Source organism: Ostrea edulis, chromosome 5 (genome assembly GCF_947568905.1).
Source record: "Ostrea edulis chromosome 5, xbOstEdul1.1, whole genome shotgun sequence".
Classification (NCBI taxonomy): domain Eukaryota; kingdom Metazoa; phylum Mollusca; class Bivalvia; order Ostreida; family Ostreidae; genus Ostrea; species Ostrea edulis.
In genome coordinates, this window is record NC_079168.1 from 16,533,703 (window position 1) to 16,677,881 (window position 144,179).

Here is a 144,179-nt window from a genome sequence, read left to right on the forward strand (position 1 = left end):
GTGAATACCATAAAGAACTCCGTGTTTATATCATATATTTAACTAACTTACAACGATACGTATGGCGAGTAGTGATATTGGGTATCGTGATATGTCATCAATTTTCAGATATCACACTTGAAGAAGTCAGCTACATATACCTTTCGATGGCAGGTAAACTGAAATTTCAAGTTTTCGCAAATATCTTAAGGAACCCTGAGTTTGTATTAGATATCTGACTAATTTACAATTATCAAAGTGAAGAAGAGTGATATTAGGTATCTTGACATGCCATAAATTCTCAGATATTATGCTTAAGAAAGTCAGCTACTTATACCTTTTGATTGCAGGTAACCTGAAATTTCAAGTTTTTAGAAAATATTTTAAGGAACTTCGTCTTTGTTTTAAATATCTGGTTAATTTACCAATGCATATATGACAAAATCTGATATTAGGTATCTTGATATCCCATCAATTTTTAGATATCACGCTTAAGGAAGTCAGCTACTTATACCTTTTGATTCCAGGTGACCTGAAATTTCAAGTTTTTCATAAATATCTTAAAAAACTCCTTGTTTGTATTAGATATCTGATTAATATACAACTATCCATGTGAAGTGGAATAGTATTAGGTATCTTGATATGCCTTCAATTTTCCGATATCAACCTTAAGGAAGTCAGATACTTATACCTTTTGATTGCAGGTAACCTGAAATTTCAAGTTTTTCATAAATATCTTAAAGAACTCCTTGTTTGTATTAGCTATGTGATTAATTTACAACTATCCATCTGAAGTGGAATGGTATTAGGTATCTTGATATGCCATCAATTTTTAGATATCACCCTTAAGGAAGTCAGCTACTTATACCTTTTGATTGCAGGTAACCTGAAATTTCAAGTTTTTCGTAAATATCTTAAAGAACTCCTTGTTTGTATTTGATATCTGACTAATTTACAACTATCCATGTGAAGTGGAATGGTATTAGGTATCTTGATATGCAATCAATTTTCAGATATCACCCTTAAGGAAGTCAGCTACTTATACCTTTTGATTACAGGTAAACTGAAATTTCAAGTTTTATTAAATATTTTAAGGAACTCCGTGTTTGTTTTAGATATCTGATTAATTTCTTAATCCACATATTACAAGATGTGCTATTAGGCATCTTGATATGCCATCAATTTTCAGATATCGCCCTTAATAAAGTCAGCTACTTATACCTTTTCATTCCTAGTAATCTAAAATTTCACGTTTTCCGTACATATCTTAAGGAACTCTGCTTTTGTACTAAATATTTCATTCATTTACAATCTCACATATGATAAGGAGTGATATTAAGTATCTTAATATGCCATCAATTTTCAGATATCACTAGTAAGGAAGTCAGCTACTTAAAGCATTTGATTCCTGACAACCTAAAATTTCAAGTTTTTCATAAATATCTTAAGGATCTCCTTGTTTGTATTATATATCTGACTAATTTACAACTATCCATCTGAAGTGGAGTGATATTAGGTATCTTGATATGCCATCAAATTTTAGATATCACGCTTAAGAAAGTCAGCTACTTATACCTTTTGATTGCAAGTAACCTGAAAATTAAAGTTTTTAGAAAATATTTTAAGGAGCTCCGTGTTTGTTTTAGATATCTGATTAATTTACCAATGCACACATGACAAGATGTGTTATTAGGTATCTTGATATGCCACCAATTTTCAGATATCACGTTTAAGGAAATCAGCTACTTATACCTTTTGATTTCAAGTAATCTGAAATTTCACATTTTTCATAAATATCTTAAGGAACTCTGTGTTTGTATTAGATATCTGACTAATTTACAAATATCTACGTGAAGAGGAATATTAGGTATATTTGTATGCCATCAATTTTCAGATATCAACCATAAGGATGTCAGCTACTTATACCTTTTGATTCCATGTAGCCTAAAATTTCAGGCTTTTCGCAAATATCTTAAGGAACTCTGTCTTTGTATTATAAATCGCATTAATCTACCATCTTACATACCACAAGGAGTTATATAAAATATCTTAATATGCCACCAATTTTCAAATATCACGCTTAAGGAAGTCAGCTACTTATACCTTTTGATTCCAAGAAGCTTAAAATTTAAAGCTTTTAGCAAATATTTTAAGGAACTATGTGTTTGTATTAGATATCGTATTAATTTACTAGTGCACATATGACAAGGAGTTATATTAAGTATCTTGATATGCCATCAATTTTGAAATATCACGCTTAAGGAAATCGACTACTTATACCTTTTGATTGCAGGTAACCTAAAATTTCAAGTTTTACGTAAATATCTTAAGGTACTCTGCGTTTGTATTCGATATCTGACTAAGTTCCAACTATCCACATGAAGAGGAGTGATATTAGGGATCTTGATATGCCATCAATTTTCAGATATCACCCTTTAGGAAGTCAGCTACTTACCCGGTATACCTTTTGATTCCTCGACACCTGAAATTTCAAGTTTTCATAAATATCTTAAGTAACTCTGCTTTTGTATTAGATATCTGACTAACTTCCAACTATCCACATGAAGAGGAGTGATATTAGGTATCTTGATATACAATTAATTTTCAGATATCACCCTTAAGGAAGTCAGCTACTTATACTTTTTGATTCTAATTAACCTGAAATTTGAAGTTTTCCGTAAATATCTTGAGGAACTCTGCGTTTGTATTAGATATCTGACTAACTTACAGCCCTCCACGTGAAGAGGAGTGATATTATGTATCTTGATACCTATTATCATACCTCTTCACGTGGATAGTAGTTTACTAGTCAGATATCTAACAGAAAGACAGAGTTCCTTAAGCTATATGCAAAACACTAAATTTCAGGATGTCTGGAATCAAATGGTATAAGTAGCTGACTTCCTTAAACGTGATATCTGAAAATTGATGGCAAATCAAAATACCTAATATCACATCTTGTCATGTGTGAATTGGTAAATTAATCAGATATCTAAAACAAACACGGAGATCCTTAAAATATTTTCTAAAAACTTTAATTTTCAGGTTACCTGCAATCAAAAGGTATAAGTAGCTGACTTCCTTAAGCGGAATATCTGAAAATTAATGGCATATCAAGATACCTAGTACCACTCCACTTCACATGGATAGTTGTAAACTAGTCAGATATCTAATATAAACACAGAGTTCTTTAAGATATTTATGAAAAACTTGAAATTTCAGGATACCAGGAATCAAAATGTATAAGTGGCTGACTTCCTTAAGCGTGATATCTGGAAATTTATGGCATGGCAAGATACCTAATATCACTCTTCTTCACTTTGATAATTGTAAATTAGTCAGATATCTAATACAAACTCAGAGTTCCTTAAAATATTGGTCGAAAACTTGAAATTTCAGGTTACTTGCAATCAAAAGGTATAAGTAGCTGACTTCCTTAAAGGTGATATCTGAAAATTGATGGCATATCAAGATACCTAATACCATTCCACTTCACATGGATAGTTGTAAATTAGTCAGATATCTAATACAAACAAGGAGTTCTTTAAAGTGACTGACTCACGATTTTTCCCAAAATTTTGTTTTTCACTTTTAATGACCAAAGTCTACTGTCTAATGTGTTCAAATAATTTCACATAAAAATGAAGGTTATACATTATCACAGAAGCTCATTTTAGAGAGTTCATTATTTGTTTTGTAAACAAAGATTGCGGTATGTTATTGTTTACGAAATTTTCAGAAGAAATGGATATCGATCTAAGTTTATTATATCTATTACATTTCAAATATTCTCCGGGTAAAATGTGTCATCTAAAAGTTAAAATTTGTGATTATGCAAAATTAAGATGCTTTATACTACAAAATTTATATTTCACTGGTTTGTTTGTTTACATAAAAAGACTCGAATCTTTGTTTTCATAACACAGATTTAAGGCTAAAATATTGCTTTTATTCTTGCATTCAGTAGGTCAAAATATTGTCTGACAACATTAAATGAGTTATATTTTTAATGTTTCACTTCAAAAATAAAAAAATATTTTGTTCAAAAATCGTGAACCAGTCCCTTTAAGATATTTATGAAAAACTTGAAATTTCAGGTTACCTGCAATCAAAAGTTATAAGTAGCTGACTTTGTTAAGTATGATATCCGAAAATTGTTGTCATATCAAGATACCTAATATCACACCTCTTCACGTGGGTAGTGTAAATTAGTCAGATATCTAATACAAATACAGAGTTCTTTAAGATATTTATGAAAAACTTGAAATTTCAGGTTACCAGGAATCAAAAGGTATAAGTAGCTGACTTCCTTAAGCGTGATATCTAAAAATTGATGGCATATCAAGATACCTAATACCATTCCACTTCACATGGATAGTTGTAAATTAGTCAGATATCTAATACAAACCAGGAGTTCTTTAAGATATTTATGAAAAACTTGAAATTTCAGATTACCAAGAATCAAAAGGTATAAGTAGCTGACTTCCTTAAGCGTGATATCTAAAAATTGATGGCATATCAAGATACCTGATATCAGATTTTGTCATATGTGCATTGGTAAATTAATCAGATATTCAAAACAAAGACGGGAGTTCCTTAAAATATTTTCCAAAAACGTTAATTTTCAGGTTACCTGCAATCAAAAGGTATAAGTAGCTGACTTCCTTAAGCGGAATATCTGAAAATTAATGGCATATCAAGATACCTAGTACCACTCCACTTCACATGGATAGTTGTAAACTAGTCAGATATCTAATACAAACACGGAATTCTTTAAGATATTTATGAAAAACTTGAAATTTCAGGTTACCAGGAATCAAAAAGTATAAGTAGCTGACTTCCTTAAGCGTGATATCTGGAAATTTATGGCATGTCAAGATATCTAATATCACCTTTCTTCACTTTAATAATTGTAAATTAGTCAGATATCTAATACAAACTTAGAGTGCCTTAAGATATTTGCGAAAAACTTGAAATTTCAGTTTACCTGCCATCACACTGAAAAAAATACCTAGTTGATTTAACTAGGATGCCTCGTAAAGACTTGCTCATGACTAGTAAGTAATGTATTTACTAAGCAGGATAGTAATGTAACTAGAAATATGACGTCATAAGCATCGTGACCCGTGTTGTCCGCGAAAACTGCAGCAAGGTCTACTCTGCGAGACGCCATTTTTATTGGGATGCTGGAGAGGGAACATTGACTTAAAAGGTTTGTCGTTGAACTTATGACTGTTGTTTTTTTTAATTCTTAATGTTTATTTATTAGAAATCCTACACACAGCTTGATATTTTTTAATATGCAACTTAATACATTTTGTTATGTTTTTGTTTATTTAGATGCTGATGACTGTTTGGCAATCCTGTGTAAAGAAAAGTTTGATTAATCCTGATTACAGGTTCAAGAAATTCCACAGAAGATACATTCCCCATCGCAATCAAGATTGACCAGAAGATCATATCGACTTTTAACTTCAGATTAAAGTCCTTGATGTTATCTTTTGTATTCAATTTTTTGAAGGATTAACAGGGCGATTTTACTTGTCCTATCAGTTAAATTACTAGAATGCTAGTAATTTTGGCAATGGAATACAGGAATGAAAAATTAGTAAATCTACTGAATGCATAGTAATATTTACTATTGACTGAAGTAATGTTTTACTGTCTGATTAGTTAAATTACTAGTTAACAAATAGTAAACTTACTTAACACCTAGTAAAAACTACTTTTAAATTAGTGATTGTATGGACAGTAGTTTTACTAGTTTGCTTAGTGTATTTTACTAGTTATTTTTTTTCAGTGCAAAAGGTATATGCACCTGACTTCCTTAAGTGTGATATCTGAAAATTGATGACATATCACGATACCCAATATCACTACTCGCCATACGTATCGTTGTAAATAAGTTAAATATATGATATAAACACGGAGTTCCTTAAGGTATTCATACTGATCTTGAAATTTCATATTACCGATAATCAAAATGTATAAGTAACTGATTTCCTAAAGAGCGACATCTGAAAATTCGTGGCGTACCAAAACACCATCTATCACTTCTTGCAATATGTATAGTCGTAAATTCGTCAGATATCTATACAAACATAAAGTTTCTTACGGTACTTATGTTGAAATTTCAGGGTAACTCGAATCAAATTGTAAAAGAAGCCGATATCTCAAAATGGATGGTATATCAAATGATTGAAGGTCTGAATCCAATCCGTATAACTTTTAAAGTAAACACTCAGTTGAAAAAGTTTATTCGTATTTTGCATTGCAACGTTATGTAATTGGGGATAATTGAGCATGAAATTTCATAGGACTCCTTGTCCTCTTTAGAAATAAATCTGATAGATAATAATTTTCAAACTCATTAACCTTTATCTGGTAGCGATCTATCAGTAATTATAACTTTTATATTTTGTAGTAACTGGCTACGAGTAGCTAACTTTTCTTACTTTTAGTAGCTGGCTACTAGTAACTGGCTACTAGTAGCTAACTTTTCCTGGTTCAAGAAGCTGGCTACTAGTAGCCAACTTTTCTCTTTTTAAGTAGCCAGTTACTAGTAGCTGGTTACTAGTAGCCAACTTTACCGATCTTACCAATTTAGTGTATAATGTAACAATAGTCAACCCCTTTTCATTGTTTGGAGTGTTGGCCTGGTGGGATGTTTTATTCATTGCATATTGTGTAACTTTCATATACCAGGCAGCTGGGTTTTTTTTATTCATGTTTATTTGTTATCATTTATACTTAATAAATAACATATTTTATCTTTTTAACGGATATGGTTTTATTTGTGGGTGGCAGAAAAACATAAATATGTTTTGCCCCATGATACAAAGATCCTCCAGAAAACGTCAGAATAAAAAACTAAATCGGAGAGGGCTATATTATTGCAGCTACCGCGACCGATGTAATTTGAATTATATATTTCATATATGAATTTGAAGATATCCCAAATCTTAGTGAATAATGAAACTCAAATGCAAGTTAGCAGCGTCAATGGGAGGGAAAAGATAAAGTTTTGATGAAGACATTCGAGTAAATTCCGAATAACTGAAATTATGACTTTGTTCTTCAAGAGATGTGACAAAATACAAACTGAGATGTGCAAACGGTTATTCATCATATTATGACGATATGTGGAGCTGCTCAAACGGTAAAGTTACTGGTGAATTTAATTTTGAAAAGTCAATAATGCGGAAGCTTATTGTAAATTTTCGAAACGTTAGTTTTGCTATCAAACGTAATGATAAAAAAAATAATTCCAACTTTGTTGAACAAAATGCGTTCAAACACTATATATTTTGCCATGAAACGTAATATGTTTTGCATTTTTAAAGACAAAATAAGATTGCGAATAAACGCAATAGACTTGGCGAATCAACGTAAACATTCACACACACACACATACACACACACACACACACACACACACACACACACACATACACACACAAATTATGTATAATTGCGATTATATTTTACTTTTCACATTAACCTCAGCTGTATGTAACGGAAAAATTACCAAGGTTGGGGCATGTCATGCTGCCAGGTACATCATTAACAACAAACTGGAGAGAAAAAGAGTCATTAGTCATGGACGATGCATTAGCCCCAATGTCTGCTCTTGTAGACGACCTCACCCAGAACCGAACTATTTCTATGATGATGGTCCTAAATGTACCGGTAAGACTTTAATTCGTGTGCCTGAAAAGTTAAACTTTCTTTTGATTGTAATATTGTAACAATTTGTGTATTCTTCCCGTGACATAGCTTGTCCTGATATTGACCACTGTCATGAAAACCATTGCACAAGTCTAGCAAACAACAGGTGCGTCAGGTGTGAAGGTGAGGTGAAACCTGAACTATACTGGGTGGCGTACACTAGAAAACCAAGTGCTGATAAATTGTGTCAAAGTAAGTATGTTACATTATTGTATCTCATTGAATATTAAAAATATTTACGTTTCCAATGTTTTTACCTTCGATAAATTATAGCAATTTCCTTATGATGAACAATGTAATATGAATCTTAATCAATATAGTACGACTAGTTTAACGACTGGGAATATGTTATAGAAATGAAAGTAAAATGTAAATATAAAAATAGGTTTAATTTATTGAAAACAACAGCAACGCTTCATGCCAGCATACTTTTCACGAGGCGCAAACGCTCTTCTAAAGCATGTCGGCGTCAAGCGTCGCAGGGATAGATTCTCGATTTTCTACAAATTTTGTTTTTCGCTTTTAATGATCAAAATCTACGGTCTAATGTGTTTAACGAAAAATACGGTAAGGTTAACACCTGTACATTATGATAGGTCATTATATAGAGAGTTTATTATTTGTGATGTAAACGAAGATTGAGGTAAGTTTTATTATTTACAAAGTTTTGAAAAAAGTATTGTTATTTGTCTAAGTTTATGGTATATTTTCACATTTCAAGTATTCTTTAGGTAAAATGTGCTGTTAAAAGTTAGTTTTGTGTCTTGGCAAAATTAGGATGCTTCCAATTTCACTAGTTTGTAAACCAAAGCAAGATTCAAGTCTTGTTTACCTGTTTACATAACACAGAGTTAAAGTGGCATGGGGACGATTTGAACTGAAAATTTTCGAATTTTCTTTTTCCATTTTTAGGTCACCTGAGTAAACTCAGGTGACCTATTGCAAATGGTTGTCGTCCGTCGTCGTTCGTCGTGCGATGTGCGTCGTGCGTTAACAATTGAACATTTTTAACTTCTTCTTGATAACTACCTGTCCAATTTTGTTCATATTTGGCATGAAGCATGTTTGCGACAAGGGGGACATAAATTATAAATTTCAGGACTCCAGCATCCCTGGGGTCCTATGGGCGGGGCAAAAACTGCCCAAAATTGACCAATTTTCAACAATCTTCTTCTCTACAACCGCACACGTGTAAGAAAAACTAAATACATAGTGATGTAGAACAGGAAGGCCTATACCAAAATTGTAACTTGCATCATCCCCGGGGTAGAGGTTCTGACCCCGAGGGTATGGCCAAACTTGGTATATAGTGTTTATATGTAAAACACTCAAATAACATGCATCTCCTTTAGTGTTATTGATACTAAATTGAAACTAAATAGATATTTAGAAAAAAAAACGGGTAGTCTTTACCAAAAATTGTAAATTTGATGATCCCAGGGGTAAGGGTTTTGGTGTCAGGGTGGGTCCAAAATGGTCAGTTATTAAATGTGTGAACAATAGACATTTTTAATTTCTTCTTGATAACTATCATTCCAATTCTTTTGAAATTTGGTATGAAACATATTTGGAGCAAGGGAAACATAAATTGTAAATTGCAGGATTCCTGCACTCCTGGGGGCCTTGGGGGCGGAGCAAAAACTTCCCAGAATTGACCAATTTTCAAAAATCTTCTTCTCTACAACCACAAATGTGTAAGAAAAATTAAATGCCTAGTGATGTAGAGCAGGAAAGCCTCCACCAAAGTTGTAAATTTCATGATCCCTGGGGTAGGGGTTTTGACCTCAGGGCGGGGCCAAACTTACTATATGGTGTTTATATGTAAAACACTTAAATAACATCTTCTTTAGTGTTATTGATACTAAATTGAAACTAAATGGATATTTAGAAAGAGCAGGTAGTCCTTTACCAAAATTGTAAATTTTATGATTCACGGGGTAGGGGTTTTGACCCCAGGGTGGGGCCAAACATAATATATAATGTTTATGTGTATAACACTTAAATAACATCTTCTTTAGTGTTGTTGATACTAAATTGAAACTAAATGGATATTTAGAAAGAGCAGGTAGTCCTTTACCCAAATTGTAAATTTGATGATCCCCGGGGTAGGGGTTCTGACCCCAGGGTGGGGCCAAACTTAGTACACAGTATCTATCTTTAAGTTTGCTGATACTGTATAAAATCTAAATGCAAACTTAGGAATGGCAGAAAAGGATGTACGAAAAATATAACATTATTGTAAAATAATAAGTTTTATGTAATCGCGTTCGTAGAGTGTGATGTTTATTTTAGGTGTTTTACATGGTTTTAGCCTGACCCCTATGTTTTGGTCACGTGACAAAAAGTTAGCGTCACTTGATCATTGTTATCAGTGGAGCTTGTAGAAATTTCTTGCCAAATTATTAACCCACCCACCTTCCCCGATGCTCACCGAGCATTTTTACACTTTGTTCTCTTGGGCATTTTGTTTTTGAACGCCAACTTTTGGGTTGTATTGTATATATGTTTTTACACTTTGTTCTCTGTTTTTAAATCTTACAGTATTTTGTTTTATATCAGGGGAGATCATTAGGCAACTTTCAGTAGCAACAATGTATGATATATTTATGGTTTACAATGTTTTACTAAGGTATTTGTAATGGTCAGCAAGAAGAGTGTCAGTTGTTGAGTTACAAGTGAGAAACAGCACTCACAATTTCTTGTTATGTAAACAAGGCTCGTGCCATGTTTTTGTTTACATATAGATTGCTTTTATAATAGAAAATATCATGTTTAAAACAAAATGAAATGTGAAAACACTAGAAACTGTTGAATTGTGTTCAGAATAAACTTGTAATTTGAAAAAAAAATCGTTTAACCGAAATGTAGGCCTAAACAGAAACACGACACGAGCCTTGTATTGTGAGCGTTGTATCTCTCTTGTAGCTCGACAACTGACATCAAAATTTATGCTGACCATTAGAAATACCTTAGTTTGGCATTGTCAACATTTAAAAAAAAAAATAGAAAAAAATATTTGAAAGTTTTCAGTTCAAATGGTGTCCATGTCCCTTCAAGGTTAAAATGTATTTTCAATGTTTTCACATATAAAATGATTTTTTGTCTTCCAAAAACATGACCCAGTCCCTTTAAATATTTTCACCCCACTTAGAGTGTAATTGCTAGTATCAGATGAAAGATATCAATATATAGGGAAACCCACTATTCGGTTCAACTTTAAATTTCATATCCGAAGGGTAATGTGTTACCGCAGAACCAAGATATAATTTTAAAAGGGGCAGTTCCATGATGTATGACGTTTTTGTACATTTTATTCTAGAAGTATGTACGCGCACGAAAAGACTGTTTCCCTTAATACGTTGTAGAACCATTAGATAAAAATGAAGAAACGAATGAATATATAAAATTAAAATAGATTAAGCTATAACAGAGACAGAATAATTTTGGCACTGATAAAATGACCCAAGTTTGAAATACGAAAATAACCAACTTTCTACTGTGTACTCTCAATCTCTCTAAAGAGGCGTGCTCATGGCGAAAAGACAGCACAAGATGCTATCCCGGAGAATGCCCCGACCAACTCGCAAGCAACTGTAATTGTACCACAGGATTTACAGGACGTCATTGTGAAATAAGTGAGTTCACATTGTTTTCATTTGTAAAGAAAATGTTTACTCAAGGCAGAGAATATTATTAAATTGTCTAATCATGGCTTATGTTCTTTGTACCAATGATAGAAAAAAATCTATTGCTTTTAGTGCAAGAATATGCTCATATCGTGGACAATATGTGCTCTCTAAAAATCGGAAATACGGAAGTTTTAAACAACCCTGACGATCCGAACAATGTTGATTCCACCAAAATCATCTGGACGAAAGAAACTGGTTGGGAAACAGCTGAATCAGAATGGAATTCCTTATACAAGATGACGGCTCCAAAACATATTAGTTATGTTCACAATTTCCGAGTAGGGATTGTACACGCAAAGACGACATTAAGATACATTTCAGGAAATGGTATGTAACTTGAATAACCCCTGATTTTTCAAAATGAAAACATTGGTTAAATTGTATGAAGCGTTTGAATCAAGAGTATAACATTAGTTAACATGTCCTCCCATTCACTGGGAATAGAAAAGGCATGTAAACAATTGGAAACACATACTATTTTTGAATCAATTGGCTTACAATAGAAATGACTTGAAGTAATTCAAGATTCTTTCTTTCGTTGCTCTTCTTTTTTTTCTGTAACGGAAAAGGACGGACGGGTGTGTGTGTGTGTGTGTGTGTGTGTGTGTGTGTGTGTGTGATCCTATTGACAAATAGTTTAATAATTTACTCAACGATATATATATAGATAGATAGATATACGTGAACAACCAGATTGTCAAATTTTTGGGGCGACCTGTCCCTTGTTCAGGACGGACGCAAAGGTTTACATAATATGACTAATATTAACAAAGAATAACAAAAACCACAGAAAAATATACCTAGCACTAAAACTACACTAAATATACAAACGTATTTACATCACAGACTACATATATTTGGTTGTTAGGCTTGCAATCAATGTTAAGTATGAAGTGAATTAGGACATGTCCTATTCGTACATAGAACTGATCCACAATGCGTGTAGTAGTAATAGACTTAAACGAGTTAACGACTTATGTTCATAAATATCAAGGTTAACTCTTTGCCGATGAGATTCTATAGTTACTGTGCTTAAGGATTCATAAATAAATTATAGAAAATAAAAATATTAATGAATGAATAATAAAAGAAATACTAGTATAAATAAAACATATGAAGTATCTAATAATAAATAAATAAAAATATTTAGAAAAAGAATAGATAAATAAACAATGTGGACCAACTAAAAAAAAAAAAACACTAGGAGGTCAAATCAACATCAGACATTCCCGCACTGATCATGTATTTGGTAGCTGTGCAAAATAAAAATAACAATAAACTAGACACGATTTCGTTGCGAGCAACGAGTAGGTCTTCCGTCCGATTTCTGTTGAGATAAGATCTTGGGATAATTCAGTTAATGAATATCAACTATACATGAAAAGAATAAGCACCTAAATTCTTTAAAAAATAGAACGATAAACACGCAAGAGATATGATTTATAAATTTCTAATTCTACTGTTCAAGCGAGCCAGGAGGCCAGCGGGCCTGTTTCTTTATGTTAATACATAGATCTTCCTCAGCTGAACACCTTGTAATCAATATTCATAAGCTTCTCGAGATAAAAGTCATTGATTGTGACACCATTCGGACTGTTCAGGCAGGCCACGAGGTCCGCAGGCCTTTTTATTGTTATTATTCGAAAGATCTCTTGCAAAACTGAACAGCTTTTGTTCTATATACATGTATCTTATAAAAAATTCTCGAGATAAAAGTTATTGATTGTGACATCAATTGGACTGTTCAGGCAAGCTATCGGGCCCGTGGACCTTTTTCTTGATATCGTTCGAAAGATCTGGCAAAACTGGACAACTTTTGTTCTACATGTTTTATCAAAAGTTTCTCGAGATAAACGTTATTGATTGTGAAAATAATCCGACTGTTCAGGCCATGAGGCCCTTGGGCCTTTTTTCTTGATATTTTTTTAAAGATCTTGCAAAACTGAACAACTTTTGTTCTATATGTCTTATAATAATAATAATAATATTTATTTATATAGTGCCCTATATGACTATAAATAACCACTCTAAAGCGCTGCACACAATAAAAATGACAGAGCATGTTATAAACGTAGTAAAAGGAAATTATAATAGCATTAAGACAGATAATATCAAAACAATGCTAGAAAAACATCAATAATGTGAAGTAAAATTACCAAAATCTAAAACATGATATGCATAAAAAAGGCCCACGCCGTACAATCAAATAATATAAAATACAATAGTTGAAATGAATATACACTTGAAATAGTCATGTTAAAATGATGGTGAAGAAACCATAAAGATTTAACCACCTATAATACTAATAATATGCGAGTCTAAAAAGATGTGTTTTTAAATGTTTTTTAAAAGTGTTCAAATTCTGACAACGGCGGAGGGTATCAGGCAGAGAGTTCCAGAGTGTAGCTGCTGCCACATCCAAGCGCCTGTTTCCATATGCGGAGGTTCGACATCTAGGTCTAACTAATGTCGGTGAATTTTCAGATCCTAGGGAACGATTCGGTTGGTAAACAGTGATCACCTCCTCCAAGTATTTTGGTGCCATCTTCTGAATCACCTTGTATGCGTAGAGGATAATTTTGTATTGGCTGCGCCTGTCAATAGGAAGCCATTGTAAAGAAATCAGCACTGGAGTTATATGATCACTTCTCTTGATACGAGTGATGATTCGTGCTGCCATATATTCTGTATCCGCTGCAGTTGTCAAAAGTTATCAAGTTATTGATTGCGAGAAAAATCCGACTGATCAGGCGAGCAATGAGACCTGCTGGCCTATTTCTTGATATCGTTGGCTAAAGCTTGAAAAATTGAACAACTTTTGTTCAATATCTCTTGTCAAAAGTTTCCGGAGAAAAAAGTTATCAATGTTATTAATTACGATACAAAATCGACTGCATAGTCGGGCACGCCATGACGCTTGCAGGCCTATTTTTGACATCATTAGTTAGATCTTGCAAAACTGAACAACTTTTATTCGACATGTCTTATTAAAAGTTTCTCGAGAAAAAAGTTATTGATTGTAACATAAATTCGACAGTTTAGTCGAACCATGACGCCCACGGGTGTATTTCTTGATATTGGTCGAAAGATCTTAATAAACTGTACAACTTTTGTCATACATATCTTAACAAAATATTTACGAGTTAAGAGATATAATTTAAAACGTGCGAAAAAATCGGGCGCATTTTAAATTAAAGTTTCGGACCGAGGCGAGCTTCGAGGCCCTTTGACCGATATCAATGAAATTCTTTTAAACATGAGCATAGATATATCTCATCTACAATCGCTGAAAATTTCAGCCCCTATCTTGAGTGTTTCGAAGCAAAGCTCTGGACAACGAGATATCTCGTACCGGAAGTGATGTCATGACCACAAACTAAAATTTTCTCTAAGCTAGACCAATATCTACCATTCCTGAAAATTTCATGAAAATCCGTCCATACGTTTTTGAGTAATCGAGTAAGGAAAAAAAAATAACAGAAAAATAATAAAATAATAGAGAAAAAGAAACCGAAGAATAAGAAGGTCTTCCGATGAAGACGGAAGACCTTAGATATACATAAAATCACGACAGCTTAAAAATGGAGTTTACACATAATGTCAGATAGAGGTCATTGTCAAAAAAGGATGATTCTGTAAACACCGGCAGTGGTGACGTCTCCATATGAGTGAAATATTCTCGAGAGAGACGTAAAACAATATACAATCAAGCAATCCGTAAACAGAGATTTAAGATAGCAAAAAATTGAAAAATATGTTATATATATGAAATATGTAGTACTAGTGTTAGGGACATAATCAGACGAGTAGGCGTAGATGAAGTTCATAGTCTGGCAAAGGTTTAACCCGTATTCATCAGTAGGTTTGTTGATGCCTTGAGGTTCGAATGAATTCAACCTGTGCATCCAGAAGTTTTCCTTCTGCTTTCTTTCAGTGTCTGACCAACTTGGGTCATGGTCAATAACCACTACTGTCATGCCATTCCATCAGTCATTGTTATCATTGAAATGTGTAGTTACTGGGAAATCTTTCTTTGTTCTGACAGAGGACCGGTGGCCGTTGACTGATGTGATAAATGCAATTATTAGTTTTTCAGGAAAAGTTTCCTAATATTTCATAACTGCGACCTGTGATAGGACTGCTAAAATCCTCGATGTACGAGCTATAATTGACATCTGAGATCTGGGCATATTTTGAAATCTCATTTCAGTACAGGGTTATCCAGTCTAGTCCTTACTACCATGTCCTTCAGGTTTCTGGGGCGTCTTAAGGACACCAGTTTCCTTGGAAACATCAGCTATTCGTTTGTTGGCATATAGAATGGGCAATTGTCTTCACAGAATACCGTTGAGGTTCTCGAGGGCGAGAAGATATGTAGTGACGAGTGGAACTCTGTCAATTTGAGGTTTTTCTTTGTACTGGGGAGAGATTACCGGTCCTGTCGTGACATCTCATCAATTGCGAACTGTACTTTGCACGGATCATATTCTCTCACAACTATTGGTTTAGAGAACCGCCTGCTTTTAATCACATGTCCGAAAGTGACCACACAGCTGTAAATGCCTTAGTCTCAAAGAGATCTTTATAACAATGCAGTAAAAAAACACCTAGATGCTGTCATAAGATAGTAATACCCGCACGCAAGTGTTTGCTTTTGAATATTCTCTCCGTCGTACTAGTGTAATTAGCAAAGAAGCCACAATAGTTACCATATAACATACCATATACTATATATATTCTTGCTGCATATGTCAACCGTATACCGTTGGGCAAGTACCCTGGGGTCATCCCGATCTTGAAATATATTTAAAACGATTGAGGTCCTGCCACCTAAACCATATATATTCCTGCTGCAAATATCAAAATGCTTTGAGTATTCTGATGAGCAAGTGTCCTGGGGTCACCCCAACTCCCATGGTTATTTGATTGTTCATGTATCTTAAAATGGTTGAGATTCCAACCCTTAAAGCAAATATATTTTTGTTGCAATGCGCTGAACATCAGGTGTTTGTTCGTCGTTTTTCCTCCCGTGTGCCCCTCAAGGAGAGAAAAAAGAGAGTCCAAAAACTACAGCATAAATCTATAGACAAAACGTCGTTTTTCAACCTCCAATTGTCCCCAGGGTGAAAATGAAAATTCTGAAACCTTATTGAAGATCTTTAGGACACAACCAATGATATATTATTTGGCTACTGCTAAATGTAAGAGGTGTCTTGAGAATTAGGAGGTTTTGTTTTTGACACCCCCCCCCCTCCATTTGGCCCGTGAAAATAAAAATTTCGAAAACTTATAGCACATTTAAAAGACACCACCAATCATCTTCTAAATGAAAGGTGAAGATAACGAACAGTGATCGATCTCATAAATCCCATAAGCAGTACAAAATAGATAGTTTGGCAAACACGGACCCCTTGTCACACCAGAAGTGGGATCATGTGCCTAGGAGGAGTAAGCATCCCCTGTCGATGCGAATAATTTAAGAGGAGTTCTGGGAACCAGGTTTTTGTAGAAAAATTTCAACTTCTAATTGGACTCGAAGGTGAAAATTGCAAAATCTTATAGTACATCTAAAGGACACCATAAAACATATTCCAAAAGATCAATGGGTTAATGTTTCTACTTAAAATAAAACAGGGGTTTGAAGAGCAAGGAGAAAGTGTGATGGCAGACTGACGGACGGACCAGAGTAAAACAATATATCCGAACTTAAACATGTGATGGGTAACACGAGACACTAAACAGTGTATCACATATGATATTGAATGCTGTTGATGATGTAAATGATGCTGATGAAAATGTATATGATGATCAGGTTAAATAATTTTGAAGTTTAAGAAACATTTTCAAATGTATTGTAAACATTTTATTGTAATATCTCACCAGTAACCAAGTAAGATGGAAGCACATGCATAAAATGCACATACTGGGATATTACGAAATACATGAAATTAAAAACTATACCCTACTGCATGGAAAGGTGACGATAACGAAGAAAGAATAATCTTATAACTTCCATAAAGAATACAAATAGAGAGTTGGAAAAATACGGACTCCTAGAAATACCAAAGGTGGTATCAGGTGCCCAGGAGGAGTAAGGATCCCCTGTTAACCGGTCACACCAGCCGTGAGCCCTATATCTTGATCAGGTAAACGGAGTTATCCGAAGTCAAAATCAGTGTGCCAAGAACGGCCTAACATTTGGTATGAAAGAAGTCAGACAGCATTTGACCCAACGATAGGTTGTATCGACAAACCAGATCATTATACCGACGAAAGAATTTGCGAAATGTTGACTTTAAATGAGACTGTTGAAATCCCATTAACATCAATTTGTTTGTAAGTATCCTACATCAATTTAAAAAACTGATCATACGCAGAACAAGTTTCTGCGCATCGCATACAGTGCTTATTTGATACGTGAGACCATGTTCTGCATTTGATTAATTTCTAAATCGAGACAGGCTACTAACACATACGTTGATTTTATAGAGGTTTCGATAGCCTTGTTTAAAGTCAGTAATTTGTCATTCTATCTCTGGTTAACAGAATGATATAGTTTGGTAATACAACCTGTCATTGACGTGTTTCATACCAATTGTCCGACCGTTCTTTACATACTTATTTCGACTATGGACGACTCCGTTTATTTGATCAATATATAGGACTCACGGTGGGGATGCTTAGGCACCTGATCTCACCTCTGGTGTGTTAGTTACAATTGACTATTAAACATACATAACGTTAACTAGACATGGACTGTGAGTTAAACTTACCTAAAGTTTATACAACTAAGTTTTGATCAATAAGCATCACAGTCTTCATTGTGCAAGTAAATGGTTTGACGATAAAGTTCAATTGATTCTTGCTGTACAATCTCGTGTAAAACTAAGGACCTCTTTTCGAGGGAGGTGTTGCAGATATCGAAGGTGTCTATACAATATGAGGAATAGAGAACAAGAAACTTGACCAGGACCTCTCTTTAAATCCTGTGGGGAATTAACATTTCATCAACGAAACAGTACAAATTATGAGATTGAAGTAGAAAATCTCAGCTTTTCCCTGAAACTCCACAAAAAGCATTCATTCATCACGTTCAATTGCATGTTGATCTGCAGGTTTCCCGTCTCAATGTAAACAAGTTATCCCGAAAGGCAATACATATAGGGAACACTTTTATTTATTAGTACCAAGAAAAACAAGAATGGACGGAATCATTATCTCCAATATGGCACTGCACTTTGTAAAAATGATTCGCAGCATTTAATCAAAACTACAAAAAGAAATTAAATGTTATAATTTCCATGTTATTTTAGTGTATTTCTATTTTTGAATATTGACCAAATCAACTATTACCTACATTTGTATAAAACAAGGCAAATCAACAAAGCACATGTATAATAAAACAGTCAAACATGATAATGGAATATTGCTACATAAATATGGAAAGCTGTCGATAGAAAAGCTGAAATCATCCTGTTTGTAATAAAATTGAGTTTTTAGTTTGGCGTTGATATTTATTGTCAATCAAATATCTGAGTACGGAGCAGATGTTGAAAACGCTGTGGTCCTTATTTCAAGTTCACAGGGATCTATCGAATTGACATGAATGAAAACGGTTATTGTTGATAGATAAAAGTTGTCGATATATCTAAATGTCGAGTTGAAGGCTATAGCAAGATATTGTTTCTTCTCATGTAGAAGCTTTTGAATAAACTCTACTTCATAAGAATATAAAAACAGGTCAGCTATCAAAAGAACACAACTTGTGCCCATGAAGATTACAACAGACTGTTGGAAGACCTGATCACTAAAGACTATGAAGATATTGTCAATGAGGAACTTATTTTTATTGCAACTTCAGAGGACTTGTGCGTGGAATCAGAGTGCCGTTTAATAAAGTACATGTAATATTAATGGACGACTAGATATGAATATTTTCTTTGTCCATTTTTGTTGAAGAAGCAACTGTCTGTGATGTGAAAAGGTGTATTTATCGTGAGGAATGGTCGTGTAAAGTCATACGTTTTCCTGTTGTTGATTTGAGAAAGGTTTTGCGATTTCAAATTTACTATAAGTTCTTTAGACTGTCTTAGAATCCACATTTGATTTACACGTCTGTCATATGTTGTGGTACAGTACGTTTTACAGGATCCAGCAAGGTATCTTTCTTGGTAAAGATTTTTGTGAAGTTTAGGAATTCAGTATAAGTACGGTAACTCACATTCATCCATCCTATTGACTGGGATATTAGATGTTTTGAAGAATTGCATCATTTAATAGTAATAGAAGTACAGATAGGATTAATCCCAAGTTCGTTTAACACACAGTTGTAATTATGGGCCTTACAAACAAAGACAATGTTGTACTCGTTGATTGAATACATGCAATGGGTTTGGTATTAATTGAAATCAATCAATATTTCAGATGGAAAAGAAACTGTTCTCTTCGAGAATTGTCCAGGGCCATCCCATGAAGAGCCATACATAGATACTTTAAAATGTTATTCAAAATTTCAATTGAATGATAAACTCTCCTTTAAACACAACGATACGTAAGTTTTGATTTCAACATACGCTTCTTCAATACTTTGACATTTATTATGATATGCATACTTTATCATCTGTACCTCGTTTGTTTGAAAGGTTGATATATGCAATAGAAGCATCTATTGGAGGGTATGTGGTCATCATAGACAGAGAACAAAATGACAGACACGACAAATATACTTACATTGGAACAACTAAAGAACTCTTTTATGAGTATCATTGGGATACCATTAAGCCTTACCACTGTATGGCAATAGAAAATAAAACCTTTGACTGTCCACAGTTCCTTACAGTCCCTGATCTTACTGAAGAAGTAAGTTTTTACAATGCTCTAAAATCACTTATTTCATTTTAGTGTTTTTAATGATAAACCTCGAATCATCTAAGTGCTAGTTTAAAAGAACGTGCCATATCATGATTCAATCCTCCACGAAAACTTGACCCAATGTAAATAAGTACGTACTGTACGCGAGACAGTAATTTGATATATCTTATAATTTAGTTACCAACGTCTTAATTGTTGTATGATAAAACAATTTTCTAAGATATATGGAAACTACTGTGGAGTCATCATCATTCGTTAAAAACCAATTTCGTTTCAATGGTTTGGTAAGACCATAAATCTCAGTAACCAAGGAAAGACAGTTTATATCTTAGGGAAAAGACTGAAAAGTTATAGCTGTTCATGGATTTACATACCACAGCATGCAAAGTTTGAAAATTATTGAAACTACATTTGTATTTTTAGAATACGATTACGATAACTTGGGATGGATGGGATGATGATTTGTCCGGGCTATGGAAGTATGAATATGAAGTATACGAAATGGGCATCTTGGGAACGACTTTACATGAAAAGGATTTAATCACCACTGGAACCCTCTACCTAAATATGAGTTTTGTATGATAATTTTCTAATATATGATATTCTCTTGCTGTGGCCTTTACAGATATATCGACAATGGTTTATCTATCAACAATACTCATTTTCATTCATATGTGATTCGATATATCCCAGTGAACTCGAAATTAAAGACACAATAGACGATTCCACATTTGCTTCCTTCTTGGATATTTTATTGAATATAGATGTGAAAGGGAAACTAACAATCCATGTTTATGACAAACATGATTACTTAAGATTTTCCATTGTCAACTTCCGATGCTTATATGGTAATATTCCACCAGCACCTGCGTATGGTGTTTATGTCTCTCAACCGATTCGATACAGAAGAGCATGTTCTGTGTATGATCAGTTTTTGCATTGAGACAGGCTACTGACAAATAAGTTTATGTTACAGAGGTTTCCACAGTCTCTTTGAAAATCAGCCATTGCGCAAATTCTATGATTGTTATAACGATTAAATTTACAAATACAACCTGTCGTTAGGTCTAACGCTGTCTGACTTTTACACCGTTCTTTACATACTAATTGTGACCGGTCAACAAGGGGTGCCAATTACTCTTCTTAGGCACTTGGTCCCACATCTAATGTTTCCAGGGGTTTGTGTTTGCCCCACTCTTAATGTATTCTTTATAGGAATAATGAGATTAATCGCAATTTGCTATCTTCACCTTTTCATCCATTGTTACTGTCCTAAACGAATTGTATGAAATATACAGTATCTAGACTTGAATCTTTTTTCAGACAACAGTAACATTCAAAGAACCAGGAATATTTGCAATACATTTGACGGCACTGGATAAAGCAACAAATGATAAAACCTCTCGCAAGGTGGTACTGTACGACAACCTATCTAAAGTTTCGTTTCAACCTTCTAAAGTTACGAGAATTGAAACAGCCTCCGCCGCTACTAATTACGTTTGGGTAAATGAAGAAACAAACATTATTTTGGCAAAATGGACTGAACGCTTCCGGAACGAAAGGCACGAGCACAATAGATGGCTTACAACCGTTTCCTCTTATCCAAATATAGAAGATACATATGACGATCACCACGGAAGACGAACCATTGATGAAGTTCCAAATGTTTATGGTTCGCAAGTCGAGTTATATTTCTAATAATAACATTTCTATACAACACACTCAATTTTCATATTACATTTTTATGATTGCCGAAATATTAAAAAAGTGAAGTGATCATGTTCAATTATTCAAGACTTAGTGAAAAGTTGCACTGATTTAGGCAAACTACTGATTTTATGACCGTCCTTTTCTCTTATGTCTGTTACAGGCTGTGTGGATTTTATGGTCTCATATGCAGTGAATGATGGCCATGTAATAAAAGATTTTCAAAACTTTACATCTGTTCATAACATCAAAGATGAATCTGAATATCTAAATTTGCTGTGGTCTGACGGCGACAGGGCAGATATCACTGTTCGTGCTATTGACATTTTTGGTAAGACATTGGATGAAACAGTTACCATCTACCGAGATGCAACACCTCCAGTCATTGAGAATTTATGGTTAACCCGAGGGGATAGGTTAAATATTAGCGTTCACAGCTTAGAGGATTTCGCAAAAATGACGTAAGTATTCCATAGTTAATGGAATATTACGTTGCAAAATACAAGATATGAATTTACGTAAAATCTACTTGTTCTATGTATACTTACAGTACTATTACTCAAAACAGACAAAATTATTGTTTTCAGAATTGAATGGCTTGCATATGATTTGCATAGTGGGTTAAAAAGTATTTATTGGAAATTATATGACAACTATACAGCTGGAGATGACATTTTACACGGTCACGAAGACATACCCTCACAGGGTGGAGCAAGTGTATGTAGATAAATGTTATTGAAACATTGATGTCACTCTTTTGATTAGAATACTTGCATTTCGCATTTTTGGGATTCGGGTGTATTCTTTTGCTAGAATTTGACGGAATGTCTTGAAAAATACAACGCATACAGCAGAGGAGCTAATTGTTACGAAACAAACCACTGGGGTGCCTATCACCAGCAGTTCCAAGTGAAACCACAAATTAAAGTACATGGAGGTTTGTTACAAGGCAAAGACCACGGACTACATGATTCTGACTACTTTCTTGAAATCCAAGCCGTAAATAATGCTTTGATGAAGACAATTATGACAAAAAAGGTATTTTTTTTAAAATCCGATAGACAACAATGCTTAAAGAACAATGACAAATATAGTCGATTTCAATGTTATTTGTGTCATAAGAATAAAAACGACTTAAAAGTCTTTCTGCAGACGACATGAGAACATATTGATAGTCCTAGTTATATTTTCAAATCTACCAATTATTGAAATGTGGTCATGAAGTTATTTTTATTACATGTTTTGTATTTTCATCAGATTACGATAGATACTTCGCCACCTCACACAGGAATCGTCCAGGATGGCATAAGGGGTACTGCTGAAGTAGATTTTCAACAAAGTATTATCCTTCAAGCCCACTGGGATGGATTTTTTGATAGAGAAAGCGGTGTTCTATTCTACCAGTATGGTTTTCACACCGAACCGATATCTTCTGATGATTTTCTGTCAGATACAGGGAATCACTTGGTATGTTTTAAAGGATTTTCCTACATTATAAAAAAAATCATCTTTGAAAAGATGAAAACCACAACAACCTTATGATGCTATTTACATTTCAATTCCAGCTCAATGAGACATATTCCACCGACGCAACTCACAAAGTATCATCGGAGGGAACTTATTACGCTTGCGTGGTGGCCTATAACCGAGCCCTGGAGCCCTCTCAGCCTGTGTGTTCTGATGGTGTGACTGTAACGTCTGCTATTCCTAAAGTTAAAGAAGTAGCAATATCAAGTGCATTTGTTAAAGGAGGATTGATAACAGACAATGGGAAATCATCCTTTTGGGTTTTAGAGCAGAACCGATATAGAAAATTAGTAAAGAATCCTACGCCAGCTTGTTTGTATGTGTTCTATTTATTAATAATGGGTTTATTAAGTATGCACGTCCTCTTGAAGAAAGGTCCCATCCAGTTTACTAATCGATGATTTTTCTTAACAGAAATAAGGCAGCGGTGGTATCAGAACTAGATCTGTTCCCAGCTATGTATGAAAAGAATGGATCGTTTGTGGAAGTGAATGGCAGCACATTCTGTATCAATACCACTGGAGCGCCAAATATTTTGAGTCCAGTACTCGCTAAGTCTTCACATGTACGTTCTTGCCAAACATTTATCGAAACTTGAAAATTGAAGCCCATAAAAGAATGAATTTCCGTCTTTTTATAATATATTTTTATATTTATTAAGATTACTATGACATGGTCCGCTGATAACACCAGCGTTCATGACTATGAAATCGGGTTCTCTTCAACCACCGGAAGTACTGCTCCTGACATAATGCCTTTTAGAAGCACGAAACAACACCTTCGTATACACATAATGCACACAGACTTACCAGAGGGGACTCCATTTTACATTGTTATCAAATCTATCAGTAAAGCAAATGTTGAAGGGCTGCAGGTATGTTTTGAATATATTCTTGAAAACGTAACGGGTGTGGATCCGAGTTAGGCTGCAGCTATTGCAGATCACGATGGTAGTAGCACATTTTTGAAAAAAAAAACCTGAATGTGTATTTCAGGGTCAGGGTACGATAATTAGTAAAATTGTAGTCAAATTTCATTAACAAAGATCTGATACTAGTATAACATAACATGCAATTTAATGTGCTTGTTTTCCGGAATAATAAAGTATGTGTTTTGTTTGCAAATAAGAACTTTAGAGTCCAAAGTTAACTCTGATTTCATGCACGATATGAATATGTAATTATGCATGCCTATGAGACTCAGAAAGACGAAACTTGAGGAATTAAGGCATAGGAACCGCATAAATGTTCGACACTCAGTTTGTTTTTCAAGGTGTATTATTCTTGATTGGTATTGGGATATTTGAGAATTGGTTCGATTTGGTTACTTTTTTATTCACATTTTCTAAAAATTGATTATTAGAACTTAATTGCACTTTTCTATTTACGAATAACATCATAAGATAATATCCTCTTAAAACAATCTGAACCTTGGACATGTACATGTAGAATGAACTAAGCGTCAATGTATATGTTTGGCTCGAATTTTGAGAAGTTCTCGATCTCTCAAAAAATCTGGTTTCCATTTTTTTCCTGAATGAATGGGCCATTTTGCTCATTTTCTATCCAACTCTTGAAAATTGCTGAATTTTGTTTTTTGTTTTTACCTGTGCACTGAATCGAAGAATTTTTAATGCCGGGACGTAGTGCATAGCCCTAATTGTATGCTTTATATTAATACAATTTGAACGCAATTGTAAAATTTCAAAAATTGTAGGAATTAAAGAATTGCCCCAAAAGGAATGCGTATATCCAATGCTACAGAGATTGACAACTGTTCGTTATCTTCACATGTTGACAGTATATTGAGAAACTTTCTTTTTTCAATAAGTGATTAATCATGTTACTTTGACATAGCCTTGGTTAAAAAGGAGTATTTAGGATATCCATGAATGTTTTCTCCAAATACATGTACCTGTTCTTTCAGTTTATCGGACCTTGTTATGTAGACATCACCGGACCTACTTTCACACCACCTATCAAAGTCATTCATTCCAACGGACACTTAATTGCCTCCTGGGACGCTTCTGCGTTTGAAGACTCGGAAGATCCATATCCTTTGAATTTTGAATATTCTATCGGTGAGAACAGATGTTTTGAAATTATTGATGCTCTATGTATTAATTTTAAAACAATTTCTTTAATCCGAATTCCATACAAACATTTTCGTTGATATGTTACAAAAGTCAAAACATGGTATATATCTAAATTGAAATTCTCATAATTAGTACATTTGTTTGCAGGACATCACCCCAGAGGTGCTGAGGTACACAAATACACAAAACTGAAGAAAGGGGATGTATGTAAATTGACAGTACCACCTATATGTACTGCCATCAATATATCCACAGCAGAATGGGGTATCCATGGGAACCATACGTATTATGTGACGATCAAAGCGGAGAACGTCGCCGGTTTGACAACTTACGGTGTATCAGAACCTTACATCCATAACGTACAACTTCCTTCTAGGGGCGTCGTCATGGACACAGCAGTATGGATAATTACGCACAATAGAGACAAAGAAATTTGTTTTAGGCATTTAAAACAGTCGCAATTCTTTTCCTTTGACCCTTTTCCCCTTAAAATATGAATTATGTATGTATATATATATATATATATATATATATATATATATATATATTGTTATTTCAGTCGGATGGGAGTATGCAGTTTCTCGTAAGTAGCACACATAACAATTATTCTGTCTACTAATGTAATATCTGAATTATATTAATGTGTTCCATTTTGGTGGAAAACTATTTCGATCCTGTTTACCCAATATACGTGTTTTTCAGTTCGAAGTACAGGGTATTTTCCGGAATGTTTTCGTATTCGAGTTCACTCAGATTTACCTATCAATATTGCAAATATTCACAACATATATGCATCCGTAGTGTCAAAACTTGAAAAAAACGTTATTTGCTCATGAAATGTCACCATTTACATCTTCACTGAATATACCAGTTGTAACAATGTTACGATACGTACACTATATTCAGGTATAAAATATTACCTTTTTGTACATCAACGGTCCTGATTAAGCTTGTGATTTTATGTAGCACTTAAGGGACACTTAACAGTCTGTTGAAATTTATGGGCACGAATCGTGCTACTTTGTTAGCTGACCTGTTCATATATTCTTATGAGGCAGAATTTATTCAAAGTCTTTTACAGTGTACATGAGAAGAAAACATTTCCTACTGTGGTCTTCAATTTGGCATTTCGATAACGTTTTATCTATTACCAATAATCATTTTTATTCATATATCGATTCGATATATCCATGTCAAATCGACATAAAAGACACCGCATCCTGATCAGGATATAGGGATCACGGCGGGTGTGACCGGTCAACAGGGGATGTTTACTCCTCCTAGGCACCTGATCCCACCTCTGGTGTGTCCAGGGGTCCATGTTTGCCCAACTATCTATTTAGTATTGCTTATAGGAGTTACGAGATTGATCACTGTTCGTTATCTTCACCTTGCATGGTCTTCTACATCTGCTTCGTACTTTATGTTTTATTGAAAATAGATAATTAACGGCAAACTAACAACAGAACTTTATGACAAACAGGATGATTTTAGCCTCTCCATCGTCAACTTTCTATATCTATGTAGCAAGATTCCATTATCACCTTCATATGTTTATATCTCTCAACTAATACGATACGCAAAAACTTGTTCTGCATATGATCGGTTTTTAATTCGAGGCAAGCTACTGAGAAGCAAGTTGATGTTACAGGGGGTTTAACAGTCTCGTTTAAAGTCAGCATTTTGCAAATTATCTGGTCATTATAACGATCAAGTTTGCCAATACAACCTATCATTGGGTCAAATGCTGTCTGACGTGTTTCATACCTATTGTTAGGCCGTTCTTGACACACTTATTTTGACTACTGGTTACTCCGTTTACCTGATCAAGATATACATGTAATGATCACGGTGGGTGTGACCGGTCAACAGGGGATGCTTACTCCTCCTAGGCACCTGATCCCACCTTTGGTATATTCATGGGTCCGTATTTGCCCAGCTCTCTTTTTGTATTGCTTATAGGAGTTATGAGATTGATCACCGTTCATTTTCTTCACCTTTTCATCTTCTAGTATTAATAACATTATTTTTCATCCATATATCGATTCAATATATTCTAGTGAACTTGAAAGAAAAGACACCACAGAGTCTTCCATATCTGCTTCGTATTTGGATATTCTATTTAACACAGATACCAATGACAAACTAGCAACACAATTTTATGACATACGAGATGATTTCAGCCTGTCCATCGTCATCTAACGATATTTATGTAGCAATATTCCATTAACCCTACATATGGTGTATATGTCTCTCAGTTTATTCAATAGCATGATCTGTGTATAATCAATTTCTAAATCGAGACAGAATACTGACAAATAAGTTATTGCTGGTCATGAGAAAATCCCGAATTTGCAATGTTTATAATTTGTTAATTCAGCAGTGATTGGTAGTCTAAAGGTTGGGTAGTTCCTAATATTATTGTAATTTTTATGTTCTATTAGCTACTCAGTCGGGTTTTACGTGTAAAGTGTTACACGTGAATACAAAATATACTTTTTTTGAAAACTTTAGGTGTTTTTATTTAAAGCAAAAAGTTTCGGTGTAACAATATTAAAAACAGGACATGTCCTGCAGAGACAATGCAGGGCATTTATCTCAAATTTTGCTCTCAAGCCATTTTAGATCTGCGGTAATTTTTGAAAGAGACAGCGATTATTTTTCATTCAATTTCTGGCAATTAGAATGGGAATACCGCTGGACTTGAGCCGACACATACATGCAAGGTGAAGATAACGGACAGAGATCAATCTCATAACTCCTATAAGCAATACAAAATAGATAGTTAGGCAAACATGGACCCCTGGACACACCAGAGGTGGGATCAGGTGCCTAGGAGGAGTAAACATCCCCTGTTTACCGGTCACACCCGCCGTGAGCCCCATATCCTGATCAGGTAAACGGAGTTATCCGCAGTCAAAATCAGTGTGCCAAGAACGGCTTAACAATCGGTATGAAACACGTCAGACAGCATTTGACCCAATGCGAGGTTGTATTGACGAACTAGATCGTTATAACGACCATAGAATTTGCGAAATGCTGACTTCAATCGAGACTGTTGAAATCCCTGTACCATCAACTTGTTTGTCAGTAGCTTACCTCGATTTAAAAACTGACTATACCCAGAACAAGCTCTTGCATATCGAATCAGTTGAGATGTGTCTGAACGTATGCCCGTAACATTCATATCGAGTTCCCCGTACAAATGTGAGAAACGCCACACCTTTGGTCACTTTTGAACAATGCTTTGAAACGGATGACAAACTCTTATATCTGTTTTCTAATTATTTTTTATGTTTCACATTGGTATGTTCATAGGATATAGAGGATATTGATTTTACTACTACTACTACCAGCCTCTCTGCCCACTGGACAGGATTTTTTCACGCCTACCTTGACGTGGACTACAAGTTCCGTGCCGGAACAACCCGTGGTGGTGGTGATATTTTTCCAAGCACTGATGTTGGTAGAAATATTACATACACTGCAGTTGGACTTACATTAGAAAATTTTAAGGCAAGGTTTAAAAAAAAAAAAAGATGAGGAATATGGGATTAGTAATTGTATAACATGTATTTATGTGATTGCATTAATGTGTATCCAACACAGATATAATTTAAGAATGTTTTCTGTTAATGATTATTCTGAAAAATTATGAACAGACCTATTATGTGACAATTACTGCAACATCGTCTGCTGGTGATGTAGAAGTTACGTCTGATGGCGTCACGGTTGTAGAAGAAAACTCACCTTTAACCGGAATCTATGTAAATGACGGAGAACCTTGTGATGCCACAGGTTTGATATTGTTTATGCAGAAGTAATTCAAAATGAAAAAGGAATTTATTGTTAACTTTGGGTATGATTATTTTGTTTCCATTTTGTGTTTCCAGTTGTCGAGAATGTGACGTTTAGCCATCATGAATTGGTAGGAAATGCTTTCATACACATATGTAAATGTTTTTTGGTTTTGTTTTTTGTTTTTTTTTTTTACATTTTATTTGTAAGCTTTAATGAAATTTCCCATAACATTTTGAATATATGATTGATTATTACACACAGGATCATCGTCTTAAATGTACAAAGGACATTGATTACCAATCATCGATTGACACCCTTAGTGGCTATTGGAACGTCCCATCCAACCTTCAGACGTTTGCTCCTGATATGCATATATCAATCGAACAACATTCTATTTATGGAAGTATGTTGGATATTTTTTAGATGTAAATTCATAATGAAAATAGGATTAGAAGGGTCATTGTCATTTAATAAGTCTTTCGATGAATATCCTTTCGATTAAATGAAATGTGTTTAGTTAAATATAATCTAGTTTTGGAAGAGACACGTAAGCTTGTCAAACATAATGAAGCAATCTTCAAATGTTTTTCCTGCAGACAATTGGACAACTTTTAAAGATTTTTATTACAACCATGGGCACCAAGAGGTTAGATTCACAAACCTCTTGCTAGATCCAGGAATAAACTATCGTTTAGTTGTGAAGCTCTGTGCTCGACACATATGTTATGCCCCACAATATAGTGACGGTGTCAGAGTTATTGCCAATCCCCCAACAACTGGAAGTATCGTCGTCAAGCATGTCAACATTACAAATGGAAAAGAACAGGTAGTTGATTTTGCAATCTTATATGAAGATAAAACAATTTTGTGTCAAAACGGTAGTTTTTAAAGAAACATGTCAAAGAAGTAAGCAAACACAAGAACCCATTGTAGCAATATTTGTAACCACCAGTGAATGATGGGTATTGTTGTCTGCAATTTTGTTTATAGAAATGGAGAAACATCTTTGCTTGATCAGCATTTTATATACAAACTCATAAACAAATGCACAACATTTAGTAAATCATCTTCGGTGGTTAATGTGAGATTTCTCTATATTTACAGTTACAAGTACAAATGGATAGGTTTTTTGATCCTGACGTACCCGACCATAACATCAAATACAGTGTTGTAGATAAATACGAATGGGCAATTACTGACCAATCAAAAATCGGTCGAACACATACAAAATGGAATGAACTGGACAACTATGCTGTATCTCTTTCAAATACAGAGGTATATTGTAACTTTTTTTCATGAAGACACCTGCTTTATTGAAATAGCCTAGCGGGTGCTTTTCATTCTTGGCAATTATAGACGGAGTGTTGTTTAAATATTGATAATTTGTTTTTCAAACGGAACAATTTGAAGACTAGATTCATATTTCAATGGCTTTTTCACAAACCCTTGTGTCATCTGGGCATCCTTGATATGCATAATGTAAAACTTATACGGTACCAATTTTGATGCACCAGATGCGCATTTCGACAAATAATGTCTCTTCAGTGATGCTCAACCGAAATATAATAGAAAGCGACGCAATTCTTATTGCAGGTGCCTAAACTTTGCGATTTAAAGAAAATGAGATTAAAGCATTTTATGCTGCATTCTCTAGCTATCGACTTGCATAAAAGTCATCTAGTTTGCCACCAAATGTCGTACAAAAATTCAAGTATTTCCTGGGATATTCAAGAATCAATGAAAATAAATAGCATCTTTACTTTCATAAGATCGGGCCCGCTGAGCGTTTTGTTATTTCAAGTTTAAACAAATGGTATTTGCAACCATGAATATAAACAATAACGTTGCAGTACTAGCTGACGCGTCGCGCAGTATAAACAGATGTCACTTTCTGAAGTGTATAAGGGGCAAGGGTTCTAGCAGAATGGTTAGTGCACTTCGAATTATCCTTCGATGAATCAAAGATTCGTCATAGATACATTCTTCAAATAACCAGTTTTGGTACGAAAATGAAGTCGTATACCCAAATTAAAGGGAAGTAATCAACTTCTCTATACACATATCTGTCTATTAGAGTCAGAATTCTATCTAAAAAATATCATACTAACAGCCAAACTTTAAGTACCACCTTTTCGTAGACGTTGAGAAGATCACTGAATCAAGGCATTAGTCACTACATTTTCATATGAGCGTATCGACAATTATATATATTATGTTGGAAATCGTACAGGTACACATGGGCATATTGTAATGGGACTTTTTTTTCCAATACACAAAGTCGTAAGAGTAGTCAATGACATTGTTCATAAAAAATACCAAACATACACAATGTTTTATTTGATTTACTTTACCTTTCATCAACAGACAATTAGGTTTACATCATATTCGCACAAAACTTTCTTTCTTTGAAAGTATTGAATAAGTTATTTGAGGTCCATATTTGGATTTTTCAACGCAACAATACAGACCGAATTCCATGATTATGGATGTTGCCCGTCAAATAAACTTGAATATACTAACAATGGAATAGGTGCCGCCAACATTTGCAATATTCTTGGCCATAAAAAATGCCAGTCTTGTATTCCATCATATTTCAACTCATTACAAGTCTGCGCCCTGTATTTCCTTAAATATATACTTCTACATTTGCGCCCAACACGTTTTGATTACAAACAAATTTTTATTATAGATAATCTTGTGCAAAATCCTTCTACATGTTCTTGGTATTCTTTCAACTATAGTCCAGCTGGACCTGTCATAAACTTATTTTAAAAGTCCCGAAATTCAGATAGCCCAGATCTTTCAACTGACGACAGAAGATTATGCCAGACGATGTGCTGGTTATGAAGCGAACCTCACACATTATCGGAAGTGTATGACGAATTTTGAAATCTCTTATTAGACACATTGAAACAGAAATATGTACCATCTATGTGTTTCGTAAACCAGAAGTAATAAAAGAATTATATAGGTTACATGGGAATATGTATTTGTTTCATCTGACGAAGCTTGTAACAACAGTATCTTTGTAAGGATCACTACGAGTACAGCTGCATTTTAAAGGAACTTGGCGTTAATTCCATTTTCATTAATCAAGCTTATACTTCAAGTTTCCTTTCAAAAGATGAAATTCTTCTAAATCATCTTTCAGTTTTAAATAAATATAATATTCCAAATGGAAATCAGAAAACGGAAGTGGAGCTGGAATGGCCACACTTTTCGAAAGTCCTCGTCAAACGATATCAGACAAGCCCTTGAATGGAACTCAGAAATATTCATATTCTGAAATAAGTCATCCAAAAACATACTTTGATTCTACGCACAGGTACTCTGAAGTTTGTTTTAAATTATGCTGGAGTTTCTCATTGACGATTTTTACATAGTCTATTGAGATGAGTTCTTCAAACAATGTGTTCGAATTCCGAATGGGCACGAATTGTGCTTAGCTGACCTGTTTTTGTATTCTTATCAGGCTGAATTTAATCAAAAAGCTTCTACATGAAAAGAAAATATTTCATGCTGTGTCCTTCAACTCGACATTTAAATACAGAACATCGATTATATTTTATTTATTAACAATACTCGCTTTCCTTCATATGTCGATTCGATATATCCCAGTGAACTCGAAATAAAAGCCACCATAGTCTTTCAAATCTTATTGAACATTCAAATGGTATTTATGTCTCTCAACTAATTTGATAAGCAAAACCATGTTCTGCATATGATCAATAACTAAATCGAGGCAGTCTACTGACAAATAAATTGATGTTATAGGGGTTTCAACAATCTCATTTAAGGTCTGTATTTTATCAATTTTATGGTCGTTTGTAATGATCTAATTTGTAAATACAACCCATCATTAAATGGTATTCTGGATGATATATTTCATAGGAATTGTTAGGCCGTTCTTTATATACAGATTCTGATTAAGGATTACTCCGTTTTCCTGATCAAGGTGTATGGCTCACAGCGAGTGTGACCGTTCAACGGGGGATGCTTACTCCTGGTGTGTACAGGGATCCGTGTTTGCCCTACTCCCAATTTTGTTTTTTCTATAGGATATTTGAAATCGACCACAGTTTGTTATCTTAACTATTTCATTTGTCAGTTGTATAAGAAATACCGTCTGTGTACACATGGAATAATGGGGTGCTGAGCGGGCTTAGTTTAAAATAAAAAGATCAATAATTTCAATTGATTATTTAATTACTCATAAAGTACTTGGATTTTTGAACGAAAATTGTTGACAATCTACTTACATGGAAGTTGAAAGCTACAGAGTTCATATGAAATGTCTTTATTTCATTACTTTTTAATCGACGCAATTATGTATCCTGTGATAAGAGTTTCAAGTCTTTTTCTGTGATACATATCAAGGGTACCCAGTCGTTCGGAAGGTCTCTGCTTCGTCCAAATTGTGAACTTGCACTCTTTACAACTGTGCTTGATTGATTGTTTTGTCTGGTTTATAGAATGTTCTCTATCGCGCATCATTCCATTTCAGATGTCCTTTACGCTGGAATTGAATGGGCAATTTGATTTTTCTAAATGTCGAGGACTGGCAATTCGTGGCTACAACAAAGTGAAGTTGTACTCCACTGTCTACTCGCACATCAGAGACTGCGAGGCCTTTGATCCAGTATTGATAAGACCAAAAGTTGTCATAGATGCCGTGGGAACACCGGATCCCGATAGAGGCATTAATTTTATCATATATAGTAGATGTCTGGAATGTTCAAATAATGATGTTAATGATGAAAAAGACGATTATTTGCATTTAATATTTTTGGATATTTTTTTTTTCAGACATTTGGCAATAGATATGAGAAAATGTTTAAACTGTTTGTAGATGGATATGGCGAACCCATCATTTTAGAGACAAATGCCCACTGGTCTCATCCCGATGCAGATTACACTCCAAACATGAACTACATTTCTGCCGTATGGCCAAAACTCCGTTACAAATCATACACAGTTGCGGTACTGAACGCCAAAAGTTTAGATGTGACGACGTATTATCTTCCAACCAAAACTTTGTCACTGTCTGATCCCTGTAGTCATCCAGACGCCGTTAAATGTTCTTCAACAGGTTTGTATATTACATACGTTTTTTTTTTTAAATATATATTCACAAAAAGAAATTTCATTGACAATGAATAATTTTTCAGAGAACGAATTTATTAACGTCAAATTTGAGCCGGGGGAATTGGTACATGGGCAGCGGTATATGGTGTGTATCCATACTGAATATACTGAAATTGTATACGAAAAATGGACACAGGTATTACCGGAAATCAATGAGTGTAGTGACGGTGTAGTGGTGGATCTTACTCCTCCAGTGGCGGGAAAGGTCTGGATTGGAAGTAGACAAGGACTGGAATATCAGGTAAAGATATTATCAGTTTCATCTAGTCTTAATTGCGATTAGCAGAATATTTTTAAAATGCATATCATATGATATTCGCACTGTATATCATATATCCCTTCTTTGTTAGTTTTAACCTTCCACGTTCCATCACCGTTCATCTTCACTCTTTTGCATTTTCGGCTTTTGCTTTGGTTTTAATTCCCTATCTTTAAAGTATAGGACTCATATTTCAAGGATTCCATGGATACCCTATCTCACGATATTGAAAATTCAACTAAATACATATTTTATATAATGGTTCAATCGTATTCATTGAACTCTATTCCAAGGAAACGGTAAAACTTCAAGTTGGCAATCCACGAAAATTGTCTTTCGCCTCCGAAATTTCAGAAGCTAAAGTATTCATAATATTTGTTATTTCGGATTTCAAACATTTCGGTTGAGCATCACTGAAGAGACATTATTTGTCGAAATGCGCATCTGGTGCATCAAAATTGGTACCGTATAAGTTTTACATTTGTTAGAAGAAAATATTTCTATCCAAAGCATTTTAGCACGCCTGATCTAAAAGCTCAAGTAGGTACATGTATTTCTGATCACATTTTCTAATTGTCTCTCCAACTTCTGTCTGTAAGCCTTTCTCATTTTCTTTTCCTGAACCATGGTGCCAATCTCAATGAAACTTGGTACAAATCATCCTAGGGTAAAGGGGATTCATTTTCTTAAATGAAAGGACATGCCCCCCTTCAAAGGGGAGATATCAAGAAAAGGCAAAAATAGGTTGGGTCTTTTAAAAATCAGCTCAAGAACCACTGGACCATAAACGTTTATCATGGGAATATATAGGAACAATTTTTAAATATTTTCTTTTCTAGAACCACTGGGCCAGAAAAAGACTTGTTGAGAATCATACATTTGAACGTAATGCAGGGCTGTTATTACGACATAGAAAGCTCCAACAAAATCAATTTGTCCCTGATATTAAACTTAATTCACAGCAATAAACATGACATAGATATAACAGTCTGTAAAAATTCTTTCTTTACATTTATTGCGTGAATAAATCTGAATATATTGTGATTTTTCTGATTTCGTTAGTGTTACATTTCCATGCGTTCTTGACCAGACATTTTAGGGAAGTAGCGTGAAACAATTGTCAATTCTATAGTAATTCATCAATGTTGCGTGGTGAAATGATATGATTTAATGTATTCCATAACATTGTGATAGGAAATAAGTAAATAGATTACTGTATGTTTGAACAATATCACGAATTCCAATTTAATGCACTTCACAAACGGAATTATTTTGAAATTGTCGTATCGAACAGAGATAGTGTATCGTTTATTCTACCCAAGTGTATCTTAAATACACACAATCGTTTAGTAGAAGATATAGATTTATCAATTCTTCTGGGATATTTGTCTTTCGTCTGGATACAGAAGAGAAGGTATTATGATATCCATTTTTGACATGTGTAATGTTATGAAATCTTTAAGATGTTGTAACATTTCTGTAAATGATAGATATTCATTGAGTCTTTTCATTCTGTTCTGCAATTCACATTATCATTTGAGAGACTTCTGACATCCTATACTGGTCCTCCTTTATTACTTGATTTTTGGTTGATTGAATCTACTTGAGTAAATCCAGAACTTTAGAACAGTTGATTTTGACGTACTGGGTGAATGTCCGATTTTCTGCAGTAAATGTTCTTCATGAAATCGCTATGATTTAGAATTAGTGAAATCATAGAGATTTCATGAAATCCAAAGCATGTATACTATTTTACGACATAGATTAACATATCAATGACTTTTTCCTACATTTCTGTATTGTCCCAATCGAATTTCCTTCCATAGTTCACTAGTTTGTGGTGTATATTTCTTTATCCATGGTTATGTTTAGATGATTTTACTATGGAAAGATAAGGAGAAACTTCGAAAAACGATTTCCATTATTTAGAAATGAATAGCAATTTTCATCAGATAAGTTCTTTATAATTGAGATTTTGAGAGTTCTTGAACTCCTACTACACCTAAAACAATCTCGCCTTTTTTGATTGAGCATTGAACTATTATTAAAATATCCATGTGAACACAAAGGGTGCGTTCCATTCATCAGCCGATTATGAGTATTCCAGATTACACCGTAAAATTGTCAATGGAATAATAAGAATTTTGATATGGCATACAAACATTAGCTATGGTGATGATTTTGGATTCTGAGGAATCTGACGTTTATGAGGAAGACAATTTCGAGGTAAACATCAATGGATCACCACTGTCTAGCCTGCAACGCATTTTTCTCTTGATATACGTTAAAATGCATGGTAAAACACATTAAAACGACATTCACTTTTAATAATGCTTCAATAGTAAGTAGTGTGAATGTTATAGATAGGAAATGAGCTGCAAAAGTAGTGTGTAATAGGCATACATTGATATAATTAATAGTTCTTGCCATCTATGTAATGCTACTGCACTAACTATCAAAGGACAGATGATATCTATCCAGAACACAATTTGCAAGTCATTATATAGCAGTTGTGTGTTTTCTGGACTTTCGAGAGCTCGACTCGACCTTCTGCAGCATATGCATTTATAGCCAACCAGATGATAAGTTAATAGATACTAACGTTTAGATAAAATCTTATTTAGAAAAGGAGTAATTTTTTCTACAGACTACTACATCCGTATTGTATGTCAGCTGGGACACATTCCAAGATGTAGAAGAATTTCAGACGACTTCTCATGCATCAGGGATTCAGAACTACAAACTAGGAATAGGTATGTGAAATGAACGTTAAATGCCACCAGAAACTAGTAAACAACTAACAGATAGACCACTTAATGTAAAACTACAATCATAAAATTAATAATTTTATTTCTACACAGGAACATCTGTTGGTGGCAATGACGTAATTGCTTTCTTTGATGTTGGAGTTGTCAACCATAAGGTTTTGAATGGAACCGTTTTAGTAAATGGAAACACATACTTTGCCACACTTGTAGGTAAATTAATCAAAAGACAAGTGTTTTAAAGGTAAATAGACATATGGATATGTGAATACGCATGTAAGAAAGGCCAGAAAATGCAGAATGACAAAGTTGGAAAGCGGCATCACCTTATCAAATGTAAGCATAATTTACATAGTGTTCTTATTTTCTCTATTTGTAAAGGCACAGACTTTGCTAATAGAACAACAACACAGTCATCACCACCCATTATTGTTGACAACACTCCGCCATTGAAGACAGACAAGCCCTTGACAATTTCCGGCCGACACATTACATCTGACACGGAAATCGAAGCATGGTAATCGTGTAATTAAACCAACTAAAGTCAAAAGACATAGTAAAGTTTTAGAATTGTTATAAGTATGATGGAGTTGATGATGTGTCTTTTCTTTCTTATTTTACAGTTGGAAGAATGTTTTTGTAGACCCTGAGAGTGAAATTAATTTTTATGAATGGTCCATTGGATCTGAAGCCGGTTATGACGATATAATGAATTTCACACGTGTTGAGTCTGAGTGCGCAGAAAATAACGAAATCGAACGCCTTGACTTCAAAGAAGGACATGCATATTATATTTCTGTTAAGGTAACGAGAAATAATACTTGCCAAATTCTGCAGTTCACCACATTTGTTTGGATGAGTTTGGGAAATCTTTAATCAATATCATATTTCATTTTGGCGAGATCATAACTTTGTGAACATTGACTAATGATGATTACCTCGAAAATAAGTACATGTAATTGTGAATCAACACTATTGTAAACGGGTTAAAAATGTTGGCATATACAAGCAAATGTTTTGATATACTGATTAAAAAAGACAACAAGAAAAAAAAAAAGAAATTCATAGTATAATTTCATATTCATTTTACTTAATAATTGATTTATTGATGACACAAAATTATATAAACGCTAAGTTGATAATCAAATTATCATAACCACTAAATGATAATTACAGTCATTTTAAAACAGTTCAATGTCACCCAAGTTCAATATCTAGTGTTCCTCCCACGAGCCCCAATGGTTGCCTAACACTGCCTTCCCATGAGTGCAATTAAGTCTGTAAAAATTGTCTGGCATGTTGTTGCAATTTAACTCCAGAGCTTGAGCCAGTTGTTGAAGAGTCGGAGACTTAGGTTGTCTTTGGAGAGTGCGCCTATCCACTTCGTCCAATGCATATTTGATAGGGTTCAAATCCGTTAATTTGGATGACCAAGGAAGGACCTGGATATTGTGTATTTGCACGTGTTAGACGAGCAGTATGTGGTCTGGCGTTGTCATCTTGGAATACTGCTCCAAGATGCTGCATTATTGGAACCAACTATGGCTAGATGACTTCATCAATATACCACTGAGCCGTCAGAGTTCCTGCATGTGAACCAATGGTACCCTGCCTGTAGAGGATTGTGCTACCCACATCATAATACTACCCCATCCAAACCGGTCAGCCTCCTGGACGCAATTTTGCGCAAAGCGTTCATTTTATTCTTTTTATTACGAAAGACATACATTTCGTAGCATTATAACAAAATTGAACATGTATGATAATTACAACAAAGCTGATAATAAATGGTCAATTCTTACAAAGATATCTCGCACATTTAAGTACAATAGTATAATGATGGTTAAAAGGAAAATAATAACATTTTATAAACTGTTCTTCGTTCAAATTGCGACACGCCTAACTCCAGTCGTCCAATTGCGCTGTTGCGTTTTATTCATACATGACGTTTCTCAAAATAAAGAAAACGCAATCAAACATCGAGAACCCGTGCATTTGAATACTGGTGCCTGAATCATGTGCATTAGGAACTTACAATAATCAAGAGTTACAGAAACCGATTTTAGGAAAATAACGTTTTAAAATTGTCCTGAAATTCTACCTTTCCAGTAAACAATAGTGTTAGATGTAACAAGATTCATTTCAGACCAAAAATGTATGAGAAAATTATTTTGAAAAGATCCAGCGAAACAAATACTATGCGTTTCTTTTTTCATCAGTATACACATGTGATAAGTAACATTAATGATCATATTATATTCTTAAATTTCAGGCATTCAATAAAGCAGGATTGATGTCGATGGCCACTTCATGGGCGTATAGTGTAGACTTTACTCCACCTCTGAAGGGTCATGTATTTGACCTTCAACCAAATGGAACCAGTAAAAGAGATATAGATTTTCAAACGGATATGTCAAAACTACTTGTATTCTGGGAAGGATTTTTTGATCCACATTCTGCAATAAAGGAGTATACCGTCAGCATTGGAACATGTTCTGAATGTGGTGACGTCATTGCTGAACAAACCGTTGGAATGGCAACTGGTATCAATCAAAAGTAGCACACATCGCATATAATATGTACAATAATATTCTGTTAGATATCAATTCGATTTTGTAAAAAAAAATTTAAAAAAAATACCATAGCTTACATTTTACTCCTGCTTTTTCAGAGCTGGAAGTCGACTATGTCCATTTTGGATCTGGTATAACATACTACACAACCGTGATGGCTTGTAACACAGCAGATTTCTGTGTTGTGGCCACGTCAGACGGGGTTATTATGGACAACAGTCCTCCCAGCATGGGCGTGGTTAATGATGGCACAGCTTTGGAGGATATCGAATACCAATCAATTAGGTTTCTTCAACGTTTATTGCACAAAAGCTTCTTTTATTAACGTAGCACCTTAAAAGCTTATCACGAAGTGTATACTACTATTCCTATTGCAGAAACTTTATCGATGTCAGATGGTTTGGATTTAACGATCCCCAGTCAGGATTAGCTCATTTTGTATGGTGGGCTGGGATAACGCCTGGAGGGAGAGAGATCATAGAAGAACGAGAAATTCACGTCACTGAGATGGCCACTGCGTTAAACATTGTGCCCCAAATGCCTGTTGGAAAGCGGATTTATGTGACCGTTAGGGCATTCAATAGAGGGGGTATGTTTATTTAGCTTGTTACAAAGTCTTTTAAGCACTTTTCATTTAATTTGACAAGTAAACGCACAGGCACAGTGAAAATAGTGGATGATAAAAATTCATAGAAACATCGTAACATCGGAAGATTTATGTTGTAACACAGAATTTTGATCTCCCATGAATCGATTTATCATATTTCTTGCCATTTCATTTTTATAGGTTTGTATAGAGAAGCGACATCCAACGGGTTTATCATAGACGATACTCCCCCTGTCATATCTCGAGGTCCCGTGTTTTCCAGAGACTTTGGAATCATTGGTAATACACAGTTTTACAGAACTTTGATGAAAATAGAATGGGACGTTAGTGACAAAGATTCACAAATAGAAAAGCAGTATGTATCTCTGAGGTCACATCTTGGTGGAGACTTTGACCTTCCGTCAGCAAAGGTACGTAATAATAATTGAATTTCTTTTAACCAAGACAAAAATTATAGCATATACTTGTTTCATTATGGTGTAATATTTTAAGGTAAACGGGATCGCCAGGGATTTTGTGCTGAGTGGACTGAACTTGCATGATGGTGTAACATATTATGTCACAGTTATATCTTGCAATGGAGCTAGAATATGCACGTCAAGCACATCCGGTGGAATCCTGGTTGACAGCACCCCGCCAAACAGAGGTATGAGAGTAGCCACGCATCTAAATAATACAGAAATCCTAATCAATGATTCTCGTACAACTTTACTGCACAAAACAGAGTTAAACAGAGACCGAATGACCCAAGTGCACTACAGCATGCCATACAATGGCATCCCATGGACTGCGTATATCGATCCTCAATAGTAAGCAATATATGACGTGATAGTGTGACGTCATAGTCAAAGTTATGCATTCAATATTTACGTGAACTTTCTCAAATCGTGTTCCAGGATAGTTTCACTATATCATGCATTTTGAACATCGCATATGCATAGACAGACCTTTACTTAGCCTGTGAAATGATAAAGGCATATATTCCTAATTCAGAACTGAACATTCTGCTGTTGAAGTAAATCATATCGGTAATTACAACGTCTATATATGTAATATAATTAATTTTCAAACTGTATCTATTTCTTTGGATTTCGTGTTTGCTTCGTATTCAAGAATTTTAACCACATGGAATATTGTTAAAAACATTTATATCTTAAGGATTGCTTCTTATATTCATTGAACAAATTGAGATGTAACGGTTTCTATGCAACAACTATAGAATGTATACATTTATTTGTCACACAGAAAAGTGAGTGTCACGGTCCTTATTTCTGTGTCAAGTTTACGAGTAGTTCAATGTCATAGCAAAGGACCTCAAAATTACAAATTGAAACAGATATAGTATAAATTGTATTTATTTGTGGTTCTTTTTGATTTGCAGCATGATCACCTATATATGATTATATTTCTGTCTGTTTGCAAAGCAGAACTACTAAACACTGGCAAATTCAATAGTATTTTGAAGATTAGATGTCTTCCAAATTCCCTCTGATAATTTTACATCTTTACTCATAGATCGTTATTTCTACCATGCATGTACTGCTTAGATTTTTCGAAAATGTTCATATTATAACGGTACAGAATGACATGAAATAATTTATGGGCATCGGATAATATAAGAAAAAGAAAATGATTCCCCCCATTTTTCCAGGGCTCAGGAGTACGGCATTTACAAGGGTCTACAGAGGGGTGGGAATATTGAAATATTATGCAAATTTTCTGTAGTTTTTTACTACTTTTGTCATAGTTTTGGTAATCTTTTCTTGTCATGATTTTATTCTATTGTGCTGTGTTCATGAGTTGATTCATCCCATCGAAGTGGAATTAAATGATACCACAGTCCCCCATATTTGTTTCACATTTGGGTATTTTATTGAACAAAGACGCTCATGGTAAACTAACAATTCAGCTATATAGTCAACGGAATTATTTTGGCTTCTGATTTGTTAACTCAATTGTCAACTTCCCATATTTATGTCGCAATATTCCATTATCTGCATATGGTGTTGATGCAAGGTGAAGATAACGAACAGTGATCAATCTCATAACTCATATAAGCAATACAAAATAGATAGTTGGGCAAACACGGACCCCTGGACACACCAGAGGTGGAATCAGGTGCCTAGGAGGAGTAAGCATCCCCTGTTTACCGGTCACACCCGCCGTGAGCTCTATATCCTGATCAGGTAAACGGAGTTATCCGCAGTCAAAATCAGTGTGCCAAGAACGGCTTAATAATCGGTATGAAACACGTCAGACAACATTTGACCCAATGCGAGGTTGTATTGACGAAGTAGGTCGTTATAACTACCATAGAATTTGCGAAATGCTGACTTTAATCGAGACTGTTGAAACCCCTGCACCATCAACTTGTTTGTCAGTAGCTTACCTCGATTTAAAAACTGACTATACACAGAACAATCTCTTGCATATCGAATCAGTTGAGATATATAAACACCATATGCAGGTGATAATGAAATATTGCTACATAAATATGGAAAGTTGACGATGGAGAAGCTGAAATCATCCCGTGTGTCATACGGTTGAGTTGTCTCTCGTCTGATTCGATGTGCGAGACCATGTTCTGCATGTGGTCATGTTTTTAAATCGATGTAGGCTACTGACAAATAGATTGATCTTTCAAGGGTTTCAACAGTTTCGCTTAAAGTCAGCATTTCGCAAATCCTATGATCGTTATAATTATCTTGTTTTCAAATACAATCTGTCGTTAGGTTGAATACTGTTTGACGTGTTTTATACTAATTGTTCGCCTATACTTTACATATTGATTTTGACTATGGATTATTCCGTTTACTTGATCAAGATATAGGACTCTTGGTGGGTGTGACCAGTTAACAGGAATGTTTACTACTCCTAGGTATCTGATCCCACAATCGACGTATCCAGGGGTCGGTGTTTGCCCTTGACTCAATTTTGTATTCTTTATTAGAGAATAAAGTGATATTTTACTACGCCGTGAATTCCACTGAACATATACTTCTTTATTATTTAAGTTTCCCAGACTCCATCTTAGCTTTAAATGTTACAAGTGTAGTGTATATAAGAATGTAGTGTCCCTTCACGACCCAAATGTTTATAACTGAAGAAAATACACATATATATCGCGCATGTATCCAATTTGTCTGAATGAGGACAAAAATTTATCCTTAAACATCAGATGTTTTGCTCTATTTATGTACTCTCAGTCTTTGTGTAATTGGTGCAATTTACTTTTCTATAGGAGAAATGAAAAAACAACCAATGGAAATTATTCTGCCGAAAATGAAAAATTAATGCTGGTTTTTCCACATTCAGGCATGTTTGCCATCAAAACAGACCATGCAGCAGTGCTTCATCGCCATATAGAGGGGTCAATGACTTGGTCCAAATATGCAGTTAATCTAGCTTGGTTGGGATTTGCAGACATTCATTCAGACGTTACGCACTACTTTATAAACATAGGATCGAAATATATGAGTGCTGATCTCAATGCTGTAAGACTTATCATACAATAGTATATGAATTGTAGTCAATGAATTTTTTTTTAAAGTTATTTCACATTTAATGAACTAGAATAGCTTGATTATCGTTTATGTCCCCGAACATTTAGTATATGAATTGTAGTCAATGAATTGTTTTAAAGTTATTTCACATTTAATGAACTGGAATAGCTTGATTATCGTTTATGTCCCCGAACATGTAGTGTCGGGAACAAATTGTGTGTTTTTTCTCAGTTTCTATTTTTTCTTTTCTTTTCTTATTATCATTCCTCTTCGTTAGTGCTAAATTTTATGAAAGTGCTTCAACATATCCAATTCAAACTTTTTGAGTTGATAGAGGGTCATAATGAGGGAGGGGTATAATCACTTTTCAAAATTTTCACAATGGCCCCCAATTCAAAATGGCTGCAAAACAACATAAAAAAATCAAAGTAGTCGAATTTCAACTAAATTAGTTTCTAGGGTGATTTGAGGATCCTGAGTCCCTTTCTAACTTGAATATTTTGACCTGTGTCCATTTTTTACATGAGGAGATGTTCAGGGACATTTGATTTGGCATCCTTTCACAGTTATAGCTTGTTGTTAAAATGTTCTCTTACCAAATACAATGATGAAACAACAACATAGAGTACTTTTGGCAACATGAAGCGTCAAAGTGTCATAAGATGACCTGTACTATATATTTAGAATTGCTTTTACATCTTGTCGTTGAGACAGATATTATAGGGAAATGCATTTTAGGAGCCTGGTATGCCACAGAGAGTTAATCACTCAGCAACTGGACAAGAGAGAGATGAAGGAAGAGTTCAAACTTACAGAATGAAGACTATCAAACTGGACGGGGAAATAAAGCATATGTTTGTCAGCATGTGGGCTGTCAATAAGGTGTTCTTTTCGTAGTCATTATTCAATACTCTCATCAAAACTGAAATAGAAAAATCATATTATGCTGCTTCTAGTGTTTGATTTATTGAACATTAAACACTTTTTAACTGTTATGATAAATTACATTTTAGGCTGGACTTTCTAGCGCAATAATTCACTCTCAATTCTTAAAAGTCCCTGGCGGTATTTTGTTCCTTGTCAGACGATGCAGTGCTATGACGTGCGAAGGCCACTGTGTTTGTGCTCCTCAAGATCAACTTTGTCATATCAACGGTTCTTCCTGCAATGACGTTTCAAGTAGTAAGTTTTTATTTCTAAATCTCTGATATGACGGATTTTTATCCTGCACAAATTTTATTTTTGACTTTCCAACACTTAGAAAACACAAACAACTTGCTGAGAGTTTTGGATGTGATGAATACGAACATTGACATTGGGTATACACCAAGTGATACACTGTTACGTGGAAAATGGGATATAGTTCACAGACAAGGGCATCCTCCACTATGGCACGTAGTAAATTAAGGAATGATTCATTGAAATAGAAGTTATTTTATATAAATTATACGTATTAATCCAAAATAATACATTCCATGTCAATCACAGGTATCAATGGAGTGTAGGCTTGTCGAACAATAATTTACCAACCGGAATATTCCACAAAGAGCTTGAACGTGTTTGGCATGATGCAGGACAAAATGATTTTATCATATTTTCAACCAAACCAGGTACACATTGTTATGAACGTCATCATTTAATTATTGCGTCGTTTGAACAGCAGAAAATGCCGGTGGAAAATAGTCGTTGTGTATGATTATCTAAGGTTGTTTGTTCGGAATGGAACACCTTCCAAAAAGTCCAAACGTCAAAGATAAGTTATTCTTAAAAATGCACTGTATTATACAACTTTCATGATAGCTTGAGCTGTGGATCTATTGGAAGAATGCGTATAATTAGACTAATATATGTGATACAAGCATATTAAATCCAGAAGATTTTTGACATATTCTTCGGGTTTTTGTTTCAGGGTTTAAATTGGAAGAAGACATAAATTATTCTGTTTTCGTGAAGGCATGGTACAGCGATAATACATATGCTATATTCAAATCAGACGGAGTTTTCATCGTAACAGAAAAACCTACGGTTACAAACATTCTTGGAAGTTCGGTAAATTTTTACCTGAAAGATGAAAATTCATGTCAAAGCATACATCACCTCAAATTTCTAGGAATTTCCTTCAGCAAAGTAAAATCAACTTCTCTGTTTACATGATAGTTGTATTTTGAATGTTTAATTTGTATGTAGGTAACTGAAAAGATGTTGAATAGCGCTCTGAAGGATCAAGACTTCCTTATGGAAGATGTGTCTTTCATGGTAGACTGGAAGAATAAGTTTATCGACGCAGAAGAGCGCATTAAGTCGTTCCATCTCTACATAAGTACATGCCCTGGAGGTGATTAAATATTACCCAACCTTATATGGATAGATGATGAATCGCAAATCTGTAGACAGATCAGAAAACTTTATAGAAAATATCTTCCGTACATGCAAGTAAAGTTCATTGATACTGATCCTGTATAAACTGTTTTACATTGTACTAGTATATTTGTTTGGATTAATTTCAGGACATGATATTTGGGATAGTAATCAAGATTTCAGTAATAAAGAGACTTCTTTCCTGGTTCGAAGAATCTCTTTAGCACCAGACGTACAGTATTTCAGCAATGTTATTGCTTATGGCTTCTCTGGTATTCACCATACGGAGTCATCTGATGGATTCAAAACGGATAACAGTAAGCCCTCCGTGGGTGTCATCTACGATGGAATCGGTATAAAACCACTAATATTACATGTATTCTTCAGTATTAATATTCAGTTATAAATGAATTGACTTTATCAAAAATAAGACAGGATCTGATAGATCATTTTAAACACAGGATTGCATGATTTGGAGTACCAAAATACGTCCGAAATTTTATCCGCAAGATGGCACGGATTTTCGGACACCGGATCTGGTATTGTGCAGTATTACTGGTGTATTGGAAAATCCCCAGTAGTAAACGAGGAACATTCCAAAACAGAGTGCAGTGTTCGAGAATGGCAAAATGTGGGAATGCATACGACTGTGTCAAAAAAAAATTCTATAAATGTAACTGATGGTTAGTAAGACATTCTCTCTCTCTCTCTCTCTCTCTCTCTCTCTCACCACTTATTGACTGATGTTGAGATCAACAGTAATTATTTGTATGTATATGACCTCCAGAGAGAAAAACTATTGTCCGATCCGAACCGGAGTACAATTAATCTGACCTAATGGAGCTCCTATAACTAATCCGAACCGAAGTACAACTAATCCGACCTAAAGAAGCTCCTATAACCAGTGCGCAAACTCATATGTCGTTGTTTATGACATCATGCTGTCACAATTATTTTGTCAATAAATCAAATGTCTCCGAGTTGTTGTTGGAACTGTAAAGCGAAGTCTTGTCACCGGTCAATAGTCCGAAAAATATTAACCAGTCAATAGTTTTTGTAAGGAGGGAAACATTTCACATGTACCAATATTAAATACATTTTAGTATTTCATTAAAAATTACCTTGCAGGGGAAGTTCTCTATAGCAAGGTGTATGCGGTTGACGACGTAAACTTCAAATCAGATATAGCTGTATCTGATGGAGTAACGGTCGACACGACCCCACCACAACCACAATATCTCTTCCATGTGGATGAAAACTTGGGAGAAAATCCTTCTTTTGAAGATTCGCCGAAAACGTTGCCAATAGAGAATGTCAATAGGACAAACATATGTTCCTTAGTACCAGACTTTCATCCAGAGAAGTGGAACTTAACGTCAGGAAGTTGCGCAGCAGTCGTATCCTCCGCTAGAAATTTGGCCAGAAATGGAAGATCGTTCTTATTTATAAGAGGATCAATTAAACAAATAATTGAAAATCTGATTGTTGGTGAACTATATCAAGTAAACTTTTATACTAGTCATCTACTTATATCTGCCTCCAGACTCTCAAACAAGGAAGGGTTTATCAACATCGGCCGAGCAAAACATGTCTTCATGCTGTATACTAAGGCTTACCGCCATGACGAACATGGAAAATCAGAAAACAGAGAACTAGTGTCATGGCACAGACATACATTTTATTTCATCGCTAACGGTGTGACTGCTACCTTGCAAATCGGAAGTGTTGATGAAAAGACCGGACTTTTTATGGATGACTTGTCACTTCAACGGGTGGAAAGAAACCATGTTAATAAAACGAGTGGTTTACATGTACTTGCTCACGTAGTGTATCTTCATGAATGGGGTTCGATACATGGCTCATGGAGCTTTATTGAAGACGTGAGTGCCATTACGGAGTATAAATGGGCCATTGGTAAGTGAATTCCCAAAATGAAACCACCTTTGTAAAGTAATTTCTTTCAAAAAATGACTGCTAAGAACCAAGTATTGATAAATGTAGATTGTATCGGTATTTTGCAGGTTATACAAAAGGTGGAACTCAAATACAAGGGTTTCAGAGCGTTGGACTAAACAATTTTGCATATAATGCTAATGTGACTCTTGTCCACAACACATTTGTACATGTCACAGCCGTAGCTTCCAATATCGCAGGTCTTCTAGGAATATCGTATTCAGAACCTGTCTTGGTCGACCTCACTCCACCGAATATTGTCAGCGTGTATGATGGCGATCTTTCAAGTAAGTGTGATAATGTAACAAGGGTGAAATGAGTTTCCATTCTTCATGCACCTAGCTTAAAACATTTTGTTCCATAATTTTACTTCCCGCTTCAGAGGAAGATCAAGAAGCGTGGACGGATAACGAAGTGTCCGTCAATTTTAAAGCTGTAGACGTGGAGTCGGGCATTGAATATTGTGAATGGGCGATAGGTAGGTTTTGTGCTGACTTTTGTAAGGATTAAATACCGAATACAATGTATATCAAATGTTTGGTACATAGGAACTTTCTTTTACTGACAACAAATTATATTCATACTCAAATCATCTCTAGGATATCAACCCCAAGGAATAGAACTACAAAGTTTTGAACGTTTATCAAGCGGGCAAACAAAGGGATACAGAGAATTCGATTACAGACTTTTGGAAAACAGGACAATATTTTCGTCAATTCGATGTCACAATAATGCAGGATTACCGAGTTCCAAATCTTCAAATGGGGTGAAAATATCCAATCATTCTCCTTCTATCAAGCACGCCAATGTCGATGTCATAGCTTTGTCAGAAACTGAGTATCCTGGCAAGGATCACTACCAGAGCATCAAAGACAACGTCAGAATTCACTGGAGCGGGTTTGAGGATTATGTTGGAATAGAGCAATACAGAGTAAGACTGGTCATTGCCATAGAATTGAATTTCATTACATGGTTATATAAGAAATGCTATACAGCGCAAGGTAATTTTCAAGATAATGAAGGTACATGTAGGCTTCATCCTTGCATATCTAATATTTGTGAACGAGTGACTCTGCTTGATCATCCGAACTTTTCTAGAATTTGCAAGTATAGATGTGATAAAATGTAAATCATTATATGTCCTCGATTCCGTTTTTCCCAACTATCAGCTGCTTCCACCGAATATTTTTCAACCTACATTTTAATACATTATATATTCAACCAAAATTTTTTTTTCGCAGATTCTCTTTCATGGTAATGAAAATAAATTCGAGGAGAAAATGTCTTTTCCTATCGGACAAGATATTTTGAGTGCCAGCATCACACGGATGAATATGGGAGAAGGTTTGAAAAATATAACAGTTCAAGCTATTGGGAAACTCCTTATTTCCAGCGATACTGTTCCCTATAACGTCACAGTATCATACATCAAACCACAGAAAAATCGTAAGTTTGGAGATCGGAGATTTTGTTGTATTTTCACTGTTATTGAATATATACGAGTAGAGTGATTTAAACGAATTGAACACTGAATCCATTTAACTGTATTTTATGTTTCCTCTCAATCTTGAAGCCATATAACTGTATTTTACGTTTCTTCTCAATCTTGAAGCCAATGGAAGACTCTCTGTAAACTGGCATGAGGAAAAGAAAGAGTTCACTGTTTTATGGGACGATATTTTCTCCTCTCCTCATTCGCTGTATTACGAGGTGTCGGCGGGCACGGTGGAAGGTGGTAGCGACATACTGCAGTGGCAGGAGACCACCTCTTCCAGAATTACGTTCGGTCTTCCTCCTTCTATCACCAGCTGGTCAGGTCTCCACGCCCACATCTTTGTGAGGGCGGTCAGTGTGGGAGGAGTTTATGAAGACATCAAAGGATACATACAACTTCCAAAATGATTGCACGTTTGATCGTTTTCATATACTTTGTTGATTTGCCACGTTTTATGTAAATGTAGGTAATAGTTGATTTGGTAAAAATAATTTTTAACGATTTTTAGAAATACACTGAAATAATCAGAAAATTATAATTTAATTTCTTTATGTAGTTGTGATTAAATGCTGTGGGTTTTTTTTATTTATATAGTGTAGTGCCATATTTGAGAACACTTTATCAAATAATAATTCCGTCCATTTTTCTTTTTCATAGTGCTATTAAATAAAAAGTGTTTAATCATGTATTGCTTTTTGTGGTAACTTAATTACATGGAGATGGGAAAGATGCAGATCAAAATGCAGTTGAACGTGATGATTTCAGAATGCTTTTTGTGGACTTTCAGCGAAAACCTAAGGTTTTCTATTTCAATCTTGAAATGTCAATTCACTGCAAGATTTAGAGAGATATCCTGATCAAGCTTATTGTCCTCTATTCCTTGCATTGTATAGCCATCTCTGCAACCCATCCCATGAAAAGTGGTTCTTAGTTTTACACATCAATGTATAGCAAGAATCTTCTTAACTTTATCGTCAATATATAAAATTGCGCTATGGAGACTGAAATTCTAATTGATCAGAACTTAATCGCATAAACGTTATGCAAGTTCAATTCACAATCCATGTCTAGAAAATGTTATGTATGTTTTAGAGCCAATTGTAAATAACACACCAGAGGTGAGATCAGGTGCCTAGGGGGCATAAGCATCCCCTGTTGACCAGTCACACCCACCATGAGTCCTATATATTGATCAGGTTCATGGATTGATTTAATATAGTTTTACGTCCCTTTCGACAATATTTCACTCATATGGAGACGTCACCACTGCCGGTGAAGGGCTGCAAAATTTAGGCCTATGCTCAGCGCTTATGGCCTTTGAGCAGGGAGGGATCTTAATCGTTCCACACCTGCTGTGACACAGGACCTTGGTTTTTGCTGTCTCATCTGAAGAACCGCCCCATTTAGTCACCTTCTACGACAAGCAAGGGGTACTGAGGACCTATTCTAACCCAGATTCTCACGGGAGTCAGGTTAATGGAGGAATGCGTTGTCGGAATTGGTATGTAAAGAACAACCAAACAATTGGCATGAAACACAACTGTTAAAACCTCTATAACATCAATGTATGTGCCAGCAGCCTTCTCGATTTAAAAATTAATCATATGCAAAACATGGTCTCACATATCAAATAAGCACCATATGCGATATGCAGAAGCTTGTTCTGCATATGATCAGTTTTTAAATCGAGGCAGGGTACTGACATACAAGTTGACGTTATTGGAGTTTCAACAGCCTCGTTTAAAGTAAGTATTTCACACAAATTCTATGATTATTACAACGATCTAGTTTGCCAATACAATCTGTCATTTGGTGAAACAGTTTCAACAGTCTTGTTTAAATTCAGAAATTTGCAATTCTATGGTCGTTAGAATGATCCAATTTGCAAATACAATGTGTCATTAGGTTGAATGCTGTCTGACATGTTTCATACCAATTGGTAGGCCGTTCTTTATACACTGATTTTTACTATGGATTACTGCGTTTACCTGATAAAGATATAGGACTCGCTGTCGATGTGAACGGTTGACAGGGAATGCTTACTCCTCCTAGGCACCTGTTCCCACCTCTGGTATATCCAGGGCTCCATGTTGACTCAACTCTTCATTTTGTATTCCTTACAGGAGATATAAGATTGATCATTTTTCGTTATCTTCTTTTCTTACATTTGTTAATAGAATATTGCTACATAAATATGGGTAGATTCAAGTTCATAATTTGGTTTAAAGCTTCTTTGATGCTGATTTGCGGGGTGAAAGAGAGGGATTGAAGGGTAGGGGTTAAATGTACATAGCTTTAAGGTCCATTGATCTGTCGTCTCACACATTTATACTGATGAGAATCAAAGTTGCATATCTTTTAAATGTTTACTTCATTTTGTGATTTCAACAACATTAAGTTCAATAACAAAGCATATGACCCCATATTGTTATGAGAGAATCATAAAATGATTGCTTAAATCCTGCTCAACCTTCATAATCCGTCTAACAAGAGGCCCATGAGCCACATTGCTCACCTGAGTCACCTTGACCCATATTTTAAGATTTTTCCTGTATTTCACAAGTAAAACTTTGATCCCCTATTGTGGCTCCATCCTACCCCCAGGGGCCAGGATTTTAACAAACTTGAATCTACAATATGTCAGGAAGCTGTCATGTTTTGTTCTTTCCTGACCCAGTGGTTCTTGAGCAGAAGATTTTCAAATGTTTTACCTATATATTCACATATGAAACTTTGATCCCCTATTGTGGCCCCAACCTAACCCCAGGGGTCATGGTTTTAACAAACTTGAATCTGTTTCATGTAAATTTCAGCTCTTCTGGCCCAGTGAGAAGATTTTTAAATGACCACACCCTATTTTTGCATTTTTGTGATTATTTCCCCTTTGTAGGGGACATGGCCCTTCATTTGAACAAACTTGAAAGCCCTTCACCCAAGCATGTTTTTTTTTTGGCCAAGTTTGGTTGAAATTAGCCCAGTGGTTTTGGAGAAGAAGTCGAAAATTAAAAATTTTTAAAGATGGATAGACAGACAAACAACAGGCGATCAGAATAGCTTGCTTGATCTTTCAGCTCATATGTGAGCTAAATATGTTACAATATTCCAATAAATGGCACCATGATGTTCACATTAGATTCCTTCATAAATAATCTCATAAAACAAACTTGAATAACAAGGAAATTGATTTTTAAAATCAGCAACCACAACGTGCATATCATATGAAAAAGTCAAACTAACAAAATGTATCACAGTCACAACTATTGATTGACAGTTTGCATCATGGTTATGTTTTGCAAATATAGACAACATTAAGGAACAGAAAATGAAAAACAGTATCGTACAAAGAATATTCCACATTTTTTTTTTCTTAATGACTGATTGCTAAGTGTAACAAAATGTATAGTCTACAAAACTCTTTACATTGTATGACATCAGAAACAAACTACATTGTTGTTTAAAAGATAAAAATAAAAACATCTCAAATCTCCATACGTAACAGGTTAAAATATATATTGAAATTCTTTAACCTGATTACATCGATACTACATTTTGTAGTTATGGGGGGGGGGGGGGGGGGGGGGGGGGCAGGAATCTATTTTCTAAAGCTTTCAGTATCTGTTTGTATCCATCAGAAACCTATTGTATGAATTGCCAGCATTCAAGCTCTGTGCAATCTAAAGAAAAACTAAACAGGAGAGATAAACAGGATCTATCATTATTTTGATGAAATGACTCCATATTTAATAGAAAGTAAAAGTTAATCACACCAGTTACATTTAGTTAAGACTACAACTACAGATATTTTCTATAAGACTGTGTTGAAATACTGTGATTTGGTGCCATGATGTACTAATAATGACAAACAAAATGTGGTGTGTAGTGTCATACAAAGCAACTCTTGTTTTATTTTATCTCTGTGTTTTAAAATTTTGATTCTTAGAAAATCCTGGGTTTTTTTTCTTTACAATACTCAACAAATGTAACTGGAAGAGAGAAAATGTAATGAACTGACTTGGATTCAACCAGGCAACCTGAATTTTCTTGTCAAGTGTTCTACTACCTGAGCTATCTGGTTATCGACAATCGAATCTTATGGATTGCCAAATGCATGTATATGTAATAAGAAATTCAATTAGAAGAATTATTATATATTAATACTTAAAAGATATATAAAAAAAAACAAGATGTGTTTGTGAAACACAAATGCCCCTGATAATGGCCAATTCCAAAGATGGCCAAAGTCACAAGGGCAAATATCTTGGTACCAGTAAAAAGATCTTGTCAAAAGAAATGCTCATGTATAATATGAAAGCTCTAATATTTACCATTTAGAAGTTATGACCAATGTAAAAAAAATTAAAAGTAAGTTAAATGTCAAGGTCAAAAGGTTTAATACCAACGGAAAGGTCTTGTCACAAAGAATAGTCATGTGAAATATCGAAGCTCTATCACTTATTGTTCAAAAGTTATTAGCAAGGTTAAAGTTATCAAAAGTAGGTCAAACTCCAAGGTCAAGGTCACGGGGTCATAAATGTTGGTACTCACGGAAAGGTCTTGTCACAAGGAATACTCATGTGAAATATCAAAGCTCTATCACTTGCTGTTCAAAAGTTATTAGCAAGGTTAAAGTTTTCAAAAGTAGGTCATACTCCAAGGTCAAGGTCACATGGTCAAACATATTGGTACCAACAGAAAGGTCTTGTCACATGGAACACTCATGTGAAATATCAAAGCTCTATCATTTACTGTTCAAAAGTTATTAGCAAGGTTAAAGTTTTCAAAAGTAGGTCATACTCCAAGGTCAAGGTCATATGGTCAAACATATTGGTACCCACGGAAAGGTCTTGTCACATGGAACACTCATGTGAAATATCAAAGCTCTATCACTTACTGTTCAAAAGTTATTAGAAGGTTAAAGTTTTCAAAAAGTAGGTCAAACCCCAAGGTCAAGGTCACGGGGTCAAAAATGTTGGTACCCACGGAAAGGTCTTGTCACAAGGAATACTATCATTTACTGTTCAAAAGTTATTAGCAAGGTTTAAGCTTCAGACAGAATGACAGAATTACAGAATGACAAACAGGACAAAAACAATATGCCCCCCAATCTTCACAGTAATTTCAATGTGTATTACTACATGTAATATGTGTATTGAACTGGGTGTAGGTATGTACATGTATGGTAATACATGTACATGCAGTATGATTTGTTCACAAATTACTTGCTGACACGCAAAATGTGTATATGTCACACTAAATACTAGCTGCAGAACTGTAGCTCTCTGAAAAAATATTGTTCCGTCACAATATCTTTTCAGGGAGCTACAATTCTGCAACTAACTACATGTAAATACCTAAAAATGAACACAACATTGACAATAGTCAAGGAAAAGGATTGAGAGACAGCTGATTGCATATACATTCAAATCATTTATATTGATATATGTTTCTGAAAATGCATAGCTACATTTAAATTCAAATTCAAAGCTCATAATCAGTAAAAACATGGTTTCTGACAAAATGGAAACCGTTTTCTTTGTTTCAAGGAAGTTTAGAGATGTGGATACATGACATGAATGGTTCCACAAGTTTTTAAGTATAACAATGCAAGATAGAAGAACTGCTCATGATGCTAAACTTGAGATTGACCATTACCCATGGACAATTAACTTTTCTTCACAGAAAATTTCAAAACTACAGAATCATAACAAAACTTGAGGTTGGCCATTACCCATGGACAACTTTTCATCACAGAATATTTCAAAACTACAGAATGATAACAAAACTTGAGATTGATTATTACCCATGGACAACTTTTCATCACAGAATATTTCAAAACTACAGAATCATAACAAACTGTGAGTTAGCACTCCATTTGGCATGGATTTTCTGGATTTGCTGGACTTGATAGAAGTAATGGACTTCTTACTTTTACTACTGTCAGGACGTTTTCGTCGTGGTGAAAACCAGGGAGAACTAGCTCTGGTGGTTCTGTCTGTTTCTGACTGCTGGTGAGAAACACCTGGAACATGGCTGGAATTCACCTCTGTATATTGTGCTTCAGACTGCAGTTTGTCTTTTAAACCTTTGATAACCCCTGGAGCTATGAATTGATGGACAATGTTGTTGAAATGTTCTGGTGCTTCCATCATTACCATGTGACCAGTTTCTTCAATTATCTCCAGCTTACAGTCTACGATTGTCTTTAAAAAGTATAAATGAATGAAAACATCTAATACCTCAATAAACAATATCTTTCACTAAGAATCATAGGAAAGATCCTAATAGATCTAGAGCATTACAAATATACGCTTCTACATCTTCTAATAGATCTAGAGCATTACAAACATACGCTTCTACATCTTCTGATAGATCTAGAGCATTACAAACATACGCTTCTACATCTTCTGATAGATCTAGAGCATTACAAACATACGCTTCTACATCTTCTGATAGATCTAGAGCATTACAAACATACGCTTCTACATCTTCTAATAGATCTAGAGCATTACAAACATACGCTTCTACATCTTCTGATAGATCTAGAGCATTACAAACATACGCTTCTACATCTTCTGATAGATCTAGAGCATTACAAACATACGCTTCTACATCTTCTGATAGATCTAGAGCATTACAAACATACGCTTCTACATCTTCTGATAGATCTAGAGCATTACAAACATACGCTTCTACATCTTCTGATAGATCTAGAGCATTACAAACATACGCTTCTACATCTTCTGATAGATCTAGAGCATTACAAACATACGCTTCTACATCTTCTGATAGATCTAGAGCATTACAAACATACGCTTCTACATCTTCTGATAGATCTAGAGCATTACAAACATACGCTTCTACATCTTCTGATAGATCTAGAGCATTACAAACATACGCTTCTACATCTTCTAATAGATCTAGAGCATTACAAACATATACTTCTACATCTTCTGATAGATCTAGAGCATTACAAACATACGCTTCTACATCTTCCAGCTTTTTAATTCAATGCTTCAAATATACCTGTACCTGTACAGTAGTGCAATTCATCCATCCAACATGCTATATTTGTACTTAATTTAGAGTTTAGTCTGCCTTTAAAATTTTGCACTATCAGTCATCTTTTCGCACAACTGTGTTCTACAGTTATGGGCCTTTAGATAATTACGGACCTTTAGATAAATACAGGCCTTTAGATAATTTGTTTTTAGTGTAAACAAACAATTAGTGCTTGTTTCAGCCAGAGGCCCTAAAATACATGAATCCTGCAAAAATATCAAATTACACATGCAATAATATGGCTGACAGGTAAAAACACAAGTTTTCTATTAAGATAAAAATAATGAATTGTACTGATTTACCTTATCCATTGCCTCCTCCTCTTCCAGTGATACAAACTTGTCATGTCTTCCCCAGATGAGTAAGGTGGACACATTTATACAGCTGTGATACAAGTCATCGCCATCCAGCCACCATTGCCCATTCATGATAAAATCCAGTACATAAGTCGGGATGTCAAAAGCCTTCTGTTTATCTACTAACAATTTGGAATTGTTGTGGAAAGCACCTCTGTAAAAAAAAAAAAAAAGCAATATTATGGGCATCCTTATAATTTCTTAAACTTGTACTAGTAAACTTAGTAAATTGACAAAATATTTCATAATATGTGCATTATATCTAAGCATATGATATGGCAAAAAAATTTCTTTGTGAGCTATCATTTTAAATAGATTTATACCTTGTAAACAGACATGATATACATGGTTTAATGCATGCTAGGATGCATATGGGCAAGGAAAAAACCCCAGGCTGAGGAGCAAGAGGAACAGGTCCCCCTCCACTGACCAAAATCAGCTTAGTCACCCGTTTGGCCCTCTGTCTGGCTAAGACAGTGGCAAATGCACAACTGCTCAAAAGAAAAATTATATAGCATCTATGAATTAAATGTTTTTGAATGAACATGTCTATAACCAACAATATCTTCTTAAAGTGCAAAATATACTTACCCATATGAATGACCTATAATAACATTGCTTCTTTTACAATATACATCAAACATGGCCTCCATGTCACGTAAAATTTCCCTGAAGTGATAGCACTTTCTATCATTGGGTGCACAGCTTAGTCCATGTCCAATCATGTCTGGGCAAATGATTTCATACCCTAAGTTTGCAAAGTACTTCATCTGAGGTTTCCAGATATCTGATGAACCTCCTACACCATGAATAAAGAAAAGCACAACTCCAGGATCCGGCCTAATTGCACCATCCTTTGGAACCGCTACTCCATTATTTTTCACAGGTTCAGAAACAAAACTTTTTAGAGATCGACTGGTTGCATTAGATTGTTCATCTTTTTCTTCGATCTCAGACATGAAGCCATCTTCATTGCCTCGTAAATTTAAAGAAACTTCCACATTGGAGGAGGACATAATTGTCTCTCCCCCAACAGAATCCCTTGAAAGGGAAGATCTGGATGGAACAAAGGGAGAGGAGTATGCATTAAATGACGTTGGTCGACTTGCAATAGTCTTTTCCTCCTGGCATTTTGCCATATTTGGGTGATTTGCTTCAATGTGATCATTCTGAGAATCTGATTTGTGTGCGTCTCTAGGGGTCTTTTTCTGATTAATACTGGATGTCAGTTTTCCATAGTTGGTATATGATATGTTGTGATTTTTTAGATACAACTGAAAGGGAGAAATATATAATGCTATACAAATATTAAACACACATTTTTAAAGATAAATACATATCATTCACGACAATAGATGATGGTGTATGGATTAATAGTATTGGAAGAAGAAGAATGAACTTACCTGTTGCTCTTGCTCCAGTGCACTGTCCCTTCGTCTTGCATTTAAATGCTGGATCCTTAAATGTCTCCTAGGTCGGAGTTCAATGACATCATCATTACATTCTGGGCCTATTTTTCTTGACCTTCCAGTCTGACAACAGTTGCTCATTGTTTTGCATTCTGCTGCTACCCAACTGAAAAGCAAATCAGATAAAAACACGTTTCCTTGCAAATCAATCAAATATTCTTGTTTTAGAATATACTTGTGTCCAGCATGGTTAGAAACTAGGCCTAGAGACCATCAATGAAGAATAGGCTTACTTAGTTATGAAAATAAATATTAAAAGCAGTTTGTTTTGAATCTTAACAATTTCCCATAATCTGTCGAAATACCAAAGAATTGAATCATACTTTGAATTACAACAAACCATGGATTAATTTTGCTCTAAAATATGAAAAGATCTAAAATTGTATTAATTTGAAATGTTCAATTTAACTACCTGTACATGTAATATTTTTAGACTATGGTCAGCAAGCCAGGTGGGGGTAGGGTCCAAGTCCAATGGGAGGGAAATTTTTTTTCAAAATAGATACAAGTTTACATGCCTGTGTCCAATACCACAGACAACAAACAGAAGGACATGCAATAACAACAGTATACATTTGTCACAAAAGGATAAAACTATTCTCCGTTACTTGCCCTGGTGTATATCTCTGTGTCTAAAACCAAAAGCTGAAAGGTGTATTTGAACACATCAGAACCCACGGGTTTTCTCTCCATTAAGATGCAGTTTAACGGAGAGAAAACCTATGGGTTCTGACGATGATTTGAACACAAACAAGGAAAGTCTTGTAATTTTGTAAGTTTAGAATAATTCATAGCAAAATTTGTATCCCAATATCAAGCCAATGATTCACAAGACATTCCATTGTCCTCCTCAAAGACCTAAACAGGTTAGGAACACTTCCCCTATAGCGAGATCTTTTCGCTAATTAAAAGTACACGTGTGATTATCCCTCTTTAGCAAGAAGATAAACATTACCAGAAACAGGTGTTTTGTTGTTTTGATTGAAAATTAGGACAAATCCAGTGCAATGCTGAATAAGTGTGACACACACTCAACATGGCACTGATTGCCTCTATAAAATTGATAATACAGTCAAAAAATTTCATATCAAAGTTGCTGCGTAAGAGAGAAGGAGGCTGAAAGCCAATGCAAATTGTGAGTACTTTTGTTTTTAATCTAGATATTTGCAGTAGTATTGGACATCTTAACACTAATTCCTCTTTTTTGTGTGAATAGTGAATAGATGTATCTCTCAGGTATTTTTCTCGGTTGTACGGGATATATATTAACTTTCACTAAAGAGGGGTATGGTAATCATATTTTAGTGAAAAGATCTTGCTATAGGGAAAGTGTATTTGATAAAGAGTTGGACTAAAATAGGGATGTGATAAGGGCTGTTTTGGTTCTTGTGGATAAAAAAACTTGTATTTATCAAAAGAATATTTGTTTAAGAACAGGTTTAAGAACAGATGTATCATATTGTTTCATTAAAAACAAATTTGAAATGAAAATTAACATAATTATATATCATATGGTCAAATTGTAATAATTTGAATAAAACACCTGTAAAAGAATTTTTGCGCCTGTGTTTACCAGAGTAATTGGACAATATACTTTCTAATACCAAATACATCATTATCATTACAAAAGGAAATATTCTGAACTTATTTCAGCAGTACATATTTATATTTTGACCTTCTGGTGCAGTTGGAGGAAAGATGATCACACCAAAATATTATTCGTGATACATATAACATGAATATTCACCGAATTGCTCTGATTAATATTTTTACATAGAATATTTACTCATATTGTAAGCTGGAGAGAACATTAATTAAAATAGTTTACTTAATTATTATTTTAATAAATTCTACACTGTACTGTATGTTCCGAGATTAAATCACAGGTGTTTGGGTTTTAATACATAACTAGAGGTATATACGGATATATTCATGTATATCTAAAGTAACTATATTTACATATGTACATATACCCACTATTTATATATATATTGTAATGAGTGTGTATTTTATTAACATGTTACATCGTAGGGCTAGGGGTAGGACGTGTTATTGGTAACTGTATATTTTAATGTTAACTTAGAGAATAAATCGTTTATATCTATATCCAAATCACGGAGACTGCTTGGTTTATCTTTTATTATCCTAAATTGACATTCGGGACAAAAGGAAATATATTTTCCTAATTTACGGGAACTGATATTCTCATGAGAAGGATTTGAAATCCTTCTGTTACATCCATTCCCGTTACATATATAAGACCCAAGCACCTGTCATCAGGCCATGAGCGTATTCACTTAAAAGGGAATCCCCAAGTTATACTCTGCATAATCCGTTGTTTAAATATTGGTTTTACATATGCTTAGTCCCTGTGAATTACCACTTAGATATAAGACAATTACCTCCAACTGAAAAAAGGTACCTGCAACCAAGGAAAACAATTTCGCCGGAACTGATTTTGAAATAAATTAACTTGTACTTGATATATTCGAATATGACAATATTTTGTTCGTATTTATGATGTCAATGAAGAGAATTGAAAATGAAATTGTTAGAAATATAGTCTCACCTAATTTTGTATAGTTCTGAAAATTTATTTTGAACGTTCTTCAAATTTGAATATTTTCTCTTTATCGACCTATTAATGGTACGATTAAACCAATCTAAACGCAACTTTACTAGAGAAAATGCTGGCGATGTCGTTTGTCAAAACAGGGAGGTGAGAAATACTTCAAAGATTTCAATTTCAAGGAGTTATTCAAGCGTATTTTGTATCAATGTTGTATTACCATGAGTAAGATAAGAAAGAACATGTTTGCTTTTTTTGTGGGTTTTTTTTTTGCTATTTAGTTCGAGTTTCCTCAAATTCAAATACATGTATATATGATATACTGTATTTATATATAGATAATGCTGTCAATCTTCTACGGACAGTTTGAGATTGGATTCGTACTATGTTAAATTATAAGGGATCTTAAAGTATTGTTTAATATTATATGAATACATGTGCTAATTTCAAGGGTGGTTTTTTTTTTCCAGAAATGTTCTTTCAATGTGCAGAAATGTGAAGTTCAATATTCAAACTGGGATGAAATATGGAATAAGCAATGCTCTTCAAAATCGTTACATACCATCTCTGTCTTATTCAAGTTTCTCAGATTGCCTTTGGAGAGAAGGAAAAAACTCGAGTATTACACAGAACACTCTACTGACTGTACCATCCTCTACCAATTTAAACCAAGTGCGATATTTAAAACAACCAAGACATCCCAACAAGAAAATTACTTACCCATACAACAAGTACAAATTCAGTGGCTGGAAGAGGATTCACAAGTTTGGACTTGAAGCCAGACTCTCCAGTGTATCACAGAAAGAAATCTTGTGGAGAAGGCTGATCAAAGGACGGTCTAATTTAACAGTTTGTGATCGACTTCTTGATCACAGTAATCGAACAGTTCCGAATAGACAGAAGGTCCACTTAATGAAAGTTGGGAAGAAAAACAACTTTCCACTGTATTCATATAAACCGCCTGTATTCAAATTCAGAGACTGAATAAAAAAGAGGCCAATTTACCTATTGAGTTAAATGGGTTTTTTTTAAACTTCATAAATATTTTACCCAATGAGTTAAATGAGTTTTTTTTAATCTTCATAAATCCTTTACCCAATGAGTTAAATGGTATTTTTATTATTTTGGTATTTTTAAACTTCATAAATCCTTGAGAAGTGTATAAAAGTGAAGCATAGATTTGAAAAATACAAGATTTGAACTTCAGTCATGTTGAAGAAAATTAGTAAATGTATCTTGCAATGGTACATTTAGAGATAAAAATATCTGTATTTGAAACTCTTAAAAAGCCCAAACTGTAATAGAACAGTGGTGAGCAATTCTGTCATTTGAAGAATGCAACATTGTTTAGAAAATAAGATATTTATTTAAAAAATGTGATAGACTTTGTATAGCATTTTTAAATGCAAACAGTACTTTGAAGCTGAATGGGGGAAAAAACTTTCACACTCGGCTTACAGTAGATACTTGGGCATATATGAAAGATGAAGATAACGAACAGTGATCAATCTCATAAATCCCATAAGCAATACAAAATAGATAGTTGTGCAAACACGGACCCCTGGACACACCAGAGGTGGGATCAGGTGCCTAGGAGGAGTAAGCATCCCCCGTCGACCGGTCACACCTGCCGTGTTCCCTACATCTTGATCAGGTAAACGGAGTTATCCGTGCTGGCGTAGTCAAAATCAGTATATATATGGCACATTTTGTTCTTGAGGAATATTGTCAAGCAATCCAACTTGCACCATTTGATGCAGTCTGCTCACTATTTTGGACCAAAGCAATATGTTTACTGGTTGTTTTTTTTTTGTCAGTAAAGATACTCCATACAGGATGCAATGTACCATCTCTTCTGTGTAATTATCCGAATATCCCCTGTGATAAGGGACTATTCGTATTACCATGAATGCAAGGGCATGGAGAGTGTATATATGGTAATGTAGATGACAAGAAATGGAAAAGATATATTTGTTACAACCCCTGCAAATGAAGGGGGGGGGGGATACCGGAATTACCTTGATCGTCTCTCTGTGGACATGATTTGTCTAGAGTATATCTTTAACATCACTGAACAGATTTGATTCTTCTCTCACAGATGCTACTGCAACATAAGTTTTGGAGAGGTTATAATTAGGTGTGAAACGATACAGTACCTTCTCGATTCGATTCAATACTTTAGTCTCGATTCGATGATTTTCGACTAGGTAATTAGCATGTACCAAATTCTTTAAAATGCTAAGATTTTTTATGTTTCATGGTATTTATTGCTCTCTGCACATAAATTCTACATATGTAAAAATGTTTAACATAAAGCCACACTCTTATCTTTTGTCCTAAAGCCAAAATGTCGCCATACCTAGGATTTATATGTTGGGGGTATGTTTTTCAACTCGACTGCATCCATTTTGATACAGTAAAGTTTACTCGTATGTTGATTGGCCAATCAGAAACCGTGTTATCAAAAACAATGTGTGCAATGATTCTAGAACTGCATTGAACTGAAACAGACCCGGAATAAATCGAATTGCCATATTGCAATGCATCATTTCACCCCTAGTTATAATAGAATCATCAATCCATTTGTTTGTCTGTCTGTGAATATGATTTTGTTAATAATAGACAAGATGTGTTGTTCATGTATGTCGTCTAGATATCCATGAAATAATATTCAAAGTTATATTAAGCATATCTTAATTATTCCGAGTAACGTCCTACTGCAGAATATAGTCTTGCATTTACATTAAATTTAATTGCTTAAGAAAACAGAGCTCCTCTTCATGTCTGAAGGATGTGTTTATTCTTCGACGAGCACAAATTCACCATTTTCCACTATTGTATGTCCCCTGTGGGGGTATTAGTCTTTTTAGAACATTCTAGTTAATAATGACCAGCATTTCACATTAGAATGACCATAACAAGTAGAAAAATAATGTCATTTAATTAAAATTACCATTAAGATTGAATTTTTAAAAAAAGTTTATTCGGTATATACATATATACAAACATACACACCAAGGATAACCCATGAAAGCTCATTTCCAATGGAGTCCTTTGATGCACGAGTTTTTGTGCTAAGGGGTCATTTATTCCCACTATGACATAATAAATTGAGGACTGTGAAGTTCAATATATTATCCTAGATGCTTATAATCTCCCTTTATGTTTCTACTGTACAGATGCTTATAATCTCCCTTTATGTTTCTACTGTCCAGATGCTTATATTATACAAACCAGCTCTATATGGAATGTCAAATTGACATGAATCACAAATTATTTGAAGATGCATTGGGGCAATAACTGAACGATTGCGCACATAAATAGGATTAATGTGTGCAATAATTAAATTGTTGATCTCTATTTGAATAAATCTAATTGTAAAACATCTTTAATCTATGAGTATCCCTTATCCGTTAATTTGGTACTCACGTTACACTCTAATTGTAATAATGAGCGTATTTGAATATATCTAAATTTGATGAGTTATTGCATACAGCAATTCTAGTAATGCCATCATTACATGAAATTAATGTGCACAATAATGAAATAGATGATTTCATTAAGAGACATTTTTAATTTCAATGAACATATCCTTTGTTGATTTACTAAGCTCAATAATTCATCACATCGATGTGCTCAATAATTCATCAACAGAGACATTTTCAATTCCGATGAACATATATATGTCCCTAACTGATTGAGCTCAGCAAATTCAATGCAGACAATAAATGAATTAATATCATGAATTCAATTTATGTTTAAATTGATTCAATTGCAGAGAACAGCAAGTCAGATAAAGATAGCATTATTTGTGATGTTTATTGCTTTTTTTGCAAAATCGTTAAGCATAATAAAAATGTATTTTTTGGAGGAATTTTTTGCACTGTAATGAAAAAAATTCTGGTAAGCTCTCTGCCACTAAAGAAGTTTATACTAGATCTAACTATTTCCTATAAATAATCAATTATATCTTATAATTAAAAAATGTTTTCAAGGGCAATTACTCCTATGCTGGTATTTCTCTAATGTATGTCTATCATGAAGTGTTTAATCATACATAGTATGAATGCCAATACCATATTCAAAGCTGGTTCCATATGATAACAAAACATGAATTTATACACTAATATGTACTAATTTTATTTTCATATACAAGTATAACAATGTATCAAAATTAAACATGAAAATTTAACCGTAAACCACAAAGAGCCTAAATATAATTAAACTGCAACATTGCAAGATTTACATTCAAGTATTAGGAATAAATTTAATTACAAGCCAGCTTACTAGTATATTCAAATATAGAGAGTATTTAGACTTAATTTCAACATGTACATGTGTATAGCACTTTTATGCACATTTTTAAAAAATTATCACCGCAATTTATTCCTTGTATGCCTTTCATAAAATTTAAGTACAAACATATGCTACAATATCATTTACACTTCCATTGCAGATTTTACAATCTGTCAAGTTCAATTTTCCTTTTGAACAAGTTAATCAGAACACATTTTATTCCTTAATAGCCAAGTATTTTACAAAACACATAGTAAACATAATTTTTATAAGAGCAATTGATAAGAATGAGTCTACATTTATCGTCTCCCTAATACAAGGGATATCATTTCGGGTAAGGTTATCTGTCAAGCTGTCTGCAACACTTTTGATTTCTGGGTGATATTTCATTTACTATTAGATAGTTCACATGTTTTTATAGATCAAACGATCAAGGTCTCCAGGTCATATAATGAGAAGAATTGGTTTTTAGATATCTTTAATGTAACTTGGGCTTTAGCTCTGATATTTCATTAGAAGAGTTTGTATGACTATAAGAGGACCTTTATTTATTTTTTTAAAGTCAAAATGTCAAAGTCAGCTGATACTGTACATATGGCAAGATTTTCAAGATGATTTTTCAAATACAATTTGAACTTTAACAATCAGAGTCTCTAGGACTAAAACTTAACCTCCATGTGTTTTCAGCATTAGGGGTCATAGATCAAATTCATTATTGCAAATGTACCAAACTGGTCTCCAGTCATTATCTCCAACCAGAATAATATCATAGTAACAATGGTTTTGTAAAAGTGAGTGTGGTTTTACACAAAAATCTAGTGAACGTGATCATATTCAATTTTGGCAAATTCTACTCTGACCTTAATAAATGACCTTATCTATCAGCCATCCATTTGACCTTGACCTAAGTATGAAATCTTTATCTTGTAATATAATCTAATTAAATAATGACGAAAGTTAAAATTGCAGACAAAGAACAAAATCCACTTTATCTTTGATCTAAGGAGCATAAAAATCAAATGCACTGAATATACTTTTGCATGCCACTGTAACTGTAATTGGGGGGAACATCATTTGTGCATCAGAATTTAAATTTATTTTAAAAGAGCTCATGCAAATGTTTTGAGCAGTATATAGAAATAGAGGAACATTTTTTCAAATAGAGGTGCATCGAAGAGAAACTGTAACTTGTATATCTTGTTTCCTGTTCACTTCGATTTTAAGGCACAACTAAAAAGGAATGTTGCACTTCACTTAAAATACAACCTACATAAAAATGCATCACATGCTTCTAGTTTACACAATAACTGCCATTCAAAATATAACTGCTTCAAAGTTGCACATCATTCAGTGCATGTAATCATTAAAATACATTTGCAACTCCGTCCCATTCTCAGACAGTACAGTAACAGGAGGTACACACATGGTGGTTAAATGTTATAGTATATTGTTCTTGTATATTGATACATACCACATATTTATTGGAAAAAGCTGTATTTTTAATAAAAATTAAGTTGATTATCACTAAATGTATATTTCGGACATACATGCACTGTTCCTCATCATTTTATAAATTTATATCATGCACTAACTCATCACTGAAAGACTACATATGTATACAAATTTTCAGATTTTCTAAAACAATACTGTAGCTTTATATCAACACCATAGATAATATGCAAAAACATAAATACATTGTATTTCAATCACTTTCAACATAATAATGAAATATAATTTTACTTTAAATTATTTTAAACAAAAGCAATGTTTTGAAACAATGAAAGTGAACATGATGTGGAGGAGATAGGTTGGAATGGGTTATGCAGTTTCTGAATCACTGTTTTCTTTGTCTGTGTTAAACTTCGCACTTTCACTTGTTCCATCATACTTCTGAAGATGAATCTAAGAAAAATTATGAACAGTGGTCAGTGTAAAACTAAGCTCACCTGTGTAACACAAAGCTCACCTAAGATCAGTGTAACATAAAGCTCACCTGAGATCAGTGTAACACAAATTCACCTGAGATCAGTGTAAAACAAAGCTTACCTGAGGTCAGTGTAACACAAAGCTCACCAGTGTAACACTAAGCTCACCTGTGTAACACAAAGCTCACCTGAGATCAGTGTAACACAAATTCACCTGAGATCAGTGTAAAACAAAGCTTACCTGAGGTCAGTGTAACACAAAGCTCACCAGTGTAACACTAAGCTCACCTGTGTAACACAAAGCTCACCTGAGATCAGTGTAACACAAAGCTCACCTGTGTAACACAAAGCTCACCTGAGATCAGTATCACACAAAGCTCACCTGTGTAACATAAAGCTCACCTGAGATCAGTGTAACATAAAGCTCACCAGTGTAACACTAAGCTCACCTGTGTAACACAAAGCTCACCTGAGATCAGTATCACACAAAGCTCACCTGTGTAACAGAATGCTCACCTGAGATCAGTGTAACAGAAAGCTCACCTGAGATTAGTGTAACAAAAAGCTCATTTGATTCACTTTGCCTTTATGAGGAAAAGAATTTCACAAATTTGGACCCCTTATTGTGGCCAAGAACCTTGATTTGAAAAAACACAAATTTACACTGCATAAGTTTACCTGCATATTTCCAATTTTCTTTTAAAATGTATTCCCATGTAAATGAAATGTTACTGTGACCTTCACCTTTGTTCAGGCGTGGACTTTAACCTTGATCTACACTACATAAGGATGTTTTCACTTTATATCTATGCACACAATTCTTTGGATATAGTAATTTTTTTTCAAATATAGTCCAGTGGAATAGGATGTTGTCCCCATTTAAACAAGTATGAATATGCCAAGCTGGATCTGAGGTCACAAACCTTGCAGAAATTTACTTTTGATCAAAGTCTCTATTTTTCATTACATGTTCCTTTTTATAAAAAGTGAAACTAAATTAAACCAACTTCATCAAAGTTTTATTCCTGTTCTGTACAATGTTTTCTAAAACTTGGATTGGTGGTTCTTGAGATGTAAAAACGTAAACAGATGAAAAGACCAAACAAATGCTGAGTAAACTTTTTGAAGGTCATTTGATCCTCTGCACAGGTGAGCTAAAAATGATACAAACTACAGAAAAAAGTAAGACAGACAAAGCAAGTAGTCCAGTGCTTATGTGAGTCATTTTTCTTACAGAAATATAACTTTCTTAAAATCCTGTATTAATCAAACCTAATACAAATTACAGCTCTGTCCCATGGGGATCCAGGCTAGAGTAGGTCCTCATTACCCCCCAACCTCCAGGATCTGTGCTAGAATAGGACCTCATTACCCCTCCCTGGAGGCTAGAATAGGTCCTCATTACCCCCCCCCCCCCCCCCCCCCCCCCAGATCCAGTCTAGAATAGGTCCTCAGAAACACACACACACACGGATCCAGGTTAGAATAGGTCCTCAGTACCCATTGCTTGTTGTAAGAGGCGACTAAATCGGTGGACCTTCGAATGAGACCATAAAAACCGAGGCCCCGTGTCATAGCAGAAGAAGTAGACAATGTGGAAGCACACAACGACAGCAAAAGACAAATAGATGTCAAACTTTAATCAGTGAAGCTCAACATCACATTTTGTATACATTGTCTTTGTGTCTCAATATACACAACATCCATAATAATACTACAGGTATCATGTCAATCAAAAAACTCGCAACTGTTTAGATTTTAAACAGTACTGTTAGAACATTTAGAGTTCATATATTTGAAGATCACAATTTAGAACAGCTATACCTCAACACTGAAAGAGCTTAATACAAATTTCAACATCTGATATCTATATCCATACAGTGGCCATACTGAATTTTGTGTTTCCCTGATTTAAAATTACCTGTAAATTAGTGTTTGAAAAATGAAAGCTATTTACCTGAATGAATATATTAACTTCACCACTTCTACTAAGGTATGGAAAGTTTCCCCCTGATTTAAGGTGGGCTCGCCTGGCCTCGGGGTAACATTTATACATCTCCTCCCTCACAGCATGAGACAATGCACAATCATCAAAAACCTAGGAAAAGAGCACTACAGATCTTTATCAAAATTTGGTTTTTCACGATTATTAGATGTCTATAGAAATGATACACATACAATAAATGTTTATTTAAGAAGTAACTTTCATTTTTGAAAATCCATGATGGTATGAACTGTAAAGATACACATACTCCTCATGAAGCACATAAAAGTCGCAGTTCATACCCTCAAGTATTTTCAAACATGAAATTTATTTCTTATATTTACACTCTACTTTCATTTATGTTGGAGTTCCCAGCCCTTAAAACTGATGAACTATAATCCATACACGTATTGTTCACAACACAATCATGAGGAAATGGCTATCATTACAATTTATAGAGACATCAGGTGCAAAACCAATGGAAATGTAAATATTTAAGAAATTAACATCACTTCGAGCTGTTCATGATCAATATGAACGTTTTTGAATTTGAGGCAAATTCTGTCAATCGCACTAGTGATTCACAGAGAATTTGCCTCAAATCCAAATCTGTTCATATTGACCATGAACAGCTCAAAAGTGATACTTATATTTAATATATTCATTTACTAAATCATCATTTGTTTACATTGCTTGCATTTATAAGTCAGGAAATATTTTGTTGCATAAAACAAACTCCTAAGATCTACCTATGTCACAGTCGTATTGTGACGTACATCAAAATATAGACATGACGTCACACTTCGTCTTATCCTGCCTTTTATCAACATTGCGCGGTGCACTGTACTTTGGAGCTAGGAGACCACAACATTGGAATGATAATCCACGTAAGTTTACATTCTTAATCCGAGGTGTGACTTTGCAAGATATTTTTAACACATGTTGTATTTTTTCAAATCATTATGCTCTCTCAGTCACGTGCTTTAAACTAGTTCATAATCCGTTCATAGTCAATATGAACGGATTGTGTCGCGTGCTGAAATTGGTTGGTTCATAGAGAAAAGTGTGATTTGTGATATAAATATAAACTAATAACTTGAAAGTAAAATGACGTTTGCTTGATATGATTAAGACAATACTAATGAAGTACTTCCTTTCATATCTACTGTAAATCATGTATTTCGTGAGACTTTATTTCAGTGATCTTGACCTGTCGGTTTAATCAGCGAGAAATAATGACAAGTTGTGACAACAGCCATTTCTCGTACCTTTATACAAACTCATCAGTTATTTATGCAAGTTAAAATCACAGCCAAAATCAGGGGCAAAATAGACAGTTAGTCAATCTTGTTCTCTTCACAAATGATTAATTTGGTTTTTACTTTGTCTGGAGCGTAGCTTCGTTAGGCTCGAGTAGGCACGTGCCTAAACATTTTTTTCATTTTCAAAACACATTTGCAAAAAATAATATGTTCATATATATTTCTGGTTTTTAAAATCAGATATAAAATTATTATTCCATGATCCGTCGGACCTTTTGTTTTTATAATGTACTTTATGATATATAAATAATGGTTGTATAGTTTTTATAAACTTATGGTGATCACAATGACTCACTTGACTTAACAGTTTAAAAATCTTTGAAAAGTTGTACAATATTTAATGTGTATTGCAATTATTTGATGCTCAGAGTAGTGCAAACGAGTCCCAATATCTAAAAAATATCCCCAAACGGAATGGGGACAACCCCCTTCCGCATCTACCCCCCCCCCCCCCCCCACCACCACCACCACCACCACCTTGGAGCTTCGTGCCTCAGTCAAACCTTCACCTTTCGGGCCTACACATTGAAATAGTCCTAGCTACGCCCCTGTTTGTATATATACAATGCACACATACATGCAAATAAAATTATTCATGAGAACCTTACTTTTGCATAAAAATAACCTCTAATTTAACATGAAACTCATAATGAAGTTCTCGTGAATAAAAATTGATTCACAATATGAATAATTTGATTGGTCTTTCAAATTCTAACATCTCTCTCACACCCTTAGCAGAGAGCACTTACATCCATTATAGTAACATCCACATCTTGGAGTTTCTGAGGCTCTATATAACAGTTCATACAGTTCAAGGTTAGCCTCGAAGCTAGTTCAGACTGACTCAGACTGTCAAGCTGAAATTAAAAAAAAAAATTGATATAAATATGATTTAGTATAAGTTATATACACCCTTTCCTGTTCAAGTGTTCCACAAACTGCAACTTTCTTTAAATCTATTTTATTGATTACAAGACAAAGCACTAGTGAAGTGAACTAAGATGTGAATGTGATCCATACATTCCCCTGTGTCAGTTAATTCCACCCCTCACCCTGCTTTGTTCCAGCCTCAAAAATATTGAATTCAAATCATATACATAATGTTCGTATAAAAACCATGAAGTTTACATCATTAAAAACTTGAAAGTAGGAATGAAAAACTAACAAGAGGTCCATCAGCCACATCACTCACCTGAACTACTTCATTTTCCAGTGTTAAGCTTTAAATCACAACCATAAGCCCCCTTCTGCAACCCCCCCCCCTTTCCCCCTGAACCTGAGGATCTTGTATCTTCACAGGCTAAGTGTTCAATTTGCTTACTCTCATCTAAATTTTGGAAGATTAGCCCAATTATATAAATATTCTAATCAAAGTGCCCTAGCTTTCCGAGACGTCCAATTAAAAAGTGTCTTTCATAGCTTGTTATTGATTCTATACAGTAATGGCGACAGCCATATGCTACAACTGCTTTTTTTGCCAATGTCATGGTATTTTGCCCAAACAAAAGAGACTGACAATATTTGGTAAAATGTTTATGGTATATATTCAGCTGCTAGAGATAATAGATTATGTCACTCAGGCTGACAGGAAAGAACAGAAGGGAGCTCCCTCCTCGGGCTAAGGTATATCATTCACTGGGTATAGTACATCAGGGGCATATAAAATTACATAAAATTACCCTCTCTACAAGAAAGTCAATAGAATCACAAATATCAGTATCCACATATCCTCTGTCAAAGTTCCCCATCACCATCTTCTTTAGCACCAGAGCAGGCATCATCCAAAACCTGATGGAGGAATATGAAACCAATTTATATGTTTGGCATAGCAATCCATTTATATATAAATCACATGTAGTTCATTTTCTCTCTCTCTCTCCCTCCCTCTCTCTCTCTCTCTTCCCCCCTCTCTCTCTCTCTCCCTCTCTCTCTCTTCTCTCTCTCACTCTCTCTCTCTCTCTCTCTCTCTCTCTCTCTCTCTCTCTCTCTCTCTCTCCTTACGTTGGAGCCGAATTAGTTTGGTTGAAAATGGTAGTATCATAGAACGCATTGCACAGGATAAGGGAAACAACTCTTGGAGAACGATGTGTGACCTCCGCAAACTTCTGAGCAAGAAATCCACCTAAAGAGGTACCAAATATGTGGACCTAAAGAGATAAAGAAGAGTAATTTAATCTACAGTATATCACCGTAAATATCATTTATCACTTAAGATACAAACTTAAACATGGGTCTAAGATCACCTAAGAATCACACAATAAAAAACTTTCATTAGAAGTGTTGCATGTTGATGGTGCTACGAGTGCATCATTCAAACTCTGGTTTGATGTCATCAGTTACAAGTACTATAAAATCCAAAGTGATGTTTACTTCATCAAACATTTCTCAATAACAAAATGATGGCCTGAACAAATATATTTCCAACTTTCTTATCAATGACATTGATCTTGGCCAAATGACCATGTACAAAGTCACAACACACTGTCTAGACATAAGTCAAACAATACTGTCACCCCATTACAGAGTTATAGCCTAAAACAGACATGATACGCCTGCCAGACGTTTATTCATTATAAACAGACGAGTGTGCTCGAAACAAAATCATGTCAACCTTGGTGGAACATGTGACTCATCAACATATCTCTCGAATTGTGCAAATAACTACAGAAAAGATATTACAAAACATACAGTTGAACTTCGGTGACTCAAACACCGATATCTTCGATACCATGGATATGTCGAAGTGATTCAGAAGTCCCAACCACTTACAGTGGAATCATCATTGTCCGTGGGGAATTGATGTTCGTGGATTTCATGGGTTACTCTTAATCACGAATTTACATGTACGTGTCCTCAAATATTTTTTAAACCAAGTAGAGTAATTTCTCCTAGTGACATCGTATCGCTTAATTATCCACAAAATTACGTCCCCACAAACCAGCAAAATTTTGCTTACCCACTAACATTGGCCCCCACAAACTAAAATGATTCCACTGTATTCTTCAAGTATTTTACCCTCAATATCTCGAATCCAGGGATATCTTCAAGTTTTTTTCTCGATTCCATCGAGTTTCAAATAACAAGATTTGACGTATTTCATGTTATTACATGTATTTAGATAATTTCTGTTTCATGGTATGAATGTATTTAATTTTGGGTTGTTAAATGAAATGCTTTATAACTAAAGGAGTGACAAATTATTTTCACAGCCTTCTTACATCATACTCATTAATTTCAATCTGCTTAAAATCAGCTTTTGGTCTGCTCTAGTAATGTTACGGTTTGTGCAATGACATAACATTACCATAGCAGATCAAAGACCTGGGGTGCATTTTACAAAAGAACTTACAGCTTACGACCAACTTTACATACTGGAATTCTCTCGTTTATTGTATAAAGATGATTCACTCCTATGTAAAACAGTGAAAAGAATAATGTTGAAAATTAAGTTACAGAAACGTTTTAATCCACTCATTTAAACTAATAAGTGTGTAATACAATTTTAGACTTGCGCCTTTGTCGTAAGTTGTTTTGTAAAACGGGCCCTAGGTTTTAATCAGATTGATTAATCTTTAACTTCATAGATGCGATTTGGCTCTTATCAAAATGTATGTCTAACTGAACTCCTGAAACACTTTGGCATAGATCATTACTCCCATGGGGCATCTGGAAATACTCTTTCTGCTGTGTGATGTGCTTAGCATTTTTAAAGTTCAATACTGCATGTGTCATTATTGTTGGAAACAAAATAATTCTCTATATTAATTGTTTATATATGCCTATATTTTATGAAAACAATGTGTATTTCTTGATGCAATCATTTTTAATAAGGTTACTGCATTTGAGGGATTACCTACCTTAAAGCATAGTTTATTTTTTCATACTCGGTAATTTTTAACCCGATTTTAAGCTGTAATTCACATTTCTTTACAGATGCTCAAACTGATAAAGTTTGTCGATTCTAGGACTCAAATCTACATGAGCCCAAAATGGGTTATGATATATATGGCCATATCATCTTAAAGGTCACAGTGACCTTAATGTAGGATGCGACACAGCATTATCTGATCGATTTTGATGATTCTTGGCCAAATGAATTTCTAGTTATGAGTTGGACAGGGTTTTGCCATATCTGGCCATATAATCTTAATAAAAGGTCACAGTGACCCAACTTTAAAGTGTGACATACCTGCTACCCAAGATGCATCAACTGACAAACTTTGATGATTCTAGGTCTCATAGCAGAAATTTTTTCCAAGGGGGGGTCGAACCTTTTATAATAAGTCAACTCATTTTTCTTATAAATCGTTATATTGTAATTTTTTTTATCTTTGCAAATTCCAGGGGGGGTGGGGGTGTCTGAACCCCCCCCCCCCCCCCCCCCCCCCTCTAGATCCGCGCATGCATAGTATTATGAGCCAGACAGAAAAAAGCTGACAGATGGACATAGATGCCATACCATAATACATCCTGTCTTAGACAGGTGTATAAAATTGGCCTAGTCGTGAGAAGAATTTGAAACGTTCATGCACAACAGGCAATAGGATTGACAACATTGGATAAAAATAGATAGTACAAGTCACCTGAATGAGTCAGGCACCCTAAAAATAATGAAAAGTAATTGCTAATCTTAATGAAATATGATGTCTTAATAATGAACACCCATCAAATCTTTACCTTGTCTAACTGTAAATGATCTAAAAGCTTCTTAAATCCATCACAGAATTCTCCCATTGTCCAGTAGACTGGATACTCCACCTGTAAAATAAACTTACATCAAAACTTCACATGAAAGACAGCAATGACTGATTAATTGTATACTGTTCAACGTCCCTCTCGAGAATTTTTCACTCATATGGAGATGTCAAGACAGCACCTCCTTAAGGAAGAGTTTATGTTTTTCCCCCTGCAATATATACATATTTACATGTCAAAACAGCAATGTATTGACATGTAAATATGTACATATTTCAGGGAAAAAACTTAAACTCTTCCTTAAGGGGGGTAGGGTAGTCATTGATTTTTTTTTTAAGTTTCTGGATGTACAGTAATTTCTTTTACTTTAATTAAGAGAATGCACTACATATATTAACAGCAAATCTGAATTTTTTTTAAATGATTACATGTATTTATTTTCTAATCTTAAAAACATTTTCTTCTAATTCAATTTTAGTTGTAACACACAATTTGGTTGATCGACATTCAACAAACCAATTCACATCTTATAAAATGGCCAGCTGCTTTTAAACAATGCTGAGGCTGTGAGTGATATTAAAATGCAGAATTTCAGATTGCTATAACAATTGCTCTGTCTTACATCAAATTCATAATATATTTCCATGTCGATATGAAGGATATTAATTAATCGGATATATCGAAAAATTAAATTTTATAGGAATAAAGCTAATACGTAACCATATTTTACAGTATAAAATGGATTTGGCAGATTACGCTTCATAAACCATGAAGTGTCTTAACCTTTAAGTATGGAGTTTTCTTCTCATTATTAGGGACATGCCAGTGGCATTGGAAAATTAAATGATGTGCTTCTGCAAATTTTACCAGTACTAGAATATTGATGACTGTCATCTCTCACAAAAATGACAACAATAACATGTTTCATTGTTCATATTTACATCAACACCAACTGAACTGAATGTAGATTGTGTATTTATGTACTTTATAATATACTAAAATGTTATGTAAATTGAGAAAACTAAATGGAACAGCAAAGATGGTGGTCACATGATGTTTTGATTGGCAGAAAAGTCTAAAGTTTGTTTGTTTTGGGTGAATTGTCTACTGCTTTACGCATCATTGACATCTGAACATATAACACTACATATAAGAAAGAAAATAAAACGATGGCTAGAAATATAAAAACGTATCAGCTTCTTTCCTATAGATAATACTGTTTGAATATTTCAATGCTGATAAACTGGTGATGCTATTCTTTGTTTTACCTTGAATATTGGTGATACCATTCTTTGTTTTACCTGGATCTGACAGAAATCTTTATACAGCAGTTTAGTTGGAACAGTTACTATTGTACTGTTGCCAAATACAACAAATTATCGATAAAATTGTAAAGATACATTTATATTGGCAGCTGAATGTTAAACCATCATAGGGCCTAATGTATGCATACTCGTACCTTGTCCTAGGAAAATATTGAATGCTTTTCATCACTGCTACCTTAACCCTACCATCATTACAGAAAATAAACTCTTACAGATATCACCCTGTATCCAACAGCTGAGAGAGCCAGAAGCTGCTTATAGAAAACATCTGATGTGCCGCTGGCTGGAGGAAAACAAATGATGGGACACTTCACCTGTTTGGGCCCAGCATCATACAATTTCCATTCTTTACCATCATCATCATCAACGATGTACTGAAACATCAACAGCTGTCTATAATCTGGACATTTTTCAATTTTGTCAATGTGCAATATATTCATAAAAAATCATATATTGCATTGCTTTCAAATAATATTAATACATTTTATGACCTCTAACTTCGTAATTACAGAACCAATAGTTTGTAACTATCACATTGTCTATATGTCATTGTGTGTGTAAATATCGTCAACTGCTCACGGTCTGTATCAATAACTGCTTATTTTATCAGTTCTACATCCAAAAAGAAAAATTTTCCAGAACTACAAGTTTATGCCCTGGTTATGGGAATATAAACACGATGGAAGCTAGGCAATCCGAATATTCGGTAAAACAGATATTCAATAATACTTCCATTGATTTCATATCCCCCATAATAAAACAATCAGACATTCGTTCCTTTTATCTATATTTTGAAATAATTCGAGTTTATAGAGAAGTAGAGGTTTATATGTCAAGATGAAGGGTCATCTGCAATCACATTGCCTTCATCAAGAAATCAAAAGAAAGTTTGTCACACTGTCAGATGGTGTTTCCTTACATTCATTGGGATTTTATTTGTGAATATATATATTCTGATTCATTCTCAATGCCGATTACTTTTGGTACAATCCCACAGAACACCACACTTTAAATGGTATTCATGCACTGATGCAGCAAGATTTCTTTTTTAAAAGTGTAGAATAAAAGTTCCGCGGAATATTGCATGTCCTGGTTAGACTGAATAGCTTTCATTAAATACTTTTAATAATGATTAACAGTCAGTGACATAATGATTTTTTTAAAGACTTACAGTTTTTAGAGGAACAGAGCTGCGAAAACTCTGATACTCCTGGGAATTGGCTATCACTGATTCTGTCATGCTGAATATTTGTTATCTTCTCATCTTTTGAATGGAATGTCTTGGCAGTTCTAAAAAGGTTTAAATATACATCGTGAATAATTTCCATTCCTTACATCCTTGCACATAGACAATGGGACCACTGACTCCCTGTGGTGGGGAAATATGTTCCGAGTTTAGCAGCATCCTCACAAGGAGGTATGAAAAGCAGGAAGGAATACTGTCAGTATTAACCCAGATATAAACAGTAATCATATTGTATCAATGTTAAAAAAACTTTCATTACACAATTATCAGAGTGTTCACTATATTCCTTACTAGGGTTTCATGATTTAGTGTCATGTGCCTGATTTTCCTTTAGATTTACAACAATTTCCCAATGTTATCTACATTAGGCGTTTTCTGTGTCACCTGGTGATGAGGCTGTGGAGAATATTTCCAATAGAAATGTGATAATTATGTCACAAGTTGACATTCCTTTTGCTTGTTGATTACAGTCATGTTCTGTTCATAATGGCAACATTATGTATATACATGTATTCTAGTGTCAAAATCATAATGTACATGAACAAATTTGCTGCCACAATACATATTCAGTACATGCAAAATACTAGGGGCAAGACATTGTAAAAAGACTTTGCTCCCATTCATTAGATGTTGGTACTGCAACAGGAAGGGAGAAAACGCAATGGACCAGACTGAGATTCAAACCTCGGCCTCCTGAATTTCTAGTCAGGTGCTATACCAAATGAGCCATCTGGCCACCAGCAATCTAACCTGGCTGACCCCTACATTCCTCCCTCCTTAATGTGTTCACATTTGAAGACATCATCTAAAGATCTTTATCCCCAAGCAGGCATTTTCGCCCGTCAGTTCCAAGGACTGGTCCAAGGGACCAAATGGAACAGAAATGGAGAAAATGCAACTGACCAGATCATGATTTGAAGCTTGGCCCCCTGAATCTCTAGTCAGGTGCACTACCAACTGACTGTTGCAGCATAAATCAGGTTGTGAACACTTCCCCTACAGCGAGATCTTCTCGTTAAAATGAAATTATCCCTCTTTAGCAATAAAATAAACATTACCATAAATAGGTGGTGTGTTGTTTTGATTAAATATAAATGACAAATCCTGTGCAATGTATAAGTGCTACGTTACTCCAGCATGCTAGAGGTTCACACTTCTGACTTGGTGAGGTATATAAGGGACGTTAACCGAGGCTCTCACTTGTTGGAGTAAGTACAACACATATACTCAACATGGCGCGAACTGCCTCCGTCTATAAAACTGATAACATTGTCAAGAAAATTCATATCAACAAAGAAGGAGGCTGAAATCCAATGCAAATCATGAGTTTGGTTTTGGTATATACGCTTGCAGTAGTATTGGACATCTTACCGGCAGCACTTTTTCAAATGAAACATGAATAGATGAACTCCTTGAGTGTTTTTCTCGGTTGTACAAGATTTTTTTTACTCTTGCTAAAGAAGGATAATCATGTTTTAATAGAAGAAGTGTTCCCATACTGTAAATATAAACCCATATAATATACCAAGAGTATGCTAATCCATTTCAATTCATCTTTAATAGGTTGGGAACACTTCCCCTACAGCGAGATCTTCTCATGAAAACGCGATTATCCCTCTCTAGCAAGAGTAAATATTATATCCTGAATAACTGAGAAAAACATCTGTGGAGTTTCATGTGTTTCATGTGAAAAGAAAAACATGTGCTAGAATGTCTGATACATGTAATTCTGCAAATATATCAATAAAAACAAAATTACTCAAGATGTGTATTGAATTTCAGAAATCTTCCCTTTTATGCAGCAATTTTGATATGCAATATCTTGAGTGTGTTGTCAATTTTATAGAAACAATTCACTTCATGCCGAGTGTGTGTCACATTTATTCAGCAATGCACGGAATTTGCCATTATTTACAATAATGACACCAAAACACCTGTTTATGGTCATGTTTACTTTCTCGCTAAAGAGAGATAATCGCGTTTTAGCAAGAAGATCTCGCTATAGGGGAAGTGTTCCCAACCTGTTTTTATGGCAGATTTATGTAAATATATATCAGCTTAATAATAATAATAAACAATAGCAAGACCTAGCTCACTGTATTCATGTATTTATGAGCTAACGCAATCGTATGAAATCCATGAATTTCTGCTGACTGACTCGTCATAAATTTTATGATAAAATTCCTCTCATGTAAACAATATTTTGTTATTGTCATTTTTAAAAATAATATCGTGACATTTTTCAATGCCATCCTTCCAACATAAATCGTTTATACATAAAAGAACCTTTTCTAAATATTACCATGTACAGAACACACTTGAGGTATTACTACGGAAGAAAATAACCAAATGTTGTTCCTCCTTCCTAACTGAGTGTCACAGTCCAGTCACATGATCTGGATTCTTGAACCCGATCATATTATCATCGTAATAACTTCTAGATGGGTAGATATTTAATCCTATCATTTCTAGAGAAAACAGATTTTGCTACCATTGTAAGATCAGTATTGAAGATGAAAAAGGTTTGTTTCTTGGTCGTCCTTTATACAACTGTAAAAGAAATCAAAGTACTGAAAGTACTGAAACAGTGTCCACTACACTACCACCACAGAACAAACCTCATACAAACACTTCAAGTAGAAGGAGTCACTCCCTTTAACCTTCAAACTCTGCTAACCATATCCACAATCAACATTAAAACTATCGTACCAGCAAATTAAACTGCATCAGATCCACTGGATATACTACCTATATATCCAAGTGTGATTAATTGCTTATGGTCCGTAGTCCATATCTTTATGTAGAGATACCCCAGTTGGGTTACGATTCGGCCTTTACTTTTGGTTGCATTTCTCTTTCTCCCCTTCATCATCCTCTATCATCGTAGTGGTTTGTGTGGCGTTGGCACTTTGTCAGGTCAGATTTTGTCAGCTGGCAGTGGTTCGGGGCTTAACTCTGGGCCGTTATCAAATATCTCGTGAACACTTCTGGTGACGGAAGTGGCTGACAGTTATATACACTTTTTAACCTTTAAGGGCTGTTGCAGGTATAGATCACTTCTGCTAACTGTAGTTTCCCGGCTATAACACATGTCCACCGCCATTGAAATGTATACACCAAAACACCCTAACATACCATAAACATATCACTTAACTAGATACCTTTACCCAAATAATATACCCCTTCAACTAATTTCCTTTATATATATATATATATATATATATATATATATATATATATTATAATCCCGCATTAGACATATTAAAACAAAAGTACGTACCATCTATCCTTCTGTGTTTAGTAAACCAGAAGTGATAACAGAATTAGATAGTATAGGTGAGGTATATGTTTTGGTTCCAGCTGACGAAGCTAGTAACAACATTGTCTTTGTTTGTAAGGCTCATTACTTACTTACTTACTTAGTCCTCTTCGTGCTGGTCACCACATAAGGCCGTCACCAGAGACTTCCATGTTGGTCTGTCCTGTGCCCATTTCTGAACCTGTCCACAACTCCAGTTGTTATCTTTCATTTCTTTCTCCATCGATCTTCTCCAGGTCTCTCTTGGTCTTCTCTTTCCTGAATGGTGTCAATCCTTCTTCCGTCATTTTGTTCTCTGGTTAAGGTTTCTGTAGCGTCTTTTGTTTAACATGTTAGGGTTGCTGGCCCTAAGCATAACCCCCTGAACTCGGAATACCAGTGGTTTTCTGTTGGGGTTGTCCTTCCCTTAGATGATTGCTTTCCCTTGCTTTTGTGCTCATCTACACGGATTTTCTTTCTGGATTTTCTTCCATAGCCTTTGACTTGCCAAAGCCATCCACAAGGCAGTGAAACTATTTGACCCATAGATGGGGCAAGGTTGGTGAGAGCCAGGGCATGTCCACGCGCCGATGGGCATGCACTCTGCACCTCTAGGGTCCTTGCTACTCCGAGATCCCCTTCATATTAGCCTTGAGTGCAAGACCCAAGTTTCCGTGTGTTGTCCCGGGGAGGCGTTTGAAGGGGTCTAAGTAATGTAGAGGCTATGTACTGGCGGGGCGAGATTTCTGCTTTCGCTACTTTCCGTTTCACCTACAAGTAGGCTAGCCAGCGGCAGTAAGGATCTATTGGAGTTTGATCTTTACCGCACTAGACGCATATCATTACTCTGTGATAAACACCAACACATTGTATGGCTCATTATTACAACTGTATTTTAAACGAACTTGGCATTAATTCCACTTTTGGTAATCGTACTTATACTCCAACTGCCCTTTCAAAAGATGAAAGTTTTCAAAACCATGCTTCAGTTTTAGACACATTTAAATACCAGTCAATGGGTCGAATGAATATGAGTTATTGTGCCTATCCTGGATTCCTAAACTACATCAAAACAGGTACTGACTAAAACCCGGTCTCGGTCCAGGTCTTCGGTCTCGGTCCCGTGACTAAAACCCGTTCTTCGGTCCCGGTCCCAGATTTTTATTTGATAAAAACAGAATGTATCAGGATATTTGAGCCCCATTTCTCGTTAACATAGGTATGACATAGCATGCCTGCATTCTGATAGTTGATTGATCATATTATTTCTTCTTTCGTAAAATAATATATGAAAATTCCGGGACTGGTAGGACCGACAAGTATTTAAGACCAATGCTAAAAGCCAGTCCCGTTCTCGACATTTTCCCTCGATATCCGATTTAATCTACCATTTTATAAAAAAAAAAAAAAAAAAAAAAAAAAAAAAAAAAAAAAAAAAAACCACATAAGGACGTGATACTCAATGACGTCCCTTTGTACACATATGTTTCTGATTTATTGTGTGTGAGTTTTTTAGTCCAATAATCTTTATATTTATGTCAGAATCGAATTCAACTAGGTGACATTTTCTCCTGTTCATAAGAAGATAAGGATGTAGAAGAAAAATTATATATATATATATATATATATATATATATATATATATATATATATTTCTAATTTACAGTTAGTTTATTTCTTTATTTCTTTATTTTTTCTATTCAGCTCAGAACCAGTTTTCAAAGATTCATGTTTTGTATTCCGAACCCGATCTCTTTATATATGTACACACATTTTACATATATTCCTTCCTTCAGATTATCGCATACTTTGAAGAGTAACCCTTACAAACAAAGATACAAATATAAGATTATCGAATATCAATCAAGATTTATTGCATAAAAATAAAATATTTCGCATTTAAATATCAAGATTTAAGGTAGCTCCATCCTCATGTGACTTATCAATATTAATGGTTAAAAGTGGAAAAACTTTATTAATTTCCACTCAGTATAGTTTAATTCAATTAACAACCAAAGAAAATGTATATGTTACCACCTTTTTAAAGATGTCAGACACACAAAAACAGAAGTATACATCAACATCAGAAAATCACACATTTTCATTAAACAGAATAATAAAAATAGATAAAAACTTGTTGAAATGACAAAATTTCGATATCAACAGATTTAAGAAACTGCTAATTCATAAATATGTATAGATTAATTGTGGATATTAAGGGAAACCAATGTATAATAGACATCCAGTAGAGGAAATTCCAGCATAGGAGTTATTGCCCTTGACAACATTTTTAAAATCATAAATAAATTGATTTTCTATGGAAAATATAAACTTTTGAGTATTATTAGTTTACCAGATATGTTATTATATCCAGTGAATAACATTCCTCAGAAAGATATATTTCTATCATGTACAAAGTTTAATTTATCAAGATTTTTGCAAAAGCCTATGACATCACATGAGGATCGATCGACCTTAAGAAATGAAACTTATGATTCTTTGTTTGATGCATGTATCAAACCAAACATTGGACGGAAAACTTCATCAATGTGCGTAGCTTCAACAATGTTTCGTTTGATACATGCATCAAACAAGGAATTATAAGTTTTATTTCTTATCATTTAATTATGTTTTTTAAGATAGAGAAAACAAATAGTTTCTCCCATCAAAATGCTTGAATAAACGTTTTTGAAATGGCGCGTAGGAATACATATATGTAAAAATGAAAACAACAACAAAACGGCATGGCTGTGCGTTCAGGTCAGAAACAGTTACTGTGCAGATTTAAATGGATTATACGCCAAATTAAAGGTGCAGTTGTTGTAGTGTTACACAATTCCGGATTTTTATGTTTGACCATTTTGGTTTTGTACTTTAGAAATTTACTCACCCGGATGTACGCCAAAAAGCACATGGGACAAATATGTTTTTATTTAGAAATAGGTGTTTGGCTCTGCACGGAGTAAGTATTTTGATGCATCCCTGATTTTATAACCTTAAATAATGTTCATTTAGTATGCATATTATCTGTCAGCTGTATTGTAGGTGATTTTAATGTAAAATTTCATGATTCTTACTTTGGTTATCAAGGACGCTGTGTATAACATGTATCAAAATGGCGTTTAATGTAATTTCATACCCTTTGCTATTATTTTGGGGCAATTTGTCTTATTATTGAAAACTGTTCCGACTGCTTTAGGAAACACATTTTTATGATATAACTGTATTGTTGTATTTTAAATGTACAATTTATTATTGTATTATTTGTTACAGTCTTGTACCCTCTCCGGGGGTTTTGGATCGCAATAAATAATTGCACAGTACAAGATCCTAATAGAACCAACTTCACGGATTCCCTGGAATTCTCATGATTGCATCCGGCGGTGTTTCTGAGAAAACAGAGCTGCGACAACAACGCTCGCTCACAGACAAAGGACTTGAGGTTTATGAAGGTCATGTTAAGAAATATAAACTTTCATTACATGAAATACAACAAACATTGGACTCTATCATTGCCTCGGCAGTATCTTATCCCCCTGTTGCAGTGATAAATGAACTTAAGCAACAATCTGAACATTATTTAAATGTTTACACTGAATTTTGTGACTATCTTGTCAGTGTACGATCAGAGCAAAGTGACACCGAGAAAAATAATGCATATTCCATGAAAGAAGTTTTGATGTCTTTTATTCATGACAAGATAAAAGAACTGGAGTGGAAATCAACACATGATCCACTTAAAACAGAGCACATGAAGAGTGAAAGTCTGGATAAAATAGTTCCTGTTTTTACTGAACCTAACATGAACAAACAGTCATCCCCCATTAGGAAGGAAAATTCTCATTCAAAGGCACAATCTATTAAGTCACGCTTAAGTGCCAAATCGAAACATTTGTCATCAACACATTCACATGTCAGCTCCCTGTATGTGAAACAAAAGGCCAAATTAGAGGAAGCTCGTGTTCGATTAAAATTTGCTGAAAAGGAAGCTGATATTCTTAGAGAACAAGCAAATCTGAATGCCAAACTAAAGATTCTTGAAAGTGAAAGGCAGTTAGAAGAATGTGCGCAAGGTCTTAGTGCAATGGATGAATTTCTCGATGTGGCAGATTCGAATTCAAGTGTGAGTGACCCTGAATTATCAAATACTGTTAAAACGCGAACTAGACAGTATGTACATGATGTCCAGTTACAGGATCATGAACATTTATCTCAAACAAACATTTCAAAAATTCGAGTACCAGTTCTCGCGGATCACCCTGTTAATGAATACAAGACTCTGAATGATTGTGCTCTAGATATGAATGCCAACAGAGTTCTGCCGAAAAATGATACTCCTCTCAACCCTGAAGCTACACCATTTGTGAAGAGGGAGGAAAATATCTGCATCGAGTTTTCGAAATATATTGTGAAAAAAGATATGCTGCTGAAAAGAATCCATGATTTTGATGATAGACCTGAATCATTTGGTTCCTGGAAAAAAACATTCCGAGATGTAGTGAGTGAACTCAACCTTAGTGCAGCAGAGGAAGTAGATCTGCTTATTCGTTACTTAGGACCAGAGTCAAAGAAGTCAGCAATAACTATTCGCTCTGCAAATTACAGTGACCCAAATTGTGCTAAAGACAGAATTTGGCAGAGATTGTCAGATCGTTATGCGCGACCTGAGATGGTCGAATCTTCCGTCAAACAGAAACTGTTATCTTTTCCGAAAATTACAAACAAAGACTTCAAGCGTCTGTATGAACTTGTTGATATTGTGGTAGAGATTGACTCACTGAAGAATGAGGATCAATTCAAAAACTTATTTGCATCATATGACTCATCAGCAGGAGTTAATTTGATTGTAGCTAAGCTTCCATATCAGTTGCAAGAGAGGTGGACTACAGAGGCTAGTAGATACAAGGAGGAAAATGATACAGCATACCCACCATTTCACGTGTTTGTGACTTTTCTGGAAAAGATGGCTAGACGAAAAAATGATCCTTCATTTGCATTTGAGGACTCATACAAATCGAAACAAGTGAAAAGTGAATATGGTACACGCCCCATCTCTGTAAGCGTGAAAAAAGTTGACATACCTACAGAACAGGAAGTCAAAGGACCACTATGCCCCTTGCATAAAACATCTCATAGCCTAAATAAGTGCTTCCAATTTCGTCGAAAACCAATACAGGAGCGGAAGGAATTTCTCTCCAGTAAAGGACTGTGCTTCAAGTGTTGCGGCCACAAGCCTCACTTAGCAAAACACTGTCGTTCAACTGTGAAATGTGGTATATGTAAGTCTACTCATCCGACAGCCTTACATGAGGACAGGATTCAGTTTATGGAACAAACGAATAACTGTTTGTCATCACTGGAACATGAAGTGACCACAAGGTATACAACCTTATCAGGATCAAGCAGATCATGTGCCAAAACATTACTTGCTCGAGTTTACCAAGATGGACAGCGAGACCGTGCTCTTGAATTATATGTGATAATCGATGAACAGAGTAATCGTTCATTAACGAGATCATCACTCTTTGATCATTTTGGAATATCAGGACCTGAATTGCCATATTCTCTTTCATCTTGCTCTGGATTGTCAACAGAGTATGGCCGTAGGTGCTCTAACCTTATCATTGAGTCATTCGATTCATCATGTAAGATGAAAGTACCCACGCTTATTGAGTGTGATCAGATACCGGATCAAAGAGATGAAATCCCCTCGCCATCAGCAGCAAAAGTACATTCACATCTAAGTGACTTAGCGGACGCTATACCACCTATAAGAGATGAATCCCAGATACTCTTGCTTTTAGGACGAGACTTGCTGCCTGCACACCACATTCTTGAACAGAGACTAGGGCCTATTCATGCACCATTTGCACAAAGACTTCGGCTAGGCTGGGTCATAATTGGCGATGTGTGTCTAGGTACAAGCCACAAACCAGATGAAATATCTGTTATGAAAACTTTCACATTGAAGGATGGACGAACGACAATGTTTCAACCCTGCATGAGTAACATGCATGTTGCAAATGATCACATCTTTGAGAAAAGAAAGGATGATGATACTCCAGGTCTTTCATATGAAGACAAGCAATTTTTAGAAATTATGGACAAGAAAATGTACAAAGGTCAGGACGGATGTTGGACAGCTCCATTGCCTTTCCGGCAAAACCGTCAATATCTTCCTAACAATAAGCCACAAGCAATGAAAAGAGCTCGCATGTTGGATGCAAATTTGCGTCGAAACCCTGAAAAAATGAAACACGCTGTAGGCTTTATGAAGAAAATTCTTGATTGCGAACATGCTGAAGAAGCACCAGAATTGCATGCCAGTACTGAATGTTGGTATTTACCACTTTTCGCTGTGTATCATCCCAAAAAACCTGGGAATATTCGCTGCGTATTTGACTCATCTGCAAAATATGGAGGCGTCAGTCTTAATGATGTTCTTTTAACAGGACCAGATTTAGTGAACTCACTCCTAGGAATTCTTCTGCGATTTAGACAAGGCCCTGTGGCGATAACAGCTGATATAGAGCAAATGTTCTATCGCTTCTCTGTCCCCGATGACCATCGTAACTACCTTAGGTTCATGTGGTACAAGGACAATGAACCAAGTCAGGAGATGATAGAGTACCGTATGACAAGACATGTGTTCGGCAACAGTCCTTCGCCGGCAGTGGCAACATTTGGACTCCGCAAATGTGTATCTACAGCAGATGAAGATGTGAAAAGCTTTGTTCTCAACAACTTTTACGTTGACGATGCTTTAATGTCTGTAGACACCTGTGAAGAAGCCATTAGTATACTCTCTCGTACTCAGACTATCTTGAAGGAGGAAGGAAACATTCGGTTGCACAAAGTATCATCAAATTCTCTTAATGTGATCAAGTCCTTCCCTACGGAAGACCTTGCCAAGGAGGTCATCGACATTAATCTAGACTTAAGTGAGGCATCCTTACATCGTAGCTTAGGAGTAAGTTGGGACGTATTCAAAGACTCTTTCACTTTTCGAGTATATTGCAATGACAGACCATTCACAAAAAGGGGTCTATTAGCTACTATCAACAGTTTATACGACCCTATTGGGTTTGTGTCACCAGTGACTATCGGAGGGAAGTTCATTCTCCAAGATGTTATGTCTACAGTAACCGACTGGGATGAACCACTTTCTCAGGAGTTCTCTACACGTTGGAGGGACTGGAAGGAATCGCTAATAAACCTTGAATCAGTCGTCATACCTAGATGTTACGCTAATCTTGTGTCCAATCAGGTCACCCGCAGAGAACTACATGTATTCTCCGATGCATCTTCTAGGGCTATAGGTGCAGTAGCTTACCTCAGAATTTTTGACGTTAATGGAGACCATCACATAAGTTTTGTACTTGGCAAGTCCAGAGTAGCGCCCACACATGGTCATACCATTCCGCGCTTAGAATTATGTGCGGCAGTACTTGCATGCAATATCAAGGATACTGTTACTCAGCACTTGTCACTTGACCTTGACTCCACGACTATGTACACGGACAGTAAAATTGTGTTGGGATATATAAATAACGAACGTCGTCGTTTTTATGTCTACGTCAGTAATCGTGTGGATATGATCCGTCAGTCAACATCTCCAAACCAATGGACTTATATATCATCAGAAGAAAATCCAGCCGATATTGCCACACGATCTATTGCTGCAACCGACATTACCCAATGTGCTTGGATCCAAGGACCTACGTTTTTACATGACATCAGTTCAGCTGTGACATCTGCCATAGACTATCAGTTGATTGATCCAAGTTCTGATATCGAAGTCAGACCCTTGATAAATGCTTCTAAAACCACTTGCGCTTCACAAAACACTCTAGGTGTTCACCGCTTTGAAAGATTTTCCGATCTCTATGCACTTCTTCGTGCAATTGCTCATTTGAAACGATTGGCTAAGTATTTCTCAAATTCACTTGAACAATCCAAACCATTTGGATCAACACTTACAAGCCATGAACTGTTAGAAGCAGAGATATTTGTGTTGAAAGAAGTTCAATGGTCATGTTTTTCTAAGGAAATTAGTGCTCTTAAGGAGGGGAGGAATATCCCAAAGTCAAGTGCTATTCTTCCACTTACCCCAATTCTAGATGACAATGGTATATTGCGCGTGGGAGGACGTTTAAAACGTTATAAAGCAGCAGATGCATTATTTAGACTTTCATCCAGTCATAATTCCAAGAAAGCACCACATTGGAGAGCTTATCATTCGTCATTGTCACGAAGGTGTTCAACACCAAGGACGTCACCTCACGGAAGGTAAAATTCGAACATCAGGATACTGGATCATAGGAATGAAACGACAAGTTACTTCCCACATATATCGATGCATTTTATGCAGAAAACTCAGGGGAAGATTTGGTGAACAAGTTATGGCAGATTTACCAGAGGAGAGAATTACGCCTTCACCACCATTCACTTTCGTGGGTGTGGACACCTTTGGCCCATGGACTGTTGTTGTCAGACGTTCTAGGGGTGGTCAGCTCAATCCGAAGAGATGGGGAATAATATTCACCTGCCTTGTGTGCCGTGCTATACACATTGAAGTGGTAGAAGAACTTAGTAGCTCTTCATTTATAAACGCAGCTAGAAGGTTTATAGCAATAAGAGGCCCAGTTCGACAATTTCGATCAGATCGAGGGACCAACTTTGTTGGAGCTGCTCAAGAAATGGGGATAGATTCTATTTTTGTAGAGGACCCTTCTGTGAGAACATTCTTAAACCAAAACCGTGTGACATGGGTTTTTAACCCTCCCCATGCTTCACATTTTGGAGGAGCGTGGGAAAGGATGATCGGGACAACCAGAAGAATTTTGGATGCAATGTTATTGCGCACCAACTCCAAAGGAATCACTCATGAGATACTTACTACGTTCATGGCAGAAGTATGTTCCATCATTAATTCAAGGCCCATAATTCCTGTTTCGTCAGATCCTGAGGATTCCGCCGTACTGACACCCAACATTCTGCTCACACAGAAGATAGATTCTCTTCCTAATGACCTACCTGAACTTAATATCAAAGATGCGTATCGCGCCCAATGGAAACATGTTGTTTATCTTGCACAGGAGTTCGGGAAAAAGTGGCGTGAGCAATATCTTTCCGGACTTCAAGTCAAACGCAAATGGACATCTGTTGAAAGCAACCTTAAAGTAGGGGATATAGTTCTTATGCGAGATGACCAAGCACACAGAAATAGTTGGCCCATAGCTATCGTCGAGCAAATTTACCCCAGTGAGGACAATCGTGTACGGAAAGTCCAAATTCGTATTGGAAAGGACAGGAAAACATATATTCGTCCAATTCATCAACTTGTGCTGTTACTTTCTCAGTGACTCAATAAAGTCATTTTGAACAGTTGATGTTTGTAAAAATTTGCAAGTATTTGAATTGTCAGACTTATGATGACTTTTTTGTAAATTAATTTTCCTTTTTAAATGTGGGACACAATTTTTGTCATTTTAATTGTGTCTTAATTCTCTGTATGGAATATTCTTTTCTTGGTAAACCTTTAAATAATAGTGATTTTTAGTAAAATCAGGAGGGGAGTGTAGTGTTACACAATTCCGGATTTTTATGTTTGACCATTTTGGTTTTGTACTTTAGAAATTTACTCACCCGGATGTACGCCAAAAAGCACATGGGACAAATATGTTTTTATTTAGAAATAGGTGTTTGGCTCTGCACGGAGTAAGTATTTTGATGCATCCCTGATTTTATAACCTTAAATAATGTTCATTTAGTATGCATATTATCTGTCAGCTGTATTGTAGGTGATTTTAATGTAAAATTTCATGATTCTTACTTTGGTTATCAAGGACGCTGTGTATAACATGTATCAAAATGGCGTTTAATGTAATTTCATACCCTTTGCTATTATTTTGGGGCAATTTGTCTTATTATTGAAAACTGTTCCGACTGCTTTAGGAAACACATTTTTATGATATAACTGTATTGTTGTATTTTAAATGTACAATTTATTATTGTATTATTTGTTACAGTCTTGTACCCTCTCCGGGGGTTTTGGATCGCAATAAATAATTGCACAGTTGTTTAAGTTGAATTATATATATAGGAAGATAACAAGTGGTGACTGGATGTATGCTGCATTGTGTTGGAGGAGACGTTGAACACTGGTTGTGTCGTTGGAACGGTGGAATGCAACTCGGTTCCATTTCAATATCGAGTAAAAAGTTCAACACCTCTTCATCTAAAACGCACTCGTTGACTGAGCCCCATATAACACAGTTCATTTCATTAATATTTACCAGATCAGAAGTCGCCACTTGCACTGTCATGTTATCGATCTCGTAAAGCAGACGATTCATACCGGGAACTCGTGTAATCTGTCTACTACTAGTACTACCAGTAAGAGGTCTACGTCATCAAGTTGACTATTCTGCCACGTCATCGCCTATGTATGTTGTTTCTTTAAATTAATTTGTATTTTATTCATATCTTTAGTTGTGCGTATTTTTGATAGCAATGAAAAACAAAAATCAAACGAATGCATGTCGTTATATATAATGCTTGTGTGGAAAATCCCGTTCTATAGCGCTAAAATTAGAACGGGGAAGACGCATTCCAGAGAAAAGCATACAGATCTCTCAGAGAGATCTGTATTTTAATCATATTGAATTATGTTATATGCAGTGATAAACATGTTGTATCGTGTCATTTTATCAGTATTCGTAACTTTATGCTGTATATATATATATTGTATTGTACGAATTTTAAAATAAAATATGCCATAGAAATGCTGTTGTTGCATGAAATCCAAGTAAGAATGCTTTTATGTCAATTTTACTTGTAATCCAGGTAAGATATACTTGTGTTACAATATCGATATTTTACAGATGTCACTTTATCAGTATGCGATATTTTATTATATCATTATATTAATCCTATGCAGGGGTTCCAATAGTTTCGTTTAAAATCAGCATTTCACAAATTCTATGGTCGTTATAACGATCTAGTTTCCCAATACAACCCATCATTGGGTCAAATGCTGTCTGACGTGTTTTATACCGATTGTTAGGCCGTTCTTGGCACACTGATTTTGACTACAGATAACTTCGTTTACCTGATAAGATATAGGGCTCACGGCGGGTGTGACCGGTCGACAGGGGATACTTACTCCTCCTAGGCACCTGATCCCACCTCTGGTATATGCAGGGATCCGTGGATGCCCAACTCTCTATTTTGTATTGCTAATAGGAGTCATGAGATTGATCACTGTTCGTTATCTTCACCTTTCATTAAGCATGTTGTATCGTGTCCGTTTATCAGTATTAGTAACTTTGTTTCTGAATGTTGTATTGTCAGAATTTAAAAAAAAAAAAGCAATTGACTGATATGAACATCACTGCCCTAAGTGAAGAAATATTTAATATAAAGCACAGAAAATTTCACTTTATTTGGATACCCATTTCCGCCCCTACCCGGGGTTGAACTCACGACCTGCGGAACCAAATCTCCTAGCAGCGTGTAACCAGGGCGCTAGAGAAAAAATCCCAACAAATATATGGAGCGCCAAATTAACATAAACTCAAATAATTGAATATATCTTCAATTATTTGAAGATATCATCAATTCAATTATTGCTCTCTTTAATTAAATTAATCCGCGCATTAAATCAATTATTGCTCTCATCAAATGAATTAATGCGCGCTTCAATTGCATTAATGAGAGCAATAGTTGGTTTAATGCGCGAATTAATTCAATTATTGCTCTCTTGAATTCAATTGATGTGCGCAATAATAGATTTGATGCGAGCATTGATTCAATTATTGCTCTCTTCAATTTATTTTACGAGAGCATCAATTTCATAGAATTATTGCTCGCAATAATTAATTTAGACCTCGGTATAAATAATTTGATGATCTCTTTAATTCAATTGAAGATATCTTTAATTATTTACAATGCTTTTGTATAAGGAATTATTGCGCGCATCAATTCTTTTAAAGAGAGCAACCATCCAATTAAAGAGATCTTTAATTCAATTGTGGATATGTTGAATTGAAGATATCTTTAATTATATAGTTGACCTCTCTAAAGGAATTATTGCTCTCTACAAATGAATTAAAGATATCATTAGTTCAATTGAAGAGAGGAATAACTGAATTAATGCGCGCATCAAATCAATTCTTCCTCTCATCAAATCAATTAATGCGCGCATCAATTCAATTATTGCTCTCATCAATTGATTTAATGCGCGCATTATATCAATTATTGCTCTCTTCAATTGAATTGTATTGCGCATCAATTCAATTGTTGATATCATTAATTTATCTAAAGAGCGCATAAATTCAGCTGAAGAATTAATTATATCATCAATTCAATTAATGCTCGCAATAATTCAGACATTGAAGATATCATTAATTATTTGAAGAGATCTTCAATTAAATAGTTGCGCGCATCAAATGAATTGATGATATCTTCAAATAATTTGAAGATATCTTCAATTATTTGAGTTTATGTTAATTTGGCGCTCCATACAGATTCGCGAACTTGGGATTGATGCAGTGTCGAATCTCGACTTACCCTAGACCTCTATGATATCTTTAATTCATTTGAAGAGAGCAATAATTCTTTTAGAGAGAGCAACTCTATATTTAAAGATATCTTCAATTCAACATATCCACAATTGAATTAATGATATTTTTAATTGAATTGTTGCTCTCTTTAAAAGAATTGATGCGAGCATTAATTCCTTATACAAAAGCATTGTAAATGATTTAGAGATATCTTCAATTGAATTAAAGAGATCATCAAATTATTTAAACCGAGCTCTAATTTAATTATTGCGAGCAATATTTCTACTAAATTGATGCTCTCATCAAATGAATTGAAGAGAGCAATAATTGAATTAATGCGCGTATCAAATCTATTATTGCTCTCATCAATTGAATTAATGCGAGCATCAATTGAATTGAAGAGAGCAATAATTGAATTAATGCGCGCATTCAATCAATTATTGCTCTCATTAATTCAATTGATGCGTGCATTAACTCAATTGATGAGAGCAATAAAATTGAATTGAAGCGCGCATTAATTCATTTGATGAGAGCAATAATTGATTTAATGTGCGAATTAATTAATTAAAGAGAACAATAATTGAATTGATGATATCTTCAAATAATTGAAGATATCTTCAATTATTTGAGTTTATGTTAATTTGGCGCTCCATAGACCTCACGCTTCGCAACCGATCATGGCGCCGCGTCGGACCTAAGACGTAGAACTCGGATTATTTTGCAAATCGCACTCGTCACGTTACGCCGCGTCGACAAACTATGATATGATCAGGATGAAATAACGTTTCAAATTTTCATAAATATATTTTTTTATTCAAAAAATTAGAACATCTATCTGAGTCGTCTAGGCATGTATTTTTAGATATCCATATCATGCATCAAATATTGATTAGCGAAATTTGGCCTACAATTATTATACCTCTTATTTGCAACCAAAACCAATCTGATTAAAATCAGATCCTTTGATAGCACCATTAGCGATCTATGTGAGCGGGTCAAAGGATCTGATTTTAATCGGATTACAAAACACTCTTTTTATTATTCTGGGAAAACACACACAAGGGTGAAATCATACTCTAGATGAAATGTTTCAGCATGCCATTAAAATTGAAACAACGTGTTGGCATAGGGGTCCGGGCGAAAAATGGAATTGTCACGCAGGCACGTCAAAGTGTGTGTGCGTGTGCGTAAGGGGGGGGGTAGGATGTGTGTGTGTGGGGGAGGGGGGGGTAGGAATCCTCGGATCGTCGGAGGAGTTGACATCTTGATAAGCATATAAAAATAAAACACACACACTAAAAAGATGTTCTTTAGCCCAAACTTCAAAATTGAGGGTGGGGTACGTAAATTCGTCCTCCGATCAATACCTACAAACATCATAAGTTCAAGCCTACATCCTACATTCTTTATTCATATCAACACCAAAGAAAACCATTCCTAGAGTCCATGAACATTTATAAACCTGTGCAATAGAGAAAGTTTAAAGTAAGCTATATTTTAAGTCGGCATGTCGTCAATACAACAAAGAAACATAAGCTCCTGGGAGCCTTTAGACCGACATGTAACATATTTACAAAGTACATTTGTAACAAGTAATTAATGAGAAACAACAATCATAAGTCTACGGTAACCATGTTTACAAGTTCCATATCAGAGTAGTCTTTTTTCTCTTTCATTTGCAATGTGTAGGGCCTACATAATATAATAAAACAAATATTAAACATTAGATTTTTCTGTCACATGAAAGTATTTAAATCATAATATATCACACAAAATACTGTTCGTAATAAATAATTACACGTAAATGGTATATGAAAGCTACAAAATAGTGTACTGTGAAAATCTTGTACTAAATAAATTAATACATCATATGAAAATGATATAGAACAGTATAAAATAATGTACTATATCATATTGATACATATTATACCGGTATATAAATGATATATGACATAAATTATATATGAAAGCAGTATAAATTATTAGAATCATACGATCTTGTCTGTAATCAGTATATAATTATAGATATGTGCAGTGCAGAAGTGTGAACTCTGTCAGTATTACCGGTAGTACTTCTGAATGATTGTTATTTATTTTCATTGTTACAATTAATTGCTTGTAATAACCTGTACATGCCCCCCCCCCCCCCCCCCCCCCCCCCCCCCCCCCCGAGGGCCCTTGATTGGTGAATAAAACTATGTAATAAAGTACTAAATAAATTGATAGATAATACATTATATAAATGATGAAGAAAGCTATGAAGTAATGTACATTATGTATCATAAATGAAATATGAAAGCATTACATATATAAACGATAGGCCAATATGGAAGCCGCCAGTGTCTACTTATAGGACACACCTTAATTCACAGTCCAACACCCTCAGGTAAACAAAGTGTTGAGGAACAGTCTTCCTATACACAGGATAGCTTTCTATCATCTTAAAACACATTATAATCATACACGTCTATTTACAACTAAGTCATTTAGATATATTTTTTTTTTCCTAAAGACAGTTTAATACTTGCATCTAGATAACAATTATTGAGCGTTTTAGTCAATATTATGAGCAACGAAAATAACAATATTGTTGAAAAAAAATTGCCAATTACATATAGCTGTTCATTATTTTAAAAAGTTAATTTAACATGAACTTGTAATTCTTATTTCTTGATCTATCTTATTGATAATCACTCTCTTGTGATTTATGCTATGTATATGAACTTATGTCTGCTGGGCCCAAATTGGAAATTACTTACTTACTTACTATCATTCTATACACTTTTATGGGAAAGGAGGGGGTGGCAACAGCCTATAATCACCTTACTCAATTTGCATGTAAAATAACGGAAAATGAAGGTTGTCAAATGATAGGGGGGAGGGGGGGGGGGAGATCTTGCACAATGTTACAAGATTTACCGGATCTTGCACAATCACTCGAAATCGCGTATCATCAAGTATTTTACCTACGGTTGAAAAGGAAAACCCAGAGAGATTCCGAATTAAATGCTATTGTCAGCTATTCTAATTATAGGTGGTATGACGTGTACCAGAGTATATAAACCCCTGCTTCCCCCTAAAACAGCGGAACCGTTTGGCTATCTGCTTCTGTCCTCCTCCAAGTATGGGGGTGGATTGGAAGTGGGTCCTTTCACGCAGGAAGTAAGTTTAAAACCGTACTACATGCTTACTTCGTAACCTCCCTGGATTTTCGCATTCAGGGTCAGTTCCCGGTTCTTGGGCCCTCGCCGTAGCGACCCCGCTGTCGCTTTCTAAGTGCTAGGGGTTGGTGAGGATCACCCAGGGACCACAACACAGCCCACAGTCGTGGACGTTGTTTTTTTTTAATGATTCGCCGTGATCTTGAGTTGTGTTTGTGGTTCTGGGTACTTTCAACATTCGATTGTAAACAAGGTAGGTAGGCCTAGATCTATTTTTGCTAGGATACGAAGTCCTAATTTTTCTTGCCAATATATTTTACAGTTTGAACAATTTTAACGGATAATTTTGTTTCACAAAATAATGAACTCTGAGCAAGTATTTTGTTCTTTATGAAAATAAATATGTGGGGAAGTGAGACCATGCGAAATTTGTGGTAAGTATAATTTCACGACAGTCCTGCTGGAAGAAATGTGACAACACGTAAGTATATGAAAAGGGGAGGTTACGAAGGCAGGCCTAGAGGTTCAGTATTTGAACTTACTGCTGTGTGATCCGTAGCAGATCGCTGGGATGTCAAATTTATGTTTAAAGTTTGTTGCCAAGGACGTGCACTGTGTTTGACAACAAACATTTAAATATTGATTTGACTTTCGATGCTTCTGTGTATTCTGTCGAGCTGACGATTTTTCCTGGACAGTTTTTGATATTAAAAGAAGATTGAACATTTTAGTTGTGTTGTGTATGAGATATATGTTTAAGGTTTGATTTGTCAACGGAGTCGCAAATTTTTAAAAGTGTATATTTTATGATACGACATGCTCAAATATGGCTCAATAGGCCTAGTTTTGGTGGGTTTATTTTAATTGATAGGGCTGTTCAAAACGATACGTATTGCATTTCTTATGCCACGATTCAATATTTTCAATACGATACATTTTACAAAAGAAACCAATAATAACTGAAGAAAAGTTTAATTCCGAAGGTTCACAGTCTGTCGGATCCTTATCGGACGTCATAATTTTGTCCCTCGTGCATATAAAAATAATAAATCAGGTCAAGCAAGGTGTATTTTACCAAACCCGATTTTAAAAAAAACACCAAAAAACGTATCTAACCGAAGATCGAGGCAATGAATCGAACATTGAACAGAGCGTTTAAATATTGAAGAGTATCGATATTTCGGTGAGTTGTTCCAGTCTTATTTTTTCATTGATTTCTAAAGCCATTAATTATTCAAAGTGAACAGATTTTATTGAAAATTTTATCAATGTACATATTACCAAAAGTACAACCGCCATCTGAGCAAACAACGTGATTTACGTTTAGTTGTGTAGTCATGATTGGAAAGCAGTGATTCCAGTTGCGTACAAACATATTACATGTAGAAGACGTGTGAAAACCGACTCAAACTAGACCAAACTTGTTTTCCCACCAGTGCTCTACGGCTGTTGTTGTAATTAAAAGGTTTATATAACGCCCTATCAACGTTAGTTTTCTAAAGCGCTTTACAAATGTGAGAGAAAAGTATAAAATCGATGTGCACATACACGTGAATAAAATATTCAGTGTCAAAGAATGCATAGTTATTAATATATAGCGCCAAATGTAATGATATAATTACCCTAATTACATATAAAACAATTTAAAACAACCCTTAGGAATAATGAGATACATAGAAAGGACATAAGTATAATAACAAACTACAGTTCAAATAGCAACTCAAGTTTTTGTTTGTTTGTTGTTGTTTTTATACATGTAACTATAGGAATCTAGATTAGTTAGAACTTAAAATTTAATTAATGTAATATATTTTAAAAGTTTCTCATTAGTTATCTACATGTATCTTGTAATGAACAAAACATTTCTTCCGGGTATGAACTCACAAAGGGTCAACCAAGAAATTGTTTAAAATGCCAAATAGTCCTCAAACTATCGCTGACGTTTTAAGGGGGGGGGGGGGGGGGGGGGGGGGGGGGGGGGGGTCTGCGACTATCTCAAAGTTACAGGAAGTAATTTTTATTAAAATTCCCTGAGAATTGTGGTCACCGCAGAAAAAAAGTGGATGAATTTTAATAAATTTCATTTCATACATTTATTATTATTTTGTCAGGGACGTAAAACTCGATCACCAATGATATATATAACCAGAAACAAAAGAACATGTGAATTATGTAACCTTAATTGTGTTGAAGATGAATTTCATTTCCTTACTGATTGCCCATTCTATGTTGAAGAGAGAAATATATTTTTTAATGGTATATACAAGCTCAACAAAATTTTTATATATCTAACAAATAAGGACAAATTTACTTGGTTGATGATTAATGAAGACAAACCAGTAATTGTCAAATTGAGTGAACATTTAGTGCAAACTTTCAGAAAAAGAAGTAATACTTTAAAACTGCAAAAATCATTATAGTTTATTATTCATATATTGGTATAATACTGATACTGTCCATCTACTTGTATATATACATGATTAGCAATTCATATATGTATGTACTTGTTTCCCCAACATGCTGCATCCACACGCAGTTTGCAGTCTCTGTAACCTGTAGTTAATGTTGTAAACTTTCTTTCTTTTTTGAATTTCCTTCTTTATAAACTGTCTTACTGTTATGCCCTCTGGGCCCAAAATTGGAATAAACTTATCTTATCTTATCTTATCTATAACCCCAACTGTCAATTGAAGTTTTTTTTTTTTTTTTATAATTTATTTATTTTTTTGGTTTCATACAATACATCAAACACTTACACAAACATACCTTTCATACATGCATACATCTCCCTGTGGTTTAGGTTACTTGCTGTACAATAGTGAAAGTAATAATAATAACAATAATACATGTACTAAAAATAATGACAAGTACATGTAGTAATAATTAATCAATTGCAAAAATATTTTCCCACTTCATCCATATTTTATCAAAGTTATGTATTTTAAATGCTTGAATTGCAGCATATTTCTCTACATGATATTTAAACTTTAAGTGACATAGTAATCTAACAAGATTTGGTTCTTTATTCTGCATTAAACAGATAAATATGTATTGTTTAGCATATAAAATTATAAAGTTTATGGCTTTATTATTTAAAGACAGTGGAATTTCACCAAATATTATATTTGACACATTAAAACCAATTCTTTCTGAAATTTTTCTATATATATGAAGACTTAACTCACTCCACAATGTTTGGGTCTTATTACACGAAGTAAAAATATGTGTTATTGTTTCAATATTACTTGTACAAAATCTACAGAGATCATCTGTTTTAACACTAATGTTTTTCAAATAATAACCAACAGGAAGAATTCTATGTAAAATTCTAAACTGTAGCCACTGAACAGAAGAATCACTAGATGTTTTGAAACAAATTTTAAACAGATCTTGCACTGAAATATCATCTACTCCATATGAAGATAGTTCAGTTTTCCACTTGCCCATAGAAGTTGGGATATCTTCTTTTGCATTTAAAATATTGTAAATAATATTAGAACATCTTTCATGTAATAAAACTGGTTCAAAAAATATAGGCATACATGGATTAACATTTTGTTTGGTTGAGTGTCTATCAATTGACAGACGTTTTAAATATTTTGAAATTGCAGTAATAATGCTATTGTATTTCATTACACATACTTCTTGAAGATTGTATAAACACTGAAATTTTTCTATGGTATGGAAGTTACAATCAGTATCAAAAAAATCTTGAACAGCTTTAATCCCCTTTTCATACCATTTCTCATAAAACACAGGTTTTCCCGCAATTCTAATATTAGAATTGTACCACACTGGAATATTATGAAAATTATTTTTAATATTTGGAAGATTTTGACTAGTCTTCAAATAAAAAAACCAAGCATTAAAAACATCCTTCCAAAAAACATTGCTTTTAACACATAATTGTTCCACAATAAAACTATCTCCAAAGTCATATAATTTCTTTAAAATATCATTTCCATACATGGCAAAAAAAATATTCATCCATGGTTTCTGACAGTTGGACCTAGTAAGCCTTTTAATCCAAGAGCATTTCAATGATGTAATAAAATTGCTTATATCAACCATCTTGATACCACCCAATAGATAGTCTTGTGTTATCACAGACCTCTTAACTTTATCTACACTAGATTTCCATAGGAATTCAAAAATAATTTTGTATAAATAAGAGATTGTTTCTTTCTTTGGAGTAGGAAGGGATATAAACAAATGATTCAATTTTGGAATAAGCAAGGTTTTAATGACAGTAGCCCGCCCAATGGGAGTAAGAATCCTTCTTTTCCACTGTTCAGTAAGAGCAACGATTTTTGGTATTTGAATTCCGAAATTTATATCTTCAATTTCTGTAAGGTCAACTGAAAAATTAATACCCAATAAATTAAAAGTTGTTGATCCCCAATCTAATTTCCATCTTGTATGGTGAAAAACTTGATCTGAAAATTTCTTTGAACCAATCCAAACAATTTTTGTTTTAGAAGAATTAATCCTTAGACCAGAAAAACTGGAAAAAAATTCTATCGTATCTAGAGCTGCAAAAAGCGATTTAGGTGATCCGTCAAGGGCTAGTGAAGAATCATCTGCATATTGCGATATTTTGTGTTCTGTGTTTTCTATACATATGCCTTTTATACTTTTGTTTTGTTTAATTAATATTGCAAGAATTTCTGCACATAGAATGAATAAATAAGGTGCAATGGGATCACCCTGCCTACATCCCCTTTGTATATCAAACTGTTCAGATAAGAAGCCACTCTGTAAAACTGAGGCTCTGAAATTTGTGTTTAAGATTTTTATCCATTGAATAAAGTTTTCCCCAAAACCAAAATACTTTAAAACTTTATATATGAATGACCATGACATTGAGTCGAAGGCCTTTTCGAAATCAATGAGAACTAGAAGGCCTGGGATATTATTTCTTTCAGTGTATGACATAATATCATATATAAATCGAGTATTCTCCCCTATATATCTACCTTTTAAAAAACCAGACTGTGTATCGGATATTATATAATCCAAAACTTGTTTAATTCTAAAGCTGAGACAACCAGATATAATTTTGTATAATACATTTAAAAGTGTAATTGGTCGCCAGTTTTTTAAAAACTGTCTTGGTTTGTCCCCTTTAGGTAAGCATGAAATGATTCCTAGTCTTTGCGAAATAGGAAGTTCCCTCTTATGATATATACAATTAATAGCTCTAACAACATAATATTTAATGTCATTCCAAAAAAATTTAAAGAATTCAGTTGTATAACCATCGCTACCCGGGGATTTGTTGTTTTTCATATTTTTTAATACTTTAAGAACCTCTGCTTCTTCAATATCATCCTCCAGTTTTTTGGTTGCATGTGTATCTAACTTGGGAGAATTGTAATCTGAGATGATGCTTTCCAGGTCGACATTAATTAAGTTAAAATCATTATTAGTATATAAGGCTTCATAATATTTCTTGACACCTTCTAATATATCTGACTGATTGTAAATTGTACCAGTATCCAACTGAATTTTTTTGATAGTTTTATTTAAATAATTTCGGGATTCTAAATTACAAAAGTATTTTGAAGGTTTTTCCCCTTCCTCTATCCAACGTGCACGAGACCTTATCATGTGACCTTGTAGCTTTTCTTTTCTAATGTTTTCAAGAGCTGCTCTCTTCTCATCTAGAATATCAAAATCAATAGGAGAGTCAGACTCTAAAATTTCAATTTCGTCTAAAAGTTTCTTTTCTTTGATGTCTTTTTCTCTTTTCTTAAATGCTGAGTATGATATAGTAATTCCCCTAATTTCCATCATTAAAACCTCCAGAAATAAACTTTCATCAATATCGTTTTTGCACTGAAAATTTATATTATCTATGTTATCCAAATATTGGCTAGTAACAGATTGAATAGTTTCTTTGACCTTCATAACATATTTTTTGTCTGTTAATAAATTGTTATTAAATTTCCAAAGGCCACGCCCTCTTGTAAAGGGATTAAATTTTAATTCAAGAATAACAACAGAATGATCAGATCTATATCCTGGCTTTATGGTACAGTTTTCAACCAAATTTGACAAACTATCAGATACAAGAAAGTAGTCAAGGCGACTTTGTTTTAAGGGATTTTTTTTCCGCCATGTATAAGCTTTTTTATCTGGATTTAGCACTCTGTAGTAATCTAAAAGTTGTAAATCGTCCATGATTTCTAGAACTTTAGCACGTGCTTTGGGATTATTGATTCCACAATAGTTATAAGTATCCAGTGAAGGGTTTAATGTGAGGTTAAAGTCACCACATAGAATAAAATATTCATTGTCATATTCCAAGAAAATATTTCGTACATTTTCGTAAAATTGAGGGTTATCAGTATTAGGCCCGTATATATTAATAAGAGTTACTTTGTTTTCTTCAATTGTCATATCAAGTGCAAGTAAATTACCTTCACAATCCCTTTTTACACCATGAATTTTAAACTCAAAATTATTATTGAACAAGATGCACACACCCCTTGAGTTTGACATATAAGAATTAAAAATACATTTGTATCCCCACTGTGATTCAATATATGGTTCACATTCAGAAATAAAATGAGTATCTTGTAGACATATAATAGAAAAACGCTTTTGTTTCAAGTAATTAATAACATCTTTACGTTTAGATGGAGTTGCCAGCCCCTGACAGTTCACTGTGGCTATTAAAATATTTTCAGACAACGACATCGCAGAAAAATAAGTAAAACAACTAAACATCTAGACATTTTCAGCAAGTAACTTACCCGTCCATCGTTTACCCATTCACACACACTAACACTCACATAATAACACAAACACATGTAAACAATTTGTATCGGTTCGATGATCCCGATCCCGGTCCTGTCGCTCATCAGATAATGGTATTTCAAACCCGATCCAAATTTGTTGCTCCCGCATGTAAATTTAAAGTTTGTTTAGCTTTCTACAGGGTAACAGGCTGTGTCCATAATATCGAACTTGTGTCGAACACCTTTCTGGTCCAACCCGAAAATTTTTCCGTTGTAGTACCAGGCACTCTGGATTTTCTCGTCGTTGTTGAGATCTCTTAGTAATTGAGAGTTCATCTGTGTTATATGATCGAACATCTTGAATCGTCTTTTGACTTCTTCCTTAGACCTGTTTCGAATAACTGTAATTTTAGATTCTGAGTTTTTGAATTTTGCAATTACTGGTCTGATTTTTCCTTTCGCCCCTGGAATTCTGTGAATGGCTAAAATATCAGCGGGGTCGATGGTCACTTTCGCTGCTTCCTTCATTATGACACACAGTTCTTCTCGAAGGTTTTCTTGTGGTTTCTCCTTCCATCCTAGAAATTTTATATTGTTTTTCTGAGAGTACTGCTGGTTGTGATTAGCGAGGGTCAACGCTGATTCCGTCAGGGATCGATATCTTTTCATCGTGCTCTGTAATGATCTCAATTCTTTAAGGTGTTCTTGAAACTTCTCTCTTATGTTTATTAAGTCCATATTCACCCCATCTTCAATTTCTTTAGTTTTCGACACAAACGTTTTTACTTTTTGGTCGACTCTGCTTTCAAATTCGTCTTTCACCTGAGCTTTCACGCTTTCAATGACTTCTTTTGTTAGTGTCTCTTTAACATCCGAGATGATTTCATTTTTTATTTCTCCCTTCATTTCTGACATAATCACTGCAACTATGCTTTTGATATCGTCTTTCTTTACCATAGATTCCCTGATCTCTGTTAGGCTTTCATGAATTCTTTTTAACTCACCCGATATGTCGGCACCTGGAGACATGGGTGTCGTGGGTTCTGCGTCGGAACTACTAGTCCGTTGTTGTAGCCTTTTGTCCGAGACATTCGTACTTCTTAAAGTTCTTATAGATGATGGTACCGAATCTATCTTCAGTTGACTCTGTACCAACCTTTTCTCCAGAGATTTTCCGCTGCGATCTACTTGTTTCTCATTCTTTTTCTCTGTTTTCTCTTTCCCGTCCATGTTCTCCGATATTCCAGTGAGTAGATCTCTGCTCACGATGATTTTTAAACTTCAAGGAATACGAAGTCAATACCGCAAAGAATACCACAGAAATTCCACAGAAACATGCACAAATCGGTCTTTTATTTGATTAGGCGTCTTTTGAAGCTTTTATAAAGTTTTTGAGAAACAAAATCGAATTTTTAGCGGAGCGCTCAAAAGTACGTCAGCCTACTGCCATCACGTGACCGGAATCTCCGAATCCTGTCAATTGAAGTTTGTTCTATAACGCCATGTGCGTATGCGAGTAGTGCAGGTTCGCGAGTTTGGCAGGCCTAGGCAAAAAGAAGAGTTAAAGTGTTTGATTTAAGAATATACAAAGCAAGTCTTTAAATTCCCTCTTCAAGGAGTCGAGGTATCAACTACAGATTAATGTGCAAACATTTCAAATCGTAACCTGCAGTTCAAAGTTCTAGAAAATCTTTAATAATCGTCTTCTCGAGAACCACAGGGCTAAAATCTGCCAAATAAACAAGAAAGCATTCTCTTGTAGATTCCGATTTGTTTACGTCATGACTTTCTGAACCAGGATGGGGACACAAAAGTGTAAAGTTACATTGGAGTATCAAAAGATCTTTCTCCATTAGAGACAAGTATATAGTTTATGGAGTTAATCAGGTATCTTCATGCAGTGCAGATCCAAGCTTGTTCCCCAGGCTACAGGCACATGACTTTTGCACCCACACTCCCTTTGTTCCACCACCCCATTTTGACCACCTTTTAATATATGTTTTCCCTTCCTCATATGAATAATATGTTTGTAAGCATGCTAAAATATCATTAAACGTGAAAGGTACTTTTTTCTAGAGAGAGTAATAATATAATAATAATAATGTCCTTTATTTAAACAGGATAGCACAATTAGTTTAAAACTAGTTTACATTGTGGTCCTGAAAACATATATACAGACAGCAGTATTATACAGATACAATATAAAATAGTATATGAAGGTATGTTGTATACATACATGTATGCTATTTACAAATTTAAAACTGAAAATAAAACAAAATAAATAAATAAACAAATAAAAATAAAACTGAAAATAATCAAAAACAAATCTATATGGTTTTAATTTCCCGAATGAAAAAATTTCTAAGATAAGCAGATTTAAAAGTTTCCAATGTTGGGTGATATTTTAAGAATTCTGGCATATTATTCCATAACTGCGAACCGTAAAGTGTAAAAGATCTTCTAAAATATTGTGTCTTTGCTCTTTGGATATATAATGAATTACTTTGACTTAATCTGGTAGATCTACTGCTAATTTCATGAACATACTGAACAACATCTAAATAATCGGGGGTTAGACTATGTAACTTTAAAGACAAGAATGATAGTTCTATATACAAAATAGTCTGACAGAGGCATCCATCTAAGTTGCTGCATCATTTCTGTTGTAGGTGTATAAAAATTTCTATTTAAAATCACTCTAGCAGTGAAAATATATGTATTCTTAATCAAGTATCCTGGCCTCAGAGGACAAGGCGTTCCAGTCCCTCACCGTATTTATAAAGAAATAGTATATTTGTAGATGGTATAGCGAAGGCATATTGTTTTAAGTGCCTGGACTGTCGGGGAAGTGGTTTGAAATACTTGCCTTCATCTACTGCTACTATTTCTGTGGTGATCTAGCCTTGCGTCTTTCCCGTGCGACTGTAAACTCTGTCACTTCTCCCACACTTCATTGGTTTCTGTTGCTACCCATCACATTGCTGGTCTTTTCTGTAGTAATACAGCGACTGAGTATCTCACTAGGGATTTGTACACCTTCTCTTTGATTTTATGAGATGCTTTTCTGTAGTAATACAGTGACTGAGTATTCAGACTGAATATCTCACTAGGGATTTGTACACCTTCTCTTTGATTTTATGAGATGCTTTTCTGTAGTAATACAGCGACTGAGTATTCAGACTGAATATCTCACTAGGGATTTGTACACCTTCTCTTTGATTTTATGAGATGAGATGTTTAAGTTGCGCCTAGGTATTCTGTTGGCTTTGTTAGATGTTATTCATCATGCGAGTTCCCCAAACAGTGGAGAGAGATGTTACATGCAGCCTTGGTATTTCGTGAGTTGGGGTGTGGTTGTGGAGAGTGTAATTATACAAAATTGGCTACCTTTTTCGGATATATTGAATTCTGTGCATTTGTCTGGATGATATTCAATTTTCCGATTGTTTCCCCAATATTTTTTTTTAATTTTTTTTTGTGTATAGGTATGGCACGCCAAATTCACAAAAATGAGCTAAACATAGTTTCACAGTTGATAAACTAGGATTATCGACTGTAAACTATAGTTTACGAACTGTAAACTATAGTTAACGATTCGTTAACTACAGTTTTCATCCGTAAAACTATATTTAACGGTTGTAAACTATAGTTTACAAATGCTAATCCAAGTTTATCTGTCTTTAAATAAACGTTAACAATAGATTTTGCTGATAAATACATTCACATTTGTAAACTATAATTTACATTCGTTAACTATAGTTCACAATTTTTAATCCTAGTTTCACAAATTGCAATACTATATTTATTAGATAAACTATGACTTGTAAACCGTAGTTTACAATCGTGAAACCGTATTTATCAGATAAACTATGTTTTGCAATCGCTAATGATTGTTTTCATTGTTAATTATAGTTTACGCTTGTGAAACATAGATTATCTGTTAACTCATCGTCGCAAACCACGGGTTATTGTTTCATTCTATTTCACAAACGTTTGTGAAATAGAATGAAACAATAACCTGTGGTTTGCGACGATGCTGTTAACTATGGTTTACAGATGTGAAATATAGATTAACGTCGTTAACTATAGTTTACGGTCCGTAAACTATAGTTTACAGTCGATAAACCTAGTTTATCAACTGTGAAACTATGTTTACCTCATTTTTGTGAATTTGGCGTGCCATATATAGGTATTCCTTTAGTATTTTGCTGTCCTTTTCTGTTTTAATGGTGATATAATGGTATTATGGGCGAAGCGTCTGACTATAGAGTGGAGATTGAGAGCTAGGCAAGTCAATGGTGTAGAAGAGAAATAGACTAGGTCCAAGAAGAGAGCTCTGAAGTACTCCAGAATCTACATTTGTTTCGTCCGAGTTCCCTTTCTACAACTACCACATGTTGTCGGTCTCATGAGCATCTCTGTTTTTACACTTCCATATATCGATTTAATTAATGTAGTAATAAACTCTGTAATACTTTATCAACAGCCTTAGAGAAATCAAGGACACGTGCATGAAAGTAAGTCTGTTGTTTTCTCAGGCCCAGAGTTTTAGTTAGGTCGTTTATAAATACACGCTGCAAGCAGTTGCGTTTCACATGATATACCACGATGCAACAGATCGAGGATGTTGTGGTTTTCAGTATGACCCATTACTGTGACTATGTGGTTAACTATGTTTCAGCACACACGTAAAATGCACGCCATGGTTCAAGAGCCAATACCGATTATAATTTTAAACATACCATGGATTATACATAATGGAGGAATCTCAACACTCGTATAACGTCAACAAAAACGTTACTAAGCAATTTAATGCAAGGGGGTGGGGTGGGGTGGGGTTAAAACCAGAATTTTACAATTCCTAATTACAAATAAGAATCAACCAATGATAGATAGGTGACTTAGCTATGAATGAAATATTCCTTTTAGAAAATGTGTCTAAAATTTACTCTACGGATGAAGGACACAAAATTCCGTCGAAAATGGACATGCACTGTGACAGATTTAGCGAGTTATTTCACTCAGGCAAAATTTCTTTAAGTACATACCCTAGAGAGTAGTATATGGGCATACAATTACCAACGTCTGAAAATGGGCCAAATTTGACCCTTATTGTACCTTCTTCTTTTCTTAGAAAGACCATGATTAGAATTGAAAAATAGGCTATGCCTGCTGCCCGATCCCATTCACTTTGTGAAAACATAGTTTAAATAAAATAAAAATAACGTAGAAAAGTTGGAGACTCATTTGAGGGTCAACGAAGAAGACAACCACACAAATTTAGACATAAAAACTAGAGCAAAGCTCGTTGCAAAGCAACGAGAAGTCTTCCGTCGGAGCTGTGTGACATAAAAACCTTGACCATGTCCTTGGGTCAGTTCCTAATGCAGCCTCAGTTAACATGAAAATCTGTTGTAAGTATGAAATCTAAATGTTTCTTCGTTACTTGATATGGCCAGGACAGGGTTTGTATTTTCTACAAAATTATGATAGCATAATATTCAGACTGAAGAGAATAATTCATCGAGTTTGAATTATTTATACATACAAATCAAATAACTTGCTCTCAAATCTTGAATATTTTATTAAACTTTAATATCTATCTGCGTAAATACATGTAGCTATATTATGTACACAGTGCGCACAGAAGTCGCGTATGAATTTCACGCCAGGGGCACGTGCCGAACTTACATAATTTGGACCAGGAGTTCTGAATCAATGTTTAATCAAAGTCACTGTTTTTAAACAATAAAACAACAAATCATTTGAAATGAGACTGGTCGGCCATGGGTTTCTGAATATTCTATACGCATGTTTAGATTTGGTTTAATCATGATTATAAACTATTGATTTCAAAACATGTTCAGAAATAATTCGTTATGTTTGTAAAATGTATCCATTTTCTTTTTCAAAACAAATAATTTGAGTAGAGCTTGTGTATTCAGTTAAAGTAGTGTGAAATCACAGATCGCTAGTCCAGTAGCGATGAATATCCGATATTAAACACACATTCAATTAGACATGATTGAGAAACGAACTGTATATTAAATTGCAGATTTTAAAATTGATTCCTGACTTAATGCACTAGAGTTTTGAATTTAAAACAAATCAAACGTAAGATCAGAGACGTATAAACAAGTATATACATCCCCGGAAAGACTGAATTATTCGAAAAATCCAATATGATCAAAAACATAACATTCTGTGTTATATTTAGGACGACAATGTTTGCTTTGTGTACATGCCCTGGTTCACACGCGATGGTTCCTCGAGGCGGTTACGTAATTGTAAACAAAAACAAACTCCGAGGTGTATGAAAGATGCGTGTAGTTAATGACTGAGTTATTCTATGCTTGAAGGTTTGTTTCTTCAATTAAATATATCGTTGTTTTAATAACAAACGTAGAAGAGATAACCTTTTTCTTTTTTTTCTTTGGAACGATTGTATATATTAAAGCTACTAAATAATAAAAAGAAGAAAGTTGTCGATAGATGATTTTTAAAGGAACCATAGATCACGTTAAAACCTTATTTTAAAAGAATATTAGCATTTCATGAAGTCAGATTTATCAATTAAAGCAAGTTTATTTAAGTTATACGCATATTTTCCCCCTTCACCTACCTAATGATACGGTTACCTGTTTGCGGGTCAAGCTTTTTACTCATATATAACACAATACTCGAGCAAAATATTATGTTTATAGATCAATAAGATGTTAAAGAACAACTTTTCCAGCGAAAGCCATATCGAAATATTTACCGTTTTTGAGTTATAAAGCAAAACCTTAGAAGATCCCCAGATCCCTAATTGAAGGGGCCAGCCCTTTTTTTAGGGATATCAAAAGAAAGCTCTTAACATTTTGCACAACTTTTGTTCTACACGTCTTAACAAAATATTTTTAGTTTAAAAGATACAAAGGAAAATATGTGTAATTGTTTGCTCCTTTAGGCGTCCTAATTTTTTAACCCTGTCAACCACCATTTCAAACGCTGTAATAAAAAAAAACGATGTGCACAACTACAATGCTCCTACTTTTAATTTTCAAAGCATTTTCTGCTCAAGCTTATACAGTCTCGGAGCCTTTGTCTGGAAACCAAAGCCCCTAAAATTTCATTCAAAGGGGAATAACTCGTGAACAGAAGGGAATTTCTGAAATGTAGTACATGATTTTAAAATTGTTCTGTAAAGTTTATAAACCCTGAAAATTTGAGTAAAATCCATGCAGAAATGAGCGAGATATGAAGCTTCAAAGTTAGCGTCTAGGGAAGAAGAAAAAAAGAATAATAAGAATAATCTTAACCAGCACAATCAGTAGAAGTTGTTACCAGAAGTTGTTACGGAAGACCTTAACAAGTAACTTTTACAGATTGCCCAAAGTACATAGAGATATTAAGATTTGTTAAATATACACTGCTACATTAAACATCAAAACTGAACAGCTTTGAAATGACGCCCAATAATAGCAGAACCAACTTCTGCTCAAGAGACTTAGTAATTCATTAGATCTAATTTTGTACAGAACAGTTCCCAGCTTTACTCCGGTGACTTGGACTTCCTCAGACATAGTGCATGTAACAGAATCAGAACCACCCGATACTAACAATCAGGGTATCATACCGTATCAAATAATACAGTAGTGATATACCCAAATCTGGTATCAAATAATACAGTAGTGATTATAATATACCCAAATCAGGGTATCAAATAATACAGTAGTGATTATAATATACCCAAATCTGGTATCAAATAATACAGTAGTGATTATAATATACCCAAATCTGGGTATCAAATAATACAGTAGTGATTATAATATACCCAAATCTGGTATTAAATAATATAGTAGTGATTATAATATACCCAAATCTGGGTATCAAATAATACAGTAGTGATTATAATATACCCAAATCTGGTATTAAATGATACAGTAGTGATTATAATATACCCAAATCTGGTATCAAATAATACAGTAGTGATTATAATATACCCAAATCTGGTATTAAATGATACAGTAGTGATTATAATATACCCAAATCTGGTATTAAATGATACCTTGAAGGTGATTATAATATACCCAAATCTGGTATCAAATAATACAGTAGTGATTATAATATACCCAAATCTGGTATTAAATGATACAGTAGTGATTATAATATACCCAAATCTGGTATTAAATGATACCTTGAAGGTGATTATAATATACCCAAATCTGGTATCAAATAATACAGTAGTGATTATAATATACCCAAATCTGGGTATCAAATAATACAGTAGTGATTATAATATACCCAAATCTGGTATTAAATGATACAGTAGTGATTATAATATACCCAAATCTGGTATTAAATGATACAGTAGTGATTATAATATACCCAAATCTGGTATCAAATAATACAGTAGTGATTATAATATACCCAAATCTGGGTATCAAATAATACAGTAGTGATTATAATATACCCAAATCTGGTATTAAATGATACAGTAGTGATTATAATATACCCAAATCTGGTATCAAATAATACAGTAGTGATTATAATATACCCAAATCTGGTATCAAATAATACAGTAGTGATTATAATATACCCAAATCTGGTATTAAATGATACAGTAGTGATTATAATATACCCAAACCTGGTATTAAAGGGACTGGTTCACGTTTTTTGAAAGAAATATTTATCATTTTTGATGTTGAAAATTAAAAATATAACTCATTTAATGTTGACAACCAAAATTTGGACAGTCTGAATGCAAGGATAAGAGCAGTATTTTAGCTTTGATTCTGTGTTATGTAAACAAAGACTCGAGTCTTTTTATGTAAACAAACAAACCAGTGAAACGTTAATTTTTGTAATTTAAAGCATCTTCATTTTGTACAATCACAAATTTTAACTTTTAAATGATACGTTTTACTTAAAGTATACTTGAAATATGATATATCTAATAAACTTGGATCAATATCCCTTTATTTTGAAAACTTCGTAAACAATAACACACTTCAATCTTTGTTTTCAAAACAAATAATAAACTCTCTATAATGAGCTTCTGTCTTGATGAATAACCTTAATTTTTTTGTGAAACCTTCTAAACATATTAGACTATAGATTTTGATCATTTAAAGTGAAAAACAAAATTTGAGGGGAAATCGTGAATCAGTCCCTTTAAATGATACAGTAGTGATTATAATATACCCAAATCTGGGTATCAAATAATATACCCAAATCTGGTATCAAATAATACAGTAGTGATTATAATATACCCAAATCTGGTGTTAAATGATACAGTAGTGATTATAATATACCCAAATCTGGTATCAAATAATACAGTAGTGATTATAATATACCCAAATCTGATATCAAATAATACAGTAGTGATTATAATATACCCAAATCTGGTATCAAATAATACAGTAGTGATTATAATATACCCAAATCTGGTGTTAAATGATACCTTGAAGATGATTATGATATACCCAAATAGGGGCATCAATACCAGATCAGGTACAAAATAAATTGTCGTCCATCCATTCCAAATACTGAAAGTTGGAAATGTTTGTAGTTGATGACAGAACAACATATTTTATATAAATAGATTTATTTAAATTTTCATGGACAAACATACATAATACAGGTATATCTATTTTTGGAATATATTGTATTGGAAATAAGAATAATGGATACTTCAGAATGCATGTTAACTGTCATGTCAATTTTTTTTATGCTTCTTTAGACTTACCAGTGTTGAGATAAGACTGATTTTTGAGCAAATCCTATGCCATGTAGTCAAAATGAAAGATATCTGGTGTAGACTAATATATTTGAAGAAGAATATAATGCACTCTAGCTTACTTGACAAGTCTTTAGTCTTAACAAATACATTTATCTGCTGGTATATGTGCTAAAAATGGTGTTACATACTTTGTACATCAATAAAAAAAAATCAAAAGTTTATCACAATGCACTTACACTGAAAGATGATTTTAAAAAACCAACAAAGCAATTGTCTCGACTAATTTATAAAAAATCCATTGTCAAATTGTATTTGAACATGGAAATTAAAAGTTTTCAAAATGGTGATTGAATGTGGCACCCTCTTGTTTGTTGAGATTAGTGCAGGCCCCATCAAGATTGTTGGTCATATTTGGTGGCCCACAGCTGAACACACCAAAGGTACGTACCTGTAATTACAACAAGTCACAGGTAAAACATTAAACCAGAAAGTGCAAAGTACTGTCTCGCATTCAACATCGAAAGTGTCAGGGAAAATGTGGTAAAAATTTGTCACATACTTTTGGATGTTCCATCTTGACTGATTTCAAGAAATCCTGAAAGTTTGGTCGTCCAAAATGGGTGACAGCACTTAAGCCAGTAAAAAGACTCTTCCCTGCCACCTTCTGGAAATGGCGCTCGCAAATGTACTGAAAAAAACCCACCACACATTAAAATGCAATAGATAAATTATAATTTACACAAATAAATAGAAGGATCTTTGCGCATTGTACAGCAGCTTTTGTTGTATTTGATAGAATATTCATTCACTATAACAATTTAATAGTACTTACCAACATGGTGGTTCTTAAATCAAACTTTTCCTTGAACTGTGTCACAAATATATGAGTGTCCATAAACTGATTGCTATCCACATTTTCCACATCACGGATGATATCCGTCATCCACTCAAACTGCTTCTGGGTACGCGTCACCCACAAAAAGTACACCTGGAAGAATAAGTAAACATCATTTATTAAATCTTTACAGCACCACAGAAACAATTTCAAGGGAGATAACTGTTTCTTACATATTATGATTCAATTATGACTTTTACTTTGAACTCCACAAAATGCCTAGTTAGAGAGCTTGATGCAATGCTTTATGTCGCTTAACTTAGATAATGACACAAACCTTTCTACAGGGGAATCTTAGATCAGCAATCTTTGATTTGTGAACAATGTCTTTCAAGATGGAAGCAAACGGTGTGACTCCAATACCCCCTCCTACTAACACAGCCACTTCATATCTATACCAATCTTGGTGGCCTTCTCCATAGGGCCCATCCACATAGACCTGTATCCACAACAGCATTACATATACTGGTATCAGTTAAAATCATCAGGGATAGATAATATAATGATTTACTGTGTACGATCATTGTTCGTGGGGGTTGTTTGTGGGTAACCAAAAGTTTACTGGTTTTGTGGGGATGTAATTTTGTGGTTAACTTTCACCCTCAAACTAATCGACGCTTATCTAACCAGTTAATTGACATCCATGTGAAAACTGCACAGAAAACTGACACATAACAAAGACACTTTGAAAATCCTTCGTGTTGGACTGTAATTTGATTATAAGTGTGTCTGCATAATTATAATGGAACACTGACTGTTTGTATTTACAATGTACAGCAAAAGAATTAACTAAATTTAAAATCTTTTTTTCTGAAATAACTTAATTATTGTCTTTATAAAATCAACAATGTGACAGATAATTGTCTATAGATAAATGTACATAAAAGAATCCACCATTAAAAGTGTGTATCATTGTTTTTGAGGATGTAAATTAATTCATGGGAAGGGGTCCGTCACCCATGAAATCAAAAACACCTAAATCCCCAACGAACAATAATAACTCCACATTATTTGCCCCCTATATCTCATAAATAATTTTATAAATACACAGAGTGAAGTTGCTTAATAGCCCATGTTGACCAATATTGAAAGGAGAAATGCAATATTTCAAAACATTTTCCAGGATACTTCACACGGTTTATTTTAGTGTTGTATAAATGCCTTCAGATTTATGTTGTGTATCAGTTTTGCTGTCACGCATGCACAGAAGATAGAATTCAATCCTACAGTCACAAACTTCTTACACCCTGCATATATACATGAAAATAATTTCTACATTGACAAGACCCTTACACTAGGATAGGAAGATTTTCCCTCCAGATTGTCGGGGTCATACAGATTCCTAAGATTGTAGGTCCAGGGGCCAACAGCTCGGATATGAAGGCTGAGATATTCTTCGTGAGGAGCAGAGCTGATGGTGAAGGGATGGTACTCATTTTCTCCAAGTTCCAGACAGGCAATCCTGACCCACTGTCCAGATTTGTAGTCAAAAGTTGTGGGTCTCTGGAATACTAGTGCTGTTACATCTTTCAAAGACAAATGCATTCAATTATGTGAATGTACAGTGTATATTCCAATAAAAGAGTTTAAATTGACTATTGCAAGGAATATGCTGCATTGCAATTTGAGTTGTCTTAAATGTTGAATAATTTTCATTTGTTCATATAAAGCAAACTCTTTCGCTGGAAAATTGAAACGAAATGTTACTAATTCACTAATCCAATTTTATGGTATCTGTGTATACAATGTTAACTTACCAGAGGGAAGCAGTTCAGCTTTGACCACTCTGCACTCAATCTTCTTACGGCTGAGACTAATCAACTTGTCAATGATGAATATAAAGAGGGGTCCAATAAGATAAGTGTGTGTGATAGGAGCCTGCACCAGCCGTCCAAGGCCGTGCATTATCATGAAGATGTATAAAAAGATGTAGAGGTTGTGGGTATTCCAGAAAGCATTGAAGGCATTCCGGCGGGCGTAGGGCGTGGCAAACACGTACATGATTATGACAATCAGGGTCAAAATGACTCCTGTCAAACCTGTAAACAACATCAAGAAATTGTCACCTTTGATACTGACTATAGCAGGAACAGTCATTACATTACAAAATCTATTTAGAAGATATGTCCATTAAATTAACTCTGCAATAATAGATGTAGCATCTAGAAATAGTTTGTAGAGATACCCGTGATTGTTGTGTAGGTCCAGTAATGGAATGAGGCAAGAATATGGGTCCTGAAAAAAACAACCAGTTTTTCATTTACATTATCAATTGTAGTATACTAATTGAATTCTATAATACCTTTAGAATATAAAACGTACACAAAATTTAGTGGGATCCATCATTTAGAGCCCTGGCTTCTGAACCAAGAACACAAATTCATTTTTTTCACTAGAATATGAAACTCTATTGATCCAATATTCAGCAATAATAGCACAGCTGTTAGACTTGTGCTGAAATAAGTACACATACAAACTATTGTAACATGCAATCCTGTGGGGATCCGGGTTAAAATAGGTCCTCAGTACCCCTTGCTTGTCGTAAGAGGTGACTAAATGGGGCGGTCCTTCGGGTGAGACCGCAAAAACCGAGGTTCCGTGTCACAGCTGGTGTGGCACGATAAAGATCCCTCCCTGTTCAAAGGCCATAAGCGCGGAGCATAGCTAGGCCTAAATTTTCAGCCCTTCACTGCCAATGGTGACGTCTCCATATGAGTGAAAAATTCTCGGGCAGGACGTTAAACAATATACAATCAATGTAAAATGCAATTTGACTTTATCAGCATTCTTTATATTGTATAAACAAAGTTGCCATTTAGTCCTGCTGTATTGACGTCCTAGGAATGACGTCACAATACATCGTCCTAGGCTGTTCTGTTTCCATTTTGTTGATGCAGCAATACTGGCCCACATCATATAAAATTTATATTTTTTCTTTAGAATTATTCATCAAATAATATCAAACAAAGTTTACTAAATTAAATTATAAGGACTGTAAGTAATTTTTAGCCGAGTTGCGTAGCAAATTTCGGCTTTTAAATTGGCAAAGGATGGGCATCCAGTCGGGCGGGCGGCGTCCACAATTAGCTTGTCTGGTCTCTAACTTTCATACTTTTTGGTGCATCTTTGTGAGACTTACATAACATGATCACATCCAAAAGAAGGTTCCTATTTATTTTGAGGTCAAAAGGTCAAGGTCACTTTGTCACTAAATGCCATAGATTTGAGCTTGTCTGGTCTCTAACTTTCATACTACTTGGTGCGTCTTTGTCAGACTTCCACATTTTGATCACATCGAAAAGAGGAAGGTTCCTATTTATTTTGAGATCAAAAGGTCAAAGGTCAAGGTCTCTTTTTCACTATATACTGTAGATTTGAGCTTGCCTCTAACTTTTATACATGTACTTGCTGGTGCATGTTTATCAGACTTCAAATCCTGATAACATTCAAGATTCACGTTGCTTTTGAAATCCAAAGGTCAAGGTCATTATCACACTAAATACCTATTGCGGCCATTCAAAGCTTCATACTTATAAACTATATTAAATACTTGAATGTTTTTACTTTGTGAATGCAAGCATGCATAATTTTCCAAACTGTAACTCGGCCATACGCATCTTTGATGCGTTTTAGCGATTTTTACTCATTTTATACGATATACAGTATTTTGGGACAGTTTATGCCTTTTTTCATAAAAAGCTTCGCGTTTATAATGCGTAAACTGCCTCGACTTACTTTAAATCCTATAAAATGAGTAAAAATTACTTTCATTTTTTAAATAGGTATTCCAATAAACACTCAGATGCACTTACGCTCTGAAGTATTCCATGAAGTAGCAGTTGGCATCGCCTGATGTTTGGGTCGAAATATGATACAAATTTATTCCATGGCCAATCACATGTACAACTGAAATAAATAGAATTAGGGTAATTTCATAACTCGCATGGCAAAATTTCACTCATGAAATATAAAAGAAAATGAAACCGGTCTAACAACACTGTTTATTCTATAAAATGTTATTAACTCCATGCAACAGGATCTGATGAATATTTTGTGCCATAAACTAGTCAATATTCATGAATATATAAGGTGAAAATGTCAACTAATGCATTAATAATCATTGACCTGTTTACAAACAGCGATTCACAAATAAAAGTACGTTAATAAAAGTTGATTTACAAGAATTAGAGTATACTCTATACTAATATCAGATGTAAGACCCTTACATGTGGAGAACAAGGCCTGATATGCAATGAACTTGTGCAAGGCATGCATGGAATCCCAGGGAAAGAAGCGATGAAGGAAGGTTTCCCTGAAGAATGTAATCATGTTACGGCTCATGGTGATCAGTAGCGAGCAGTATGTGAACATCATGGCGCTAGCAGCACCTCTGGTGACAGTCACCCCATAACCGGCAATTCGTCGGAGTCCCCCAGTTTCACGTTCAAAGGAATAGTCTAATGAACAAAATCAAAGCATGTGATTAATGAAGCTATTGTGTAAATCAAGTTGATCTCACATAGAGTCTAAGAAATATCCAAGAAATTGGTAAGCACCTAGTAAAATTTTGTCACAATGAACAACTCACTTACTAGTCTTTATCAACCAGGTGTATACTAGCATGTTAATTAATTCATGATTTCAAATCATGAACACTATTCCCATAATTATCAAAATAAACTATAAATACTTTCAACTTATCTACTGGTACACATACTTATCCCATACGTTTCAATTTGCAATGAAAAATACCAGTCTCAGTATTAGCATGAAGAACGAATTCAAAAAACAAAATGTTCACAATCAACTTAACATACAAAAAGCTCTCTCCAAGAAGATTCCGAGGAGCACCAGAGTGAAGAGAGTTCCCCAGAAGATATCCAGTCGGTTGGAGGAGATGTAGCTAGTGATCTCATACATCTTTTGTGCAAATGGTGTCTTGGGGTACTCCTGTTGGTGGGTGGTCACGTGAACTACACTCTGCTGACGTTGCAAACCTTTTCCCTTTGAAGCACCTTTTCTAAAAATTTATTGACAAAACCATGCTATAGACCACATTAATACTAAAACCATGTTATAGAATACTAAAACCATGTCATAGACAACATTAATACTAAAACCATGTTATCGAATACTAAAACCATGTCATAGACAACATTAATACTAAAACCATGTTATAGAATACTAAAACCATGTCATAGACCACATTAATACTAAAACCATGTTATAGAATACTAAAACCATGTCATAGACCACATTAATACTAAAACCATGTTATAGAATACTAAAACCATGTCATAGACCACATTAATACTAAAACCATGTTATAGACCACATTAATACTAAAACCATGTTATAGAATACTAAAACCATGTCATAGACCACATTAATACTAAAACCATGTTATAGAATACTAAAACCATGTCATAGACCACATTAATACTAAAACCATGTTATAGACCACATTAATACTAAAACCATGTTATAAACAACATTAAAGGGAACGTAGGGTCAAAAATCAAATTTTGATATGTGAAAACTAGTACCATGCAGACAACAAAATCTAGCATAGAAAAAATAATTGCTGCTGATAACAAGATTTAATCTGTCATTTACACTGAAAACTGAGCTGAATGGGAGAATCTCTTATCATGGCGGCTGATGACGTGTATGCGGCAATTCATTACAACTGCTGTGCCTAGTACTAAATGGGTTACAGAGTATCTATGATCTAAATGTCGGGAGTTCAAGCGAAATTTTGCACTGTGGTCAAAGGAAAAGGAATACATGTATCTACCTTTTAGCATCCCTGATCTCCCCCCAAAACTATGAACATTGTGCAATAATTGGATACATAACCTTGGAAATGAATCTTTTGTTTTTGAACGGCATTTTGAGAAAGAGTCTTTTAAAGAGGATATCAGGGTAAGTATACCAGTTATATTTGCTTTTTACTCAGTAAATACTAATAATTCTTAATGTGTATAACCAGAGTTTATTTACAACAAACTTTTACTTATATAATAATTTTCTAATTTAATCTATCCTTATCCAGTGAACATTTTGTACAGGCTAAATATGAAGGGGTGGGTAAACACTGCTTTTTAAATATTCAAAGTTAAATTAATATCTATTTAAGTTAAGATATTGGGATACACACCAAAACCTATTAAAAAGAAGATGCAGTAACTGAAATATTTGATGGCAGCAAGCCTAAGAAATAAGAGAAAATAGCTCAAAAAGATGAGGAAAAGGAAAAGCAGGATACATGTAATACTTTCAAAAATCATCACAGCACTAGCACATTTTGTATTATACTATTGTTTTTAAAGAAATTGAAAATGTACAAGTAAACAAATGAAGTATAGTATATATGAAGTAAGTATATATAATTAATTAGTCATTATTTTTCAGCTAATTCATTTTCTTTTGGAAACCAATGAAAACTCATATGCAGAACCTATTGACCAACCTGGACTATCAGCATCTAAGGAAACAGGTAATTTGATGCACTTCTCTATTAAATGATTAACAAAGTTTTACAACCAAGGTCATTTTAATTCCCCCTGTGCAGTTAATCTTTCAAGTCTTGACATTTATACGTGGCAATTACTGCAGGGGTGTAGTGATAATCAACTGATTTGTGCTGTATACAGATTCACATTGTAAGATTCTCTTGTAAACAGATGTACTAATAAATCAGAAAGAGAGAAAACTACTATGAAAAATAAACTCTTTGTTGTGTGAAATACATGTACATGTACATGCACTTTCATGAAAATTTATTACTAAAGTTATAAATTAATAGTTTGATTTCATTTTTATATTTTCAGCTCAATGAAGACATGAATAGTGACAAAAATATCCCACTCTCAATCCATATTGAAGAATAAATCAACTTTGTGCAACATATACAGATAGAATTGCCCAGTCATTGTCCATCATATGTGCTAAGGAATGTTCAAGTGAAGAAGTGAAGATAATGAACAATCCTGTATAAAGAATACAAAATTAAAAGTTTAAGAATTAAGAGTGTCGTTTTCATCAATTTATCCCAATGCACTAGTGTTTTCATTTGAATCTGCTAATAATTCCTCTTCATTATAATCAGGCTCATATTGATATCCTTTGCATTCAGACATGATCAGATGCTTTCACTGAGAGGCAATTGCCCGGTATACGTCATAAACAGATGGGATTGTGGGAAATATCTTAAAGAGTGATAACTTTATCTTGCAAAATGGCAGCCTCCAGCAGATGGTGTGTAGCTATATTTAATAGCCGATTTCTACACAACAGATTACAATCAAATGGAAATAACCAGTGGACTTAATTACTAAATATTTAGTATTTGAAATGTGAAAATATTTTTTTATACCCTACGTTCCCTTTAATACTAAAACCATGTTATAGAATACTAAAACCATGTTATAGACCACATTAATACTAAAACCATGTTATAAACAACATTAATACTAAAACCATGTTATAGACAACATTAATACTAAAACCATGTTACATTTTATAGACCACATTAATACTAAAACCATGTTATAGACCACATTAATACTAAAACAATGTTATAGACAATATTAACAATGTTATAGACAATAGTAATACTACACTTCTCAATGTCAAAAATATCTCCATGTCATCAAGATTCCAAATCAAACTAAACAAATTATAATCCATGTACATGGTTAGTGTGCTGTCATTTTACATGCAATTTTTTTGTTACTAACACTTGTTATTTTTTGCTTCTGTTACTGACAGTAGTTATCTAATGACAGTGATGTTTTGTGTTCACTATTGACAATTGTCGTGTTTTGATATTGCTACTGACAGCTGTTCTGTTTTGCTTTTGTTAATGACAGTTCTCGTGCTTTGTTTTTGTTACTGATTGGCTGTTGTCTGCTACTGACAGCTGTTCTTGTTACTGATTGGCTGTTGTCTGCTACTGACAGCTGTTCTTGTTACTGATTGGCCGTTGTCCGCTACTGACAGCTGTTCTTGTTACTGATTGGCCGTTGTCCGCTACTGACAGCTGTTCTTGTTACTGATTGGCCGTTGTCCGCTACTGACAGCTGTTCATGTTACTGATTGGCCGTTGTCCGCTACTGACAGCTGTTCTTGTTACTGATTGGCCGTTGTCTGCTACTGACAGCTGTTCTTGTTACTGATTGGCCGTTGTCTGCTACTGACAGCTGTTCTTGTTACTGATTGGCCTTGTCTGCTACTGACAGCTGTTCTGTTTTGCTTTTGTTGTGGACAGCTGTTATGCTCTTGTTCCTGATAGTGTTGCTTTTGTTGCTAATGATTTTTGTTTTGTTTTTGTTCCCAACAGCTGGTATGGTTTGTTTTTGTTACTAACAGTTGTTTTGTTCCAGACAGTTGTTGGTTTTTTTTTTTCCATGACAGTTGCTGTTTTCGTTACTAACAGTTGTTGTGTTAATTGTTTTTGTTCCTGACAGCTGTTGTTTTGCATTTGTTACTGACAGCTGTTGTTTTGTTTTTGTTACTGACAGTTGTTGTTTTGTGTTAGTTACTGACATGACAGTGGTTGTTTTGTTTTTGTTACTGACAGCTATTTTGTTTTTGTTACTGACAGCTGTTGTTTTGTTTTTGTTTCTGACAGTTGTTGTTTTGTTTTAGTTACTGACAGTGGTTGTTTTGTTTTTGTTACTGACAGTTGTTGTTTTGTTTTTATAACTGACAGCTGTTGTTTCGTTTTTGTTACTGACAGCTGTTGTTTTGTGTTAGTTACTGACAGCTGTTGTTTTGTTTTTAGTTACTGACAGCTGTTGTTTTGTATTTGTTACTGACAACTGTTGTTTTGTTTTTAGTTACTGACAGCTGTTGTTTTGTTTTTAGTTACTGACAGTTGTTGTTTTGTTTTTGTCACTGACAGCTGTTGTTTTGTATTTGTTACTGACAGCTATTGTTCGTTTTTGTTACTGACATTTGTTGTTTTGTTTCTGACAGCTATTATGATTTTATTGTTCCTGGCAGTTGTGAAGTTAAGAGCTACTACAAATATTTCAATTTCTTTTAAGTTCATAGGTATAAAAGTATATATATAACAACCCAAACAATATTTTTCTTATGGAATTATTAGAGCAATGGAAGTTGACTTACTGTGTGTAATTTTTCATTATGGTAGCTCGCTTTGCTCTAATCGTTGTGTTTGCAGACTTTACTGGGTGTTGACCAATATCTCCAACACCTGATTTAGAAAAAAAAATCTTCAATGCACCACAAAAATTTTAGATTCCTAGTCAAGTACAAGTTTTAAACATCAAATATATATTGTAGGTGCTTGTATTTAGTTATACATTGTGATTCATTTTCATTTGTTCAAAAATGAATATGTAGAAAGATGGGGCAAAACCCCTGGATTTATATCATTATTAAATTTCTACCATCCAGATTTAATGTCGCCTTCTGTAGGGTTCCAGCATATTCTTCGGAGGCAAATATTTTCTTGAAGTCTTCAAAGAGGATGTCTGCTCCATAACTCAGATTGGCAGCCTTGTACATGGAAGTCACAAGTTCCTCCATCTTTCTGCTATCAAGTGTTGAATCGGACAAATCCAGTAAAGACCTGTAGCGTTAAAAATGCTAGTTAACATACATGTATTGTGAGGTGTAAAATAAATGCTTGAAATAATTCTTACACCAATGAACATTTCGAAACTTGAGGCCTATAGGCTTTAGCAGCCACCTGAGTACTCTCATATAAGAATACTACTGGTCAGCAGTTTTTAAAGATCAGATCCTCATCGGTTATAATACCACTCAAGCCTTTTTCAATTTTAATTCATGTATTGTAGTGACCTCAATGACCCTTGAAGTGAAAATACTAACATTATACTTCCTTGAAATATCATATCATTGCCTTAAAGTTTCTGAAACTTCCTTATTTTCTCCTGACCACCCTAATGGTGACCATCTTTTACCTGGTAACTTCTTTTTGCCCTCAGTGAGAAATTTCTTAAGACTGACCACATTTTCCATTTACAGAATATGAAGTACAACAAGAGGTCATAGCCCCTAAATCAAGAAAGGCTATTGAATTTCAAATTTTCAATGGACATGATAGAGGCCTGTTTGTTAAGTGAGACTGTTTGCATACAGTTAATTTACTTGACTTTCAGTAGCGATGAGAATTACTTTTAAAGATAATTATTAATTTAGCCCTACCCCACCCAGTTACATAAATCAGAATGATATATATCTGAGTACTGTTTAGTTCTCAGATATTTGTGGCTTATTTACAAACGTGGCTTATTTCAAAGACTGTCATGATTATTTTCAAAATATGACCATTCTGTGTAAACTCACTTGATCATGTTGGCAAAGTCTTTCTTTGACAGTTTTCCTCGGCGCTGGATGTCGTACATGCTAAATATCAGATGAATCTTACTCTCAGCATCCTCTGGAATAGAGCAACATCATACAATGATAGATACTGTAAACTCCTTAATTTACACCAGTACTTAAAATTGCAAAATGACTCATAGACGTCAAATCACAAGATGAATTTGTGAGTGGTCAGGTGATCAACCACTTTACATGTATTTTCATTAGTAAGAGAAAATTGCAAGCAAGTAATTTTATTTAGCAAGTGATGCTTCTCACAATATTACATACACGATGATAAACTCCTCGTGTATATCTAGGAATTTACAGTACATATATAAAAAAGAAAAGAAAAAAAAACCTTTCACAATCATTTTAATTATAGTGGGTTCTTTTTTTTTTATATAATTTTACAGATATAAAATTTTATGTCATACTGTCATTTAATTGTGTTTTATTGTTGCATTCGTCTTCTTACCCTTGTAAAGCATCTTGGAATAATTTATTTTATGTAAGGCACTACATAATCTTATCATTATTAGAATACTGTCATATATACATGTACATATTCAATGATCACTGTATCGAAAACCTCATCTTGTGATGTGCATGCATACTTTATCATTCTGATCTTATCTATTGTATATCAGTCAAAAAAGGTATATTTCATGACACTACTGGGTCCGTTTCCAAACAGTTATAGATCTAGTACACCATTTCTTAGAAAAACTGATGTACTTGTAGCACATGCATGTGAGAATCCAGATTCTTTCCAGCTGGGGGAATATTGTGGACAAACAAAAACATGGACCAAATATATGATTCCTCATCTTTGATGCTCTCAGCAATTAAGATAATAGTCATTTACATCTCTAAATTGATTCATGAAAACGATGTTTGTTGAGGTACTGCGTTGTCTCAGAATACTTTACTCCCAGTCACATTAAAAACAATTAAGGCCAAATATCAAGACTTACAGGAGCATTAATACTTAATCACAACCATGTAACTTATTAGACTGATATTAGAACAATCGAGGTGGGATATTGAGACACACAAATGGATAATCAAACTCAAGTAAGAACAATTGAGGTAGAATATCAAAACCAATGGGAGGATAATATTTAACCACAACTGCATCATCAAATGAACTCAATATCAAGAATGATTGAGACAGATTAACAAAATTTACAGGAGGATAATACTTAATCATAATATTAAACTGATAATCAAGAAAACTAGAGACTGTTTTTATGAAAAACAAATGTCTCCCCAGCTCCCAAAATTGGAAGTGCTCCAAATGAAACATTCTCCTCTTATTTAATGTAATGCATGGTATGAAGGAGAAAGCATGAGCTGAAACATGGGCATTATGAACTCCGATAAGCTATATAGGAGAAGAGTTCACAAACTATTTTACACCCTCCACCCCTCAGATCCACTGTAATTTCAAGGATAACAATTGGATCCTCCTGTCCCTACAATATGCATATCTGCAAATGGCATTAAAGTATTGTACAAAACTTCAAGTCTATCAATCAAGCCATATAGGAGGAGAAGCGTTCACAAGATTTTGTGACAGACAGACGGACGGACAGAGAGTACAAAAACAATGTCTCCCCCTGAAAGAGGCGAGACATAATTTGAGGTGGAACATCAAGAAAATTTGAGGCGACATATTAAGACTTACGGGAGGATAATACCACAAAGAAGTCGAGGAATTCTCGGAAGCTAACAAAACCACTTCTATCTGAGTCAACCAACAGGAACATATTCCGTACAAATACTGAAGTCGGCTTCAGTCCCAGGGCTTCTGCAAACTCTGTTCGAGTGAGTTGTATTTCTGCTATCTTTTTTGCTGTTTCATGATCTAAGTTTTCTATATCTAACTCTTTGCTGGTTTTGTCTTTAAATGCCTGTAAAACAGTAAAACTTGAAATTGCTTGGATTTAATTGACACAATATGAGAATATTTATAGCACTTATTTGTCAGGGTTTTTTTTTCAACGAAATTTCATTTTTTGATATATGCCTTACCTGCAGACAAATGACTCTGAAAAATTTGTCTAATAATTTCTGTCGATCCTCTTTGGTCGTTGCACTATTGAAAATTAGCTCTGCTTTTGCAAAGTTGTTTGAAGAATAGCTTGCTCCAATACCCTCAACAAAATTCTTTAATTCCTTTGAAAACTTTGACTTTCTCTCAATATCAGCAAACTTCAACACCTGATGAAATCAAACACAAGCTTCGTTTATACTGCATATAAAGTCAGACACAAGCTTTATTTATACTGCATATCAAATCAAACACAAGCTTTATTTATACTGCATATCAAATCAAACACAAGCTTCATTTATACCGAGCAAAGCTCGGACGGGCCAAAGGCCCGTCCGCGAAGCAAGGCTCTAAAGGTAACACGTATGTAAAAGAAAAAAGTCAAATTCAGCAAAAGAAAAAGAGATAATCTCTATATACGTTCACTTAAATTTTCGTGATCCATATGGGTGCCGCCATTTATTTTTTCATTACCTGCTTCAACAGTTATTCGTGTTTTATTTTGAATGCCAATAATAGAAGACTCTGACGTGCAATTCATAATTTAAACACTCAATTTGTTAAAAATGAATAGTATAATTATCATTATAAGAGGTTTTAGCAAATAATTACATATAACACCGTAATACGACTAAATAGATGAACGAGAGAATATACGATAAAATTACGGTTACATTTTTACCATTTTGAATTTATTGGTTAATTTTGTTTAGTTTTATAGCGGCCTTTTTCATTGCATACCGAATGTATTATTGTTGTTTATAATTGTTTGCTTTGAAAAAGAGAAAAAAGTCGAGGCGCTAAATGTGACGTCACAATGGACAGTTGACGTCGCCTTGCGTTTTATTTCCCGCGTTCAATGAATAGGCGGATCCTGTAAAACTGTTCTCCCATATAAACCCCTTGAATATTGAGATCTTACTGGGTTTTTAGCGCAAGAAAAATTTAATTAAAAATATATTTTTTTAAATGAATCATAATCTACCGTACTTAACGGAATTATGATTACCACTTGGGACACTCCAATGACCATTATACATGCTTCGCTCGGTCCAACGGTCACACCGTATACATATTACTGCATATAAAATCAAACACGAGCTTCATTTATACTGCATATAAAATCAAACACAAGCTTCATTTATACTGCATATAAAACTAAGAGCAAATTTGCTCCTCAGTTTGCAGTACGTATATTTTCCTGTGTGATTTTAGGTACTGTGACTAAATTGGTCATGCTCTATTCGTTTGTGGTATCAGCTTTCATAAGGATGGCTTCAATCAGAAGACAGAATTCTTCCCTATATTTTAAGAACTAGAATTACAATCCAATGCTTCCATGAGTATACTAATCATAACAAATGCATATTTGAAGTTGAACTTTCAGTGCTGAAAGGCAAAATTCGATGTCATTTGACTCATTAACCCTCTGACTGTAATGTAGGACATCACATTATATGTGCTTTTACTGCTGACTGCAAAATTAATTCACACATATATGTCCTTGAAGATGTCATTTTACCTATGGATATTACATTTCTTGTTATCTCTGAAATCAGCAAACCCAGAAGTATTGTGTATTATACTGAAAATTACTGCACTACTTAGGTAGGAGTATACATGAACATTTTGAGAAATACTTGCAATGTCTATAAAGCAGGTTCATAATAAATGTGCAACTGTCACAATAGAACTCCTCATAATTGATAATCTTTAGTTTTAATACTGTCTCATCATCTTTTTTGATATTTCTCTAATGTTAAAATAAAGAACCGTCAGATTGTGGATCAGCCAGAATTAACATACATCGTAGAACATTGTTTTGAAGGGTTGTGTTTTTGGAACTAGGGGAGGGTGCCATATACATGTACATATGTAATACTCTGGTAAAGGATTTTGAGCATTGACTATTAATGCAACATGCACTTGTGTATATAGGTCAGATACAATAACATAAAACTCAAAAGATTGCATTTTCACTTCGCAATATCACACCAGAATTTTATGACATCACGCTAATTGTCTCATTGACATAACGGTATATGTACACTTACATAGCAGCCAGAGGGTTAATAAGCACATACACCTCCACTTTTGCCTCCAACTTACACACAGATAATAGAAATACATGTATTTACAAAATTTTCTTAAGACTTGCATGCTCAATAGTAAACATCCTTAAAGCGGTAACTAACCAGGTCAATTTCACCCTCTGCTCTCACGGACACAACTGCACGGTCATCTGCGTTCCAGAGACGGATACTTTTGGCTGGTGCGGCTTGTTTAGGTCGAAGGTCAATCATGCGAAGAGGTTTTCCCCGTCTGTCATTTACATGCAGTTTCTTCCTCTGACTATCAAAGTTAATTACGACATTTCTTTCTCCTTCTTTCTTTCCAACCCATTCAACAACTACATATTGAAATGAAAAGGTGAAGATCAAATCAAATAAAATACCTCTACAGCAATATAGTACAAAAAATGCACTGTATAAAAAATTTCACCTCTGTTTTATTTTCACCCATTCCGCTCTTTTCCTAAATGGTCAAATTCAAAAGTGGATGAATATGAATTCGTTGATTACTTTAAAAGTAGCAAGAAACATCTTTAGGCAAATTTCAATCAGGGCCACAGTTCCACTGTGTGTGAGTGAAAATAACAATGAGTGAAAATTTTCCTGGTGTGTACAGCACTGTGTCTTAATATACTTGATACTGCTTCCCAACAACTCTAAATAAATAGGCCGAAAATGGCATCAATATAATTTTATCCAATTGCTTTTTACAATTATTACAGAACAATCCATAAGAAATTTTAATGTGTATAAGTTATGCCCCTTTAGTAGCAATTTCCTCTCCACATAAACTCTAGCGATCTAAGACAAACTGTAATGCACGTTACTCCTAAGGTATAATGGAGCATCTTGTGTCATTCCACAGATTTACAAGATACACATCTTCTATGTGAAAACACACACATCTAGCATTTCAAAAAAAGTAATGAATACTGGAAAAGAAAATTTCTGTACAGTAAATACAGCATCAAAGGCCCTGGTTAACCCTCACCATGAAAGGTGTTCGGATCTGTTGATCGATCCGTACGAGCTTTCTTCTTTCTTGCTTCCATCATCTTTTTCTTTCTCTGTCTGGCCATCAGCAGCATTATTCCAATCGTGACTAGAAAAAAGTGGTGAAAAAGGTGGTACAGTCAGAATCCCTGACAAAACATTTAAATCCAATTCATTTTCTTGTTCTTCAGCTGAAAACATATTAATTTTCACGCCTTCAATTAAATTTTTCAAAAACAGATACTGCTACAAGAATTATGACTCTTTACCTGGCACTGCCAATCCAAGCCAGATGAATGTAAATGGAAATGAAATTTGGCTATCCATCCCAAAGAAGTAATCAAACGTCTGCCAAGTTGTGCAGTTCTCAATCAGGAAAAGGGCTTGGGAGGCATTGCTCTCTGGAACTTCAAATGGACTTACATTGGGGTCCAATTGAGCAGGTTGTTGACATGGATCGCCTGTAAAAAATATCGGTACTCTAACACCGACTTTGGTCTATCAACAAATCAATATTATGGAAAATAATAGCATTTATGTTTAAAGCATATATATGTGTCATTTACCCTATTGGGGACCTCGTATAACTTTACCCCGTTGGGGGCCTCAAGTTTGTTAGCCAATCAATGGCTTGGATAGGCACGCGATAGCTTGTGTTTTGCACACGTTAGCCTTTTCATATACATGGGATTCAGTGAATACAAATTGTAAAGCGGATCAAAGTTTTTTCATTTTGTTCAACCCTCCACCACCCCAACTTTCCGTCCTCAATATGGAGGTTTACTCCGATGCTATGCAATCTTTTTATATAGGCTTTTTCGTCGTTTGGGTTGGCCTTATTTGTTCGCCATCTTTTTGCTCTGGGTTTGTTTTGATGAATTTTTATTTGTCATCTTATAGCGTAGCATTATTTAAGTTATTTTGTCTTCTTTGGGGGAAATCAGACTTTGAGTAATTTAGCTTTGCAGGTACTTTCATGTAGAATGTTAGCTTTGCAGGTACTTTCATGTAGAATGTATTATCTGATTTCCCCCAAAATCTTATGTTGAAGATTTCTTTCGTCATTTGGTATTGTAATAAATGACAAATTTTCAATCTCAATCATTCTTTTGTTCAGATTTTTTATGACAGCAAAAACGAACTACGGTGAGCAGAGTTTGGGTAATAGAAGCTGATAAACATAAAGGACCTAATTTATTTTATTCATTATCATTTTTAACTTTCCATCCTTCTATCATCGTTAGTTATAGGGACCCAGGTTCAAGATTCCCCCCCCCCCCCCCCCCCCAATTTTGTTTTTCACTTTTAATGATTAAAATCTGTTGTCTATAATAAGTTTAAAGGGTTTCACAAAAAAATAAGGTTATACATTATCACAGGAACTTGTATTAGAGAGTTTAATATTTGTTCTGTAAACAAAGATTGTGGTTTGTTATTGTTTATGAAGTTATCAAAAGAAATGAATATCAATTTAAGTTTATTATATCTTTCACATTTCAAGTATTCTTTAGGTAAAATGTGTCATCTAGAGGTTAAATTTGTGACTGTGCAGAATTAAGATGCTTTAAATCACAAAATCAACATTTCACTGGTTTGTTGGACAGGTGGTGTTTATTTTATTTCAGTCCGTGTAAATTTCAAGGGAGGTAGCTTTGAGCCGCCACAACGCCAACTGCAGTGGCCCATTCTGCAACATTCTCCGCTGACTATGTTTCCATACAAGGTATACTAATGGGAGATAATCGCGGGTACATTTCTGGTTACGGTAGTTTTAGAATCTTTCCGGATTGAAATTCAGTCAACCGGTGAAAAAATGAAGGTGTAAATGCCGTTCAATTCAAATTAAACCTTCAATTCTTTACTTGTTTTGCTTCACTTTTGATTATTTCCTCACAGATCATATGGTTTAGTAAAATAACCACCCATTGAAGCAATTTTCATGCAAAAGCCACCCATCATAGAATCAATATCCCACCAGTGTGAACCACCCATAGATTTTTTAAAAAACTGCCGTCCCCGGGTACCCCATATGTTTAAATGGAACAGCCCTTAGATGAGCTAAAAACTACAGCTTGGATTTCATTTCAATCCTCAGTAATATTTTTCAATATTTAGCAAATAAAGCTGATTATGGGATCAAATTGTGTGCACGCAGAGAGAGGACGAGGAACAATTGGGGAGTTTGCAGTCTCTGAATGTCTTGTCATGATGTAGGGCTGCATTCTGCTGTGATGTAACAATCATTATATTACTTACTATTCCCCCTATGTACAAAGGGATCAGCCTGAATGTCTGCATTGTTCCTACTGACCAGAACTCCATTGGGATCTCTTTGATCTTCCACTCTCAAGTTGGTCACTTTGGACAAAATGTAGCCCAGGGTGATTTCATTGTTAATACGGTCTATCTCTGTTTGGTTGAATATTCTGAAAACAATGTAGAAAAATAAATGTAAGTCATTGGTTTAACTGTTTTGCAGGATCTGAGGTCTTACATTACTGTGCACCATATGGACATATATGTAATTCAATGAAATAATGCATGATACATAAACCCAAAGTTTCTCTTCAACCACAATGTAACAATAATACTCCCATCTTTATACACACCATAAACACTGAAATAATTGAATACAACAGAGCATTTTACCCCACCCCCCAATCTATTTCTAATTAAACTTATTAAAATCAGACATGTAGAACATTATAGTATTGCCAGGAAGCCACTTCTCAATCACTGAACAACATGATGCGTATTTCTGTCCGTTGTAGTGTCCTGTTGTTCTCCTGTGTGGCAGTACTTATTACTGATGGTGTACCCACGATATTTTCAGGAACTTTAATAAATTTTCTGTATTTGTAATACATGCTGAATTTCAATCAAGTGTTAAAAGTGTTTATCATAGTTTATCTCACAACAGTACATTTCCCAGGTTCGTAACACAGGTTCGAAAAAACGAGATGAACTCGTAGCCAGGTTCATAATTATGCAAATTAGGTAGGTCGATCATTCAAGCGACACATAAACAAAACAACATGTCTTCCTTTGAAATTGTTAACATTGACGGTAAAAGACCTTGTTTTGTCACCATTTTGTCACGAAGGTTGTTCCAAGAGGATTTTGTGTCTTTTATGAAGTGAAAATAATTTCCAGTTTCTCCAAATTGTGATGTAGTGATGACGTCACAATGGAATTGAAAGCAAAAACTTTCTGTGACATTCAGATTGTGAAATTTACAGTAAATCATAATGTGCGTTTAATGATAGTTGTGTGATAAATAGAATCTTACACTCATGCTTATAATATATGAAATTTATGAAATTCATTACCGCGGATTTGAATATTTCCCTCGCTAAGGTTTGAGAAACATTAAATCTGTTAACTCCACATTTCATAAATTTCATATGCCATAAGCACTTATTCAAGATCCTCTCTATGATTCATTATTTGTTTTTTCCTGTGATCCTCCTATGTGACTAAGAGCATGTCCAACTCTAGTTGCATCATGAACTTACTTGTTGTCCAAGTTCTCATACCAAAACCGGTCACCATCTCTGATTCTACAGAACTGTTCCACCATGATGACTCGGAACAAATCCCCAGGACCATCGTCAGTGGTTTCTAGCAAACCACCAGTAAACAAGTCCACCTTTTCTGGTGATGTTCCATTGAGACCTGAGCCTTGATAGAGTAGTCTCAGAGCTTCTATAGCCTAAAATCAAATATCTAGTTGTTAGTATTTACACAATTCAGCCTGGTGGTTCTTCGGAGCCACTTGCCGGTCTCAAGCCCCGGTAAAGTGAGGAGAGCTGGGCGTGGGATCAGCAACCCCACCCTCTAAAAACACTAATGTTACAGATACCAGCACTGCATAATCATCATCTAGGGAATAATGGACAACGACCAGGAAAAGAGTGTATGAAGCGGACCAGCCAAACCTATCGGGAGCTGATCTATAGAACCTCCTCTTCCCCAAGACCACCACACGGATTGGATTATGGAATGTGAGAACATTATAAGAAACTGGGAAATCTGCACAAGTGGCCAGGGAAATAGAGATGATGCTTTCTGTTGTATTCAGAACCACCAAATGAGGACGACAACCACATCAATGGAGTTGGACTCATGCTGACTAAGAGAGCAAGCAGGAGCCTGATCAAGTGGGAACCAATCAGTAAGCAGATTTTGACAGCTCGTTTCCGCTCAAAGTTCCAGAAAGTGACAATTATCCAATGCTATGCACCCACTAATGTGGCAGACGAAGAAGCAAAAGAGGATTTCTACCAGCAGCTCCAGAGCATTATGGACAAAACACCAAAGAGAGATATCACCACTGTGATATGCCAAAGTGAGGAGCAGCAACGCAGGATGAGAACACATCATGGGGAATCGTGGCCTTGGGAACATGAATGAGAATGGCGAGCTATTTGCGGACTTCTGTGAACAGAACGACCTTGTCAATGATGGAATTGTTCTCCCTCATCGAAGAGTCAGAAAACCAGATCTACCACCTGACAATCTCGCGGTGATGGAGAAGGACCTCGATGGATATCAGAGTATATAGAGGTGCTGACGTGGGATCAGACCACTCCTTAGTGATTGGAAAACTGAGAGTGAAAATCCAAGCACTAAAGAAGACTAGTTCTCAAGGACACTCAAAATTCGATGTCTCAAAACTCAAGACATCAGCCCAGAAGGAGAACTTTTCCATCTCCCTCCAGAACATATTCCAGGCACTGTCTGATCTAAAGGACGGCTCACTAGAGAAGTGGGAGCGAGTTAGGAGCACCTTCACAGAAACCTCCGAAGAGAAACTCAGCTTTAGGAAGAGAGAGTTCATGAGCTGGCTGTCAGAGGACACAATCACCATGATAGAAGACAAGAAGACAATCAAGCAGAGACTTGGGCACGTGAGAACTAGAGCACAGAAACAACAAATTCAACAAGAGTACACCCTGAAGAACAAAGATGTGAAGAGAAGTGCGAGAAGAGACAAGAGAAGCTTGGTTGATGGATTGGCTGAAGTAGCAGAGGAGCCAGTGGGCAAGAATTATATGAGGACACTCTACAACATCACCTGACAGCTGTCAGAAAGGAAAACCAACACCAACCGACCAGTACAAGGCAGGAACGGAAAGATCCTCTGCAAACCCACAGACCAGCTAGAAAGGTGAAAGGAGCACTTTAGCAGCCTACTCAACAGCATACCAGTAACCTGGGCCTCATCAGCAAAGCGGAAGTGGTAAAGGCCATCAAGAAAATGAAGAGTGGAAAAGCCCCAGAACCTGACAGCATACCTCCAGAAGCTTTGAAGGCAGACCCAGGTACAACAGCAGACATCTTGATCAATGTATAACAGGGAGAAGGAAGACATACCAAAGGAGTGGAGGACTGGCTACATTGTGAAACTTCCAAAGAAAGAAGACCTCAGGGACTGCCAGAACTGAAGAGGAATACGGCTTCTTTCATTGCCTAGCAAAGTCTTCACCAGGGTGATTCTGGAGAGAATAAAAATTGCAATTGACACTACTCTGAGAGAAGAACAGGCAGGATTCCGGGCCGGGAGATCATGTGCCGACCAGATTGCAACTCTACGCATCATCATTGAACAATCACTGGAGTGGCAGTCACTGATGCATATCAACTTTGTCGACCTCAAGAAGGCATTTGACATGGTGGATCACGTAACAATCTGGCAAATCCTCAGACACTATGGCATCCCTCAGAAGATCATCAGCATCATCCAGAGCCTCTACAGGGACACCAACTGCAGGGTCATTCACAACGCCAACCTGTCGCCATCCTTTGAGGTCAACACTGGAGTCAGACAAGGATGCATGCTATCCCCTCTAATCTTCGTAATAGTGATTGACTGGGTAATGAAAACCAGCATAGATCAGCCCAGAGGCATTCAGTGGACTCTGATGAAAAAACTTGAGGACCTGGATTTCGCAGACAATATTGCCCTGCTGTCGCACTCTCATAAACACATGCAAGACTAAACGGAGATTCTGACCAACATAGCCAGGACCACAGGACTGGAGATCAATGTGGGTAAAACAAAGAGCTTGTGGGTTAATACCACTCAAGAAGCACCAATGGACAGGCTTTGGAAGAAGTTGACCACTTCACCTACCTAGGCAGTGTTGTCAGTAAGACAGGAGGAGCTGACAAGGACATAAAGTCCGGAATCAGCGAGGCGAGACATACATTCATCATCCTCAGACCAGTGTGGAGGAATGGCAACCCTAGTCTACACACCAAGCATAGGCTGTTCAACACCAATGTCAAGTCTGTGTTGTTGTACAGTTCGGAGACCTGGAGACACACAAAGAGCCTGGATAACAAGTTACAAGTCTTCATCAACACTTGTCGTCGCCAGATCCTACACATCAGATGGCCTGAGCGGATTGCAATGAGGAACTCATGCTCTGGATGAAGCAAGTCCTAATTACAAAGACCATCCAGAGGAGGAAATGAAGTTGTGTTGAACACACCCTGCGCAGAGGACCAAACAACATCCCACACTATGCCTTGGACTTGGAACCCACAGGGAAAGTGAAAGAGGGGACGACCAGTCACCATCTGGAGGACTCTACAGGCAGAGCTCAGGAAAATCAACATGACCTGGGGTGAAGCCAAGAGAACAGCCCAAGGCAGAACAAAATGGAGAACAGCAGCGTGGGCTCTATGTTCCGAACGGAACAAAGAGGACGGGGTAAGTCAGTATTTACACAAAATTGACATCAAGATTTAGATTTTAATTGATCAACATTTCTTGTGTCTTGATTGCTCAAAGCAAAAGCACTATGAGACAGATTCAACGCAAGAGTCATCCACCGGTGATGTATATGTGGTCTGTGACAGATAATTATGATGACTCATCACAATATACAAAACCAACCACTCATTAGGGAAGACAACACACACAACGGGCTACCACCTTATACTCAACAGCATTGAAAAACCCCTCCGCCTACCATCCATCAAAATAGAAAACATTTCCAGTGCCCAAAATTATTTCATACTATATAATACTGGTATGGTAATTTTACATACTGTTATTTTAAATAGAAAAACTTTGAATAACTAATGGTCCAAAAGTCTTGAATTAAACAATTGCATAACTGACAAAATATCCCATTATCTCTCACTATTTATGAGTAAATGCATCATTTTCTTGATATCATGCAGGTATCTATTGTAACATAATATTCATAAAACAAGCTAAACCTTCTCTGTCAAATTATTTTGGTTATTGATGTCCTGCCAGCTATTCAAACGAGGTAAACCAAATGTTTCTCTGATGGTCTGATAGTCAGTAAGACCATGATCTCTGGCTCGCTGGATATTAAGTGCTGCCAAGTCTCTTCTAGAAAACTCCAGGGGACCAAACACCTGTCCTGCAATAGAAATCAATCGACAATTACAGTACCAGTACTTTTGACGTATCTCAAATTCATTAAATGCATAGATTCCATTTTTGACTCGCTTTCAATACATATGTAACAAGAGTACATCATACGCCCAGTGATGACAAAATTTCAGAGCAATATCTATATCTATAATGAAAAAGAGTCCAGGAAACTATTTGACCTACTTTTAGCCCTAAAGTAGGCCATGGCGCACCAATCAATTTGAAATGCTCTACTTGAGGGAGAATTGACAACATTTCAGAGCAATACAAAAATAATTTGACCTACTTTTAGCCCTAAAGTAGGTCACGGTGCACCAATCCCGCTGATATACAGACTGAACATGCATTCCTCTGAGAGGAAGCTTGTGACTAAATTTCAGGGCAATATCTGTATCTAAAAGAAAGTTAGGAAAACTGTTTGGCCTACTTTTAGCCCTAGAGTAGGCCATGTTCCACCAATCCAGCTGAAATGCAAACTCAAGCTTATGCTTCTTGGGGAGAAATTGTGACCAAATTTCAATGCTGTACATGCATCCAATGTGGAAAAAAGTTGGGAAAAATTACCTCAGACAGACTGACAGACAGCGCCAAAACATGATATTTCCTGTCTGACGATGGACGTAAATTAAAGTGCTGTGGTGGCACATGATACGCCTGTCAGATGTTTATCAATAATAATCATAAACAGATGAGAAATATATTTCACCTGCTAAGTCTTCTACCATGATGTGGTCCTCCTTCTCTCCCAGCGTAGAGGCTAGTCCTCTGTACAGGGAATCTAAATCCTCCTGCACCGATTCCTGGTGAGAAAAATGATAATTAAAAATCAATGTAAATCCCAGTTAAATAAATGTGCTGTAAATATTCATCAAATTTCTACAAAATCTGTGGGGAAGAGTTGAAATAACTGGTTTCTGTGTTTACACTCATGACTGAGAATTTGCAGTGAATGATTTAATCAAAAAATCATAATACTTGTAATTCAAAGCAAAACAATTTCTATACTAGGTATTATATTTCAATTCGTTTGGAAGGCAACATTTCTACAAATGTTTGTCATATCTGGTGCAGTTGACCTGTTAGCAAGGTCCCTGCAATGTGGGGGATTATCATCTTTATAAGTCAAGAATTTCATACTGTTTCCCAATGACTTGACTTATGACCTAAGACAGGTTTCCCCTTTTTGACCAACACAGATAAAATAACCCCACCACTCCCCTTCAGATTAAAAAAAATTGCTATTGCTCTCTCAAGAAAATAAGTTATTTCAAAGTACACTGTAATTTATTCATACATCTACATAATTGGTGGTAAAACTTTCAGTCCATAACATTCTGTAGGAGAAACAAATCTGTGAGACAGATGAACATTCAGAGAGGATGGCACCAGTACCTCCCCTCACAGCATGGTGGTGATCAAGACTGTAATTATGATCCTCAAATGCCATTATGTAAAAGCTTTATTGACTTCCATCACTTAAATTCCACAAAAGAAATCTTCATGGATTGCAAGCTATCTAAACATTAGAAGTTCATGGTTATCTATGAGTATCCCACAATGAAAAATGTAGATTTTAAGTGTTACATGCTGATGGTGCAAGAGTTTCTAGTACTACATATCCTGAGTTTTCAGAGATAAAAAAGGATGTCAAATTCTAATGTTTATGTTTCACCATTATAAAATTATGGCCTGGACAAATATTTGTAGCCCCACCCCCCTACAAGTAACCTAATGACCATGGTACATATACCATGTTTGATCATAAGCAACTAGAAGCTTCTATTGTTTTTCCATTACTAATTTATGGCTGGCCACACATATTTTTGACATTTTTACCAGCGTCAAAGTTTCTATAGCAAATCATACAGAGCCCTTGCAATGGCTGTGCGAGAGCCTTTCTAATGTCCCCATAGACCACAATGTCCATGCCATCAATTTTTGCCCAAATGTTTTGAAAATATTGTGCGTCTGCTGTCTGATAAGTGCACTTTTTCTGCAAAATGATTGTGCCGAAATCATGCATTACATTGTTTGACAATATACACAGGCTACGAGCTTACGATTTAAAAATCTGTATAAGTTCAAACTAAACAATATCGTAGAGGTCACAGTTTCCGTATGAAAATCTCACAGTTGGCTACGAGTTTCACATGTAGGCCTTCATTCTCATCATAGCTAAACACCCTGTCTTTGTACCTGGTATTTGAGATTATTTTTTGAAGATTTAACATTTTTCACTATACATGTATATGGAGCGCCAAATTAACATAAACTCAAATAATTGAAGATATCTTCAATTATTTGAAGATATCATCAATTCATTTGATGCGCGCAACAATTGAATTAAAGATCTCTTCAAATAATTAATGATATCTTCAATTCTGAATTATTGCGCGCATTAATTGAATTGATGAGAGCATTAATTCTTCAGCTGATTTGATGCGCGCTTTAATTGAATTAATGATCTCTTCAAATGAATTAATGATATCAACAATTGAATTGATGCGCGCTACAATTCAATTGAAGAGAGCAATAATTGATATAATGCGCGCATTAAATCAATTGATGAGAGCAATAATTGAATTGATGCGTGCATTAATTCATTTGATGAGAGAAAATAATTGATTTAATGCGTGCATTAATTCAATTATTGCTCTCTTCAATTGAATTAATGATATCTTTAATTCATTGGAAGAGAACAATAATTCTTTTAGAGAGAGCAACTATATAATTAAAGATATCTTCAATTCAACATATCCACAATTGAATTAATGATATCTTTAATTGAATTGTTGCTCTCTTTAAAAGAATTGATGCGCGTATTAATTCCTTATACAAAAGCATTGTAAATGATTTAAAGATATCTTCAATTGAATTAAAGAGATCATCAAATTATTTATATCAAGCTCTAAATTAATTATTGCGAGCAATATTTCTACTAAATTGATGCTCTCATCAAATGAATTGAAGAGAGCAATAATTTAATTAATGTGCGCATCAAATCTATTATTGCTCTCATTAATTGAATTAATGCGCACATCAATTGAATTGAAGAGAGCAATAATTGAATTAATGCGTGCATTAAATCAATTATTGCTCTCATTAATTCAATTGATGCGCGCATTAACTCAATTGATGAGAGCAATAATTGAATTGAAGCGCGCATTAATTCATTTGATGAGAACAATAATTGATTTAATGTGCGCATTAATTCAATTAAAGAGAGCAATAATTGAATTGATGATATCTTCAAATAATTGAAGATATCTTCAATTATTTGAGTTTATGTTAATTTGGCGCTCCATACATGTATGAGCCCTACAGCCTATTACTTTGGAGCCAGAACCGTTAGATACTTAATTGCTGAAGCCTGTCACTTACAACAAAAGATTATGTATTAATTGATGCTGCAACAGTTACTGTAACAGTACAAATCTTGAGTACTGTAAATTCCTAAATAAACGCGAGCAGTTTATTATCACGTAATTTCACGAGAAACATTACTCGTAAAAAATATTTCTCGCATTTATTTTTTTTATTGCTAAACTACATGCAAAAACTTTTGATCAACTGAGCACTCGCAAATTTATTTTCTTGTGATTTGATGTCCATGAGTCATTTCACTATAGGTATTCATGTAAAATAAAGAAACTACAGTATTCACAATTCTGCTACAAATACGATTCTTTGACTGTCAGGAAAGTTAATTGGTCTTGAAACACTTCACTGTATTGAATGCTCATTACAGGTATAACTCCTCACCTGTGAATTCCAATAGGCATTGCAGAGCCTCAATCCATGAGTCTGCTGGACAGGAGGGTTGGGTAACCTCAGATTGGCTGGGAACCAGTTACATCCCCGTTGTAAATTATTTCCTGTCTTTGGGCCCCTGCAAATATTGCAAAATATATATACTATATATATGTTTAAATTCAATGACTGTCAAAAGGGACTGATCAATTAATTGTTGAAAAGAATCATGCGATTTGTATATTTAAGAGAACTAATCAAACTTAGCCTAATGATTAAGGAAATTCAAAAATAGACCTATAATTCAATTTAAATAAACCAGAATGATAGAATCAGCTTAACTAGATATGAAACAGCTAGTTCAAACTTCATTTCTATGATAATAAGACTAGCATTTATCTTATGAATGAAAATTGGACTCAAGCTTTGAATCACTTATTGAAATTTCAATAAATACAAAATATGTGGACCACAGGCTGTATTGGTCACCTGAGTATTAGTTATGGGTGTCACTAGCCCTAAGGGTTACAGAATCTATAATAATGTTCCTGTTCTGCATATCTAAGCTAAATTCTAATATTCAGCAGCAGTATAAAACAAGATGTGTTCTTAAAAGACAAATGCTCCAGAAAGCGCCAATACAGATAAAAGACTTTGCATGATATAATAACACTATACATGTATTACTATTTTAGATCCACCCTAGCGTTAGAACCCTCAGATACATGTTATAATAACACTATACATGTATTACTATTTTAGATCCACCCTAGCGTTAGAACCCTCAGATACATGTTATAATAACACTATACATGTATTACTATTTTAGATCCACCCTAGCGTTAGAACCCTCAGATATATGATATAATAACACTATACATGTATTACTATTTTAGATCCACCCTAGCGTTAGAACCCTCAGATATATGATATAATAACACTATACATGTATTACTATTTTAGATCCACCCTAGCGTTAGAACCCTCAGATATATGTTATAATAACACTATACATGTATTACTATTTTAGATCCACCCTAGCGTTAGAACCCTCATTACAATAGAGATCCTGAAATTTACAGGCCTTCATGCTCTTGCTACATATACATTCAAATCTTATTCAACAAAAGCACAAGTAAAAAGGGGGTGGGGGCATTAAATATTGTTCGAAAATGGTTATTTTGTCGCAGATCAAGGGAATTCTTGTCCTGATATGCCCTATGAACTTCGAGCAGAACGAGGACATGAGCCTAATATTTCTACCAGAATGTTTAATTTCATTACGAATTTTATTGACCAACAGAATACAATAAAAACATTTTAAACAGTCTAATGGTTTGAGTACAACATTTAAGGACCAAAGCTTCCACAGATCACTGCATTATGATATGTTTATGAATACATGTAGGTGTAATGATGAAACGCTTCTCCAAACAAAAGGCATATAAATGGCCTGTGTATTATAACAGTATTTAAGCCAGTTAGGATTGCAGAACAGTGACATTGCATGTTTATACATTGTGATATACAATTTTTAAGGGATCACAAACAACGAAAATTAATCCACACGAAATCATGTTGTCACTACAAAAGCAATGACATTTTCCCCAACGAAATTAAATAAGTCTACAGTATATCACACAAGATAGTCTTCACCCTTGGGTGTAAATCATCCCTAGCGAACAGCTGAATGAAACAATGCAAAATAATACCTTCTCCAAAGACCTGGGGTAACTAGGGTGTGTCCATATCTCATAGCTGACGTCTGAAATTCAGCGGTTATACCTGGGTGAATATTTGGGTTGTATACTGCAATTAAAATGAGGATTATCGTTATCATCATTGCAATGTATCTTGTTAAAGTCTGTTAGGATTATCCTGTAAACTACACTGAGTATGTATCTTGTTATAGTCTGTTAGGATTATCCTGTAAACTACACTGAGTATGTATCTTGTTATAGTCTGTTAGGATTATCCTGTAAACTACACTGAGTATGTATCTTGTTATAGTGTGTTAGGATTATCCTGTAAACTACACTGAGTATGTATCTTGTAAGTTATAGTCTGTTAGGATTATCCTGTAAACTACACTGAGTATGTATCTTGTTATAGTCTGTTAGGATTATCCTGTAAACTACACTGAGTATGTACATATCTTGTTATAGTGTGTTAGGATTATCCTGTAAACTACACTGAGTATGTATCTTGTTATAGTCTGTTAGGATTAACCTGTAAACTACACTGAGTATGTATCTTGTTATAGTGTGTTAGGATTATACTGTAAACTACACTGAGTATGTATCTTGTAAGTTATAGTCTGTTAGGATTATCCTGTAAACTACACTGAGTATGGAACCTTTGTCACAAATGCCAAACGTTCACAAAGTACCAAGGTGTAAAATTTAGGTAGTACCAAACAGTATTCGAAAATGTATCATTTTGGAAGCATCTCACGTAATTCAAATGTGTAGGCAGTTCACTTGAGTCAAGCATCTATAGCAACAAATAATACAGACGACACCAATGGAGTGTCAGAGACGATTAGTGATGGGATGATTGTAAGATTGAAACGAGAGTCCAAGAGATCGAGGGATAAAAAACAAACAAATGGGGTTTTTGGAAATTATCGGCCAAAATCATATACTTCAATATGCACTATTATCGTCTGATATTGAAACTGGTAGTGATGCTGAATGTGTTACTGAATATATTGACATCAGAAGTGGACTGTAGATGGAGATCGGACACCAATTACATCGTGTTTTATAGAGTACTACACATACCCAAATTTTTCCCCTATGTTTTATCCAAATAAAAAAAGACAGAATATTGAGTTTTATGCAA

At 34.8% G+C, this 144,179-nt stretch overlaps 5 protein-coding genes and 1 long non-coding RNA gene across 6 annotated transcripts in view; 4 read left to right on the forward strand and 2 right to left on the reverse strand.

Moving 5' to 3' along the window:
• The first annotated feature begins 7,119 nt into the window (after positions 1-7,119).
• LOC125651304 (uncharacterized) lies at positions 7,120-50,741 on the forward strand. Its single transcript, XM_048879876.2, has 52 exons — positions 7,120-7,138; positions 7,486-7,668; positions 7,756-7,899; positions 11,229-11,342; positions 11,466-11,723; positions 19,821-19,947; positions 20,039-20,255; positions 20,691-20,843; positions 21,591-21,939; positions 22,138-22,435; positions 22,562-22,691; positions 22,788-23,012; positions 23,232-23,441; positions 23,540-23,817; positions 23,916-24,066; positions 24,163-24,375; positions 25,428-25,581; positions 25,744-25,994; positions 26,156-26,179; positions 28,915-29,112; positions 29,259-29,394; positions 29,490-29,524; positions 29,659-29,800; positions 29,994-30,223; positions 30,502-30,672; positions 33,902-34,094; positions 34,247-34,486; positions 34,566-34,783; positions 37,449-37,554; positions 37,663-37,779; positions 37,948-38,083; positions 38,190-38,370; positions 39,839-40,109; positions 40,238-40,424; positions 40,517-40,728; positions 40,927-41,156; positions 41,239-41,392; positions 44,062-44,240; positions 44,988-45,131; positions 45,263-45,431; positions 45,511-45,640; positions 45,738-45,859; positions 46,159-46,298; positions 46,437-46,584; positions 46,757-46,960; positions 47,069-47,290; positions 47,736-48,521; positions 48,629-48,847; positions 48,943-49,038; positions 49,160-49,491; positions 49,802-50,006; positions 50,173-50,741. Exons 1-52 carry the CDS (start codon positions 7,120-7,122, stop codon positions 50,460-50,462), a joined length of 10,041 nt encoding a protein of 3,346 aa, XP_048735833.2. The 3' UTR covers positions 50,463-50,741.
• Positions 50,742-55,462: 4,721 nt separating this feature from the next.
• On the reverse strand, positions 55,463-80,735 carry LOC125651303 (uncharacterized). Its single transcript, XM_048879875.2, has 15 exons — positions 80,604-80,735; positions 78,227-78,345; positions 77,268-77,429; positions 75,713-75,793; positions 73,037-73,182; positions 72,715-72,823; positions 71,785-71,892; positions 69,687-69,827; positions 67,629-67,706; positions 61,342-61,391; positions 58,874-59,045; positions 58,062-58,744; positions 57,794-57,961; positions 57,417-57,624; positions 55,463-56,255 (listed from the first exon to the last, which is right to left on the reverse strand). The coding sequence occupies exons 2-15, from the start codon at positions 78,293-78,295 to the stop codon at positions 55,899-55,901; spliced, it is 2,532 nt and encodes an 843-aa protein (XP_048735832.1). The 5' UTR covers positions 78,296-78,345; positions 80,604-80,735; the 3' UTR covers positions 55,463-55,898.
• On the forward strand, positions 61,568-62,512 carry LOC125650245 (uncharacterized). The gene is made up of 2 exons (XM_048878367.2): positions 61,568-61,658; positions 61,979-62,512. The coding sequence occupies exons 1-2, from the start codon at positions 61,627-61,629 to the stop codon at positions 62,490-62,492; spliced, it is 546 nt and encodes a 181-aa protein (XP_048734324.2). The 5' UTR covers positions 61,568-61,626; the 3' UTR covers positions 62,493-62,512.
• A 4,231-nt stretch (positions 80,736-84,966) lies between the features above and the next one.
• Positions 84,967-89,892, forward strand: LOC125672896 (uncharacterized). The gene has a single exon (XM_048909113.2). The coding sequence runs from the start codon at positions 84,967-84,969 to the stop codon at positions 89,890-89,892; it is 4,926 nt and encodes a 1,641-aa protein (XP_048765070.2).
• Positions 89,893-113,641: 23,749 nt separating this feature from the next.
• LOC125649060 (dual oxidase 2) overlaps positions 113,642-144,179 on the reverse strand; it is a 46,404-nt gene continuing 15,866 nt past the window's right edge. The window contains exons 8-31 of the mRNA XM_048876272.2: positions 143,048-143,144; positions 141,348-141,474; positions 138,292-138,385; positions 137,402-137,571; positions 133,684-133,880; positions 132,425-132,594; positions 130,438-130,629; positions 130,167-130,277; positions 129,299-129,513; positions 127,085-127,273; positions 126,738-126,963; positions 125,030-125,123; positions 124,108-124,289; positions 123,824-123,911; positions 119,506-119,708; positions 118,915-119,145; positions 118,501-118,594; positions 116,874-116,923; positions 116,446-116,727; positions 115,982-116,214; positions 114,966-115,127; positions 114,626-114,781; positions 114,353-114,481; positions 113,642-114,241 (exon numbers count right to left, since the gene is read on the reverse strand). Coding sequence (XP_048732229.2) covers positions 114,119-114,241; positions 114,353-114,481; positions 114,626-114,781; positions 114,966-115,127; positions 115,982-116,214; positions 116,446-116,727; positions 116,874-116,923; positions 118,501-118,594; positions 118,915-119,145; positions 119,506-119,708; positions 123,824-123,911; positions 124,108-124,289; positions 125,030-125,123; positions 126,738-126,963; positions 127,085-127,273; positions 129,299-129,513; positions 130,167-130,277; positions 130,438-130,629; positions 132,425-132,594; positions 133,684-133,880; positions 137,402-137,571; positions 138,292-138,385; positions 141,348-141,474; positions 143,048-143,144 — 3,815 coding nt within the window. The 3' untranslated portion in view covers positions 113,642-114,118. The remainder of the gene's footprint in view (positions 114,242-114,352; positions 114,482-114,625; positions 114,782-114,965; positions 115,128-115,981; positions 116,215-116,445; positions 116,728-116,873; positions 116,924-118,500; positions 118,595-118,914; positions 119,146-119,505; positions 119,709-123,823; positions 123,912-124,107; positions 124,290-125,029; positions 125,124-126,737; positions 126,964-127,084; positions 127,274-129,298; positions 129,514-130,166; positions 130,278-130,437; positions 130,630-132,424; positions 132,595-133,683; positions 133,881-137,401; positions 137,572-138,291; positions 138,386-141,347; positions 141,475-143,047; positions 143,145-144,179) is intronic.
• On the forward strand, positions 120,200-123,719 carry LOC125649061 (uncharacterized). Its single transcript, XR_007360551.2, has 2 exons — positions 120,200-121,187; positions 121,522-123,719. It is a non-coding gene; the product is annotated as an uncharacterized LOC125649061 (long non-coding RNA).

Excerpts from the sequence above, each read along its gene's own strand:
- LOC125651304 (XM_048879876.2), top strand. Across the intron at positions 25,582-25,743 it reads GAATTTTGAATATTCTATCG|GACATCACCCCAGAGGTGCT; the intron begins GTGAGAACAGAT and ends ATTTGTTTGCAG. Across the intron at positions 45,860-46,158 it reads CATATTTTCAACCAAACCAG|GGTTTAAATTGGAAGAAGAC; the intron begins GTACACATTGTT and ends TTTTTGTTTCAG.
- LOC125650245 (XM_048878367.2), top strand. The coding sequence starts at position 61,627 with ATGCTGGCGATGTCGTTTGTCAAAACAGGGAG. Across the intron at positions 61,659-61,978 it reads TCGTTTGTCAAAACAGGGAG|AAATGTTCTTTCAATGTGCA; the intron begins GTGAGAAATACT and ends TTTTTTTTCCAG.
- LOC125651303 (XM_048879875.2), bottom strand. The coding sequence starts at position 78,295 with ATGACAGAATCAGTGATAGCCAATTCCCAGGAGTATCAGAGTTTTCGC. Across the intron at positions 71,893-72,714 it reads TTGACTTTCTTGTAGAGAGG|CTTGACAGTCTGAGTCAGTC; the intron begins GTAATTTTATGT and ends TTTTAATTTCAG. Across the intron at positions 56,256-57,416 it reads AGGAGGAGGCAATGGATAAG|ACAATCGTAGACTGTAAGCT; the intron begins GTAAATCAGTAC and ends TACTTTTTAAAG.
- LOC125672896 (XM_048909113.2), top strand. The coding sequence starts at position 84,967 with ATGATTGCATCCGGCGGTGTTTCTGAGAAAACAGAGCTGCGACAACAA.